Source organism: Erigeron canadensis, chromosome 4 (assembly GCF_010389155.1).
Source record: "Erigeron canadensis isolate Cc75 chromosome 4, C_canadensis_v1, whole genome shotgun sequence".
NCBI classification, from domain to species: Eukaryota; Viridiplantae; Streptophyta; class Magnoliopsida; order Asterales; family Asteraceae; genus Erigeron; species Erigeron canadensis.
This window is the reverse complement of record NC_057764.1, coordinates 27040707-27157789: the sequence shown is the minus strand read 5'-3', so window position 1 is coordinate 27157789 and position 117083 is coordinate 27040707. Positions and strand designations below refer to the sequence as shown.

The following is a 117083-nucleotide window of genomic DNA, read 5'->3' as shown; positions in this document are numbered from 1 at the left end:
CAAACTGCAAAAACAATTCCAACACTTGTTTCCGTGATGAAAAGGGTGGTATATACTGTAATAACTAAATCACATGGAGTATCTTTTAAAGGGGATGCATGGTGATATAGTATTTGAATTTGGTGGGAGGATTGTTTGGTGCGAATCTGAATTCTGAAATCCCATTGGTTAAAGTACAATTCCAATGTCAACATATATAAGCTGGAATAGTTACTTCCTGTTTTCATCAATTGGTTATAAAATGGCTTATATATTTTGGATCTCATTAGAGGATTGTTAATTAGGTCGGGTTGCAAATTGAAAATTGTCGTCCTTGACCTACTTAAAGTTTATGGCTAAAAACTTCAACGCTGACTCGTGAGTCGTGACCTACTAACATAGACTTGACCCGTGTAACCTGATTAATGATGGGTAAAACAGGTTGATGGGTTTTTACGAGTTGATTTCCGTTCAGATGGGTTGGTTTCGAGTATTGAGTGCCCTCCATTTTATGAATGAGGCTAGTAAAAAGGTGATCCTAACAATATCTCAAAACATAGTCCATCTCTGCAGCAAGCAAGAAACAAAGAAATGACGACTTAATAGCTTTTTAGCGGCAATAAACCATTTTATTTCTTGGCAGAAGCACAGCTGAGATGAAAACGATCCTTGTATCAAGCTACTTTAACTTCTTATAAGAGAGCAATGACAATTGGGGCCAAATTTGAGGTCATTATTCTTGTTTACATCATATTGTTTTGCCAAAATGCTTTTGTATTAAAGTGAACTAGCAACAAGCATTGAATTCTATATAGCCAACAGTTTCAGTATTAATAATGAAGGTGCTGTGGAAAACACTCCCAAGGTTCAGATGAGTAATTCAGTAAATGGTAAGTAAAACTACAACATAATAACAGATTTATGTTGGATCAAGAAACAACATACACCGCCATATAAGTTGTAACATCATCAATAAGGACCTTGCGCGATTCAACACCTTGCACATGCTCAAAGAGAAGTATACATCATATCATATCATCTCTTGATATCTTATGATCCTATCAAAGAGAAGTATACATCATTAGGATCAAGAAACTTGATTAATTAAAGCGTTAAAGATACAAACATATGCAAACGTTAGCACTTACAATCGTTTTATAATAAAATATCATTCCAAAAGTACCGTAATGTCAATAACATCACATCAATATCAAAACTAGAAACCAAAAAATTATAGTAACAAATGTACGTAAGTTAGGCCAAATGTCTGACCTCAAAAGCATGCTTACACCGTTGTGATTTTCTCCATTCATTTTGCAACCGAGAACCTAGTATCTGAAAAGATGATATTGTAAGCAAATCTTTACAATAGTCATGCAACCGGCCGGTTGTTAGTTCCCATCAAGAAACAATCCTAAAAAACTATGAACCATGTAATGCAAGTATAAAAATAATTTAAATCCAATGTAACCCTCTAAATTAATGTTTTCTTTACCAATCAATTGTTCATCCCATATGTAATTCAAATATTGTCAGCTTCTTAAACAAAGCGTATTGGTAAATGGTGTTGCAATTATATTGTGACATTTCATCAAATAGTTGGTGCGCAAGAATCAAATCCGTTTGGTTTGAAGAACCTTCCGGATTATTGAACCTCATTAGCAGCTGGCCCGTTTGGTTTTGACAGGAGAAAAGAGGATCGCAGAACAGAAAGGATAAGAGAGGAAGTCGGTGCAGGGGAACAGTGAAATGTGAGAGGGGAACAGAGAAAGGATAGGGAAAATGTTAGACCATCAACAACAAGGGTATCCATTGGTGATTTGTGATGACATGGAGATGTTTGTAAGAAGGGTATTGTTGTGAGTAATGAGGTGGAGGGTATCCATCCTTTGGTGTTTGTAGAGAAGGATGGAGGTAGATGACAAAAATTGGATGGTAGATGAATTGGTTTGGCAAAAATTAGTTGGGAAGTTATTTGGTTGTTTGTAAGAAGGATAGTTATTTTGTTATTGTGGGTAAAAGATGTTTGTGAGAAGGATGGATGAAAATCTAACGTGGCACAGTGATTATGATGTTTGTTAGATGGATATCTTAAACTGATGCGGATAGTCTTATATGATGTTAACCTTTTGGTAATGTACTCACATTAATTACACGCATGTTAATTAGCCCCCATGAATTTTATGGTGTTTGCGAGGAAAACATAGTATAGTTAAATGATGTAAACATCATATAAGTTATCCCTATATTAATAATAATAATAGCAGGAGGTTTTACCCAAGGCCAAAACCTTTAAGGGTTACAAAATTCAAAATGGCAAATGATTATAATTAAAGCAAACTCGATCTTGTCAAGTGTATGCTCTTGTAAATTTATACACCTAAGGCAAAAATGCTTCTACTTTTCTTCCAATTTTTGTTTGTGGGTGAAGGGTTATCTGTCTATTTTTTTTTTTTACTTTTGCTAAACTTTTTTTAGATATTTGTATGCACATATCTCAGTAAAATTAGCCTCTTCGATTGACAAAGGTGCACTTTTATTAATGTTCTTTGTTTTTGGATAGCTTTGAATTACAATGTTCAAGACTTGGAAAGAATAACTAATCATCTATCTATTGTTTTTTTTGGAAGGTTTTGAAATTTTCTATATGCAGGAATTGTTAACTTCCACTGGTTTTGCAGATTCATCTTAACATCTATTCTCCAAATGGTGAACTTTTAATAATCTTCGAGTCTTTGACACCCTTGTTTTTGATTTTTAATAATCTTTTATAACCGAACCTGTCCAACAGGTCAAAAGTTGCAAAAGATATATGCTTACCTTAAATCACTTTACCAAATCGTTTATTTCCATTTTCGTAATAATAAAGCTTTTAAACACCGGTGATCATTGTATTGAACATTTGAACCACGTAATGCTACTAAACATAAATTTCATGACAACTGATAGAATCATAACAGTTAACATAGTGTTTCCAAATCTTTGTTCACCATTAATATGTAAATAAAACTCGTAAAATAGAATCATAAGTAGTACGTAGTGCATAAATAATGTCATACATGAATTGAAACAGATATAAGGATCATACACTAGCAAAAGATGCGTATAACGGATAGCAGCCGCGGTAAAGCTCTGTAGATTCAAAGTTAAGTGGTCTGTAATCATAAAGTTCCCGGATAGTCTCTAACACGATATTGTATTGCACAACCTTTCCACACATCTCCAACACGAGGAACGGATCCTCTTCTTCTCCCAATACAATACAAAGAACATGGTACGATCCGAACATCACAGCATGCTCCAGTCCCTCCACCCTTGGGAATAGTTTCCAGATGTCATCAAGATTAACCAGATACCTCATTGACCATTCAGAATACCCTTTCCTCATCTCGTATATTGCTATTTGTTCGGCAAGAGTCTCGTCGCTGGTACATTTACACACACAAAGCAAACAACCACAAGACTCAAATAACGTGTTGCTGTACTTCTGTGGTAATGGTGTGGTTGTTAAAACTAGATGTTCCAAATCTAATTTGACATGTTTCGTTCTTTTATTGATCCAATGAAGGGAATTATTCCAATATTTGGCACATCGAAAATTAAAAAAATCATCGGATTTGGGAAATCGATCAGGACAAACACTCCAAGTGCCAGTTTCTGAAGAGTAGGTATATATTTCGACGTAAAAGTGATGACCATCATGTTTCGTTGTAGCAAACACTAGTTTGTAGTAAAGTGATTCTATAGGATCAAAAGTCAATCTCATACCTCCGATAGAATAAGAGTCGACTCCTATTAAATTGCAGGGTGATGGAAGCTTCATAAACTGATTAATGGACGGATTGTATACGTAATGTGTATCACTCGGGTCGTATCCATGATGTTCGTCAGTCTTAATGGAATACCGACAAAGAAGCAAACCATTGCAGGACTGCAAAATCTCAACATTACCTTCATCGGGAAAATCAAAACCGAAATTAGTAGTAGTGTTCAATGGAGGTGATCTGTTGACCGCAAATCTGATATCACGCGGCACATAAGCATAGTTTTCGCATGTTATATATCGCTGGAGAAAGAAACCAAACGGGGAACGATTGACGTTTCTCTTTTGGCTCCACCACAGAGTAAAGACAGGGCCTGCGATAAGAGATAACCAGCGTTTGGATACGGATCTTAACCCAACAATCGAGGAAGCGGGTAACCTGAGTAAGATATCAATCAAAAGGTCGTCGTTGGATATTACTGCATATACAGATGAAGGGAATTCATCATCATCTACGATAAGCTTCTTCTGCTTCTTGGATGCTATGCCTCTCCCCATTATTGCCTTCCTCCAAGCGTAGAAGTAAAACTCAAAACCCTTGGGCAATATATATATATATAGAGAGAGAGAGGAAGCCAATCAAAATACTTGCTAGTAATAAATTCGATTTTTAAAAGACCATAAAAATTATTCGATTGTGTACTTTAATTTAGCTATCCATCCATATAAGGTATATAATTTTGTTTTCTTTTTTTAGTTTCATTAAATAGATTTTAGACCCGTGTCCAGGTTTACGATATTATCAATATTAGATCTTCATACATTTAGGTCATAAAATTTTATAATTTTGAAGATATACAGTTCTAAGTGTCATATTTTGCAAGTTGTAGTACAATAATCATAAGTTCGTCACTGTCATTATTATCTGAGACATTGATGAAATTGTTTGTCGTAGTCATTCCACATTGCACATGTTATAATATTATAGAATATTTTGAAACCATTTGTACACTTGTACTCATAATGTAATATTATTATGAAAGATAATTAATAATTAAAATATAAACATACTTGCGATCCTGTACTTAAGATTCAAGTATATGTATTTGATCATGATGCGGGTCCATAACACGCATAGGTTTATTTTCAATCACCTGTCCTATGATAATTATATAACAATTAGGATTGTTTTTATATTCTTTGATAACAATTAGAACTCTTGATTTGAGTGACAACTGTAACTTTAAACATTAATACGCAAAATTCATATAAAAAAAAGAGTAAATTATCCCTTTTTTTTATTGAGAGATATTATGAATACTGAAAGGAGTTCATGTTGATTTAGATTAAGTATTCAAGTAACCCTTTTTTGTAAATCATGTTTTGTTCTGTGATCGTCACATATTCTGTGATTCTTATTGTTTTTAGGATAATGATGTTGTATATCGTCATCTGTAATTATGTTTGGGATATATATCTAGAATTCAAGTTGTGTTTATATTAAATATTAAGCTAAATATTAATATTTATAATTTATAAAAATCTAATCTAATATTTTTTATAAGTCATTAGGTTTTGAAATAATTTTTTAAAGACAATACTTCATATGTTGAATTTTTTTTAATTAATTAAATGATTGTAAAGTTTAAAAAATCCTCTCAAGTTGGTGGCTAAAAATAAATATAGATTAAGTATTCAGGGCTAAAAAAGTGTAAATTATTGATGGAAAACCAAAAAGTGTAAATTAATGAGATTTTTTCTATAAATTAATAACTAATATAATAATATATTTTGATAATCATTATTAGGATTTTTAATTTATAGTTAATCTAAATGATGACATAAACGAAAATCAATTTGATGAAATCCAGCGATGTAATTGGTTAATAAGTTATTAGTTCAACTGTCTTATAGTATATATTAAGATTAAGATTAAGATAAGATGCCAAACGTCTTGTTATTTATGTGTATAAAAACTTGTAATTTTAATCGTAAAATTCTTTTTATATGGAATGTATTTTTTTTTATGCATGTTATCGACAGCTTAAAGCTGTCATTAGCAATATCCATATTTTTAATAAGTTTCCTTATTTTAATTTTGTTGATATGATTCGTTGATTCTAATTTTCTATATTTTTCTTAATGAAACTTTTCAAAGGTTACATATCTTTGACATGGCTTCTTTGATTAATTGTAAGTATCAACCCGTCCCAATTTAAATATTTTTCTGAACTTTGTGGGTCTTTTTTTTCTTTAATATTGACCTTAAATACTTCATGTAAAATATACGGTCTTAAATACCTTTTCATTACAATAATTTCTATCAAGTATTATCTAGAACACACAAAAATATTTACATTTAAATTGAAGAAAAGAAAGACTTCCAAATTTAATCAATTAGTATACGGTTTTGTGTTCATTATTCTCGCAACAAACAACTACACAAACAATTATTATTTATCAATATATGGGGTTCAAACTTATCAGTTAATTGCAAATGACACTCACTCACAATAATAATAATCCTAACCAATGACTAGTCAAACTTTAACTCTAAAAATCAGGATTCAAAATTCCAATTTAATCAATCCAAAACTACGATTTAATCATCATAAAAAGAGTTCAAATCATACACTCAACCAAATACAATAAAATCTACTTTACTAATCATTATCATCTCATTATATAAAACATTAAAAATCATGCATAGACACATATCCATTTAATGTTTCACATAAAAAAAAAAAATAGATAATGAAAAGAGTGAGTGATAAATTACTACCCAAATTCCAGCAGAGAAATAGAATGGTGGTGGGATCCTCTTTTTCTATCTTTCCCGTTCTCCAAAAGTGTGAATCTTCAAAATGGATATTTGGATATAATAGTTTGATATAAAAACTTAAAGATGGATGATGAATTTATTTATCGTAAGAGAAATTGATTTTTATTGTTTGAATGATATTGTGAAAGATACAAATAAAAAGTGAAAGTTATTCTTCGGAATAAAAACTGCTGCTCCCTGTTCTTCGTTTCACTTTCTTTTTTTGTTATATCATGAGCAGCTCAAAAAGATATATGCGAGGGTTTCGGATTTTTGGTTTACGGCCCACTAAAAGAAACCATTAAGATAAAATTGGGCTTGTCTATTTTTTTGGGCTTTTTTTTTCAGCTGGTTTCATACAAAGTTGGGGTTTGTTTCTTGTACACACTAGATTATAATCCGCGTAAAACGCGGAAGAATCATAATAAAAAAAAATACATTTATACATATATAAAGCTGACATAATAGAAAAAAAAACATTAAAGGTTTAAAAAATTGGAAGAATATAAAACAAAAAAAACAATTACACAAACTAACAATGAAAACATAAATACCTTTCTATATCTTTATTCGCTTAAAAGAAACTATAAATCGGACATTTTATTTTTTATTTGACCACCTTTAAGTATATATATAACATAGTTAGAAAAAATCTATGAATATTAGTATTTTTATGTTAGAAAGTAAATATATATTAGTCAATTCTCGGGACAAATTACACTAAGTAACAAATATAGTATATATGTAACATTCGAGAAATTTGACTTTTGTTGACCCGTTAGTTTTGTGTACATTTGATTAATAATGATCATTTACTCTATATATGATCGAGTTTGGCTATGATTTAATTGTGTTCAAGGTGAATATATATTTTATATATATATAATGATCATTTTTAATCAAGTTGTGTTTACATAATATTCAAGGTGTTTTATGAGATCGAATGGTCGTTAATGTAACGGTTGATTGCTAACTTGTGGTGTAACTAGATTGATTAAGTAAATGAACTATCCATGGGTCAACCCATATCCTAGACCCATACCCATGACCCAACCAAAGTCTTACACCTCTCTCCCTCTCATTCATTGATTTTCCTTATCTCTTTCTCTCTATTAAATGCAAGAGCATTTAACTCTCTTGCACTCTCCTCCTTCTCTCTAAAATTAATACATCAAATTAAATGTTTCAAACAAGATTTTGTCAGGGTTATTCATCTATATCATCATCTTATCAACATATCAAAATTTGGGTTTATAAGTGCAAGAAATCATCCAATTCGGGTCATTTTCGGGTTTGATACTTTGGTAGAAGATTTGGTAAGTTAAAACTATCTCATATTCACCATTACATGTTTATAATCATGTTTCTAATCATATTCAAGTGTTTCCGGGTCACGATATGAGCCAAAAGTCGAATTAGGGTTCTTGTTGATAAATGGGTCAAAAACAAATTTTTCTTGTTAATTTGATAATGCGTCGAAATGATGAAGTGGGTTATGCCCAACCATGTCTAAGAATACTTGTGTATACCTTAAGTGAGTCTTTTTCCCTTCAAAAATTGGTTTAGGTCGATTTAGGGTTTTGGTGTTCTTGGTGAAGTCTTGGCCGAAAATCAACATCTAATTGATGTTATGGAATGAAATTGTGGGTTGGGAATTGTTTACCCACGTCCATTTATGTGTGTTTGAGCTTCACAAAGTCGAATTTGGTGTTAAGTGTTAGTTTTGGGGGTTCATGGGTTGGTTTTGAAGGTCTTGGGGTAGTGTTTGGCTCATTTGGGGGCTGCTAGTCGACCAGGTGCAGACCTGGGCTTGCTGGGCAGTAATTCCAGGCTGCGGCGCAGTGGCTGGGCAGGATCCTTGACTGCGGCGCAGTGAAGAAACACTGATGCGCAGTGACGAAACACTGTTGCGCAGTCTGTTACTGCGGCGCAGTTGGTGCCTTTATTTATTGAAACATTTCCTAGCTCGACTTTAGTTATCCTAGGATCGTCCCGACCTTTCCGAAATGTCCTCTTATGACCTTATTGGTGCTCTACACAAGACAAACCATTCGTTCAAAGTCGTGAGTCAGTTTTGGAACCAAAATTGAGATTTTAACTCAAACTATATACATATATATACATATATCTTTTGATCCGTAAGTCCATTTTGGACGTATGACCTATCGTTGAAATCGTGGGAGAGTCTACTTTCTCATGGTATAATCCTTTTGAAGTAAATCCATTTCCATTTCTAAAAATGTCTTGTCAAAGTGTCTTGTTCTTACTCGGAAAAGTTGTTTAAGCGTTTGTGGGTTTGTGACTCGGTTTAAACTTACTAAATCAACTTGTTTAGGGTTATAGAGTTGACTTTGATGATATTATGATATACATTCATAGGTTGTGGACTCGTAGCGGTCGGTGAGCGTTAATAACCCTTTGTTAACTCGTTATTGTTGCTGGGAAACCAAGGTGAGTTCATAGCCCCTTTCTTTACATGATTTTGGGGTGAAAAGTGTACATCGTGTTCATAGTTTAGTTTGATCGTTATATGTTCCTTTATGTATGTCATCAAGGTTGTGTGGTTGTTTGGCTAGTTTATCAAGGTTATATGCTCGTTTGAATCATGAATCAAGGTTATATGATTGTTTGGCTAGTGTATCAAGGTTATGTGTTCGTTTGAATTGTGAATCAAGGTTGTGTGATTGTATATGTTTGTATCAAGGTTATGGGGTTCATTAAATGATCCAATCAAGGTTTTAAGGCTTGGTGATCGTTTAACGATCCCAATTATGAGATCATTTAATGACCCAATCAAGGTTTCAAGGTTGTGTGATCGTTTATCGATCCAAATCAAGGTTTCAAGGTTTTATGATCATTTAATGATATAATTATGTTCATATCAAGGTTAAACGGTTATTATCCCGACACTTGTTTCTTATAGTCAAAACCTACGAACTCACCAACTTTATGTTGACGCTTTTTAGTACGCTTTTCAGGTAATCAAGTGAATCAAAGACGTGATGGATGATTGAATTGCATGTGATAGGATTGAGCTTGGACTTTGTGGATCCGTGATTCATTGCACCCGTTTATGGGTTATGCCTAGGATCGTTAGCCATCATTTGGACTATCTCTTTTGTAAACTATTGATAGTGTTGTGCTCCTTGTGCATTATTTGATCCGTAACTTGTAATTGTACTTGAATTATGTATGGATTACTCAATCCTTGGATGCATTTAGCACCTCTACTTAATTTCCATGTCACGCTGAGCTTTTCTACTAATGCCTCAAGTTTCCGCCTTGTTGGGGTGTTACAATATAACACGAAATCATGATTCTAGTGACAACTATTATATCATCATACACAAAAATATATTCTTTTATAATATCAATCTCCAAACTATAAAAATTCTCATATGTGAATATATTTTTTTAAGAAACTTTTGGATATTATTATTCTGAAAAAAAGTTTGATAAATAAAAAGTTAGATAGATAAAAAAAAATGAATTAATATTGTGTTTTAGTTTAAGCAAATTATCTGAAGTTGGAGGACTGATATCATAATTTTTTAAAAATTTAGCCAGAGATGATGTTAGCAATATGATCTAAGTGTGGAAAATAAAAATGAAAAGGGATAAAATCATCAAAGTGTAACATACTTTTACAAAATAGTCATTTAATGTAACCTACTTTTTTTGGGTCATTTAGGTCACTTTCTTTTTTAAATTTAACATAAAATATAATCTACTTTCAAAAAATGGTCACTTTATATAATCTACTTTATTTTTAGTCGTTTAAGTCATTGTACTATTAGAATTTGTCACCAAAATATAATACAGTTTCATCCAATGGTCCTTGTTACTTAAATTAACTAAACAAAACACTCAAAAACCATAAAAAATATACGATAATATTTAAATACTTAGATTATTGTCTCGCGTAATACGCGAATTAATATATATAATTTATATAATATTATTGTATTATAAAAATATATACGTTAACACTCATATGTTGTAAAAAAATGTATATTATGATAACAACAATTTTTTTGTTATTATGTAAGTCACCATAAAATTTACGTTCTTATTACATAAAATGGTTTAAAACAATATTAACCTTTATAAAGTCTTACCGTTATTCACTTTCATAGTACTCTCAATTTTTAAGTTCATTCCATTTTCAACCTCATGTGCTTAGTTTGTAAACAATAGTAAAAACTAAACGAAAGTGTACCACCTCAATCGCTTTCATAGTAATGATCGAGTTGGTTAGACTAAAACTTGCAATAGTGTGACCCAAATCAATATGTTAGATACTCATACGAACTTCAATGTTATAAAAATTAAATATATAATCAATCAGCACAATAGATAAAAATATATTAATAATACTAAACACAATGTTTCTATGAGTGTTTTAAAATTTGAAACATTTTATGTTGTTTAAAAGAATATCAACAACCATAATTTTAAATTTACATATTTAACAATTTATCTTACTTTGTAAATATCATAAACAATCCATATATTTAACATTAAGCTTTTTAATTTTTCATATAAAAATAAATATTACTACATACTTAATTTAAATATAATTAATACTTTGTAGCTTCTAATGATTATTTATAAGTAGATTATTAAAATAAATCTTCATGGAAAAAATTTCTAAAACTTTTAAATATTTCAGTTGATGATGTTAATTTAACCCATATAATAATTCATATTCAAATTTTAAAGAATACAAAATATATTACTCAGATGGACGTGGCTTTTTCATGAGGTTTGAAGATGATGAGACCAATTGTAACATGTTGGTTAAAGGATTCGGGATGAGGATTTCCTGAAGTTGTATTAACTTGATGGGTAAAGTTAAGATCTCAACCATCGATTAAAAATTAAGGGTCAAGATTTGATAATAAACTTTGAATCTTAACCCTTGATTTTTAATCAATGGTTGAGATCTTCTTAACTTTATCCCTTAAGTTGAAGTAACTTGAAAGAATTTTCACCCAAGGATTCGGTGATATATGACACGTATTCGGTGCACTGTTATAGTATGTAGGTGAAGTGAATCGGTCATGAGTGTATCGGATATTATTTTTATTCACCGAGTGCTATTATTCACCGAGTGACTTTTATGTTTTGTGGGCCATGTGCGTCATGGATTATTTTTATATTGTTTTGTGCGGTAGAGTTTGAAACATAAATTTTGCAAATTTTGTTATTTTGTATTTTAATTATATAAAGGTGGGGACTAAATAGTAGGTGAATGGTTAAAGAAGAAAAGAGAATGGGAGAGAGTTGAAAAAGTGATAGCTTAAAGAAAAAGTATAGGTGGAAAAAGGTAAATAGTATACCAAATGGTGGTAATTTTTTTTATACAAAGTTGGGGTTTGTTTGTTGTACAAATATACTTTGCCTAAATCACTTTACCATAAGTCGTTTAGATACTACTGATTAATTTCATGATAACGGGTCGAATCATATATATATATATAACAGTATCATCGGTTAACATAGTGTATCCAAATCTTTGTTCACCATTAATTTGTTAATAAAACTCATAAAATGGAATCAGAAGTAGTACGCACTGCATAATTAATGTCATACATGAATTGAAACAGATAGCAAAGCAGGAGGATCATACACTAGCAAAAGATGCATATAACGGATAGCAGCCGCGGTAAAGATCTGTAGATTCATAAAGTTCCCGGATAGTCTGTAACATGATCTTGTATTGCACAACCTTTCCACTTGCCTCCATCAACAGGAAAGTATCCTCTTCTTCTTCTCCCAATACAATACCAAGCACACTGTTTATCATATCATGGTGCACTCTCCCCTCTGTTGGGAATAGTTTCAGAATGTCATCAACATTAACCAGATACTTCATTGACCATTCAGAATACCCTTTCCCCATCTCGTATATTGCCATTTGTCCGGCACGAGTCTCGTTGCTGGCCGGTAAATATACACACACAAAGCAAACAACCACAAGACTCGTGTTGCTGTACTTCTGTGGTAATGGTATGGTTGTTAAAACTAGATGTTCCAAATCTAATTTGACATGTTTCTTTTCTTTATTGATCCAATGAAGGGCATTATTCCGAAAATTTAAAAAATCATCGGATTTGGTGGGAGACTTATGGAGATGGGTGTCCAGAACTTCAACAATTAGCTATTCGTGTTTTAAGCCTCACATGTAGCGCAACGGGGTGTGAGAGGAATTGGAGCACCTTTGATCATATACACTCAAAAAAGAGGAATCGTCTAGAGCAGAAAAGGTTAAATGCATTGGTCTTTGTCAAGTATAACATTAATCTCGAAACAAGACTCCAAAAAAGAAAAGAAAAGGGGGAAACTTATGATCCAATTTGTTTGTCGGATATGGAGTCGGATGATGAGTGGATCACCGAGCAAGAGGATGCGTGTCTCCCAGAAGATGTCTAATGGATGGATGTTCACAAAATTTTCAAAGAGGATGAAGGAACAAGCTCTAAAAAGAGAAAGAGAGGTAATTAATTATATTCTTGTACATCAAAAATTCATTTATGTTACCAGCTTATTAAAATACATCAGCTAATGACAATTATTACTTGTTTATAGGGCCAAGAAATTTAAACAAAGTATCGGTTGATAGAAACCTAGGAAAAAGTAAATTTGTTGATGTGGATAATGAAGATGAGGATGCGTAAGTGGATGGGCTAGATGAAGATGGACTCCATGAGACAATAGTGATTTTAGATGAAGATGATAAGAGCTTTGATCCCGAACCTTAGTTTTATGATGCTATATCAAGTCTTTTGTCGTTTACTTGATTACAAGATCGCTAGTTACAACATTTCATATGCTAAATATGCATTTTTGACCCTTTGTGGTGTAATTTGGGATGAATTGTAAGTCTAACTCGAAACTAGCGCACATGTAATATTTTGGTTAATGTATTAGGATAGTAAACTTATCTATATTGTATATATATAAAATATCCGACTCTTACGAGTCGACTCACGAGTCAAAAAATCAAGAATTCGAGTCGAGTCGGAAATTACGAGTCGACAACTATGCATACATTATTTATCTATTTAGGTGAAGTGTACATAAGCAACAACAAAACCGAGTTCTTCAAGATATAACAATATTACATATCAACATTTACGATCACCTTCAACAATAATACATTGAACTCTGGGTGTTTTTTTACTTAATATAAGATAAGATATCAATCTGGTGTTTATAAAATGCAAAGTCAAAAAGTAAAATTCTTCATTTGGACAGTTTTCGCAATATATAGTATCCAACAAGTCTTAGCTAGTTATCAACTAATGCATTTCAGTGTTTTTGTAAACTATTAAGATGACATTAGGCCTACTTGTCTTAAGGGATCAAGGCATTACAATTGGCAACCGAGCAACCACCCTCAAGGTAAACTCAGTTAGTCTTATACATGTTTTTTGGCAGGGGGGAGCCACTAGGGTGACTAACAGGTGCTTAATCCCCGCTATCTGTCCATGTTTTTCATTTCAAGGCTAGCTTATAGCCAAATAATATAAAAGTTTTTTTTAAAGCGAGCCACCCCCAATCTATAAATGTATGATTTTTAGTTATAACAGTGCAAGTAAAACTTTTACATTGAGCCCATAAAAGTAAACTTTCTTAATAAAATTCTATTTTACTAACAATTTATTAAATTATTATGTCTTTCACATTATATTATTGAAAAGCATGACAAATTTACTGACATTCTACTAATGATTTATTTCATGACAACTGATCAAATCGTAACAGTATTATCAGAGTGCATAGTTACAAATCTCTGTTCACCATTGTTAAAAAAACTAGTAAAAGTAGAATCAGAGTTCATAATTAATGTCATGACAACAAGACTGGAAATAAAAAATGATGCCTAGAAACAGAAAGCAGGAGGGTCATACACTAGCAAAAGAAGCATACAACTGATAGCAGCCGCAGTATAATGCAGTGTGAAGTGATTCTGGTCCCACGTCATAAAGTCCCCCCATAGTCTTTGACTCGATCTTGTATTGCACGACCATTCCACATATCTCCAATACGAGGAATGAATCCTTTCCTTTTTCTCCTAACACAATACACTGAACACGGTAACATCCCATTGTTATAGTAGGCTGCACTCCCGTCGTTTTTGTGAATAGATTCTTGATGTCATCTCGATTAACAAGATACTTCATTGACCATCTAGAATACCCTTTTCTCATCTCGTATATAGCTAAATGTCGTGTATGATCAGTATGGTCTGTATATTCTCCTACCAAAAGCAAACAACCACGAGACTCAAATAACTTGCAGTGACCCAATACATGAAGTGTTTGTACGCTTGTTAAAACTAGGTGCTCCACATCTAATTTGACATGTTTTTTTTCATCACAGATCCAATGAAGGGCATTATTCCAGTATATGGTATGGTGAAATTGTGAAAAATCAGATTTGGGAAATTGATTAGGACAGATACTCCAAGTGCCAGTTTCTGAAGAGTAAGTCTGTATTTGAATGTAATCATCGTCATCATGTTTTGTCCCAGCAAACACGATTTTGTAGTAAGGTCATTTTATAGGATCGAAAGCCAATCTCCTAGTAGTGGTATAATCAACTTTGAATCCTGGATAATTGCAGCACGGTTGAAGCATCTTAAACCGATTAATGGACAGATTGTATACATAAAGTTTATCAGAATAACGGGCGCAGAGAAGCAAACCGTTGCAAGATTGCAAAATCTCAGCCTTACCATTATAGGGAAAACCAAAACGGTCAGTGGCATTCATGATCAGTGGAGGAGATCTGTTGACTAGAAACCTGGTATCTAACGCCACATAATTATAGATAGTGTTAGTAGATATATATCGTTGGAGAAAGAGACCACAAGGGGGGTCAACGTTGGGGTTTTGGCTCCACCACAGAGTAGACACGTGACGTGTGATGAGAGATAACCAGCGTTTAGGTACAGATTTAAACACAATAATTGAGAAAATGGGTAACCTGGCTAAGATTTCAATCAAAAGGTCGTCGTTGGATACGACTGCATATACAGATGAAGGGAGTTCGTGTTGATGTACTATAAGATTCTTGGGTGCTCTGCCACTCCCCATTAGGCGTACAAGTAACTCAAGACCCTTCGAATTTTAGACCTTTCAACAAAACCTTATTTCAAAAGTCGAACTCTATTTTGCGTTAACAAAACACAAGGCTAGATAATAAATTCTTTATTTGGTGTGAACACAAATAAATATTTTAAATCCCTCTCCATTGATCGACTATAATGTAAGCACAAACAATTCGTATTGGTTAGTCAAATATTTTGAGCTACTAACCAATCACCAACCAATAAAACTCTTTATATGTATAAATGTTTCGAACAGAACCCACAAACTAAGCTGCTTCCTTCTCCAGTTTTGATTCGAAACAACACCCAACAAACCTTTTTGGTTTATTCGACCAGAAAGAAAGAAAGAGAATTAATAAAGAAATCGACAATACAGAGTTTACCAATGACTTGTTTATTAACAAACGAAATATTATTGCTTTTTACAATGGGATGATTCATTCATTCGGCTCCCCCTCTATTTATAGACAAAGGGGACATTATGGAAGTTTCCTAATCTAATACAAACTCAATTTTTACTTAGACATTCCATATTAGTCCTTTTACTTAGACATTCCATATTAGTGGTTTACTTGATGACTTGTATTTCAAGTAATTTCAGACTTTATACTTAACCTACATCTTAAAGCAAAATTAACTGATACAGTAGTATATTTTTACAATCTCCCCTTAATAAATAATTTCCATGTCGTTTGGAAGGTTTTGAATTTTTAGTGGACAGAATTTAGCGGCAGTAACTAGAGTGAGGCCACTAGTAACTAGAGTAAGATTTCGACTAACAAATTGTCCTTGGACAAGAATAGACATGCTGATGAAGTGAGTTCGTGTGCTATAGCACATGTGATTTTGCTAAGTTCTATCATTTTGTAATTTTTAGACAGGGAAGTATTTCACAAATCCACAAATATTTCCACCACAAATTTGACTAAACAAAGTTTAGGGTCAAAATATATATCAAGATAACAACGCGAGACTAATCAGAACCACTAGAACAGAGAAGCAGAGCACATCAACACTGCAAAATCTCTCCATTATTAGCGTCGGTCTCTTTCACGCCAAAAGTGCAAGTTTTGTATAATGGACATTTGTTGATTGAATTTATATATCCAAAGGAACAAAATCGTATTTCAAGAAATGTTCTGTTGTCAGAAAAAAGTTTCCAATATTAGAGAATGAGACCAGATGGGGAAGTGATGATAGATAGAATAGCGACCATATTAGAGACTGTAGTTACTTATTAACCATCTTCACTTACAATCAATTATTGGAAACAATATATGCATATGTAGATGATAAGAAACAGTTCCGTCAAAACAGAACAGGATGACGGAAAATTTTATATATATAAAGTGTACATAAGCAACAACAGCATTACTCAATTCTACAGGAAATAACAATGTTACAAATCAACACTTAAAATCAATTTAACCATACATTGAAGAATTCTGGTGTTTTATTTACTTTAAACAATATAAGATATCAATCTGGTTTTTATATACAATGCAAAGTCATTAGGGAAATCCTTTATTTGGACAATTTTCACCATAGTGTTTGCAACAAGTCTTGGCTAGTAATTGTGAACTAATGTATTTCAGTGTTGTTCTAAACTATTAAGATAATGTTAGGCCTAATTGTATTAAAGGTTCAAGGTAAATTCAGTTAGCCTCATACATCTTTTTTGACTAATTAAGGAGTTAAAAATTTATGGGACTAATAACAAGTTTAAGTGTAGTCCCAACAGCTAACGCCTATCACCTAATGCAGACATAGGGGATTTAATCAGGGGTTTTTGAAACTAAATCTCTTAAATTTTATCGACGGGCTACTTTTTTTTCTTTTTAGTAGCGGTAATCATTGTATTGAGCAGCTTAATCATTTTATTGACACACACTACTAATAACCAAATCTGTGTTCACCATTGTTACTGAAACTCGATCATAAAATAGAATCAGAGCACATAATTATAAATGTCATGACAACACATGAAATGAGAATCATACTTGAGATGGAAATTAAGCATGCATGATCATACACTAGCAAAAGATGCATATAACTGATAGCAACAGCGGTAATGACTTGTAGATTCAAAATGCGTTGGTCCGAAATCATAAAGTTCATGAATAGTCTCTAACACGATCATGTATTGCTCAACCTTTCCACCTCTCTCCATCACAAGGAATGAATCCTCTTCTTTTTCTCCCAATACAATACAAAGAACACGGTAACAACTCATATTTATAGCATATTGCTGCAATCTCCCGCTTATTGGTTTTAGTTTCATATTAATGTCATCAAGATTAACACGATTCTTCAATATCGACCATCCAGAACACCCTTTGCTCATCTCATATATATTTAAATGTCGGGTATGATCAGTATGGTTGGTGTATTCTCCCACCAAAAGCAAACAACCACGAGACTCGAATAACTTGCAGCCACACATCTTATCCAATACATCATGATCAGGTGTTTGTATGGTTGTTAAAAGTAGATGTTTCGCATCTAATTTGAAATGTATATTTCCAGTATGCATCCAATGAAGGGCATTATTGTATATTTCCAGTATGCATCCAATGAAGGGCATTATTCCAATATATTGCAAATCATTGCAGGACTGTAAAATCTCGACATCACCTTTACGGGGAAAACCAAAACGGAAAGTGATGTTCAATGGAGAAGATCTGTTGACCAGAAACCTGATATCAAACGGCACATAATCATAGTTAACACGAGACATGTATCGCAGAAGAAAGAGACCAGAAGGAGGTTCGACTTTTGGGTTTTGGCTGGACCGCAAGGTAGTAGAAACAGGGCCCGTGATAAGAGATAACCAGCCTTTGGATACGGATTTAAACACAAGAATCGGATAAGCGGGTAACCTAAGTAAGATTTCAGTCAAAAGGTCGTCGTTGGATACGACTGCATATAAAGATGAAGGGACTTCGTGGTCATCAACGATAAGCTGCTGCTTCTTCTTGGATGCTCTGCCCATTATTGCCTCCAACCGTAGGATTGTTATACTTTTTTTCTCAAGGCAATTGTTTTGATATGTTTCTCAGAGTTGAAGTTAATTACAAAGATCTTTTCAAATATTACATATTTCATCCTTACATTTAATAAATTATCTTTTTCTACCTATGGTAGAACATAGAAACAGCCTCTCTACCGTTGGTAGGAGTAAGGCTGTCTATATCTCAACCTCCCCCATACACCGTCTAAGACGGTATTGGGAGCCAAAACCCGTGAAAGACGGCATTAGGAGTTACTTACTTATTTAATAAATTATCTTTTTGATCTTTGATTTTGGATCCCCTGTTGATGGGTTTTAAGAGATCAAAACTATAAATTAAGAAAGATAGGAATAAAATCAGTAATGTTTAATAAACCATAGAGACGATCTTTAGTTATCTCCTTTTCTTATTATTTTACTTAGTTAAGGTTTTATTTTTTATTTTTGTAAAGGTGTAGATTATTTGCTCGTAAAAGAAAATCTAGCTTACGTTGTCTTAATCGGGTTTGTGCTAGAGAGTCTCATCACTCTCAATACCTAGTAGGAGGAGAAACCCCTAAATGTTTAATGTGAATTCAAAACTTGTAAAAAAGAAATAGTTACTACAATGGTCAAATTTGAGAGTATATGTCCAACTATAGACACCTACAAAATAAATTACGAGTATCACAATGGTCATGTGTTACTTACCACCTAGTTATCATAGTAAGAAATAATAATAACTAATAAAATTATGCCAAGTGTTTTTTTAATAGGTTTCATATATTGTACTAGTTTGTTTTTATCAATAGATTTATTTAAATAATTGCTTCCCATAAAAATTAATTAAAAGTTAACAAATTTTGTTTGTATTATAAAAAGAAACAAATTGTATTACCAAATTTAGTGTTTTTTTTTTCACTTTAATATAAATCCTATGTCAAATTATTTAATATAAAAAGAATATAATGGATGCACTACTATCCATATTAAAATAGTTCGAGATAGATTTCATATTATAAAGAAAAAAAATAGTAAATTTAGTAATATAATTTGTTTATGTTATAATTATTTACCAAATATGTTAATTTTTGATTAATTTTTATGAGAAGCAATTATTTAAACAAATCTATAGAAAAAAAACATTATACAAAATTTTCTCCATTTTTTCACTAAAGAAGTGACCCATAAAAACAAACTAGCATAATATATGAAGCCTACAAAAATACACTTGGCATAATTTTATTAGTTATTATTATTTCTTATTAAGATAATTAGGTGGTAATAAACACATGACTATTGTGGTAATTTATTTTGTAAGTGTCCATATTTAAACATACACTTTCAAATTTAACCATTGTAGTAATTTTCTCTTTAAAAAATACCAATTAATCCTCCTCAAAAAATATCTATCTATAATGTAATATATACCTATATTTCCTAATAAGGGATTGTAATATATTTATGATGATAAAGGATTGAATATTTTAATTTAGAGACAAAGATAATATAATTAAATTCAATACTTTCCTCAAAAGTTACATAATATCCAAATGCTTATAAAAAGATATTAAATGATTTAAAATACATAACTGAAAAACCAAATTTAGTGTTCAAAAAAAACATTAGCCTCAATTCTTTGTTAATTTATAAACTTAGGCTGCTTTGCATTTGTTCACAAATATTTTACACTCCGTGAATAGAAAATCTTTATATGAATATTATTTTTTACGCACATTACTCTTTTTAAAATATTATCTTTTTCCACTCCTACTATTATGTTCGTTTTATTAAAAAGTTTTTCAAAGATTTTCACGATGAATAGTAGTCCCTGTTATGATGTCAATTAAATGAACTCCATTGATTTTCGTAAACATCGTTTTTTATAATCATATATTTATTTTATGATAATGATGACACGTGTGAAGTGTTCATCTATAAGGGTAAAACACATATTTGGCATGCTTTTCTCTTATTAGTTTTTTTTATTCCATTAATTTATGACATATCTTTCATTAAATTTTGCTAAAAACTAGCAAAATCTAATATAAATAGCATTTTCTATTATCCAAGGCATCCAACCATATGTGACAAGATGAATAGTAAGTGCAAGATGAAAGGTTCAAAACTTTCATAATATATCTTATGCACCATGTGTGAGAGAATTTGGATGGGCGTTTGCAATAAAACTCTGCAACCACAACGATTTTGTACTCGGAAAGGATTGAACTTATTATTTAACAATATTTATGTGAAATCTGAATGATAATATAATAGATTACTTACTTTTTATCTAATAGTTATAATAATTTAGAAAGACGATATGTCACATGTCTCAAAAAAATCTACAATCCTTAGTACATTGGTAGGTGGATAAATAGAGGATATGCTACAGCAGAGTTGCAGTCTTGCAGAGCACATCAACACTACAAAAGTTAACATCAGAGCATCTCTTTCACACCAAAAGTGCAAGTTATGTATAAAAACAGGGCCACAAAATCACTTTGAACAATACATTAGGTGTTTTTCTACTTATAAAAAGATAAGATATAAATCTGGTTTTGATACAATGCAAAGTCAAAAAGTAAAACTCTTTATGTGGACAGTTTCGCATTAATATATATCCAGTAAATCTTACAGTATTCAATTAGTTATGCACTAATGCATTTCGGTGTTGTTCTAAACTATTAACAATAACATGACTTAGCGGTAATCATTATACTGAACAGCGTAGCCATTTTAATGACGTACGTGCTACTAAAACTATATGTCAAGACAGCATCGATCACCAGTTTAGTGTGTCTAAATCTAAGTTCATCATTGTTAATAAACCTCATAAAATAGAATCAAAGTGCAAAAATAATGTCATGACAACACAATAAATGATAAATCATACTGGAAACAGAAAGAAGGATCATACACTAGCAAAAGATATGATGGATAATACTGATAGCAGAGGCGGTAACGACCTGTAACTTCAGGGTGAAGTGTTCCCCAATCATAAAGTTCCCGAACGTACAGTCTCTAACACGATCTTGTATTGCACAACCTTTCCACATGTCTCCATCACGAGGAACGAATCCTTTTCTTTTTCTCCCAATACAATACACAGAACTTCGTAACATCCCATTAGTATAGCAGGCTGCAGTTCCCCCCTAAATGGGAATAGTTTGATATTGATGTCATTATCAAGATTCACAAGATACTTCATTGACCATTCAGAATACCCTTGCTCATCTCGTATATTCCTAGACGTCGGGTACGATCATCCGTATGGTTGGTACATCTTCCCAGCAAAAGCAAACAACCACGAGACTCGAAAAACTTACTTAAAGACACCAATGCATCAGGTGTTTGTATATTTGTTAAAACTAGATTCTCCACATCTAATTTGTAATATATATTTCTACCATGGATCCAATTAAGGGCATTATTCCAATATATGCCACTGCAAAAATATAAAAATTTATAATCAGGAAATCGATCAGGACGTATACTCCATGTGCCACTTTCTGAAGAGTAAGTCCGTATTTGAATGTAATTATCATCATACCACCGAAGTAACTCTCGACTCCTAAATTATTGCAGCATGGTGGAAAAATCCTAAACTGATTAATAGACGGATTGTATACGTAATATGTATCACTCGGATTGTATCCATAATGTGTATATTCATTATAACACCGGCAGAGAAGCAAACCATTGCAGGACTGCAAAATCTCAACATTAACTTCATCGGGAAAATCAAAACGTAAATCAGTGTTCACGGGAGGAGATCTGTTGACCTGAAACCTGATATCAAACGGCGCATAATCATAGTTAACACGAGATAACATATATCGCAGGAGAAAGAGACCAGAAGGGGGTTCGACTTTTGGGTTTTGGCTGCACGGCAGAGTAGTAGAGACAGGGCCCGTGATAAGAGATAACCAGCCTTTGGACACGGATTTAAACACAAGAATCGAGGAATTAGCGGGTAACCTGAGTAAGATTTTAATCAAAAGGTTGTCATTGGATAAGACTGCATCTAAAGACGAAGGGACTTCGATAGGCTTCTTAGCGTAAGACTTCGACTAACAAATTTTCCTTGAAATAGAATATAATAGACATGCCGATTGATGGAGGCCCAAGTATAGAAGCCCAAGCCCTATTGTATTTAGAAGGCCAAGACATGATGAAAAAGAGGCCTTCATTAAAAAGGGCATAACTTGAGCTACAGGACTCCGTTTTGGGCCTATGACCGGTCAAAACGACGGCAGAAACGAGACGAATCAAGCTGCAAACGCCGAAGGCGGATTGGTCGGCCTTCGATCCCTGAAATGGCCTCTTTCTATGAGTTTGGGACATTTTTATATATTTTTTCGGTTTTTCTGGACTTTGTTTTGCTTAAACTTTCGGCCCACTTGTATTTTAGGGCACATTCGAAATTCTCCTCTCTATTTATATGTAATAGAACCTAGGGAAATGACCAGTTTATCATAAATCAAAAATTCATTTTTTCCCTATTCACAACGTGTGTTTAGTGTGAGAATCCAGATTATCGGTATTCAATCTGAATCAACGATAATTTGAATAATTGTTTTCCGAGTATTCTTTGAATCAACGGAATCAATTAGTTATCTTAAATTTCCGTCTACGTCACCGATGAAGTGATTTCATGTGATCTGCTAAGTTCTACCATCACATATAACACCCTAGATGAAAGTCTGTAACTTAGAATTACTCTCCAATGCATCATTTTGTATATTTTTGACAGAAAAGCATTATTTCACACATCCACAAAATATTAACACAAATTTGACTAAACGAAGTTTAGTGTCAAAATATATATCAAGATAACAACGCTAGACTAATCAGACCCGCTACAGCAGAGAAGCAAAGCACATCAAGTCATCAACACTACAAAATCTTTCCACTAATTCTTAGCGTCTCTTGCACACCAAAAGTGCAGGCTATGTATAAGTAAGGGGCTTTTGTTGATTGCATGAATTTATATATCGGACGTCACAAAATGGTATTCCAAGAAATGTTCTGTTAGAGAAAATTTTCCGTTATTAGAGAAAGAGACCAAAAGAGGGACGTTGTGATAGATAGACTAGCGCGCGGCTCGTTACTTATTTATTTTCTTTACATATATAGAAACCTTACTAGTGACAACCACTGTTACTTATCTATTATCTTTACATAGGGTATTACAACCAATTATCGAAAGCAATGTATGCAAAAGATGATAAAAAATAAATTTAAAAAAAAAAAAAAAAAAAACAGTTCAGCCAAAACAGAATAGGACGACGGAAGACTGTGTAAGTAAAAGAAAAAAAAAGGCCACAGAATCAGACATAAACACCACAACAGCTGAAGTGTACATAAGCAACAACAACATTACCAAATTCTACAGGAAATAACAATGTTACAAATCAAATGTAGACGAAGTAATATGAGAATAATGACCATACAAGTCAACTGCAACAACAACATTACTTCAAAGAGAAATTCCATACCCAAAAGCATATTATATGGTATGTCCTTCTTCCTTCATGCACCCACCTTCATATTTGAGACCTTTATCATACACCTGTATACACGTTTGTTGTAAAAAACATCGATCAACAATAACAAAACTAGTTGGTGAGTTTGAATTAATTATTCATACTTTCCTTTGAATTTTAGCTTCTTAATTGTATAGTGAAAAATGCTTAGGTGTAGACTAATTCATACTCTTCCTCTTAATTTTTCTGCTTGTTTTTGATTGATTTTGACGCTTTTAGACTAACTTGAAATTAAGGGCTTAAGTAATTATAAATGCCAACACGTACAACATGATGTTCTCTCTGGGTGTATGGGGTTAGCCTCAAATAATGCTATAAGGATTCTGCCATTCTGGGATGTGACAGGGGGGCGTAGGCCAAAAGAAGAAATTTTATATATGGGCTGTGATCCCAAACCAATCTTATTCGTTACTGAGCAAGTAATAAACTTATTTGAGTCGTCTTGAAAATAACTAATTATATCTGCTTGTTACTTTGTTCATCTAAACAAGAGATATTGATAACTCGATCAAAAGTCAGTATCGCTGGATCAAAACTGTAACAAGTTACACACAGTATAGCTGAACCTTAATTTGTTCATTATTGGATATGAACATTGTGACATAGGGTGTAACATTTTGCATTGTGAGTAGCTAACCTAACAGAACATAAGATATAAAAATCATATGTGAAACGAAAAAAAGCATAGATCATACACTAGCTTAAGATCAATTGAACTGAAAGGAATCAAATCTAGTACATTTATAGAGCAGATCAAGTTTTCCGGAAAATTTTATATCATATCCATTATTCAGATGTAACTTGGTTTTTACTTGATCTAAGTAAATAACATTGATAATCAAAAAGAATACAAACATGATATTGACTTGAAAGATTTCGCGCTATAATGGGGAGTTATGAGGAAAACCTTCTTGTCAAGTTGCCAATGACTAATTAAAACTCGAATGTTCCTTCTATATGTTGAGATACGTACTACAAATATTTCGAAGTATCCTTACATGGATGGCACATATGTCTACTCTTCAGTTTTAAGACTAGAATTAGATTGCAATCTCCTAGTATATCCTATTAATGACCTACTTATTAGTTATTAATAACTTTATCATACTAGATTCGAAGGCAAGTAAGTCAACATAATTACTTTGGTGTCCACACGTTAGGTTATATAAGAGAACCAAAATGCATTTTTAATGAATCATACAAACAATTTAGGCAGTGTATCTATATCTTCGTCCGCATAGCAAGAGTAGTCAGTAGTCAGCAAAAGTCTCATCAAATTACAATTCAATCATATGTAAAAACGATGTGCTGTCAGCTAGACGTAAGAAATGGGAATCATACCTGAAACCATTACTTATCTGAATCATACACCAGCAAAAGATGCAACGAAAGAAAAGCAGCTAAAACGGCAATCTTCCATACATACGCAATTATGAATCTCTCCTAAATCAGAGAACTCATGGAGCGTCTTTGACATCATATAGTATTTTACAACCTTTCCACGTAATTCCATCACCATGAATGAATCTTCTTCTTTTTCTCCCAACACAATACACTTGATACAAAGCGGCTTGGCATAGTCAATAAGCTGACACAGCCAATCCTTAGGCATCAGATGAATAATGAAATAAATATTGATTAAGTATTTCAACGACCACTCAGAATACTCATTTTTCATCTCAAAAACCATCAGAAATTCTCCTGGTTCCCTACTGACACGAGCAAATAGCAAAGAACCACGAGACTCAAACAACTCATGAGTAAAACCCAAGTCCTCTTCCCTCAAATTTTCTACGGGACGTGGTATGGATGTTAAATTTATATTATCAACGTCTAACTTTTCAATCGAACCAAAATGCATATTTATCCAATAAATGGCATCATTCCAATAAACCGCCTCTCCAAAACCATCATAATAGCGTACGGGCCATTGTTTATGACTAATGCTCCATTCACAAGTTACAGATGAGTAAGTCCGTATTTGACAAAACCCATCCATAACTACACCATCAACTTCACGAAGAACATCTTGTTTTAAGACTGAAACATAGATGACTTTGTAATGAGGTGATTTGGTCGGATCAAAAACCATCTTCATACCATTAATACAAGCAATTGGCCACATACACCAACTTTGTGGAAGCATCTTATACCGATTTGTGAATATATTGTATACGTATATCATAAAACGGTTGATAAAGCAAAGAAGCAGACCATTACACGAGTGCATAATCTCGATATCACGTTTATCAGGATAAGTCCCAAAAGGCAGGCTGTCCTTACTTAAAATTCTGTTTGTCGGGATTCTAGGGTCCAAAGCTGCGAAAATATATTGAAGGGAATTTGTTCTTCGTTGGAGAATTAGGCCGGAAGGGGGGTCGATGTTGGGGACTTGGCTTCTACGCTCAATGAAAAAGCGCGATGTGATTAGATTAAACCAGCGTTTTGACACCAACTTAAAAATAAGTAGTGATAAAACTGGTACTCGAAGAAATATCTGAATCAACATGTCATCCATGGACTCGACTTCATTTGTGGATGAACGCTGGATGATGAGTTGATTGTTGTTTTTGGAATTTGTGTTTCGGTTTTTGAATACTCTACGACGGCCACCAATGACAACTTCAGAAGAAGTTCCAGCCATGGTTTCAGTGAAATGAAAAAAACCCTAATAATCAGATACAATTGTAGCTAGCTAGCTGTACTAGTGTATTTATTATCTGGCCTTTTGTGGATTATTAAAAGCCCATTTATTGCTACTATTAATAAGCTGTATTTATTTTATTAGGACACACTTATCATGTTCCAATATGAGATATATTTTTTGAAAAAATCAGTCCATTTTGTCTTCAAACACAGTATGTCACAATTTTTTGCACAATTTCGATTGACTTAACCATAACGCAATCAGATCCTACGTTCTAATGGTTTTAAACAGAGTGAATATCTATATTGGCGTCTAAAATTCCAATGATTGACAGCTAGGAGTAACTTAGACGCAATTAAGGAACATGGATCTTGCTATAGAATAATGACTACAGAGAATACTTCTATGAAAAAGGGCCATCAATCAGAAATAATCGATCCCTACTATATATGGAGCAAGTGTACAAACCAAAACTAGAAATAACAACAATGACGACAACAACTAAAACATCACCAAATCTCACAGGAAATAACATTCTTACATATCAAATGTAGTCGGAATATAATACGATAAAACCAACCATTACAAGTCAGCTGTAACGAAACATCACTTCAAGAAAAATTCTGTACCCAAAGAATGGTACATCCTTTCTTCCTCAATTTTATGTATCTTGATCGATCTTTGAGACCTGAAATCAAATGATTTATCATCAGTATGCTTGTACCAGCTGCTAGTCCTAATTTACCTTTCATATTTGCTGTGAAAAAAAAAACATCAACTGTAACAAAGAGGAAAAATCTAGTAAGTAAGTGTGTTTAAATTCATGTTTTTCATTAAACTTTAGTTGCTTGATTGTAAAATGAAATTCATGTTAATCAATATGCTTAGATGTGGTTCTAATTTAAACTTTATATTTTAGTTCTGCTGCTTGTTTTACTGATTTTGATTATTCTCTCGAGCTATACGGGGGTTTATGGGTTGTGCAACAGAATGAACCCAATTTATGGACTGGAAAGCGGTAGTCTATCTAAGCCATGAATATATATTGTGTCAAAGAGATGTAGGATTAACATTATGAGTATCTTACAGAGAGCAGACTGTAAGTTATAAAAATCATATCCAAAAGAAAAAGCATAACTACACACTAGCTATAACCCATTGAGCTGAAAGAAACCAAATTTATCTAGTAGATTGATTCTAAATCCTAAGGCATGCTATAGTAGAAATTATGTAGAAAATTTATTGTCACGGTGCCATCGAGTAAAACTCAAATCTTCCTTCCAAATGTTGAGCATGATGAAGCTGAAGTGCTTGAGAGCTTACTTGCATTGAACACCATTCATTGTGGGGATTCTGGTGACTTGAGACTATGATCTATTGACGGAATGATGAAAAGGTATCGTTGAATGACTGATTTAGTGATATAAACAATGACTAATTTAGTAACATAGTACATATGGCAACATATATAGCGACGATCTCTGGAAGTAAGGGTTACGGGTTGATTGACCCTATACAGTTCGTCAATTTAGGAAATGAGAACTACAATACATTACTGGGATTTATTTATACGCCCCGCACAAGAATTTTTTTTTTTTTTTTGAACAGGCACAAGAAAATTTAATTAGACATTCTGATCCCACTTCACTTCCGAATTACTCCATCCGTCCCAAATTAGATATCCAAATTTGACTTGCTGAGTCTTTCTTCTTTAATTTTAAGCTGAAATATTTTTGTTTGTATGATATAATACCTAATAAAAGTTAGATCAATGTTAAATACATCTAAAGCTCATTTTATCCATATATTTTACATCAAGTATTGTATAACACAAACAAAATAATTTACGGTCAAAGTTACGAAAGGAAGACTTCAAAATTCAAAATAATTTGTTCAGTCATAATGTTACACGACCCAATAAAAAAAATATGTTTTGTGGTCAATTCAATTGTGGAAGGCGAGTACTCCATTTCTCGTATAAACTTTGGTCTAGCTCTAACTAGTGGGTTAGTCCAACTCGATCCAAAGAGAGTAATTACCTTAGTAATAGCCTGATTTCTTGTGGGAGTAGCGCAGATCGAGGTACATTTTCCTATTTATCCACACTATTTTAGCTCAGTGGGTCCCACCACATGAAATTTCTAGATCTGTTTCTCTAATTAGAACAACATTTTAGGTGTTTGTATGCTTGTTAAACTAAATGTTCCACATCTAACTTGTAATGCAGAATCCCATTCAGCAATGAATAGCATTAACATATTCCATGACGAACATATAAAAAAAAAAAACTAACTGTAGCTGGGAATCTACCAAGACAAACACTCCAATTGCCCGTCTGGAGAGTAAGTTTGTATGTTGTAAACAATGACCAAAATGATCATTATCATGCAATAAATGACCAAAATGATCACTTTGTAGTAAGGTGATTACTTTAGAAAAACACTGTTGTGCAAATAATGTGGAATGACTTACAACCCTAAACTCAACTTTGTAAGCTGACACATTCTGATCAATAAAATGATAAGCACAAAGTAACTAAATCAGAAAAACAGCACAAACCCTACAAATCTGATGAGCAAATTCTACAGGCTATATCTATCTATTAGACTATATTAAGTTTATATTATGTTACCCTAAACAACGGGTTAGAATGTAAATATAATATTTATATAATCTCTTATAAAATCCCTATTATTCAATAATACAATATACAATTTCTGTCTTGGTATCAGAGCGGCAGATCTGACACCCACAAAACCTTAGCTGTCACCCACAAAGCCCTAGCTGTCACCTCAACAGGTCGCACAGATCTGCAGCTTCTTTAGTTGTGTTGTTTGACAAATTAACTCCACTTTTCTCATATTTACTCAATGGCTATGCTTTCTTTTATATCCAATCTTGATAAAACCACACACAACTCACACAAAAATGGCATTAATATTGTTGATTGTCGGTGGGTTTACAAACTCAAAAGAGATTGGACTGGGGCTATCACACGCAACAAAGCCCGCTTGGTTGCCAAAGGTTATAAGTTATAACCAACAACCAGGCATTGACTACACTGATACATTTAGTCCTGTGGTGAAAGCCACCACTATCAGAGTTGTTCTTTCTCTTGCCGTCACACACAGATGGATGTTAAGACAACTAGATGTTCAGAATGCCTTTTTACACGGTGATCTTAAGGAAACTGTTTATCTTAGACAACCACCGGGTTTTGAAGATCTGTACAGGCTGGATCATGTTTGTCTATTACACAAATCACTTTATGGGCTTAAACAGGCTCCACGAGCATGGTTTCAACGTTTATCTCATGCTCTCCATGCGCTTGTGTGACACCCCGTAAATTTCAGGTTGGTCAAACTTAGAATACTATTACACGTGACATTTCACTACGATATGAGTTACGTGACAATATGTGCATATATTAGATATAAATATAAATATCCTTGACTTACATTATATTAGAGCTGATTACATATTTAGAAATAATTTATATAACTAAACTTGTACATACATAAGCTACTTACTCCACATACATAGAAAATAATAATAAGCACACAAATAAAATAAATGGTAGTTAATTAGTTATGATAGTTATGTTAAATTCTAAACTCAACCATGAATATATTATAATAACTTGGACATAAATAAATATAAGTACAAGCTACTAATAAAATAAAGGAGTACAACTAGCTAGTGGTTACATCAAAAAAATAAAAAATAAAAAAAAAAAGAAGAAAACTAAAAACCAACCTTTAAAACTTACGGTTTCCACCAAATAAAACTCCACCTCAAAACTAAATACCCTATAAAGTATATGGTCCCCCACATTTCATTATCACTCACAAATACAAACAAATCAAGTTACTAGCAAACAAAACACTCTCTCTCCCCCACCCATTCAAATTCCGGCCGGCCACCCCACTGCCGCCGCCGGACCGCCGCCTCCAGTCGCCGGAAAATCAACCAACCATCTCAAAGCCATCTACAACACCATCTCTACCCTTTTAACTCAAAACCCACCACTTTACTCTTATCATTTTCGAATATATACAAGACCCACCAACTAAAACACCACTTTTCTTCAAGCATCTCTTGGTCTTCTTGTTTGTTGTTGTTTAGTTAATTGGGTGTTTAACCTTTGGTTTTAAACACTCAAATCTTGGTAAGGATGAACACACTATGTTCATATATTGTTTTTCTTCTTGCAAAAATTTCAATATTTCATCTTGTATACTATGGGTTATCACCACCCAAAAATAATCTATAAAAATATATCTAGTAAAGGTTTTATTGTAAGTACTTGATTGATGATGTCAATGAATGTACAAGAATCATGTTGCTTTCTTTCCTACTTATATGCATATACGTGTATATATATATATATTTTTTTTAATTTTTTTTGTTTTTGTTATTTTATTTCATTTATTTACTTTTAAATTTTGACTCAAGTGTACTACTATGTAGTACTGTCAAATGATTTCCATCATAAAAAGGCTTATGAGAAATGCTATATAAAGATTTTCCGCTCCTTCTTATTGTAAGGTCAAGGGATTTCTTGAGTCAACTAGTGTTAAAGATAGACTTATACAATTCAAATTGTGCATATATACATATATTAAATTCTTCTCTTTCCCTCTTGCTCGTGACATGCATGTATGGGAATGAGAGTTGAATTTCCAAATGTTTTGTATAAGAACTCCAAGTGTGTGTTTGCAAAAAGTCATATTCTTGTTTCTAACCCATTATGGAAATGAAAGTTTTATAAGTAGTATGATACTTTACCTTTATAAATATAACCTATTCATAGTCTTGTCCTATTGTGAAATTTTACATTCAGGTCTCTTTCTTTAATAATATGGACTTTGAAAAGAGACAAGGATGGCACAAGTAAATGTTTATTATATTTTAGTTCTTTGAAAAAGTGATTCTTTGTTGGGGTAATACGAACCGATTTATATATTTTTACATACTCTCAACATATGCTGACAAAGAGTTATGATGTCAGAAAGTTGATAGCCACTTTTTGGAAAGAGAGATACTATACATTTATATTATTGAGTCAGTTAAGTAATCATCTTACTTTTGGGGAATAAGGATTTGTTAAACTACTGCTATAACTTATTTACAACTATACGTAATAAATTTTTGATATATTTATTTTTGTCAAAAGTATTATTATATCAAACTAACTTTTGAAATCTGATTTTTAGAGTATTAATGTTTGTATATATATGTATGCATAACGATACACTAATGCATTGGAGTTATATCCGGCAACAAACCACTCATTTGGTTCCACATGCATTAAAGTATTCTTACAATGAAATACCTACTCCGTGACATCAACATATGTCCATGTAAGGTCTCGTCGGTTTGAATACTTAGTTATGAATATGTATATGTGTGTACAAATGATTAAACTCATAAAAGTCTTGTTTCAAAAAGTTGTACAAGTCTAATTTTTCATCACTTTTGAAAAATGCAAAATTTTAATGAAAGTGTTTATTACTATTATAATTATTTTTATTTTTATTTTTATTACTATTGTTATTATTATAGCAATTTACAAGACCCAACAAAGAGTCATAAATATAAAAGTGAATTTACTTGTGTAATTATTTATCTCATTTGTATTTACATCATCCTAATTAACATTTTTTTATTATATATTAATTCTTATAAGATTTCAAGATATTTTAAATTTTAATTATGAGAGTTATTTACTATCAAAAGTATTTATTTATTAATACACTTATGATTTATTAAGTGTATTATTTGGGTGGTGAAAAACTTTAAAATCTATATTATATTTACTTGGTTATTTATTTAAGTATTTACACTTAAGCATAATAATAATAAGAGGATTATATATTTTTCTTGCACTAGGTTGATATCACAAACCCTTGGAGAATATTTGCATTATTACCTTCACGCAATCACTACTAAGGTGAGTCTTCATAGCCCCACTTTGCTTCATAGCCCCACTTTGATTTTACGTGTGAACGCAAGTACTTAAAACTAGTATACATTATTTGTCTAAGTTATATTGCTCATCTATAAGCCCTCCTAATCGTGAAACGTTAGTTATGGATTTAAACGTGGGTATGTTGGATAGTACTATTTGGGTTGACACCCCCGTCCGGGTTGGTAGCGCCAACTTGACCTGTGGTGGTCAAACGGATGCATGCATACTTGTAAACTATTAAGTATTCTGAGCAAGGTACTTGTTGAGGCAAACTATATTAACTTGTCGAGTTTCGTTTCATGAGCTTAGTACAAATTGTATACATTATTTCTATAGCGTTGTTGTATGGCAATGGCTACTTAAATCTTGTGGTTCACGGATAACTAATTATTACTAAACCTGTGAAGCTCACCGACTTTATGTTGACATATATTAGCATGTATTCTCAGGTAACTAGATGCTCTGCTTTAGATTACTTGATGACGTAGGCAATCTGACGGCCTTGCCTTACTACCTTGACTTTAGGAATGACTCGTCAATTTGCTAAAGTCTTTATCTTTAATTATGTCATTTTAAATAAATGTTTAATGCTTTTACAACAATTTACTCTTTCAAGTATTGTATTTCAATTTGGAAAACAAATGTTCCTTTAATAAATTTCTAAAACGACAACGTTTAGTAGCCGTTCATTATATCTTGTGTTATGATATTATTGAAGTCACACCCATGTGCTAGCCCCTATTTTTGGAGGGTGTGACAGCTTGGCTTTGAGGGATCAAAGACTGATTCATCTCTCTTTATTTTTTCTTCTAACGGTGTTCTTTTATATATGTTGGTATATGTAGATGACATCGTTTTGACAGGTAACAGCACGACAGGTAACAGCCCGACTGCCATTGACCATGTTGTTCACCGCTTGCGCCACTCTTTTGCTTTACAAGACATGGGGGAATTATCTTATTTTTTGGGCATAGAGATTCATCGTCATAACCATGATATTATTTTGTCACAACAAAAGTATATTCGTGATCTGTTGTCTCGCTCAGGGTTAGCCTCCTCTAAGCCTATACCCTCGCCTATTACAACTTCAGCTAACTTATCTCTCAATGATAGTGCCTTGTTTGGTGACCCGGTCAAATATTGACACATGGTAGGAGCTTTACGGTATGTCACACTATCTCGTCCCGATATTCTTTGTTGTTAATAAAGTGTGCCAGTCTATGCATGCTCCTACAAACAATCACTGGGCGGCTGTCAAACGTATACTTCCTTATCTTCATGGAACTACAAATTACGGGCTGTTGATATCTCATAACGCAATCAGATCCTACGTTCTAATGGTTTTAAACAGAGTGAATATCTATATTGGCGTCTAAAATTCCAATGATTGACAGCTAGGAGTAACTTAAACGCAATTAAGGAACATGGATCTTGCTATAGAATAATGACTACAGATATTATTTCTATGAAAAAGGGCCATCAATCAGAAATAATTGATCCCTACTATATATGGAGCAAGTGTACAAACCAAAACTAGAAATAACAACAATGACGACAACAACTAAAACATCACCAATCCACGGGGGGATTTGCTATATATCTTGGAAATAATCTGATTTCATGGTGTGCAAGAAAACAAAAGACTGTATCGAGGTCATCAACCGAGTCTGAGTATAAGGCGTTAGCTGATACTGTAGCCGAATTGACATGGCTTGAATCTCTTTTTGGTGAACTACAGTTTCCTACTAAAGCTGTTCCAACATTATGGTGTGATAATCTTGGTGCTACTTATCTTTCAGCCAATCCTGTGTTCCATGCTCATACAAAGCATGTAGAGGTTGATTTTCATTTGTTCGAGAAAAGGTAGTACATGGGAAGTTGTCAGTTCAGTTTATTTCTACACATGACCAAATCGCAAATGTCTTCATAAAGGCTCTTCCATCTGATCGTTTTATATTCTTGAGGTCCAAGCTAAAGGTCGCTCCCCGACCTTAGCTTGAGGGGGAATATTAGACTATATTAAGTTTATATTATGTTACCCTAAACAAGGGGTTAGAGTGTAAATATAATATCTATATAATATCTTGTAAAATCCCTATTATTCAATAATACAATATACAATTTCTGTCTCTATCCAAGTCTGCGTCTAATTTTCTCACCAGATATGGGGTTTTGGGTTGTTTTTCGTTTCAGCTATCTTTTGGCTATCACCATGACGTTATTTAACGCCCAACTCTCCTTGCAACGTTTGTACCGTATCCATCCGTTTTAACACATAGCCCATACAAATTTATTTACAAAAAGTTAGATTTTTTTTTAATATATAATGAAAAATATCTATAAAAAATCTTTAAATATTACATACCAAAAAGTGGAGAGAGTGAAGGGAAATGTGTGGCTGATAATTGTTATTTTGGCCTTTTTGGAATACAATAGAATTGAATATGTGGAGAGAGTTGCATTTCATGATGGAAGAACATGTGAAAGTTGTAGAATAGAATATCATCTGCAGGACTTTCTACTAGATTTATGAATTAGAAAGCCAGTATGTACTCCCATTTACAAATGTTTGGTATGTTATGCTAACCTTTTCTGTACAGCAATTACCAATATCATTATGATAGGAGAAACAAGAAAAATCACATACGGCAAAGCTTGGACAGCTGCATCTTCCTCGACTTCAGTTTCAACTGAAGACAAGTTGTTCTTGTTTTCTACAAATGCATCAAAGAAATTTTGGTACCCTGTTTTACGTTTAGAAGCTCTTGAGCTCGTAACCTTCATCATCTCCATTGCCTGCAATTAGCAAAGTAGTTTTGTGTTATGTAACTTGTAAATTTTGTATGCTTAAAACAGGTTGTTTAAAAAACATCAGTCTATCAAGTTCTTGATTATTTAGACAAGATTTAGTCATCAAATTAACCTGTTATGGGTCTTTTTTATACAAAATGATCTGATAATTACTAATTTCAAAGTACAAGGTGAATCATTTGAAGCTCAAGACAAATGTAGTTCTGTATATGGGACAGAGGCATCCACTATGAAAGATTGTAAGTTCTGTATGTATTTGTTGATACAAGACTTCAGAGGTGGCAAGATGGACGGGTCGGTCAAGCAAGTTGGGCTACGGGTAACTTTTAATTACAAGTTGAAACAGATTGGGTTGACCCAAAGACTCTTTTTTCCACTACTTAAACTTTTCAAGAAATATGAATACAGATACAATTTTTAAGTATTCTCTTTGAAGTAATTCACCTGGAAGCTAAACACAAACTGCCTTGCTTTCTTGCTTACGCCAACATTTGGGTGAGACTGCAGCCTCTCGTACATTACACGAGCTTCACTGGATCTGTCAAACAGAGAAAACAATTTAAGTTACCTCCAACAATAATACACAAAAACCTGCAGCATTTCCCATTTGTGATTTCCCACATTCGTTGCAATTTTACCTTTTCCAAATTATAATGATCAAGTACTCAAGTAGCAAAATGTATTAACAGTGCAAATGTAAACCTGTTGAGGGAGTCCAGACAGATAGACCATTGCAATGCAGCTAAACCATGAAGTTCACTCTGCAGAAACCACATATCATGAATATCTATACTTATAAACTTTTAAGTATCCACTTAACAATGCAATTAAACAGATAGGTTAACCACTAAGTCACTTGGTTATATTGATGATAGCTCATTAACATGGGACCCATGTAATTATGATCGGGTCAACATGGGTTACGATTTATCTTGATGTGCCAAATGGGCATGGGAAAAATAGTAGTTTCAAAGTAAACAGGTCTAAATTCAGCAAAAGTATATTTCAATGCATAAAGCTACTAATCATTTTGTTCCAAACTCTGTATAGTTGTTGAAAGATATTGAATTTTTGCAATTGTATTTCACACGCAAACTATTAATGATTCTTTTTTCTTCTTTTTTTTGGCAAACATGTTTCGAGTCATGACCCACCCATTTTACCATATCTAATTGATAGTTGGAGGTCAAGATTTTTTTAGAAACATTACCTGGTATACCAACTTGTCCATAACTCTTTCATAAAAGGGGATTGCATCCCTGAGCTTCCCAATCTCCATTAACGAGTCTCCATCCTTCAAATCCTATATATGTTGATAAAAATGCTAAGACGACATTATGCATTATATTTATGTATTGTCAGAAATAAAAAGTTGCATTTGAAAATGGTACCATTGAGTTTGAAGCACACCTTCTCACATTCAGACTTCAACTTTGGATCAATATTTAAACCCATTCGACTTTTATAGGCAGCAATCATTTGTTTTGTACGTGCATCTTTTGCGGCCTTGGATTCTGCTGTCTCAAGCACGTCCCCCGGTCGAATAGTTTTCCCACCACCATACTGGACAAGATAACAGAGGTGAGCCAGTACAGTGTAAAAACCAGTGTTTTCACGACCGGACCAGACCCAGCGTGCATAGTACTGGCCATGCAGGTTGATGTATAATTCGGATGGCAAAATGGGTAAAAGTTTTGTACAGGTTGCATAGCTTGTTTGATCCATTTCTTCTAAGCTTTTTCTTTTTTTTTAGAACTGCTTGTTAGTTGGTTAGTGGTTCGAACTCTAGCAGTGACATCTAAGCTTTTTCTATTTTATAGATTTGACCTTTTTGATGTTTTGGGCTTTTGGCACAATGCAACCTGTTTTGATTGCCCAACCCATCCAACTGACTTGCTTTGCCACCTCTGCTAATACAGAGTAGTATACATATTACTGTAAGACCTTAATATCAACATGGAATATGAAGAACATCTTACTGTTTTCGAAATGTTATTCGGTCTAGGGAAAACTCCCCATGTAGAGACTTTGGGCTTATAAAGTTCCGAATCATCTTCTGTAGTTGTATTTGACTCAGAGGCATTTTCATTCCCGAACCTACTTGTATCCCCGACAATGATTTCCACATCAGGCAAATTTCCCGTCGGGAAAGGATCGCTTACTGGAATCAAGCCAGCTGGCAATCCCCTGCCTTCCTTCTTATCAGCAAATCCCAAACCTACAAAGTTAATTGCGGAAATTTTTGGCTCGGCCTTCTTATCGGTTTTCTCCTCAACATCTTCATCCATTTGTTCATTCCCTATAACACAAATTTCCAAACAATAGTTAAAACGACATCTAATTCATAAGCCTTTATACCATAGTTAACAATGCAGAACAACACTGTCATCATGGAATATATATATATATATATACACAAAAACCAAACTGATAAAATTCAAGTAGAAACTAAATGTTATAAAAATCGATACTAACATGCATATGTTTGAAACTAAATGTAGAAACCAACATTTGAGTAAAGGAAGTTAATTTTCTTTTTCAAAGGCAGATTTCGTACTCAGACACGTCTCCTAATATGATTGAACGCCTATCAATCCCTTTTTTCTCAAAACTCCAAAGATAACAATGTCATTCTCCATAGATGGAGGTTTTATTGTGGGTTAAGTCCTGCAATGGACATTTTGTAAATTTGTGAAGATATGTTTGGAGTTGCCATTCAAAAAGCAAAAAAATAAACAAAAAATGCGTAGTGTTTGTATGGCAAAAGACTTTTAAGATTATTTACTTTTTTTGGAGCTTGAAGATCTTGGCATTTAGAATGAAACTACCTAGTTTGGATGTAACTTGTTAAAAAAAGCCTTGATGCCTGATAGGTCCTAAAAGTAAAAAAACCCAAAAACAAGCTACCAAGGCTTATATCGTTCCACTTCACCTACAAACTCCAGCTACTGTTGCCAAACATGCCCATAATCAATCACCGTAACATTACACTACATGTTTCCTCTATAAACATCACATTAGATAATATATAACCACAAAATCACCAGTCAAGAAGTTCCTAATGACCTAAGTGTTACTAAATATAGACGGCTCGGAAAGTGTCGGTACATTGTGTATCATAAATCCACACTTTTTATGTCCATACCAAACTTTTAATTCTCTGACCTTTGATATTAGTCGGTATTCTTCGCTAACACGACATGTCATCAAAACCGACCAGTTTAAAGTTACATATACCTATAAGATGCAATTCTTAAAATAAACCAAATGGGTTGGATTAAGGAGTTGGAGCCCTTATCTCTGAAGACAGAGGTCAAGATTTCGATCCTCATGCCCAGCAAGGCCAAAGGTCATTTTCTATCTTTAATAGATACTAAAACCAGCCTCTCTACCTTTAGTAGGGGTAAGACTGTCTACATCACCTCCCCCAATACGCCATCGAGGACGGTATTGGGACCCAAAACCCGTGTAAAACGTCATTGGTAGTTCCTTTGTGCAATTCTTAAAATCTCATACATACATGACATATTCGACAGCAAAAACATGACATGTTTGATGCATTTAACAACTGCTCCCCTTGATAGAGATACATACATACATATCTATACTATATTATAAAGCAAAAAACCCTTGTCTAAATTTTAAGTTTCAACATTTACTTTCCCAAAATGCTCTATACTATATTATAAAGCAAAAAGTCGTTGTCTAAATTTTAAGTTTCAACATTTACTTTCCCAAAATGCCCCCTATCAATTATATTTACCTAAAATAACTATATTACCTTTTCTCTCTCCTCGAATCTCAACCAATCATTTTTTTTTTCTCTCTCCTCCATAAATCATTTATTTCTCCAATTCATTCAAAATCTTTTATCTCAAAAACCTATAAACTATAATAATTATATGGGTGTTCTTAAAATTCCATGCTCTTTCGTTAAAGAGGTCATTCGATATATTTTCGACGAATTTTTAAATCCAATGGCGGAGCCCGTACGGATAAGGCATTTGGCTATCACACTCTATGACCTATCACCTCCTATGACCTATGACCTATTACCCTACCATTTCACCGCCGCAATGCGCGATTACTTGCTCTCGTTATATCTATACATATATATAATATATTTCAAATTTCAATATTTGCATATACCTGTATATCTCAGTGGATAGCCATTTGCTGCAGATATAGAAACAAAACCATCTTTGTTTTCATCAAATTGTGAATTTTCATAAACAGGGTCTGGTTTTTTAATAATTTCAGGAGATGGGTTTGACTTGACTGATTTCTTGTAAGCTTTGGCTCTAGCTAATGCAAGTTTGACTGCTTCTGATTGCTGAGAATCTGATGATGATGAAGAATCTTTGATGGCTTTGATCAAGTAATTTTTTCTTCTTGGAGTTACTGAATTATTAGTATAGAAAAATGGGTGGTATTGAGATACAGAAGAAGAAGCAGCAGCAGCAGCAGCCATTGTTCATTGTTGGATGTGAAAAGCTGCTTTCATTTTTGCTCCCATTGACACGGAAATTCGGAATATGGATATTGTTCTTCTGTTCCACGTGTTATCATTTAAGCCTTTCAAAACTTAAAATCTATTTTAAATTTTAAAGTTAATGAAATATACGGTACTCGTAATGTGATGGTAACAAAGGTCTAAGTAGTTCGGGGATGGGTGTTGATGGCAGCTATTACTGATAGTAATAGCAGTGTCGAATGATGTAGATTAGTGTAAAAATTATCTATATCTTTTACATATAAAAAGAATAACCCATTTTAATTATGAAAATGTTAAAATTACTTTATGCGATATGACTAAAATGCCCTTATTCTTTTTTTACATCATTTTCTTTATTCAGTAATTTAATTATCTCCGTTAATATACCTAAAATATCCTTAATGAAATAAATTACTATACTAACCACTATATTAATTACATTTACACCATAAGTAGTCACCGCCACCGTATTGCCGGTACCGTGCTAGTAATGGAAAAATATTAAAAGAAGATTAAAGGCTTAAATTATCAAGAGTTTATGATATAAATTATTTCTTTAAGGATAAATTAGGTTAACTCTTTCCATAGTGTTCATTAAGAGCAATTTCATAATTTTACAATTAATTATTATATAAAATTTTCAAAAATAAAAGGTGGGATAATTACATATACTATACTAAGACAATGGATTGTGAATAGTAACTCACTTGCATAGAAGTGAGTTACTATTCGTTCATGTGTCACATTCTGTATTAATATTCGGATTTTGCCAAATTGCATTCCATTCAGGTTTTTTACAACATGTTATTTCTTGGTTTCTTGCATATGTTATTCTTTCGGGTTTGCAGACATTTATATTGAAAACTTTTATTCCGATCATGTTCGGATTTAAAACTACAGGTTACTTCTTGGTGTCTTATATATATTTTCTCTTTTGGTTTTTCAAATAATATATTGAAACCTTTTATTATTATTTTTCTTTGCAGTAGTGCCTTTGAATAAAATTTATTTCAAATGCCAAGGATTTTATCAATAGCTGAGTTACTATATATTCACAGGTTACATCCCGTTTGAGTTTTTTTACTACGTGTTACTTCTTGGTTCTTGTAAACTTAATTTTCTTTTAGGTTTTCAAATAATATATTCAAATATATTTTTGTGTCGTATTACCTTTGAATAAATATCTATTTTATGTGTCAAAGTTTTAACAAACATATATATATATATATATAAACCCTTATAAAGAGAATTAGATTTAAGACTTTAAACACTTTTTATAATATCCCTAAATTACCCTTAACCCTAAAATAGGTAACACACGTTCAGTTCACGCCATTTTTTTGTCTCTATTTCTTTCATACAATCACTTATTAGTGTGGCAATGTCCATCATCACCGACACCCCGACCATTGTTTTCCATATCCATCACTACCACACTTAACCATTGCTTTTTAAATGGTACCGTTGCAACGTGCGGACAACCATCTAGTATATATAGGGAAAATGATGGGTACTTTCAATTGTACCCAAGCTACGTACAACAAAGGCAAAAAAATTAAAATAATTATATTTTGACAACTTAGCTTTTTTACATATCCAAAAATGCCCCCTCATTTTAAGTTGTGTTGTACCCAAGCATACGTATAGTTGTTGTACGTATACTAAACCCATATATATATAGGGGGAAGGGAATATGAGGCTGTTAGGCACCTAAGTTGGGTGAAAAATTTCTCACATACCTTTTTTTTAACCATAAAAATCATGGGGGCCAAACATTTATTCAAAATATTAAAATATTGGTATGTGAGGGGTTTTTCACCCAATTTGGGTGTATAACAGCCTCATACTCACTTTTCTCATCTATATATATATATATATATATATACATCGATACATCATCGCTAGCTAAACAAAATCACAATAATTAATATCGCGCAACACGCAGACGAAAGCTATTGTGGATTTGCTCTTAAATAAATATATATTTGATATGAAAAAAATTTGAACAAAACTATCCATGACAGAATGATTGTTAATTAGGTGATTGAAAGTTGAACGCAAGTACACTAAAATAATGGCCCTGCAATGCGGGGCTGGAACTTTTCCTAGTTATTTTATAGGAGTAGAGATAACATAAATATAAAACAAATACTTAAACATTTTTTTGTTTTTTTATACAACTTTATTATTCAAAAAGCTTTTTACACAAATATTTATCATTCATTTATTTTTCATCGTTAATAAGATCATGCTAAGGGCACTTGAGTGTAAATATGTCATTCAACAAACCAAGACATTGAAATTTTGTAATGTCAATATCAAAATCTTTTATGACACGACCGTAAGATAATCTTAAGTAGACGATCATACTCGAATGTTATAGTTAAAACTTTGAAACTTATTCTAAGTTAAAAGTTCGAATTACATTAGAATATAAATAATTAGAAATCATATATTTATGCGCATCGTGTTCATGGAATTACAGTATCACGTATTACTCTACTTATTACTTGTTGAAATATTTGTTTTGCTACTGTCTTTAGGGTAATGACTTTATTAATACTAATCTATTTTCTTTTTATTTTAAATGACCAAGAATATTTTTATTACTAATAATCCATCAAGGTAGCGAAATAGAAGTAGTCGAATACATTAAACAACTGAATACCAAACCAATCTAAAAGTGCTAGTAATGGTAAAAGGGTGAACAAGGTGGAAGAACTTCAAAATGGGGGTTGCGAAGTCGATGATTACAAGAATGATGTGGTTATAAGATGAAACGGCCAAAGTCGTCTTATTCACCTTGAAAAAGAAATGGGTCATTGAGGTTGTTAATATTATTGAATTTCATTTTTTTTTTATTAGTTATTAGTTATAGTTAAGGGAATTGGAGATATACCTTTTCATATTATTGTTATTGTGTGATGTTTGTATGATGATGTAAATAACATGATTCAAATAACTCAAACAGCCTATATATTTACAAACTTTATAAGTTTTTACATATGTAATATCAATATGAACCATTAGAATAATTTTAATTTTTTTCGTCATTCCTTTTGTTTTATTGGTTCATCTATGCAAAAATTGTCATTTCTCGAGAACAATATCGTGAGGCCCTGGAGGTTGACCCACTTTGACCATAATTTAGCCCATTAAACAAGGTTATAAAACTTAGTACTCCGTATATCACACTGCAACCTCCATCTACCACCACCTCAGGCAACCTTCATCTACAACCTACCACCAGTCAACCACCATATACAGCCACCTCAGTCAACCGCCGCCACCCACGGAAGCTTTCCCTATTCTAACTTTAATATAGTAGTAAAGTAATGGACAGAATTACTATACAGTCATAAACCTTTAAAAACCCTACCTAAACCCCCATTCTTCCTACTTCTTTTAACTTCATTTAAGCAATGGCAGAGCAACCCATAAAGGGAACAGTGATGTCACTATCTTCACTATTTGACCCGGAAGACACCCATAAGGCTTCGGGTCGGGTCCTTGAAACAATTTCCCAACATCAGAAACAAGTCCAACAATTACAATCTTTCTTAAATGATAACACCAATTTGATCAATCTTGTTAAAAAGCTTCCTGACCAATTGCATCATGATATCATGGCAAGTTTTCTACTTTTTCATTTTTTCTAAATTGGGTTTTGTTGAAATATAGTTTCCTAATATGGTATTACATATATATATATATATATATATATATATATTGCAGGTTCCTTTTGGGAAGGCAGCCTTCTTTCCTGGCAAGCTGATACATACTAATGAACTCATGGTAATTTTTATCATCTGGGTACTCACCATTTCTCTTTGCCGATAGTTTACGCTCACTGTAGAACCGACTTTAATTTGCGATATTGTAAATAAATGCCCTTATGCTTGATATGAGTTTTCATTTGCTACAAGATTGAGCTTAGATAGTTTGTGGCCATTCATACAAAATTGTTCATACTCATTATATAACGAAAAGTTACGTTCTAGTACAGTAAATAGTCTTATGGACTAGCATAGACGATTGTTTAGGGTAACGGGGTCAAAAGCCTAATCTTACAGTGGAGATATGGACAGAATGTTTGCTATCGAGAATTCATGAAGTGTCGGCATACTGTCTTTAGATATTGGTTTGGTTGGGCCTTTAGACCTTATTAGTCATATCCTGTTTACATGCAGGTCCTTTTAGGTGAAGGATACTATGCTGAGAGAACATCCAAACAAACGGTTGAGATTCTGAAAAGAAGAGGAAAGGAACTAGAGTTACAGATTGAAACCCTTAACACTATTATAAAGGATCTCAAGTTTGAGGCATCCTTCTTTGATGAAACAGCTACCGAGGCTGCAGTAAGTTCTCCTTCCTTCACTTGAATGTCAATTAGCTTGACTTCCTGACCGTACTAATGAATGTTAAATTAAGTGCTTGATGTAACTTGTAAGTTCTACAAAGTTAATCTAAATTTTTTTGAATGAATCAGCAGAGTGAAATAAGGTACTGTTAGAAATTTGACTTACATATTAACACCTTGTAGGCATAAAGGGTAGTTGATTCTTTTTGTGAACTAGCTGAAGTTTGCATGAGTATTTGGGTCCTCATTCTAGTTATCTTTGGCGACGTGTATTTTCACTTTCATCTTTCTGCGAGCATCGCTTTTCTAGGTTTATCAGGAAAATTGATTGTCCAATCTTTTTGATGACCATTCTCTGAAAATTTCCAGTCAACCAACGAGAAATACAAAAATTCTATGAAAGTGCTGATAAAGCAAAAAATCGACTACAAATATTATTAGAATGAATAACTGAAGCCGTAGTTGTATGATCTGAACTTCTTAACATTTGATATGCATGTTATCTGTTAGAATAATTTCTCAACATCAAGTTCTCTGTTTCAGTTCATGATTATGGCTTCACGTGCCTATGTTTGACTTTTAAGTACTTTAAGGACTCATTGAATCGAACTTTAAGAACAATTTTTTCTTCTGTTTCAGTCCATGGTTATGTCTGCACATGCCTATGTTTGAGTACTTTAAGGAATTGTGTATTCGAACTTTAAGAACGTATTTTAACAGTTGGACGGTCCTGTAAGTGAAAGAGGGGGGAGGGGGTTATAGTTCTTAAACTTTATTATTTTTAGGATACCAAACTAAGTTGGAGAGGGTGTTGGGTTTTTAGGAAAAGGTTATTTTACTTCCTTTGTTCGATCAGTGTCAAGAACCTTCTACCTCTGTTCCAAAGCGGGCTGAATACCTAGGTTAATCCAAATAAAAAAGATAGATACAATTTGGCTGTTTTCATCAAACAAATCATTTTTCTAGAAATGGCCGCTTATTTTATTTTTGAGGCCGAAAATAAAGACTCTGTTACTGCTAGTAATATCAACTTCTTTTTTTTTTTTTTTATCAGTACTAGTAATATCAACTTACTTTGACTAAATGTGTTTGCATTATTAAAAAAAAAAAATACTAAATCATGATTTTCTATATTTCTTTTCAAAAGATGATTTGTTTGGCCAAATAATAAGAAATTTCCAGTTTAGAAGTGTATGATTATCAAGAAGTCCTCTAATTTGATGCATAATTAACTGAACGGTATAGAATGATCTGTCCTTGTTTGACAATCACAAATGCATTATATATCGTAGTAGGCTTTCCTGCAAGTATATAGTTGAATCAGTGCAATTGTTGCAATGCCTTTTATTCTCTTTATAAGTGTATCACTTTTGTGGAAACATAATTGTATGAGTTGTTATCTTGTTATGCTTTTCAATTCTAGATAACACAGTCATAATAGCTACATGTGATGATTTAAACAGGAAGGTATTGTCGAAATAAGAGAAGACTATGTTGATGAAGTGTCTAATAAAGACGAGACAACGACAGCAGGTTCTCATCTTCTATAATTCAACTTCATTTGAACTTATTATATGTCTGACACTTGTTTGCATAGAGATATATAACATACACATGAGTCATGACATGGGTTTATATTTTGGTCGATTACTATTTCCTTCTGTATATGTTAATCGTCATTTAGCCCATCTCTTACGTGGATAATGGATAATAAGTAAATATGATTTATTCTCTTATAGTATCTGAGAAGAAAATAAGCTTCATGCTCTTCCAATTTGATCAAATAGCTGATTTTGGACTATTAACCATATGATGTTAATTAGGATAGAGAAGGGAACTCCATGGAATATTTATTTTGGTAAAAGAACACATCAATGTGTTCCAAGGTCATTAAAGATTAGAAACAAAAATATCAAATATAAAAAGCAAATACTTTCAAACAAACCTACTAGGTTTCTCCTTGTTTTAAAGACAGAGTCAGTTCTTGGTCTTTCTTTTTTGACTTTTAGTGGATCTTTCTGTCAAATGTACATAGTCGAGGTTTTTTTAGCTTGGCTCTCTTGAAGGTCAGCAGTCAGGTATGGTGATGGTGAAAGTGGCATGATGCACCGGGATATGTTATGCATTGCAGCTTGTACTTTGAGTCGTTATGTCTTCCAATAATAGTTTATTTTTGGTAATTTTGACCCTAAAACTTCAGTTAGATTTCATTTAGTCATCTAAAAGTGAGGTGAGGGGCATAATGTTTATTTCGAGTTTATTATTATCCAGTTTATATATGTATGTTCATCCTGTGTAGCCTGTATAATAGTATATATGAATTGACTTAAGGTCTTGAGTTAGAGATGAATTCAGGAGAAGATGATTTTGCTCGTATATTATCACGGATGGATGAACTTGAAAAAGAAGAACTAGAATCTGAAAATGTAGAGGAAGGCGAAGAGGAAGAGGAAGAGACATCTGATTTAAGTCCTCTTATGAGCCGTATTTCAGTGGAACCCAAACCTGGGATCAGAACTTCAGAGGTCAGATCTTGTGTAATTATATGATAACTGCATCTGTTGTGCCTAAATGTTACTATATCTATTTGATAAATGGTTTTAACCTGTTGACAGGTACAAAGGGAGAATGAGCATTCCATAAGCCAAAGATCTTCCCAAACTCAGACTCAACAAGACATGTCCAAGCTGTTTAAGTTAAGTAGCTAATCTTTCTTACTTTCTTTTCATTAGCTATTGTATACTATAAATAATTTGAATTATTAACTAGGATGTTTACTTGAAACTTGCAGCCTGAAGACTCTCTGGCTCTTTCTGTATCCAAAGGTCAGCTGCTGTTAACGTATTATTCATACGATTCTATGTATTTCCGCTTTAAAGAGGACATGCATATGCTCGGCATACTTTCAGTCTTTCACGGTTCTATGTATTTTATATTGGCCCATTCACCTATTTGAGTTCTATATACACCTTTCCTTTAATATGAGTTTTGATATTTTTGATGTCTGCAATGTGTTCTTTTTGTCAATTCCTTGTGTCATGCCTTTGGCCGACTAATTTGTGAGGTTCAAGTCCACCACATAAACTCGAATTGGGTAGCTTTTCCAAAGGGAGACTGACATAGTTGCACAAGGGTTGTCATTTTTTTTTTTTTTTGTTGCACTAGGCAAAGTTTGAACTTTGGACATCCAATTCCCCAAACTTTGTTGATAACCACTTCAACATCCCTTGGTGGCTGCTGAAAATCATATTGTTTTGAGCCTATAATATTCTCAACTGTCATTGGTATAATTCTTGTTACTCAAATGTATGTTATTAATCGTTGCTCAGATGCACATGTAAAAGTTCCAACATCGAGTGTATCAAACACCCCTCCAATGCTCGTTGAGCATAATAAATTGAAAGAAAGTTTGCTCCCTACACCTGTGCCAAAGAATGAGGTATAAACCAATACTTGTTTTGGTATTTTAGTTTAGAGATGACACATTGGCACTTTTGAGCCATTTACTTATAAATGGGTCTGTTGGACTTTAATGTCGAACAGGTCAGATGGGTTGAAAGTCACCTATGCATATAAAACCTCATTAAGTTATAATGGTTATATATCATTACTAATGCTCAAATTTATTTAAGATGATAAAAAAAATGAATAATTGAGTGTTCGTTGGTCAACCCTTCTGACCTGTACTAAAATCGACCCATTTATGAACCCATCTTGCCATCTGTAGGTTTCATTCTAAGTTTTATCAGAAAGCTAATGGCAGCGGACGTTTTTTTTAAAGGTTTCCACCCTTGCTTCAAAATCGAGCAATGACAATAGCAAAAGAAGTGTGTCAAATGAGGTAAAAGAAAACGTAGCCATGGGGCAGCTACCTTAATATCTGTCTTTTTTGTGTGTGTGATGGTAATGTTAAAATGACAAATGATAACAGGCATTATATGTTTTTCAGGTTTCCAATGTTGCTTCAAGCTCAGCATATGATACAAGCAAGGCAAGTGTTGTTACAATGCAGTCATATTTAAGGTTGCGGTCATTGCATATGTTTGTTAACAAATGAAATTTTCTGTTTGCAGGCCTTTACGGGTTCCATTGTGGAACGCACTCATAATGTGGAGAAAGTTCAAAAGGGTCAAACACCTGCACCTTCATCAAAACCCGTATCAAGATTCAAGCTGCAAAGAAAGTAGCCACCATATGGGCCCACTTTTGTTGAAGCAAGGATATGGATTGCAACTTAACATACCTGGAATTTGTAGAGCTAAAGATGGTTCTACATACAATATTTGAGTACCAATTGTACTTTTTTGAAACACTGAAGAAATACTGATGTAATTTGAACCAGTTCTATTGTACAGAACAGAAATGACATTCATGTTGCCATGCAGGGGTAATCATGGGCTCAAACCCGGACCGAACCGGTTGTGGCCCGGAGCGGACAAAAAACCTAAATGGGTTAAAATTGAGGAGCCTAAACTGGACCATGCCTTTCCGGTTTGGGTTTGGTCCAGGTTAAGTAACCCGAGACCCCATTCTTTTTACAAAATGAAGGTATGCTTATATGACAAGTCTTTGCTAGTTAATACTACTATTTAATGCCAATTTATAGGCCAGTGAGTGTGTAGTAAATCAGTGAGTCTGTAGTAAAGACTGATTGAAAGTTGAGACTACAATGATATTTAACTCTCTTATTTAGACCATGTGTATGTGTATTATTACCATCTGTAATGAACCCGCATAAGCAAAGTTGGTTTATTTAGTTTCAACTTATGCTATTGAAGATCTATATATGAGATTTGAGCATTACACAACTAGAAGACATTTCAGTTCCTAGCCCAGATGCCCAGCCTAGAATTCATGAATTTTGGTTCTATGGTACAGATTGTTTAACTTCCAAAATGTGCATCACCGAGACCTTAGCCAGTCTAGTCATCTAGACAATGGAAAGCAACATTATTGTATTTTGTTAATCTTGATTTACAAAACCCATACTAGCACACTCTTTATATTTCCTCATCTTTACTTACAATATGTATGTTTTGATCTCTTTTTAGACATATTCAGACGTATTAATTTTAGTCATATATATCATTTTTGTACTTTATAAAGTCTTGAATTTAACAAACATTTATTAGTTAATTGAAAAAAACAAATCAATAACCTTCAAAATTATCTTTCATAATTGATTGTAACTGAAATATGATATACACAATTACATAATTAGAGAGGGGTTGGTTGGTTAGATGTTTTTTAAGGTATTCAAGATGAGGAAGCAAGTGTTGATGTTTAATGTAATTAATATATAAGGGTGTCTCTGTCCTTGTACATATAGTATATATATAATAATTTTTGTGTAAGAATTCGTTCCGTGTAATAAAGAGGACCATGAAGCAAACGTTATCTACATCTACATAAATATATAGCTTGTACTTAACCACAACTGAAAATCAAACGACTTGCATCACATTATCAATGGCCAAATTACAAAACAGAGCAATGTTACTGATAATTTGTACATTTACAAGTATTCTTGTGTTATGGTGTAATATTGCCATGGCCAGATCAGAGGACAGAGTAGAGGATCACCGAGTCACTTTCACAGATAAGTTATGGACCGCCGACGGGGTTGCGAAACAAGGTTTGTAAACTAGATTTGCCCTTTTTCTTTTTCTTCTTTTATTTTTTTTAAATTGTCTAGGGCCGGTTCGGAACTTAATGAGCTTAATAAAAAATCTTACTGTGGATTAGAGATATTTGTTAGTAACTTAATAAACAAAATATATACATAAATTCTGTAGTCAATACAAATATTATTTATCCGAATAGTCGGGTACTTCAGCAACTGGTTATGTCTTTTGTTATTCTAGTCATATTTTAGAATAATTCTTACACCGTTACGTTATGTGGTAAAATCAAAGGCATGATGCAACAATCGACCAATATTCTAAGGACTCCAAAGAAACCTAGATTTCTATGCCTCCATGGACACTTGTCGAGTGCTACAATACTTGAACAACAACTTAAAGTGTGGCCAGAATCAGTTACCAGTAAAATGGAATTCGTATACGTCAATGGAAGTGTCCCCCTCGACTACGATGATGGAACATCAGTCGATCAATATTTTGGATGGTTCGACTTCGACAAGGTAAACATAAATATATATATCTTGATCATGTATATTATCCAAACAAGACTTGCTAAATGCTAAATAGAAAAGTATATATATGGCTAAACAAATTTTTCCACACAAGTCACATTCATTATATGGTTTTCTGTCATTGTATAACATTTTGATGATATGTACAACTAAGTACTCGATTTTTATTAAGTGAAGGTTACTATGGATCAGTATGAAATAATTGACGAAGGAATTGCATATATAGAAGATCGTATGATAGAGCTTGGACCGTTCGACGGATTGCTTGGTTTTTCTGAAGTAAGACCTAATTAACTGATGAACTTGCCTTGCTAATAAAGCAACTATTGATTGAGTTAAGCACTTTGTTAGTATGAATTCTAACAAATTAAAGCTAATTTATCAAAACCTGCTTTTGATATCAAACTTTGATAGGCATTGTTTCTTCCACTTATACATCTTTTGTCCTCTGTATTGGAATCTTGATAAGAACTCATTTGTTTATTGTTCACAATTACTACAGGGAGCCCTTATATCAGCATCATTACCAGGATTGCAGCAACAGGTATATTAATGTTCCAGTTTCAAAATGGTTATTTTAAGAGAGTTTGATGATATATAAAAAGTGTGATATATGCACCAATATCCATATCTTTACCTTATTGATCGTTGTTATACTTATGTAGGGGCTTTGTCTCAAAAAAGTTGAGAAAATTGAACATGTTATCGTAATTTCTGGAGGTGGATATCCAGTACCAGAGCTTACAGAACCAGCTTTACCTTTTCCGATAAATATTCCATCCCTTCACATTTTTGGTAATATTAGATTTTATGGATTTGACAAAAAGAAGTTTATCAAAACTATTGAGATGGGTGAGACGCACCTAACTTCTTGGTGTGTGGCACCCTTTTTTTTTTTTTTTTTCAATTCTTCCTTGAGCTAATGCTTAAGATGCGTGATGCACCCTCATACTAGGTGTTTCACCAAAAGTGGCTTCCTGCACTTTATGCCCAAGATGTGCGTCGTACCTCTCTAGGAGTGCGATGCACCTAAGACCCTGAAAGTAAGGCTCAGCCAACCTGCAACTCTTTTTGACTCTTCTTGACTGTTACATCAGTTTTTTTCTCTCCTTAAAACACATCTTCTTACACACTATTAACCCTACCTCTTCTTCACTTCTTTCTCATCTCTTCCTCAACTTTTATTTATTCTTATTCTATATTTATCTTAAAATAAAATAAACTTACTTTTATTAAAATAAAAAAATGCATTACATTAATAAAATAAGGAAAATGATAATGACAACCCTTAAGGGTTGTCATTAGGAGGTTATTACACGCATAAGAACTTGTACTTTATACATTAAAAACCGCCCTCTGAATTTTCTCATGACAAAGTACAAATTTTAATGCAAGCAAATAATTTATACTGACAGCCCTAAGGGCTGTCATTAACAAAACCCATAAAATAAAACACATTACAACTAAATTTGAAACAAATTACATAATTGAAACATTACAAATAAAAATATAACTAGATAAAATTAAAACATTACAACTAAAATTAAAACATCACAACTAAAATTAAAACTACATTATTAAAACAACATAAAACTACTCGTCGTCTTCCTCGTCGTCCTCGGCATCGGTATAAAACTTGCTCCCCCACTTTTGGTTTTGATTGGTTGATAACATTGTCGGTTGCGGGAAATCAAGAATATGTTACCACATATCTTGAAAGGGTTGATTTTGGTTTGTGTTTTCATTATTTCGAGACATGATTAGGTGAAGATTAAGAAAGGATTTGAAAGAGAATATGTGTGTGTTTGTTGTTTGAAATAATAATGTGTGTGTGTGTGTTTGAAAGAGTGAGTGTTGTTGTTTAAATAAAAGGTGGGGAAAAAAACGGTTCATTGTTTCAAATTCAAATAAAATTTTATTTTTTGTTTTTTTACGTTAATACTTGGCCCACTAGGACCCCACCTGCGCTCATCTTTGCTCGGCGCCAGGAGGAAGAGTGAAAGAAGGAAGAGGCAAGGTGCTAACGCGGGAAGAGAGGAAGGGGGAGCCAAGACGAGATTCATGCCGGAGTTGGCTCCGGCCTAATAGTTGACTCACTTGGAAAGTTTCAACTCCCATTACTTTAAATAACTTTTACACATCAAAATATAGTTAACTTGATTTGTTTTCGAATCATGTTAACTCCATGGTTCACAATATATATAAAATTTATAACCTTATACATACATAACAATATTTTCAACATAAGCATTTTAAGTCATGAATATGTTAACTTTATATTCCGTAAAAATTAAGGGGTTACACACTTACACTATGTAAAACTCTCAGCCACCAAATTCGATCTAATTTTTAGAAGATTATTCTCGGATAATATTTTATAAGGTTCTTTATAAAATTATTATACCTAATCTAAATTGATGCTACGACGTTGTGATGCCCCAGTGGTTGCCAAGTTGGCTTGACACTAGGGTCGACCGTGATGAATAACTTGGGTTCATCAGAAAAATGGTTGCAACTCGTCATGAGAAAAAATACAAATATAATGCTACATTTGAGTCATATATAGCTAGTCATCTCTAGCTAAGCAGAACAACATAAACTTCTTCCATTTATTTGTTTTTTCCTTTAAAAAAAGCTAATTAAGTTTTCCCCTAAAAACGTACATGTTAAGTTTTGCCCTTCAAACCTGCTACATATTTTGCACTAAACCCAAGTAAAGAAGTATATATACTCTCATCAACGATTAATTAAGCAATAATTCATTGAGTGTCATCATCTATAGGAGAAACTGACATTGCAAGGCGACATGCACCAGAACTCGTCGACGCATATGTGGATCCACTAGTTTTATACCATCATGGTGGTCATGAGGTGCCGAAACTAGGTATTTTTTTATATCATTATTATTGTTTACCTCTTTAATTCATAGCTAAAAAGTTAGGTTTAATTGTATTTATAAAGCATTTAAATTAAAACTCTTATATATTTATAAAGTTTGTAATAAAATTTTATGAGTGGTCTATCATTAACATGCATAAATTAATTGTACTTTAATTTTATTATTAAATTTAAAGTTAAGGTTTTGATATAAAAAATACAAGTTTTTTTTTTATGCATGTTATATATCCTAATATATACAGTGTTTGATGTTTGATTCTTTTCTTGTTAGACGAAGAAGGATTGAGAATCATGTATGAATTCCTTGAGAGAATTAATGCAATCTTTTGATAAAGTTGCTTCCTGTATTGTTGCATTTTTTTTTTGTCGTTTGTAAAATTTATATACCAAGCAATGTTATTTTACAACATACTTGAAATGTAAGATGGTTCAATCAATAAAAAGCGGTAAAATAAAGAGACAACGATTCTTCTTGTTCCGTTGTTAATGTATCGTTATCGTATTATGATTTAACTGTTGGGAAAATTACATAAAAAAATTGTTTTTAAGACATTTGTAAAGCTAAAATTACTTATATATATATTAATATATTAATATTTATATTAATTTGATTTTATATTCTAATTAGTTTAAGTTGTAATAAAAATACATATTTGGATTCGAACTCATATACAAACTAATTAACTAGTTAAAATAATCCATACTAACATATAGTTTTTAGTGATTGATAAACAAAGACAGATAGGTCACCTTAACTGATGTGTATTTTCTAGTCTTAAATTTATGAACACGAAATACCTAGCTACTGACTACTACACACTTGCGGGCAGTGAACCCGTTCGTATGCAATATAGTTGACTTGGTAAACCGAGGTCGAACACAAGGACTTAATAAACAATTGTCACAGTAAAGTGATTCAGATTAAAAAAGGGGGGGTTTTGTGACCGAATTGCCACGTTGCAAAGTTAGTGAAAAAAGTCAGTAATCCCATAGGATTAATCGCAAAGAGTATTTGATTGATTGAATCTTAACACAAATTTAAAAATGAACACCTACTTGGATCAGCTCACATGCCAATCATCGGGTCTAAATACTACTTGCATTTGTTGAACGACTCAAAAAGTAGACAAGATGAACTCCCGTTATACTTGAAACTTTAACTGCTAAGTAGATAATTATTGCTCCCGCACTTAATTTCTCCTCTAAACAGTTAAGCATTAAATTCCTGAGTTGATTTTATGATTTAATCTTTTGAAAGCTTTCTCCCGAACTGCTTATTCGCCTAATCAGATCCCTCTATCATAGACGTTTACACATTCGAAATGAATTTAATTGTTTTTAATCTTCATCGTTGATTTCTCCCGAACTCCAACGATTTCAGGTTAATTACAGACCGATTAACCATTTCATAAATCAATTGACAATGACATAGATTTCTCCCGAACTTCTAATTACAATTATCAATCAATTAATATAAAAGTTGAAAACAATATTTAAATCCAAATAAATGTGGATCTTCGATTAAACATATAAACCTTGTTCAACATTCACAAGCAACATCAATTCGACCCTATGACATGCTTACTACCCAAGCGGGTGCTGAAGATTTAGCTATTCATATTAGAAATGCAAGAACAAACAAATAGAGAGGAAATCATATTATACCAAATGAATGATGATAATCCGGTAGCAATGATGATTACAATCCAAAGCTGAAAATAAGCGAAACCCTAATCACTTTTTTGCTCCAAAGTATTCCTAAGTATAAAAAAAACTATCAAAATTTTGTTATCCCCCCGTCCAAAAGTGCAGAACCCTAACTAATCCTATGTACAAAACACGCGTGTAACGGCCGTTACTGGGATAACGGCCGTTACTTTTATACTTAAGGCCTAACGGGAGTTACTGGGCTAACGGCCGTTACTCTTCAGTTGATTTCTAATGGCCGTTAGTTCTCTAACTTCCAGTTACAGGAGAAACCACAAACCACCTATGTAACGGCCGTTACTGGGCTAACGGCAGTTACAACTTCCAGATTTTGTTTTCTTCGTCTTTCGCTCGATTTCACCCGAATCTTTCTCCCGTTTCTTCCTTAACTCATCAAAATCGACCAATTCATTCGTCTAATCAATTTCCAACCTGAAAACACTCAACATACCTTCAAAGCATCGAAAGTTAGATATAAAACTATCAAAATGACGAATAATTGGTTCTAAAGTCACGTGGAAAATGGTATAAAATACTAACATATAGTTTTTAGTGGTTGATAAACAAAGACAGATAGGTCACCTTAACCCACATCGACCAAATCCAATTTTTTACACAAACAAAAAATAACTAGATCTATACCCGGTCGTTGACCGGGTTAGTAATAATATATATATGGGGGAAGTGAATTTAGGGTTGTCCCCCATTTAAGCTTAGACGGGGAACCCTTCACAATTTGTTTTTTTAATCCATGAATATCATGGGGACCCCATCATTTGTTTAAAATACAAATATTATTAAAATATTTGTGTGTGAGGGATTCCCCATCCAAGCTTAGATGGGGAACAACCACATACTCACTTTATATGTATGTATGTATATATAGTTAAGACTTAAGAATACGGGAAACATGTTAAACTTTATATGCAAAGATAAAATAAATTAACAAAAATTCAAATAACCAACATTTATTAGTAAGCGTAACATATACCATATAGGATAACGAAGGGTTAAATTTTATTGCATTGTCGGGTGTCAGGTTTTACACGGCTCTGGCCGGGTTTTTACCCATGCTCGTGCCTAACTCCACTATTGCCATCGCTGCCATCCGTCACGACGTCACCGCTGCCATCCGTCACGACGTCACCGCTGCCACCCGTCACGATACCATATTACACGTGTACCCTTTTAGTATAATAATAACAATGCATATTTGATTTAATTTTTGATTTGAAGTTATAAGTTTAAACCCTCATTTTATGAAGCCTTACTTTCAATATATATCTCTTGACCGAAAATCCCACACAACAAAACTTATTCACACTTGACACAAAGATTTTTAGATTAAAAGTACTTTAAGTGTTATTGAATTCTTTCCTTTTTACTGCTTCTAACACCATTTTAATTTCATTAGCTATGTAAAATAGTTAAGTTTAAACTGAAAATAGTAAATATATGTCATAATTAAAAAGTGTATATTTATATAACATTAAAAAGTTACCATGTTTAACAAAAGTTTAACTTTTAATTTTAAGGGCTAAGATTTTTTTATTATTATTATCTTTTAAGGGAAATGCTAAATGCAGTCTTAATAGTTGTATTTAACGTGCATAAAAAACTTGTAGTTTCCATATTAAAGATCTACTCCCTGAATTTTATGATAAATTTACAAATAATTTATGCACCTTAAATACAGCCCTTAGCAAACCCCTATTTTAAATGGCCTATATCAAAGCTTGAGATTATTTATTTTCTTTGTAGCATGATCCACCCTGACCGGGATACCAAGTAATTTAAAAGTTTTTTAAAGTTTATTTTGAAATTAAGCATGATGTTGAAATAAATCTTAAGTTTTATACATTTTTTATAATATATATATATATATATTTGGTTAAATATATATCAATATTATCACTACTCCACCAGAAAACTGGGTTAGGGTTGCGATATCTAGACCCGGTAACCACTAACTTGATTTTTTGGGTCGGTTTGATCTTTTGGGTTAGTAATCCAACCCGCCAACCTACAAATATTTATATTTTATACAATGTTGATAATAGGTTGACCATCAACTCATTTGATCCAACAACTTACAAACCAATTGACTTAAACTTAAACTTAAAAGCAAACATTACTTTTTACACAATGGATTACCAAATAATAAAAGTTTACATATGTATCACACATTTGACCAGCCAACCCACATTACTTAAAACAATCCATTTGATCCAAGACCAGCCAATTTGACATGTCAACAAAAAATTAACTCATTTGAGCTAAAACAACTCGTTTGACGTATCAACCCTTGTATTAATCGGGTCGATTGTGTCGACTCAACTTTGGTTAGGGCCAGAAACTCTTCAACCTGTCAACCCGATCCTAATCGACCTTATTAACAGCTCTAAGTAAAATATCATACATAAAAAAAAGTGTCCCATGTATATATATATATACATATATATATATAATGAATTAATGCTAACTTATAAACTAAATTTTAAAGCTTAATTTTTATATTTTATAATAAGTAAAAATGCTAAAAGTTAAAAAGAAATTTTATTAGATAGTGGTATAACTACACGAACTTGTTGTTTCGCATAATTTCTTTACTTTCATTTTTGTATATGGATAAAACTAAAGTTTTATGCATACATAGCTTTGGTTGAAGATAGATGCATACAACATACATGTATGAAGACTTTGCATTCTTTTCCCGAAGACAACAAGTCTTTAATGTAGAAATTGACTAATTGAAATGTTACCATGAATATAAAACTATACATTAAATAAAAGAAATTAGTTACCACTTACCATGTTTAAAAGAAGAAAACTTTGACTTCAATTGTAATGGTTAAGATTAATTTGACTTTGAATTTCAATGGTCAAGATTAAATGATAAAAAATTTTTTTTCTCTTGGCTATGGTAGCCATATATATAATATGTTTTTACCAAATATCCTTAATTTTGGTTTTGACGATAGTTCTACTTTTTAACAACCAAATAACAAGTTTTTAGTTTCTTAATCTTATAAAAGATTTAAGTTGCTTATGAAATTCAAAAGGAATAATTGATCCTCTTTGATTTGCACCTACTTGTTCAAAAGTATAAAACAATTACCAAAAAGTTTTGTAGAAGGAGGTTTGTTTTCTTACAAAAAGTCTTATATAGGTATGAGTCATACCCTATAGTTAAGAGTGACTATAAGTATTTAATTTTAGACTTTTGAATTATAAGTATTTCATTAAAGAGTTTAAACTGAGATACATTCTACGTTGGAATACTCTAAAGTTGAACCGATTAATATAATTCACACACTTAAAAAATTAAAAATCTACGGTGAAACCTCTATAAATTAATAGTGTTAGGGCTGAAATATATTATTAATTTAACGAGTTATTAATCTATCGAGTGTTGATTTCCACCAATCTCTTAATTTGATTTTGGACAAATTATTAAATTAATTTATAGAGGTTTGACTGTATTTTGCGAAAAGAGTTTTCAACATGGATCCTTTTTTGGCGAGTATCTTACACTTAAAAAGAATCATTTATGTTAGTGGTAAAATTAGTTGTTAAATAAGAAGAAAAAAAAAAAACCCAATACTTCGGATTCGAACCGCTCACCGCCTTCTCTATACGAAAACAACCCTACTCAAATTCCCCCAAAATTTCACCATTTTAAACCTTCCAAAAACACACATCTCACACTCTCAATCTCACACCAAAACCCTAACACAACAATGACCAAAGTCTACGGCACCGGAGTATACGACTTCCGGCGCCACCGCGTCGCCGAGTATCCCGTCGCCGTCACCGACCAACCGGTTACCGAAAGACCACCGGAATCAAAACCTGGAACCAATATTTCATCTTCAATAACCCTAGTCGAAATCCAGCGTGACCGGCTGACTAAAATCGCCAATGCAAACTGGGCGAAAACCGAAAAGCCGGCGTATAATGCTGAGCTGGTGAAGGAGATTTATGAGACGGAGTTGAAGGTGAAGGAGGAGGCAGGGGGAGCGAGACGGACGGTGCCGTTACAGCGGGTTATGATTCTGGAAGTTAGTCAGTATTTGGAGAATTATTTGTGGCCGAATTTTGACCCCGAGACCAGCTCGTTTGAGCACGTTATGTCTATGATTCTTATGATTAATGAGAAGGTATAATTATTACTTAACTTGAAAGTTTTTGTGTTGGAATTCGATAATTCGATAATGTGAACTTGTTCTGGATTATATGTTATTATTTATGATGTTATATGAGAATGCGCGAGAATTAGTGATGATATAGGGTTTTATGTTTCAAATGGCTTTCTTGTGTATGTTGTATATGAATGTTGAAGCTTGTTTAGACTGTTTAACAAAGATAATATAGATAGAGTCACAATGATACAGACTTTGAAACCGATGTTCGTATAGATAGGAAATTGAGCTTGATTGTAGCATGATGGAATAAGCAGACTAGCTGCCAAACAAATACGGACCTCTTGTTGGCTTTTATCGGGACATAAGTACATAACAGCTTGCTTTTAGGTTCTGTTAACAAGAAAATAGATAACGTTTAATTTTCCATGATTTAAGCAAAGCTATCAGTGTTTGATATGTATACATAATTATAATTATAGATTTATATATGTAGGAGTTTTTATGAGCAATTGTCTGTATCATTGTGACTCCGTCTGAATTACCTTTATGTCGTGTTTTCTATTCGAGTATATATGAGACCTAGTAATTCTTGCTGTAATATAGATGGCAGTAATATATCAGGCAACATGATGTGATATAGGGTTTTTTTTTTCAAAATTGATTTCATTTAAATGAGTGCAAAAAAGGAGAAGACTCTACGGTGGGGGATGGGTGTAACCGTGTAACATATAGGCTACGTTTTTGCAGATACTATTTTAAACATGCGAGCTCATTTACAGTGTTTATTAAAACGAAAACTGAAAACTGGCTAGCAGAATGTCTATAAATAGGAAATCCAATATTACTTTAGCTCTCAGATAGGGTAATGGTAGGTATCAGGTTGGTGATTACACTCTTACTCATGTGCTAAAAGTATGACTTTCCTACATGGTCATGGAAGTTGGTTGAGTTACGTGGCTAGCCTTTAATAGAAAGAAAACTTTTGTTGGATCCTGTTGTATCGTAACAGCTTTATTTCAAGCTCCAGTGACTAGAAAATGGAGAACATGGTTGCTCTCCGCATTGAGTTCCCATTACCTATTGACTAGTTTGATTGAGGATAGAGTTAAACATAGGAATTGTTTACCCTTATCTTTGATCTAACATTATTGCATTGGAAATTGCAGTTTCGAGAGAATGTTGCTGCTTGGATATGCTTTTATGATAGAAAGGATATGTTTAAGGCATTTCTTGAGAGGGTTCTCAACTTGAAGGAGGTATGTGTTGTTTTCTAAGTAGCTGTTGACATTGGTCAAGACAAGTGGCTGATGATAAAGATTTGATGCAGGGTAGAAGCCTGACTATTGCAGAGAAGACAAACTATCTACTTTTTATGATTAATGCCTTCCAGGTAAAAAAGTTCATGTATCATTTGTCATATCTCATGTTATCCCACAATATTTAGTTAAAGGATGCTAAACATAACTTTTTTACTGGGTACTGTATGGGCTTATGGAGGTAGATGTTATTGTGAATATTTGGAAAAATATAATAGATTCTTCTTATCGATTTTTTAAAATCTTTTCTTAGGATATATGCATGCTTATTATAACTTAGAAACATATCTACACGATTAATACACTTCTGAGCTTGAATCTTTTTGGTACAAATTTGACATCATTTGCTCTTTTGCCATGTTAGATGATTGCATTGGTACCATGTTTAATGCCATCTTTTTTTTCTTTTTTCTGTGACAGAGCTTGGAGGATGATATTGTAAGCAACAAAGTCATGAGATTGGCAAGTCTTCGTTGCTGGCATAGTCTATCATATGGTCGTTTTCAGGTGTATTTCTTAACTATTTTTGCTAACCCTTAAGCTTGATAGCCATGATCGCAATATCTTTTCTTTTGCTTTGTAGATGGAGCTTTGTCTTAATCCAGATTTGATTAAAAAATGGAAAAGAATTGCAAAAAAGGACAAGGAGGCAAAGAAACGTGGCGAATCTTTTGACATGTCAGTAATGCTCGAAGTGAAGTTCTTGAGAAATTTTATTGGAGAATTTCTAGAGGTGATTTTTGTTTACACCTTGAAGCGTTTACATTGTTGGATTATAATCATGGCCGCTGACTTGACATGTTTCTTTATTGGACAGGTACTTGACTCCAAGGTATTTGACTACGATGATGAAAATGGAGGGTCCAATGTGCATGGCTTTGAAAAGGTGAATGAAGCTTCAATCTTGTATTGCGAGAGGTTTATGGAATTCTTAATTGATCTTCTTAGCCAGCTTCCGACCAGGAGGTAACATCGTAGCCTACTCAAACTGGGTTATTAATCTGAGCTTTGCTTGGCCATTAAAAAAAGTTGTTTACTTTTATTGCATAATGTCTTGTATCTTGTTACTAATGTTGATGATTAATTTTTCCACAGATATTTTAAACCTCTTGTTGCTGATGTGGCCGTGGTTGCAAAATGTCATTTGAGTGTTCTTTATAGACATGAAAAAGGCAAGCTTTTTGCACAGTTGGTTGACTTGCTGCAGTACTATGAAGGTTTCGAGATCGATGATAACTTAGGGAGACAAATGACAGACGATGAAGTGCTTCAAGCTCATTATGAACGCTTCCAGGCTTTCCAGCTTCTTTCATTTAAAAAGATACCAAAGGTTTGTGCTTCCCTGATTTGTGAATGAGAAATGCCCGCATGCAAACAATTGTTTATAAATAAGGTTTATTAACTGACATGCAGTTTTTAGAGTTACTTCCTTTTTCTCATTCTCTCCTTATTCTATTGTTGCCACATCAGTTTGTTAACATTTGTTCGTTAGTGTAGCATTTCTCTTTGTGATAAGTGTGCAGATTCTCACGGATGTCCTTGGAGGCCTTGGCCTGTTTGGGTTGTGTATTCTTGCAGGTCAAGTTAAGAATTAGCCGGGAAATTACTTTATTTGAAGATTAATAGTGTTATTGTGTATGTAGTTTAATGAGCACATAATTGTTTTAATAGAGTTTACAAAATGAACACATAATTTAATAGTGTTATTGTGTATGTAATTTAATGAACACATAATTGTTTTAATAAAGTTTACAAAATGGACAAAGAGTGTTAGTAGACTGTCCCGATCCAGACCCCTGCTTTCACTATACTAAAAGTAGCTTGTTTATACCAAAGTTTTGTAATCCATTACCCAACTCACCTGCCTGGCTCATTTTACGATATCTGTAGTTCTTCCAGAATGTTGAGTTGCTACCTTCTTCGGGTTTCTTACCGTTGCTTTTTTTTTCTTCTCCTGGCTTTGTAGTTGAAAGAACTTGCACTTGCTAACATTGGAGCCATTCATAAGCGTGCTGATCTTTCAAAGAAATTGTCTGTACTTTCTCCTGATGAATTAAGGGACTTGGTTTGCAATAAGGTCAGTTGAGGAACTGTATTTGATATGGGTGCATACTAAATATGCATTTTGGCAATATGTGTGTGTGTGTGTGCACAACATACAATATGTAAAATCAAGTATAACTATCTTCATTTGGCAACCTTATAACAAAGGAAGGGGAAATCTGTTTACCCGACGCTGACATGGTTCTCATCTTATTGCAGCTTAAATTGATCTCAAAGAACGATCCATGGACTGAAAGAGTTGAGTTTCTTATTGAAGTGATGGTTTCTTTTTTTGAAAAGCAACAGTCACAAAAAGAAGCTATCAATGCCCTGCCACTGTATCCAAATGAACAGATAATGTGGGATGAAAGCCTTGTCCCTAGCATCAACTACTCTGGAGAAGGTTGCCTGGCACTTCCAAAACTGAATCTACAATTTCTAACACTTCATGATTATCTTCTTAGAAACTTCAATCTTTTTCGTCTCGAATCCACTTATGAGATTCGTGAAGACATTCAGGAAGCTGTTCCACATCTTCTTGCGTATACTAATAATGAAGGTCAACCTGCTTTCCGTGGTTGGTCAAGAATGGCAGTACCCATTCAAGAATTTAAAATTACTGAAGTGAAACAGCCAAATATCGGAGAGGTAAAACCATCATCTGTAATTGCAGAGGTTACTTTCAGCATATCCAGTTACAGAGCACAGATAAGGACGGAATGGAATGCTTTAAAAGAGCATGATGTACTGTTTTTGCTTTGTATTCGTCCATCATTTGAACCGTTAAGTGATGATGAGGCAGCAAATGCGACTGTTCCACAAAAACTTGGCCTTCAGTTTGTTCGAGGTTGTGAAGTTATTGAGATGCGTGATGAAGAAGGAACTTTGATGAATGACTTCACTGGAAGAATTAAGCGAGATGAGTGGAAGCCACCAAAAGGTGAATTGAGAACAGTGAGGGTTGCCCTCGATACTGCACAGTATCATATGGATGTTAGTGATATTGCCGAGAAAGGCGCAGAAGACGTTTATGGTACATTTAATATCTTGATGAGGAGAAAACCGAAGGAGAATAATTTTAAAGCAATCTTGGAATCTATAAGAGACCTTATGAATGAAACCTGTATTGTTCCGGATTGGTTGCATGACGTATTTTTGGGCTATGGGAATCCTTCTGCCGCTCAATGGACCAATATGCCTGATCTTCTCAAGACCGTTGATTTTAAAGATACGTTTCTTGATGCTGATCATGTTAGAGAATGTTTTTCAGACTACCAGGTTTGTATTCAGTATTTAAATAGAAAGGGTAGTTTTGACCCATTTACTTACGAGACAGGTTAATTCGGCTATGTTTGATCTTTAACGGGTCAAAAGGGTAGAATGAAAAATATTAGCTACAAACGGATGTGGTTGAAATTAGAAAGGGCTGAACGGGTCCAAAGTTACCATAAAACCTCCTAAGTCATTCTATTCGAGAAGTTAGACTATTATAAAAGATGTATTTTCCAATCATATGCTACTAGTTAGCCATCATAACTTGATTTATTTTTGGACATTAAGTGTTGTGTGTCATCCCAAACAGAACTGGTTCATTTTGATGTGTAATAAAGCGTTACTCTTTTGATCTGTCAACAATTGTCGGTGATCCTTTTTGCGGATTGCGACATCTTATTGCTAATGAAATGATCTGTTTTCAGGTAATGTTTACAGATGCAGATGGTACGGAGAATCTGAATCCCGGACCCCCATTCCGAATTAATATTCCCAGGAATTTAAAAGGAATTTCGCATGCTCTTTCTGGAAACGAGAAGTCCACCAAAGATTCAGTTGATCTTACCACCAACAACGGTGCTGAAAGTGAGAAAGAAAAACTTATTGTTGAGGCCTATATGCCACCTGATCCTGGTCCATATCCTCAAGATCAGCCAAAGCAGAACTCTGTTAGGTTTACTCCTACGCAGGTGTGTCTTGCTTTTCTTTTTCTTCAGTCTTTTATTTTAAGTGTGGATCTTTTTTATTGGTCTATATTTCTCATGTAGATAATATTGGTTACACCAGTCTTAATGTGACTTGATTTGTGCTCAAGTATCTATGTAACTCATGTAGATTCTGTAATATCTTTTCTTGATACTTGCTGTCCTTGCCACTTTTCATTCTTATACGAAGTGTGAATAGTTTGGTGGTGATCACATCTTTTGGTCTGCCAATCTGGCGGAAGAGGCCTATTCTCTAGTCAATAAGGTGTTTGCTTAGTTGAATTTCTGTTGTATTTTCTCAACGTGTTTCTGCTCTAAATGAAATGTTTGGCAACTTCAATACCTTTTTTAGAACAACAAACTATTCTACTCCTACTCCTAAACTACGCGAATGCCTAGGATGCAACATAGGACATCTGAAAATCCCTTAATAATCCACCCTCACAAGTGTGAGTAGTGGGACTCGAATCCGGGTGGAATACCCCAAGGTCAAAGATCTTACCTATGAGCAACCATCCCATTGGATGCAACTATAATACTGGACGATAAAAAAAAACTTGACATTTCGTATTCGTTAATATGTAAATGTAATTAAACCACAAAGAAGTATATTAGAAAGAAGCAAAAGCTGACATCAATGGCATATAACATAATAATATTAGAAGTGGATATTGTGTATTTTGATAGCTATCTAGGGCTGACAGGAGGTTGGGCTGGGTTGGGCTTCATAGGGGAGTTAAGTGTCGTTTCTGTTTAATTATAATTACTTGTGGGTCAAGTTAGGTTAAGAGTTGTTTATTTAAATAAGGCCACAGGCCACATTCTTGAGGAGGAGGAGAGTTATTATCATTAGTTTGTCATTGTAAGGAGCAGCTGAAGCTCGAATTCAGCCCTATCTATTTAACAGCCGACTCCATTCGGCTAGGTTTGTGTTCATTGTGTGTTTCTTGGCTATTTTCTGGTTTGATTCACATCATATTTCTGTTATTCAATTGAAGTTTCATGTTTAGATATATATTAATATTAATGCATTGTTTAGAGCAGCCTTTAATGGTTATATCAATTGCCACATCATTGTTTATATTAATTTATTTACTGAGGGTTAGAGGTATTAAATGAAAATGGAAATGAGTAAGGGTTTAAAATGAAATCTATACGACCATGTTTAGCATTCAATCATCTTCAGTAACCTGGTAATTTGTAAGTCAGTAGTCAGTATGCAAAAAGCTTTTAGAAAAGCCATCTATTACAATGGTAAAAAGCGAATAATGACGTAGTTGAAAAACAATAAGTCACCAAAAAAAGCTCCCATTGCTCCAGTGAAATGTCATAATATTCTTGTCTTAAGGGTGGACTTATTATATATTACAAATTATGAAATTTGCATTCAGCTGTGATTGCACCACTTATTTACGTAATATTGCTTTGTCTGCAGGTTGGAGCAATCATATCAGGGATACAGCCAGGGCTCACAATGGTAGTGGGTCCACCCGGTACTGGAAAGACTGATACTGCAGTCCAGATATTGAATGTACTTTATCACAATTGTCCTTCTCAGAGGACTTTAATAATTACACACTCAAATCAGGCTTTGAATGATCTCTTTGAAAAGATAATGGAGGTATGATATTTTAACTTGAAAGCAAAGTTCTATATGGCATTTATGTTAAAGTTCACATTTAGATTATTTGAATTTGTTGATCATGACAGAGGGATGTGCCAGCCCGTTATCTTCTCCGACTTGGTCAAGGTGAGCAAGAATTAGCAACTGATCTTGACTTTAGTCGCCAAGGTCGAGTTAATGCAATGCTTGTGAGACGTTTAGAATTGCTTAGTGAAGTGGAAAGACTTGCAAGATCTTTGCAACTTCCTGAGGATGTTGGCTATACATGTGAAACTGCTGGCTACTTCTGGTTGCTTCATGTCTACTCACGTTGGGAACAGTTTCTAGCTGCTTGTGAGAAGAATCAAGACAAACCTGCATTTGTTAAAGATCGGTTCCCCTTCACTGAATTTTTCTCCAACACTCCACAACCTGTTTTCAGCGGGAAATCATTTGAAGAAGACATGCGTGCTGCTAAAGGTTGTTTTAAGCACCTTAAAACCGTCTTTCAGGAGCTTGAAGAATGCCGAGCATTTGAGTTGCTAAAGTCAACTGTTGACCGAGCAAATCATCTGATGACTAAGCAAGCAAAAATTGTTGCAATGACTTGCACTCATGCAGCTTTGAAAAGAAAGGATTTCCTACAGTTGGGATTTAAATATGATAATCTGTTAATGGAAGAGAGTGCCCAGATTTTAGAAATCGAGACTTTCATCCCGATGCTACTGCAAAGACAAGAAGATGGGTATGCTAGACTTAAAAGGTGTATTTTGATTGGTGATCATCATCAGCTGCCACCTGTTGTGAAGAATATGGCTTTCCAGAAGTACAGTCACATGGATCAAAGCTTATTTACAAGATTTGTTAGGTTGGGAATCCCGTACATTGAGCTCAATGCTCAGGGTAGAGCTAGGCCAAGCTTAGCCGAGCTTTATAATTGGAGATATAGGGATTTAGGTGATCTTCCTTATGTTAAAGAGAATCCTTTTTTCCATACAGCTAATGCTGGATTCTCTTATGACTATCAGCTGATTGATGTGCCTGATTATCATGGGAAAGGTGAAACAGCTCCATCTCCTTGGTTTTATCAAAATGAGGGGGAGGCTGAATATCTTGTTAGTGTCTACATCTACATGCGGTTATTAGGGTATCCAGCAAATAAAATATCCATCTTGACCACTTATAATGGCCAGAAACTTCTGATACGTGATGTTCTTAACAGAAGATGTGCTCCCTACGATTTTATTGGCCTTCCAAACAAGGTTAGTAGCTATGCATTCTTGATTTCTTATTGCATTTTTGCTATGGAGTGGCTCATTCAAATTGGTTGATATTAGAGCCAGTGGGCAGGTCAGATGGGGTGGATAACTTGTATAATGGGTTTTAGGTCGAAACAGAAATTCAACAGCGTAGTCTGAACTGTGCTGTGTTGGGAACACATTTTTTGCTCATCCCTTTCACTCTTGCTATTGTATATGTAAATAATTAATGTAGTAAGTATGATTATGTAACTGAATCATGACAATTCAGTAATTTCAAATCAACATTTTGAAGGCTGTATGCAGTAAATTACTTTGTATATACAAAATTTGTTTAAGGATGCATTTTGTGATCTGATATCTTGTATATTCTGTATTTTTGAGATTTAAAAGGTTTAGTTGACACTAGGAGCATAGCAAATTGTGAATTTTCTTGATGCATGTGTCGTTTTTCTTATTCTGTTTTTTGTTTCATTTACAGGTTGCAACAGTTGACAAGTTTCAAGGTCAGCAGAATGATTTCATTTTGCTGTCACTTGTTAGGACTCGGTTTGTGGGACACCTTCGTGATGTCAGAAGGCTGATAGTCGCAATGTCTCGTGCACGATTAGGACTATATGTATTTTGTCGGCGCTCACTTTTTGAGCAATGTTATGAACTGCAACCTACATTTCAGCTTCTGCTCCAAAGGCCTGATCGTCTTGCCCTCAACTTGCATGAGAGGGCACGAACTACCAATCGTCTTGTTGGAGACACAGGACCCATTCATTATGTGAAAGACGTTGAAGAAATAGCTGGGCTCGTTAACTATAAAATGCATGAAGTTTATCAGGTATGTTATTTTTGCTTCTTCATGACTTCATCCCTTTTCACTTTCTCTATACCTTAATTGGCTAAATGGGCTGGTTGGATGTGCTTGGTAATGCTTCAGAAGGAGTAAATTTGTGTCTGACGAAACCCGAAAGGGGTCGTTTATGGGTTAAATTGAGACACTTTTTCTTCCATCTTATTTCATTGATTAGTTCGTTAAATATGAGTGAATATTATGTTATGTCATTACTTTAATTATTTGAATTAAATGATTTAGGAGGGTTTCACATTAGTAATATATTTTGCTCTGCCCGGTTAGAGTCAACTAACTTGAATTGACCCATTTATAATTATATGGGTCAAAATTGCCACCTTGTCTTCCCTGGTGAATTACAGTATATTATGCTTATATTATAACAAACCTGTTTCTGTTCTAATCAGGCACGAATGATGAGCCACCAGTTTTCAGATTATTCTGGACAAAATGAGTCAACAGGAAGAACAAGTGAGGACAATGGTGTGCCAGTTGATTCATCTGAGCATGATGATATGCACATTGATTCACAGAATCTGCCAAGTGACGATCAACCGGTGGCCACAGAGACACTGAACTCTGACAATAAAACCAATGAGGATATGCAATTAGATGCTACTGTAGAAACCACTGGAGCAGACAAAGAGGAAACTCTTCATTTGAATGCTGAAGAAAATAGCAAGATGGAACAATGATCTGGTAAAGAGCATTTCATTCAATGGCTTGATGAAATGGTTCCGTCTTCCTTCACCACATTATATGTTATATATACATTTATAGATGGTGTTTGGGATTACGTTTTGGAAATAGGTTATGCTGTTTGTATAATCAGTTTTGGATAATTAATTGTAAAAACGTGATGTAGAATCATAGTGTCTGAAATTGAGCATGCTGTTTAATATTGTTATAATCAGATTAATTAGTTTTTTTTTTTTTTTTTTCCCTGAGTGTTTTGGTAAAATTTTATAATTTGGTGACTAAACCAATCAATTGACCAAAGGATATTCACTTATATTATTAAAGTTTTACAAAACGTTTTTTTATTTTATTTTTAAAGTTAGTTTTGATTCACATGTTTAACCAGCGATTTGTTGGACCTTTAACCCTCTCTTCATGAAAAATATTTTAGAGATGAGAAACTCAAGACTCGAACCTGGGATCTTGAGAAAAACTCACCTCCGGGGCCAGATAGTGATTTCACAACACATGTAATCACAGACTAGACGAATACACGCACAATGCGACAGTGTAGGCGGCGGCGTGCCGGTGGTGGCGGTGGCGGTGGCGGTGACGACTTGTAGTGGCAACGGCGGCCAGTAAAATAGATAGATGATGTAAAATAATCCATGTGATTTAAGGAATTAATGAAGGTAATTTAGTAATAAGAAATGTATGTTATAAATGTTTTAAGAGATTAAAAGATTTCAAAAATAGATACCTAGTTTGCTTTATAAGTAGTTAAAGATATAGATAGATAGTGATTTCACAATACATGTAATCATATATCAAAACACTTATGTAATATTGTGATGGGGGATGGTAATATAAGGCGTCGGGTATCTAAGCTTAAGTGTGGAACACTCATATATTGTTTTTTTAATCCATACAAATCATGGGGGCCCATGCATTTATCCATTAAACAATAAATAGTAAAATATTAGTATGTGAGGAGTTCCATACCTAAGCTTAGATGTCGGACAACCTTATATTTCCTTTTCCCTATTGTGATACATAGCATAATGTTGGTGATATAAGTATCCCATTAAAGCATATTGTAAGTGTTACAACAAAGAAATATGTCACTAATAATAGGAAGAAAATCCTTTAATACGAATCATGTATCCATAGAATTATTCAGGTATATTAAGTAAAAAACTAATAATAGGAAGAAAATCCTCTAAAGAACGCCAACATATTAGGAGAAAACCTTATCTTTTAAGACTTGAGTCTCCTTAAATTCAAGACCTAATAGAATGACTTTTTTTTACCAATAATACGAAGTATATACAAATAAGGGGAATAAAAAATTATAATACAAATACTTGCAATCAAATACATTCAATCTTGAAATAAAAATATGAGATATAGAAAAAAACAGGTAAGGATTCCCTCAAGTTGAGTCTCCAACTTGAGTCAAGTTAGAGAGATCTTAACCCTTGAATGAAAATCAATGGTCAAGATTACTTTTGAATTTCATCCAAAGGCCAAGATCACCCTAACATGACTAGTCATGTTAGGATCAACTTGAGGGAATCCCCTAAAAAAAAAAACATAGTTATAAGCCGAACATAACAAAGGTCCATATAAGTAAGAAGGTAATATGGCTAAATAAATGAAAATTAAAAAATAAAGTGCTGTTATAAGTTTTTTTTTTAAAGAAAAAAAACCTATTTTTATTTTTATTTTTTACAAAGAAAAAAACCTAAGGAAAAGTTGTTATGATATAAGTGAAAATTAGTGTTACCTGAACTGATATATCTTTCCCTCTCTCTTTTTTGACCTCCTGTTTCCTGAATGCATTCTTGTTTTTAATATATAGGTCTCTCTTCTCTTCAGGCACGTCTTACTTCTTCAACTTAATCTTGAGATTTCATAAAATCTGTAGGTAAAAGATGAGTCATTCAGATATATCCAAACAAAATTAAAAAATGTAGGAGTGTACTTGCTTACAAGATCATGGCATAAATTAATTACCTCATGTATGGATCCATCCTGTTGCTGAAAGAAAAATATAAACCAATCAATCTTTCCAATCATTTAGTCTGTTAGAAGAAGAGCCTATAGTTTTGCATCGATCTTTTTCTGCATGTATTAGGGCACACTAAAAGTTGGGTAGCTAACTTGTATTGCCCATTTGTAACAAACTAAAAGTCTGTTAGAATAGCCTGTAGTTAACTTGTATTGCCCTTTAAGCAGTTAGTTGTTTTCCACCATACTCCTTATCAAAATATGGGCACTAATTGTCGTTTGTCGCTATATCTCATTTTTGATTGACTTGTTTCAAAGAGTCTACTAACTTGTAGTTTAGGCACATCTTGATTGTTTGTCATTCCCAATGGATGGACATGTTCTAATCTTGATTGTTTGTCAGGTGTTTTTTTTTCCATCTTTTTCTTTTCTGTTTTTATCGACCTTTGGGCATTTTCTTCACAATGTAGTATAAAAGTTGATTACTTTTTGGATATCTAGTATTTAGCCATACATTTTCCAGATACCAGAGTCGGAATAATGCTTAGCAAGCAAGGAGTACTGCAGTGTCCAACAAAACTGGATTTGGATTATTCAAAAACATGTAAGTTCATATGTACACTACTAATCTTATTCTATTGGTTTCCTTTTTTTTTTTTTTTTTCCTTTCATTCCGTATTAGTTCCATGTTTCTTAGTAATACTGTTGTTCGTCTGTGAGTCATATATGCAACCGTGGCTTGTTCAAAGATTTGAAAGAAATGTAAATGGTCTGCCATGTTCTTGTTTGAACCAAATAATTCTCCGGTGATTTATAGAAATGAGAAAAATCAGTTGGAAAGTTCATGCTGCACATAAAGGTGGAATTGGCGGTGTCAATTAAGCTTTTCATTTATATTTTTCACTAGTTCAGTGCAAACTTTTGTCAGTTAACAGATAACACTCCTTTACAAGAGTGAACCAATCAGTTGATTATAAAATAGTTATTAGCAATATCCATGGTGTTACATATACGCAGCTACATTTAAGAAGTAATCATAAATGTTAATGATTATATCTCCACATAGGTTTGTTAAATAACTGTGTTTAGTGCTACTACCGTTGATTAACTGCTTTGGTTATAACGGTGTTGTAGTCAATCTTTACACCAATCATATTCAAAGCTATGTGTAAATCATATTTAGTTAGGAAAGATATATATAAAGGTAAATTATAGTAATCTTATTTGGAAATTGGGTAGATATACTGCCTCAGAAACTAACGACCACCAAGGTAGCCTAATGGTCATGGTCTAATGTCCTCGCAAGAAGTCTCAGGTCCGAATCTCACTAGGGACATTTTGGGGGTGTCCATAAAATGGTTTTAGAAACAGCCACGAGGATACCCCAGTTACTCTGGTTACATCTGTGTGAAAGACTTTGCCTCCCTGGGTAACTTGTTCAGGGAAACCTCACCTGTTTATACTACCTCACTGACTACAAATACTTTTACAATTTCTGAATTGCCAAGTCAATGTAACGTATTCCTTAAATGCGTCAAACTTTTATTATATGAATTAAATAATAAAGGTATTGCGTGCGTGTCTTTGTGCCATTGGTCTAGTTGTGACCTGACTATGTCATTTTGTGTCATATTCACTAACATATGTAATATAATTGCGTAATTCAGTAATGCTCTAGTTGTGAACATAATTAAGTTGTGTTGAAACCACCGCTAAATCTATACTATATAAGCAGAGCTCCAAAACCTAAAAGTTATATACTTACCCCCAAAGGTGTTTATATCAAAACGTGTTATGCAATTTTGCTTTGAGATATCTCATTTTGATCAGAAGATAATCAGAGAGTGAATCGGTTAATAAAGAGGGGGCACCACATTTAGTAAGTAACAATGCTTCACTTATTATGCTGGTTACCATGAATATATCGAAAGACTGTTAAAGAAATCGCTTTTTGGGGCTTTCTAGGTTCATATGTTAAATACTGTACTAATTCGTGTCAATTATAGTTTCGAATTTATAGAATCTATTAGTGTTGATACACTTCTTATTTTGAGACTTACCAAGTAGTTGCCCAGTTGTTAGAATTCTTACGATGCCTTATTTGGTATATAAGGTTTTATTGTTCTTTTTCTGTTTATGGTTTGATAGCACCCTATGGTCCCGAGTCTTTGTAAATTTGAAGTGTGATAAAGTGAATTCTCAAACCCATTGTGTTGTTAAATGGATAAAGTACAAAAATGTTACTACATATATTAGATATCCCTTCCTGTTCAATCCTTGGAGGACTTACTAAAAAAAGAGCTGTTGTGGTAGCATATACTTGTCAAACATCCCGAATCTTCCCTTCAGCAGTTTTGATATTATATTATTATCGAGATTAGTGTATATAGTGTTGGATACTGGTGAAACACCCTCTTTTTGTGATAGAAAGTGGAAGAAGTCTCTCTACCTTAGGTAGCGGTAAGGCTGTCTACATCTTAACTTACCCCATACACTGTCATGGTATTGGGACCCAAAACCCGTGGAAGACGGCACTGGGTGTTACTCTTTTTCTTTACTCTCTTTTTGTGAGAACCAGTGAGAACTGTGAAGGTACTTTTTATTCTGTAAGAAGGTTAAAACCTTAACACAATATATAACATGACCTTCACTTCACATGTTAATTATGATGTAAAGGTTACAACCTTCAAACGATACAACATAATCTTCATCTCAATAAGGGTACCTTTTATATGTTCTCACAAAAGTGGCAAATTATAAAGTGATCTTGAATATGCACACGCTTGTAAATATATTCATTTACTAATAACACATGTGTAGGTCTTATGCTCATAATAATACTATCATCTATATGAAATCAAAAATTAAGTCACTGTTCAATGATATTTGACACTTTTACTATGCAAATTCAGGAAATAGAAGATGGCACACATCTTTGACTTACCTGATGAGATTCTGAGCACCGTAATGATTCTGTTGGCGATGTCATGCACTGGAGCTGTGGACCTTGCAAGGTTGTCAGCCACGTAAGTAACACATTTTACTTGTTTCATATATTTTGCTTAATATTTTTTTATTACTTTCTGCGATTTCACCCGTTGTGTAAGCCAAATGATTGTGCATGTTTTAATATTAGTAACAAGTTTTATATCTTCTTCTACTATAGTTTTAAAGTAGCAATTTTGACGCATTTGCATAAAATAGGCTGACTTGGCTACTTGGCTTAATGTAGTTGACCGCTCAAATTTCTAAATAAACTAAAAAAAGGTTCAGATAGGTTGAGTCAGGCCATAGTCACCCAAAGCATGTTGGTGTTCTTAAGATCTTTTAAATCACATTATTAATAATTCTGATATTGTTATATTAGCTTAGTTTTTGTATTCATGTAACTTTTTTTACTTATGTTTCTCTTGTAACTCTTTTTGCAGATGCAAAAGGTTTTTGAATCTTGCTACACAACCACTTGTCTTAGAGGTTGTGAACTTCGATGAGGTTCCTGTTTGTAGTTATGAACGGCACCATCATATAAATGACCTCCTTTGCCTATGTGCCCGAGTTGGCAATAGGGATGCTGAGCTCATGCTGGCAAAGGTTATCTCCATAAACTGGCCAAATCTTTTTCTTCAAGCATTTTAGGGCATCAAAGTTTTTATCTGATCCTGTCTTTCTCATTACCATTATAACTAGCAAATGGGCATGTTGGTTTGGGTTGGGTATATCTGCCAACACTAATGTCGTTCAAAGCTTTTACAGTTTCGTAACTAGTTGACTTAATCAAGTATATTTACGGAGCTATTCATTAAAATAATAATCCAGTCATTTTTTTCATATTTAAAAAGCAGAATATCAGTTTGTATACAACCTTTAGTGGTTTTCAACTGTTTTGACCGGATTCGTTTTAGCCTTTTCCCCTTAGAGTTTTACCTGTTTCAGACCTTATCAAATAATATGACATGCACTGACCAATTCTAACATGAAGGTGGTGAATATTTTCTCGACTCTTAAACTCAAATGTCGACCAAACTGCAAACTCATATGCAGGAAAACTTCTAAAACGGCATGTTTCATAATACATTATTGTACTAATGATCTGATACATAGTTTCGAACTGTGTTTGTGTTCTGCAGGCTCTTCTGAATATTGACTTCTTTTTCTGGGATATGATCATGGAACAGGGTAGACCGCATCTTGTTGAAAATCCATCAGGAATTGGATTATTATGCCATGTGAGACTTGTTCGAACTTTCATTGATTTTGCATCTGATAACCATATTGTCTGTATGCGCATGCCTCTATTCAGATACATAATCTCGTTTCTTGGCTATAAGCAAATGTGTACAAGTGGACTTCTCCTTGCCCTCCGTAACATGGTTAACTATCTTCGCTTTGAACAAGCTGAGCTCTTGCTTTATGCACAAGAAGATGTAGGAAACGACATGCCATCAAATGAACCTGATAATGAAATGGTTCAGCTGGCTCTGGAATTGGGTGATGTTTATCGTGATCGTGTGCTTGAAATATATGATGAAGTGTTTCATGTGTGTTGAGTAACTGCAGGCCATAACTTGATTGGTGTCTGAAATGAAGTCATGAATAAAGTTTAAGAATCCTTTTATAGTAAGCATTTCCTTGTCAACCATAAGCTTTTTTTGATTTATGATGTTTGTCATGAAACCTTTGATGTAGACATCAACGATTAGACCATAAACCGTGAAGTTGTATGGGCTTGCGTCGTGAGTTATGGCTCATGAACTCGAAGGTATCAAGACTAGTTTGAAGATTAACGAATCATTTACCCTTTTCAAAAATTAAATAAAGGTTTCGAAAGTTAACATGGTTAACTGATTACACTTTAAAAAGGTTAAATTAGTAATATAATTTTTAACAAAAGAAAGAGTTTAAAGATTAACATATTATCTACCCTTTGAAAAATGTAAAGAATTAACCAAGTTAGTGCCAAGCCCGAATTTGGCTACGCTCCATAGCCACCACCTCGTTTCAAGCTTAGTGAAGTTCTAGCCAAGATCATGAGTAGGTTTAGAACCTATAGTTTGAGTCAGTTATTGGATAAATTTATATTTATATTTATATTTTCATTTTCATGTATAAGTATCTTACAAATTAATCCAACAAAATCATATATAAAGTGATTATGTTTTTAATATATGTTATAAAAACATATATAATTATACTTAGTGCAACTATATTGTCGGAGTCAAGAGTTTAATCACTTAAGCTGAGACCCACTTATTAAATCACCTTTAGATTTGGTTTAAACTTACTTTTATTCTTTGATATTGCACTTGAATTGGATTTTTAACAAAACTAATTTATGATTAACATCACCTATTTACACATTTTACTTTAATAAAAAATAATAGTACAAGGTATCTTAGAAATAAAAAAGAATAAAATAACAAACAAACTTGTAACAACTATATGGAAAATCATAAAATGACCATCATCACTCTTATTTATCTATCTATCTTGAATGAATAATGAATCACTAGAATATTATCATGTTAATAGTGATTAAAATAGTACGAAGAGAGTACTATATAATACGGTAAAAGCATTTTACCTTTTTATTTTAAGCATTCCAAATATAAAAAGGTATGTTTGGTTCAAAAATTTCTAAGTAATAATCATTATTCGCGATTTAAAAAAAAAAGCTAAAAATGACGCGCTAACTTTCACATTAATCACACTACACACAAAAGACATTTTAAGTCTTTTTAAATACGCACGCACAAAACACGTGACACAGCCTCTGTTGCTGCAATACAGACTTATTGAATACCTTTTTTCTCTATCTCCCTCAAAGTCTCAATTCATATCTCACACACTTTCATATATATATATATATATATATATATTCCGGCAAAATCATAGACATATGGAAATCACCGGAAACATAACGGAAAACGGAAATCACGATCAGCATCATCATCATCATCAATCGGCATTGATATTTTTAGGCACCGGTTGTTCCAGCGCCGTTCCAAACGCAATGTGCTTGATCAAGCCCTCCGATCCTCCTTGTAAAGTCTGCTTTCAGTCATTATCAATTCCGCCTGATCGGAACCCTAATTATCGGTATTCATCCCTAATTTTAATTTTAAAAAACTTATTTTACCGCATTTTTCTAGATCTATATTATATAGATATCTGTTTATATAACTAATCATTTTATGTGTGTATGTATATATATATATATGTACAGATACAGTATTACTATTATCTCGATGCTGAATTTTTGAATTAAATGAGTAGGTTTTTAGTTGATATAACAGAATATATTAGGAACTGAAAAAAAGTAGAAAATGAGAAGAAGAGCTGGTAGTATATTGGTTGAACTGTGCAAAATGCTTAATAATTAGAATAATCATGAATTTTGATGCACATAACTATATTTTTATTTTAAGTTTGAATCTCAGAAGATTGGTGCGTTTAGTTGGGGAAAACAGCCCTTGTTTTCCATTTTTGTTTTCCAAGAAAACATGAAAAACAGAAAACGCGTTTAAATCATAGTATTCCAAAAATGTTTTCCATGAAAACTGAAAATACTATTTTCCACTTTTCTATGGAATATTAGAAAACACTTTTTTATTGTTTTCCACATTTCATTTTCCATTTTCTAAATTTTGAACGCGTTTTCAAAATTATTATTTGTATTCTAGAGATGGAAAACTCCTTTCATTTTCTAGAAAATTGGAAATGGAAAACTAAAAAACATTTTCCACAACTAAACGCGCCCTTAATGTTTTAGTTTCGAAAACGTTTTTAAGGTAGTAAAGCAAAATAGAAGACGTTTCACGAGAGAAAATGAAATCATCATTGTAACATTTAATCTGAGAGTGAATTAGTATGTTTTCTTAGTTCATTATAGAATGCTATAAAGAAAAAAACCATGTAGGAGTTGTAATTGTACCTTTGGTTTTGTAAATATTATGCTAAGAAAACTCTTGGAAGCTGTTCAAAACTTGTGGTTCTCGCTTACTTGTGTGTTTTTTTACGTTGTATCATTCCAAGAGAAATGATGTATTTACAATACAAAAAGCATGATGGTTGGAAACACATTTTTTTTCCCTTTGATTTTACGAGTATTAGAATTTAGATTTTAAATAAAGAATGGATTCTAATTTTCTGTGTTAGGTAGCATTACAAACTGAAACATGTTGGTGGTAAGTTATTGACCAGTTCCATACATTTTATTTAAACGTAACTCTTTTTGGGATGTGATGGATCACCCTGCACTGTCTGAAAATCTCGTCTAAATTCCAAAAAAATCATAGAATATCCTTGATGTCCTTCATTTATCATTCTCTATTAATTTTTATTAATTTTAAATTTGACTGACTTGTACTTGACTGGCTTTTGTTCATTATGAGAAAGCATGCTATTGAAGTTAACTTTTCCTTGTGAAGGTAAATTTGCTTCTAGAGAGAAATGAACATCTAAAAGTTTTTGTAAGTTGTAATATATATACTGAAACTTTATAACAAATACCGCACTTACTGAAGTTTTTGGCTACCTTTAACAAAATTTGTATATTAATGAGACTGTGGGTGCTTTTAAACTTCGAAGGGACCTCCTTCAAGTAGTGGGAGTGTGCTAACATTGCCCAATATAATTTGAAAATGATTGCTGAAGATCTCATTTGAGAATGCGACTGCAGAAAGCATACATTGAAAAAGCTTTGGAAAGCTTGAGAGGCTGATAATGCATATCATGTCACCTACTTTTCATTATATTTTCCATTCTATTTATATTTTTCCATGAAGTATATTTTAATGTCAATTGTAGTTCATAAGAATTATGATTGTCTGTTCTGTAGGTGCAATACATCTCTTCTGATTGATTATAGTCCAAGTGCGGGGGAGCACAAGTACATACTAATTGATGTTGGAAAGACATTTAGGGAGCAAGTACTCCGGTGGTTCACTTTCTATAAGATTCCTCAAGTTGATTCTGTGAGTTTTTTTTTTAATGAGAGAATTTTGGTTCACTTCAAGGATTCTTCAAATATAATATATGTGCTATGCAAAGTTTGTGTGTTTGGATTTCCAGTATTTCTTAAATTTCCTAGGAAAAAAAATATATAACTTGGAACTTCCATGGGAGGGCATTATTGTAACTGAACAAGTTGGAAAATGCCTTCAAATTTGTCTCATAAGTTATTCATATTTGTTATTCAAAGGATCCTGGTGTGTTGAAAAATGAGCTAAAAGACCATTTTTCAACTGAAAACTGATTCTCAACCCTTATGTGTACTGGTGCAATGTATCACTAAGAAACACAACTAGTGCTACACAAGGCAAATACCTTTGTGCACTATTACGCACTCATGATACATGAACTCATTTCATTGCCCTGATAGGTTAAAACTTATTTGCTGGGAGATGATTGTGTTGTTCTCTTTTATATACTTTTATTGTAGTCGCTGTTTTTTACTTGCGTTATTATTTTCCGTGTAATAATAGCACTATACCTAATGCTTGGTCTAAATGCAGATTGTTTTGACTCATGAACATGCGGATGCCGTTCTCGGTCTTGATGACATCCGTGCAGTACAACCATTTAGTCCAATAAATGATATTGAACCCACACCTATTTTTCTTAATCAGCATGCTATGGAGAGGTATTCAAATACTTGGTTTTGCTATATCTTCTGACACTACAATGATCATGTTACCGTTTTGCATTTTTGTTCACATTGGAGATTTCTTCATAGGAGTCACAAAACGAACATGGACACATATTAATGATGAAAAACACATTAGTTTAGTTGGAACTTAAGCATTAGCTACTATTGCTTTAGAATCAATGCATTTCCCGTTTGGCATATAGTTTAATATGATGATATTATCATGGGGAAGTCGTTGTATATAGATGGTTCACCGTGAATCAATGATTTTTATGATTCACCAATCAACATAGGCTCACTGATTTCTTGTGTGTTGAACAGCTTAAAAGTGAAATTCCCATATTTAGTTCAAAAGAAGCTCAAGGCGGGTCAGGAAGTTAGACGTGTTGCACAACTTGATTGGAAAATAATCGAGAATGATTGCAAGAGTCCATTCGTTGCATCTGGACTAGAATTTACACCCTTGCCAGTTAGTCATCTGATTTTTTTTTAATGTTCTGTTTGAAATAATACAAACTACATATATAGTTATCTATGTTTCTGACTGTTGTTCACATCCATTTAGGTGATGCATGGAGAGGATTATATTTGTTTAGGTTTCTCATTTGGAAAAAATACCAAAGTAGCTTATATATCTGATATTTCACGCTTCATTGAAGAAACAGAACTCTGTGAGTGTTTATATAATTTCATATCATATGTTTGTTTCTAATATAATTTTCCGTTGAGGTGCTGAGTACTTTTGTTTATACATATAATAAGTGTGGGTTAAGTTTAAACTTTTTCTTTGCGATTAGTTATCAATACCATCAGCAGTTACATTTAGGCTTATTGGCCGAGACTTGATGATGGCACATTTTAGGCCAAAAGAAAATGTTGCAATTTATTTTCATATTTTCCAATTGTACAGATGTCTCAAAAGGAGGAGGTCATCAACTGGATCTTCTTATATTAGATACACTTTATAAGGTCAGAGCTCCCTTTCATTGTTAATCTTTTCGTATGTATTTGAAACTCCGATTCATTCCAATACACCCCTATGGTAGCACATAGGTAGAGCTAAAATTTTCCTCTGTCCTTTTTTTTGTTTAAAAAAAGAATAGAAAGGTTGAATGTAATCTTCATTTGATATTTCCGTCATTCCGTGAGGTCATAACAATGTCAATAGAAGTAAAGAGTGCAATTGCTGAGTTATTGTAAACATTCTTTAAAGAGCCTGTAACTGTGCGAAGGGCAGGTTATGAAATAAAAAAGGAACAAAAGAAATGCAAGTATCCCACACACATCCATACAGTTTGTCCACCAAGGGACTAGAACCCACAACCTTTTGGCTGATGGGTCACCCAACAAGTATGACATTATTTTTTATACTCCCAAATCCCAAGCTTGAGTGGTCATCTTTTATGGGATTTTTAGATTTTAGATATAATGGAAAACAGGGAAACCGCATACATTAAGTGTCATTTGTATGACATGAAATACAATAATACTGAAATTATATCATGTCTGCTTGATAGAATATACACGATGCCTCTATCTTTTACTATATGCATCTGTCTTCATTGTAAATTATAAGGTTGTTTTCAACCCAATGGTATAATAAATCTCTTTGGACTTAACATTTCATGATATCATACCCTGATTATCTTTATATGGTCTGGTACTCTGGTATATATGATGATACAACTGTAAAAGAATGTTGTTTGCTATAAAGACTTGTTTATTAAAAAAAAACTTCATAACCTAGTTTTAATATATTTGTTGTACTTTAGAAGAGGACTCTAATACTCTTTCATGCTGATTGCTATCCACTATGCAATTCCTTATACTGGGCTTGTTTTCATGAAAATTTTTTGTACAGAATAATTCCCATAATACCCACTTCTGCCTTCCTCAGGTTTGTAACTGGTTCTCTTGTCAAGTTCTTTCTCCCTTATTTGCTTCAGTGTTCATCCTTGTATCTTAACTTACATATGTATTAACAGACACTTGAAGCCATTAAACGATTGCAACCAAAGAAAGCATACTTAATTGGAATGACCCATGAATTTGATCACCACAAAGATAACGAGTTCCTACAGGATTGGTCTAAAAGGTACCCACAATGAAATTGTTTCTAATCATTAGAGGTGGAAAATGGATGGGTAGGTCAGGATGTAATGACAGGTTATTTGTAGTATGAGTTGAAACAGGTTGGGCTAGGTTGATCTGCAAACATGTTTTTTTGCGTTGTCTTAAAAAATTACAAATAATTAATGTAGTAAAGTTATTATAGTAATATTATACTAAACTAATAATCTAGGTTGTTATTAAGTGGTGTAGGAGATTTATGCATAAAAAATAACATATGACTTTTGATCCATTCCATCTGACGGTTTCCGTTTTTGTGAAGTTTATATATTTTACTCGTTGGAGCCGTTAGAGATAAAGCATAACTCAAATCAACTCATTCATAAGTAAATGGGATGGAAGTGCTATCTCTACTCTTATCACCTCAACTCACTTTCAAGTTTTCATGTTGTCTTGTTACAGAGAAGGAATTCCAGTTCAGCTTGCACATGATGGTTTGAGGATACCTATACATTTATAAAGGTGATAAACACTAGTTTCATAGACGGCTTGTATTAAATCTTTAACTGACTTTTTTTAGCTTAAAGTATATTAGAATAGTACAAGGGTACTGAATCTAAAAGTTTTTATCAATAAAAGGGAAAAAGAAAGAAGATATCATTAGACAAAAGTGAAGTGTCGTTTCTTTTTACACATCTTCTGTTACATTTCTAAATGGTTACGGAAGTAGAAATATAGAGTATATGAATGTTACCTTCCCCAGAAATATAGTATCTAAACGGAAGCAGTATGGAAATCACTGTTTTTCATCTCATGTTGCAGGTTTTGCCCGGTTATCAGTATAAATCGTCCATGTGTTGTTTCTTCCCAATACTATACTATACGACCGGCTGTTCCTGGTTTTCGAACACAAAAGAAATAGGCTTTTATAACACTATTCAGTAGGCATACAAAGATGGTTGAAGCTCAGCAATATTGTACTCTATACCACCTCAAGCTGTACAACTTGTAAACTGTTGGATTTTCCCAAAGTTTTGGGATTATATATATTCAAAGGTCTAATTTATAAAAATTTTTGACATGGTAGTACCTAAGATAGGTAAAGCGTTACAGTACGGATTATCTTTCCTATTTTAAAATATATACACTGCCACTTTTACATTAACTATATTACATCAACTTACACCATTCAACACCGTTAGCACAACCAATTGTTGTCGCCATCACCACCGGTTAACGCTACCATCAGATTGCTGTCGTCTACACCGTTGTCGCATTGCACGAGTACCGTGCTAGTGTACTCTTATATAATCTATACCAGTTGTAACCTAACAAGTTGACAACCATCAAGGTGATTGACCAGTTTGCAGTTTCTTTGATTTTCTTAATTCGGTTTTTCCACTTGACAATATTACAAGCTCAAATTGAAAGCCAAATCAAACCTAATTAATCATTAAAAACCAAACCAAATCCGATAGTTTAGTTTTGATTAATGATTATTTGGTTTTGACACTACAAACTAAGTTATAGTAACATATATTTTAATTTTAGATATGTGATTTTATAAATTTGATGTAGTGAATAATGTTGCACCGAAAAGTTGCATCATTTCGGTACCATTGTTGAAGATGCTTTGTACCATTTTGAGTATTTTGTGCATATATGAATGATGGCCTAAGGAATGTTTGAACGTGTCACACAACACAAATTAGATGGACCTCTTAAAGAGGAAAGGAAAGAAAATGCTTTTAGGTTTCCATATAAATGGTAAAAAGATTTTCGATACTTATATGGGATGAAAATCGAACCTTTGACCTCTTAATCCAAAGGTCAAAATGTTAACGACCGATCTAAATCACGCTGTTTTAGATGGACTTCTTAAATTATTTTAAATTCTATCTATCAAGATATGACAATTATCAAATGTTTAGTGAATGCTTTATTTGGTTCTAGTATATTCTTGCATTGTTGGTGAAGGAATTATAAAGAGGTTTGCGATGTTGAAGTTTGGGCGTTTTGGGATTTGGGATGTTCTTTTCAACTTTTTTTTTTCTTTTTGATATATTCTTGATTTAATACTTTCTTTTACTTTCGAGGTAGGTTTTAGAAGGAAGAGAAACGATTATTCCTTCTTGTTGTGAGTGTTTTTTTTTTAAATGAGGACAAAGCAAACAAGTAAAAAGCTAAAAAGTAATAGATTTAATCAAATGAGTAACCTTAACAAGAGTCACCAAATTACTAATAAAGTATGTCCAAATCTTTATTACAGGAACTTCAACTTATACGTAATGGTGGGCCGAAATATTAATAATCAAAATACTTCGACTTCATCACCGGATGCTATTTCAACTCTAAAAGTAGCCAATGATTTAGTAGTTGAAGACCCCAAAGTTCATAAGACTTGTTCTACTTCTACTTTAGACTTATTAAGTTGAAGTGTTTGTCATTTCCGCCGGTGTAAAAAACAAAATAAGAATATTGATAGATATGCATAAAAAAAATATGCAAATTAGAATTACATTCTTTTACTTTGAAGCTCATAGTAATGAATCAACATTAACTAAGAACAAAGTTATGAAGAGAAATCATAAGACAATTGTCAGTCATAAAACAAGGGTCATGTTCGTAAATCAAAGGAAACAAGTAGGGTTGAATCAAGTGAAAAACACCTTGTCTATAGAGACATAAATCAAGGGTTTAATTCTTACTAATTATAAAATGTATGGAATCTTTTCTAAAAGAACCTCTATATATCTTAAGGTGAGCATAAAGTTGTCTAATCTCACTTTTTCTATACTTCAAAAATACTAGGTTAAATATGATTTATAGTTTTTATGTAGTTAAATTAAACAGGAACATCAAGAAAGTATACATGTCATATTGAAATCATCAAATTTCTTTAGTTCATTAGATCCATTATACTATTTTGGATGGAAAACATTACTCCTAAGAAACGCATATCACAAATTAGAAAATTTTAATGTAATTGATTAACTTGATTGATAAAAAACATAATAAGACATAATTAAAATTTAGCTTTTGGAATATTCATGAAGCAATTTTGACAATTCTGGAACTTGAAAAACTACCATAGGCGGTTACTAGGTCCTTGATTGAAAAGAACTGAATGCTATAACTCATTTAATGCAAAACCGATTAAGATAAGATATATTAGATCGTGAGTTTGATATTAATTTTTATCTTTAAAAATAAATATTTTTAGTATGTCTAAATAACATATTACGAGTAATATCTTAAAATCAATAATAAGGATTAAAATATATATATATATATATATATATGAGAAAATTGAGTATGTGGCTGTTAGATACCTAAGTTTTGGTATAAAACTTCTCACATACTAATTTTTTAATATATCAATAAATGTTTGGCCCCCATGCTTTTTATGTGGATTAAAAAAACAAGATGTGAGGGGTTTTCACACCCAAGCTTGGGTGTCTAACAGTCACATAAACCCTAACCTCTATAAATATATATATATATATATGAGCAAGTTATTTAGAGTCCAAAAAGGGTCCATATAACTTACACATGTGTAAGTTAACTTATACATCTGTAAGACCGTCCATCTTCTCCGGTGACTTTTTCGGCGAGAATCAGGTTCGTTACTGTAACACCCCAATTATTTTAAGGTAAAAGAAATTAACCCCTTTTTATAGTTTTGACATTAAATTAATTTCCTAGTATTTTGTTTTTAGTTATGGGGTTAGTTTAGTTGGAACTTTAGCGGATAGCGGGTAAAATACCCACTTTTGGAGTGATGGGTCGTGGCATCTTCAGGAAGTGCCAGCCATCCCTTTTGTTTGTGACTCATGTTTCCATTTCATTTCTTTCTTCCCCCATCATTTCTTTCATGCAATTCCTCTTGTTTTTTTCAAAATCAAGCTAAAATCTTTCAAATTCAAGGATAAGAACATCCATAATAATCATCACCATCTTTAATCTCCATTCAAAAATCAAAGTTAGGGTTTGTGGTTTTGGTGGTGGTGGCCGAATTTCAAGAGGAAAAAGGGAAGAGGAAGAATTTTTCCATTCAAGTCTTGATTTTTGCTTTTGTTGTGAGGTATTGATTTCCCCTAACCTAGCTTTCATTTTCTTTTTGGAATTTGGGTTCATAGAGTGAACCAATTTGAGGGGTTTTTACTAGGAAATGAATTATGGTTAAATTTCTCCAATTCCTTAGTTAACCTAGTTGTCATTGAGTTATAGGATGTGTTTGATTATGAAATTGATAAGTTCATGTGATAAATTGAGTTTGTAAGAAAAGATGAATATTACTAGTTATTGAGTTGTAAATGAAAATGGTAGGTTGAACTACCTAATGTTATAGTTAAAGATGAAAGTAACTCAATGACAAATGGGTTGGGTTTTGGGTTTAGGAAAGGCTAGTGATTGAGAAGGGCTAGGTTGAACTAGTCAAGTTGTGAATGTAAGCTTATGCATTTTATGATATGATTATAGGTTGAAGCTTGTTTGTGCTTGTCTATTTAGCGTTATTATTTTGTTGCGGAGGAGGTGGGTATATTTGCATACCCTTATGTTTACGTTGGGTCAATTACCATGAGATGTGAATGTTCCAAGCATGGTAATTGATTTGGCATGAAGCCCATGTGGGACATTGTTTTTGAGGCCTAAGAACCTCCGGGGCCTAAGAATCCCGATAATTGATGTGATATGAGGCCTAAGAACCTCCAGGGCCTAAGAATCCCGATAGATATGATTGTTATGATTGTTTAGCTTATATAGATCCATATATGTATTGTTTGTGTGCAAGGTGAATATGTAAATGTGACATGACGATGTCATAGGTTACATGTGAAAGTCCTTGTACTATGCCCTCCTTCGTATTCGTAAATGTATGCAAGTATATTCACTAAGCCTTTGCTTATATTTTAGTTGTTTACACTCTTATAGGTTCCGGAAAAAGGAACTAGTGTTGTTGATTTGAAGAAAATTGAATTAGAGCTTGAAGTAACCTTTGGAAGTTCTTGAAGGTATTTAGGTCATCCTTGGATGGATGACAATCTTTTGGTGTAGCTACCTAGTTGTCCCTCTCCTTTGGCTCATGGTACATTTTGTTTTAGAGTCATGTTTCGGTAACATTTCTGTAAATGCTCAAGTTGTAAAGTTTTTGGAAGTTGGTATTGTCGCATTTGGGCGATATTGTTGCCAAAATGGGTAAATGGCCCGTTAGGGTTGATCTTAGATTTATGAAACAAACTATGTTGTAATTAGGGATGGGCGTGGGACCGGTCCCGAAAATCCCAAAAATGTGGTACCGGTCCCGGTCCCAAATAAGGCGAGGTACCGGGAAATCCCGTAGTTCGTGGGATTTTCCCGGTCCCGTCCCGATCCCAATCCCGAAAACCATCAAATTCTAATACCGGTCCCGATCCCACTTGGGACTCGGTACCACTTCCCGGTACCGGGATCGGGACGGGACTCGGGACTTGGGATTTTCGGCTCATCCCTAGTTGTAATTGTGTTTAAAATGTGTCTATGAAGTTGTTATAAATCTCTAGAAAGTGTCTTTCAGCTGTTGGTTCGAAATTTGATGGTTACAAGTTGTTCATGGTCGAAATGAGTTTGCCCACTGCGGCGCAGTGGAATCCCACGTAAACAATTTTGGTTCTTCCCACTGCGGCACAGTGGGAGATGTGTCGAACCCACTGCGGCGCAGTGGGGCATGTTCAAGTTCTGGTCGAGGATATCCACTGCGGCGCAGTGGGGTATTATAAAAAAATTTCTTATGTTTTCGGTTTATCGAGTCTGGTCCTTTCAGTTACACATGTGTAAGTCGTGGTCGCCGTCGCCGGAAAATCATATTGGTGGTGGTAGGAGGTGGTTGAAATTTCAAGAGATGGAAGAAAATCAATGGCCAAATAGGGTGGACTCTAAATAACTTTTCCCTATATATATAATACATACATCAACAAATAATTAAAATAAGGGGATGAGAATATAAGGCTGTTAGGTACCTAAGGTTAGGTGTGAAACATTCACATATTGTTTTCTTAATCCATAAAATTTATGGGGGCCCAAACATTTATTCATTAATCAAGAAATATTAAAAAATTTATATATGAGAAAATTTACACCTAAGCTTAGATGTCAGACAACCTTATATTTACTTTTTCTTTAAAATAAACATATTATTAGCATATTTTTTTTCATTATGAAAAATTACTACTTCGTATATATTACTCGTATTCGTCATCAGACGTGGACTTTAATGATGACCCAAAAAACAAGGTAACGGATGATTGTAACTGATTAATTAGGAAAGTAGTTTGACACCAACTACCATTTAAATATAAGATACTCCGGCGGCCAGCCGCCGTCCACCATTAAAACTTTCTTGTTTGTTTACCATTTGTCTTTCTTTCAAATCCCATCACTTTCATTTTGGAACTTTCTTTTCATCATTCTTTCTTTTTTTCTTTAATCTTTTTTGATTTTCCATTTCTTCTTCAACACTACAACTTTGAAATGAACCCCATTGACCAAGTCAACCCCCACTCATCATCATCATCATCATCATCATCTATCTTTGTATTTCACGTCTGGAGTTACCCACAAAAATCTTTCAAAACTTTCTCTGCCCACCATCTGTTTGATGATTTTTCTCAAAGAAATTTAATAGCTTTTCTTCATTTTTATCTCATTTTCCATCTGGTTATTTTATAAACATTGTTTAAAAGTCATTAACTTACAAATTTATAATCCGAGTTTTTCGGTGATTTTGTACTAAAGATTGGATATTTTTCATCTGGATCATATATAAAGATTGAAAAAACTTAATGACTCTACATAAATCTTGAATTTTTGGGCCTTAGTTGCAAATTTTTTAAACTCAAGTTAGTGTTTACTTGGTGATTGTGTACTAAAGATTAGTTTTTTTTAATCTGGGGTTGTTAAGAAATGGAGGGAAAAGTTGTTAATGATGTTGATGAAGGGACTAGTAGTAGTGTAACGAAAGAAACGTTTTCTTTATCAGAATTATCTCACTCTACACGTAAATTAAGCTTAGTTCTTAATGAGTTTAAGGAAAATAAGATCATGGAGACTTCTCCCATAAGAACAGCTGTTGAATCCCTTGAAACAGAGTTGGAACGAGCTAAGGCTTTGGTTGCAAGCCCACGTTTTGCATATTCGCCACACAAGCGAGTTGAGGAGATTACGGAAAATCTTGGAAGGTCTATAGGTCTTGTATTGTTTGCTAGTCATGATGTGTCGATGACGGGCAAAGAAAAGCTTGAAACTTTAAGGAGAGAAATGATGAGTTGTGCACAGTTTAGTGCTGGAAGTTCTGATACTAGATCAGACTTTTTAGATGATGTTGAAACCGAGACTAAGGAGTCGGATTACGAGGTGGAGAATATTGTTGGTGAAATAGTTGAAGTGGAAGAAGATGTATCATGTTGTACTATTGAAAATGTTGCTTTGCAGCTCAAGTGTGGAGATGATGAACAGCTTAAACTTGCACTTTTTGCCTTGAACACGTTTATTAGAGATAATAAGGCTACTAGTGATTGGATTGATGCTGAGAATATTATCCCAATTTTATTCAGTCGGTTAAGTTCTACAAAGCCAATTAATCGGTTAAGTATTATTCAAAATCTGAGAAACCTCATTGCACAAGATGATGGATTTAAGGTATGTTTAGATAAAACCCCCAGTTTAAGCTAATATTGAATTGGTGTGTTTTATGACCTTTTACCATTTATGTTTCTTAACAAAAAGATGTATATTGGCTCGGACACCCTTGACCTCAGGTGCCACACTAGCCATTGGCCACCCCACAAGGATGACTCTATGGCAACTCCCCTGAGGCTAGGTTTGAACCTGGGCCTGTGATCTTGACAAAGTCACTTCTGGCCTTCTGGGGCCCATGTGCTTTGTGGGCATGGGTACCGTATGATCAGTTGGTTTTTTACCAATTAAGTGTGTGTAGAAGTATCTTATTTTCATTGAAGTTTCCTCTTTAACTATGACTTAAATTTTCCTTTTAGTGCATACAGGGGCTCCAATTCTCTATTTTTCCTTTTCCATTGATAGATCACTAGTGTGTCGACCATAATATTATTACACAGCAGTGCAGCACGTATTACAGTCCTTATTTTTGCATCAATCCTGTTTGTTTGATACGGTAAAATGGGTGGGTCAATTAGGTTGGAGAACGGGTCAAAATGGACCATTTCCGTATTGTCCGTTGGTTAGAACACTCTTGGCGTAGGTTATTTTTAAGATATCATTGGTGTGTCTAAATTTGATGAAAAAGTTAATCACTAAACCATTTAGGAGGTTTTATACTTTTATAGATTTATGCATTAAGTGTTCACTTTGTGCGAATTGCAGACCATTCCAGCCATTTTTGTTTTATCTTATTATCTCAATTTTACCCATTAACACTTTACAATTTACTCTATATTTGTTCAGTCTTACCCGATTATCTTTTTGAAATAAAATATAACTCGAATCTACCATTCTATAAGTAAATAAATCGAAATTCTCACTCTACTGCTTGTGTATATGCATTCTGACCAGCCAATCTATGTACAGAAAAAGATGGCGGAGTTAGATTACTTGTCAGTACTGGTCAAATCGTTGACTCGGGATGAGGACGAACAGAGGGAGGCTGTTGGCATATTATCAACTCTGTCTGATGTTTCTGCAGTGAGGAGAAGGATTGGAAGAATTCAAGGATGCATAGTTATGTTGGTTGCTATATTTAATGGTGAAGATCAAATAGCTTCCCATGATGCAGGAAAGTTGTTGGCGGCTTTGTCGAGTAATACGCAGAATGCACTTCATATGGCAGAAGCCGGCTATTTCAAGCCACTAATAAAGTACTTGACAGAAGGTAACTTGATTAAAGCATTTTACATAAACTCACACCTTTCTTACTGTTTGTTCTATTATATGTCTACATATCTTTCTTTTTGTTATTATGATGTTTTAAACTGTCAGTAAAAAAGTGATAAGTATCATTACGTGAAAAACCAACATCCTGATAACATCTGCATAAGTTAATAGAAAGAGAGGATACATCATGAAAGACAATCAAGTTGATTCATGTTTCGCGAACCATCTTTCTTTGCCCTGAAAAAGCCTTTAAGAACTTCCCGTCTTCTTTTGATAAAAACCCCCCAAACTTTTAAAACAAATTTGTAGGCACGTGACTGTAAATTTGACCATGTTGGCTTTTTGTTTCTTTTGACTTGATTCCCTCACTAGCTTAAAGATTACCTTATGTCAAACTTTTTGGAAGGTGAAGGATTTATACAGAATGAAAAAAAAAATTTTTTTTTACCTTTTACTGCAATAACCCTTGTCCTAATGATCTCATCTGTAGTATGATAAACATACAGTTATGATAAACATACAGTTATTTTGGAATTGGATCAGATTGTTGGTATAATTATTTTTAAAAAAATTTCTTTACATAATTGTTACAGGGTCCGACATGAGTAAAATTCTCATGGCAACAGCAATATCAAGAATGGAACTAAGAGACCAAACTAGGGCTTCCATTGGAGAAGATGGTGCAATCCCACCTCTAGTTAAAATGTTCAAAGAGGGAAAACTCGAAGCTAAATTATCTTCTCTGAGTGCTCTACAAAATTTGTCTACCTTAAAAGAAAACACCCGGCGATTAATCAATTCGGGAATTGTACCCTCGCTTCTTCAGCTCCTCTTTTCCGTCACATCCGTTCTCATGACTCTTCGTGAACCAGCTGCGGCCATTCTTGCAAGAATTGCTAAGTCAGACTCTATGCTGGTCAACCATGATATTGCCCTTCAAATGTTCTCACTACTTAATCTTTCGAGTCCTGTTATCCAAAGTCATCTCTTGGAAGCATTAAATAGCATTGCTTCTCATCCCAGTGGTTCAAAAGTCCGAAGAAAAATGAAGGAAAATGGATCGATTCAACTTCTTTTACCCTTTCTTACTGAAACAAACCCTAAAATTAGGATTGGTGCCTTCAGTTTGATTTACACATTATCTAAGGAGTTATCAGATGAGCTTATGGAGCAAATAGAAGAAACCCATCTTCTTACCATTGTAAATAATCTCTCTTCTTCGACATCGGAGGATGAAAAGGCTATTGCTGCTGGGATACTGTGCAATATTCCTGTTAATGATAAGAAGGCTACAGATATACTTAAGAAGGCGAACTTATTACCTATTATACTGTTGATAATGACTTCGAAACAATCAAATTCAACTACACCTCTATTGTCACATCTAGTTGAGAATATTGCTGGTATACTTATAAGATTTACCATCACATCAAATCTGAAGCTACAGCAATATGCGGCTGAAAATCGAGTAATACCAGTCCTGGTAAAAATGCTGACAGACGGGTCGATAATTGCTAAGTGTAGAGCTGCAACTTCACTTGCACAGTTATCAAAGAATTGCTTAAATCTTAGAAAGTCAAAAAAGTCAACGTGGTTATGTGTTCCTCCATCTTCAGAAGCATTTTGTGAAATTCATAATGGTTACTGTTTTGTGAAAAGTACCTTCTGCTTAGTGAAGGCTGGTGCTATTCCTCCATTGATTCAAATCTTGAAAGGAGATGAAAGGGAAGCTGATGAAGCTGCTCTTGAAGCTTTATCAACCCTTTTGCTAGATGAGATATGGGAGAATGGATGTGCTTGTATTGAGAAACATGCCGGAATTGAAGCGATTATAAAAGTGATGGAATCTGGGAGTTTAAAGACTCGAGAAAAGGCCGTTTGGATATTGGAGAGGGTTTTTAGGGTTGAAGATTATAGAGTTAAGTATGGAGAATCTGCACAGACAGTGTTGATTGATCTTGCACAGAACGGTGATACACAGTTGAAACCCATAGTGGCAAAGTTATTAGCACAACTTGAACTCTTACAAGTTCAGTCTAGTTATTTTTGATCTATGTATATTACTCAAGTTGGACATATGCTTAAATGTGCTTCAACTTTTTGCCATTTCATAATCATTTTTTGGGTTTTTGATTTCCTTTAATGGCGTGCATTGTAAATTGTAATTTACATATACATGAATGTGAAAAGTCTATTGATTTGAAAGTGTTATAAGATAAATATTGGTTTTTTGGGAGCTTACCTGGTGCAGCATTTGCTGATGCATATTCAGAAATAAAGGTGCAAAATGGGCATGTCGTAATGGGCCAAAACAGGTCGAGTTCAAGATGTCAGTTTTGCTATGAGTCGTTTGACCCAATAATTTGTCTAAAAACTTTCTAGTAAATACAGTTATTGAATTCAGGGGTTTTATGCCTTAACATACAACCGATGAACCACTGCAAGCGCATCATATTAATCAGCTAGAGAAGGAGCCCATTTCCTTAGCCCTTAGGACTCATCCATCACTCCAAAGTAGGAAGGGCACGTGCCGAGGTTTTAAATCTGAAGGAGCACATCTGCAAAGGAACCATGTCAAAGATAACATTAGTGACCTGTGTAGTTGATCTACTGTATTTTCCAAAAAGGTGATTATCCCGTTCTTGCTAAATGAAGTAAGTTGTAGAAGCCAGGACAAGACAAGCCACTACCTGATCAACTTTAAAAGGTCAAGCAACTTCAATCCCAATTCAACAAGTTAACTAAGGTACTAAACACCAAAGACTGTTCCTTCAAACTTTATGCGGTTCCATGTCGCAATGCCTAAAACGTCAGAAGGTTGAGACCTTTTCTTCTTCCATTTTTCGTATTTAACTGAACATGTGATGCAGGATTGACAGTTGTATCTCTTAGATTAAATATGGTCCAAACGCATGGTGTAAGACGTATATGTCATGATCTTCCACCATTTTTCAAAGAGACAGAAGTGCAGAAAGTCTCGGTGACTTGCAGACTTGGATTATATGTAGACCCTCTACATGAAATTATATTTAAAGAATTTTATATAATACTTTAGCTGCAATAATGAATAACAAACATCATATGGCCGGAAAAAGTCTACGTAATTATCCCTATATGCAAAGCTTCAATGTAGAACATATTCAAACCATTAGATTGAGTTTTCAACTAGAATAGGATTTGGTACAAACATCTATTACCTCTCTGAAGTACTGGCTATGGTTTGATGGCAATGATTAGTTATGCATTGAACCTCCTTTGTTATCTAATGTATCAACCTCGATCACAACTCCAAAATAATCTTTTATACACTTTGTGGTGGTTAATACAAATATATATTTAGGTTTTGCAGCCTTACAAGATATACTGCAATAGCAAGAGATTTGAAGAGCTATGAAAATATCTGCTTTTGAATTCATAGATAACTATAAACAAAGAAAAAGAGGTTTGACAGGTATTCTTCAGTTTAAACAACATACGAAAGTTAATCTTACATGACATGTTATGGGAAGAATTATAAATTAGAAGCTTCACCAAATATCGTGAGTGAAAGGTTCAACCCTATCATGAACATGTTTCATAGTACTATATAGACATACATAGCATGCATATGCATATTTGTTTGTGTAGGGAATGAAGAGACTTTTGTTCCAAAATACACTGAACATACAAGTGTGGATGGCATCAATGGCCGTGTCAATTACAGTGCTTTCTTGGCACAATAGGTTAAATACTGCTGATAACAACATAAACAAACACAGATTACAAGATATTATGAATTTAAGTATTAAGACATCAAAAAGAAGCAAATGGCAACCCAAAGGGCATTTTCAAGGCTTGTTTAATATGTATAGCTTCACTATTTTACCCCTATAGGATCAAAGTAGTAGTCTATTTAATATATTATTCTTCATCATAGTCTTCATCTTCTTCATCCAGGCGTGAGTTGATTTGTGCCAAATTGTGACTGTCGATCACCATCCTATCCATTTCTGAAAGTGACATTCCAAGATAATCATCATTTTTAGGTTCGACAGACTTCACTGTTGATGAATCGCCAGTGCCAGTTACAGGAACTGTCTGCGGTGGTGGAGTTGGTGGTTGTATGGCAGCTCCTCCATCTACGACATCAACCACTTTGGCCGTGCTCTCCTCAACCCCGGCATTCAAATCAAAGTCCCGACCACTATCACCTCCAGCCACGTCACCTTTAGTTGACTTAGTCAACTCTAACTGGTTGTCAGCCTCCCCTGGTGGGTTAAGGTTTAATTTGCTGCTCTGTTGAACCGATGGTGTGCAGGTTTCTAGTTCTAATTCCATCTGCTGAGGCTCCTTATCTGCTGACACTCTGCCGCGGCCCCTCCCTCTTCCTCTACCACGGCCTCTGCCTCTACCATTGCTGCTAGGTTGCCTTGCTTCATGCTGCATTAGCCGATGTGTGTTCAGTGAACAAATTGTTCAATAATAGCAGAAGAGTATAAGAGTAACAATGTGCTAAAGATTTTGCCAAGTATATAATACATACAAACTTACTTAAAGCAGATCAGGAATCATCCAATTATAAAAACCAAATCACTTGCTACTGACACTTCACAATTTAAGTTTATCATTGTGAAGGAATGAAAATAGTGGTGATCAGACATTTTAAATGTGTCATTAGCTTGGTCCAACCATTGCTAAAAGATAGAGGTTGCAATCACGACAGATTCACTTGTAACTGGATCAATATTGAATTCTTTTTTCTTTATCTCAAATGAGTCAAACAGTAAAAATTTTAAGAGCTTGGCTAGTGAGGAAACATGTCAAATAAGTCAGTACAATCTAACAGGTCAAGAGTCACTTAAAGTGTTCTTAAATTCTTAAAACCTCTTAAATTTATCATCTTAAGTCTTAACAATTTCTTTTATAATTATACAAGAGCAAGTACCCGCGCTTTGCGGCGGTGAGATGGTGGGGGTGATAGGTCATAAAATGTGATAGGACATAGAGTGTAATAGCTAAATGCCTTAACTGTACGGGCTCCGCCCTCGGATTTAAAAATTCGTCAAAAGTATATCAAATGACATCTCTAATTAAAGAGCATGAAATTTTAAGAACCCCCATATAATTTTTATAATTTATCGATGTACAGATTTTGAGATAAAAGATTTTGAATGAATTGGCGGAATAATTGATTTATGGAGGAGAGAGAAAAAAAATGATTGGTTGAGATTTGAAGAGTGAAAAGATAATATAGTTATTTGAGGTAAATAATGAATAGATAGGGGGCACTTTGGGAAAGTAAATGTTGAAACTTAAAATTTAGACATGAGAATTTGCTTTATAATATAGTATAGATAATAGATTCAAGATTTATGACTAATAGAAATCACTACACAGACGTAGAAAGTATTGACATGTACTCGAGTAGGCCCAACCCTTTTGGACCCATATTAAAAGTCAATGTTGACCTCAACCAACATGCCATTTTGCCACCTCCATATTAAAGGGTTGTGATCATTTGAAAACTAAAATTTTCGTGAAAACTAGAAAAATGGCCAAAACACAATGTGATCTGAATTTAACACAATGTGTTTTTAATTTTTTTTCTAGAAAACACATTGTATTAAGTTCATTCACAATGTGTTTGAACAATTTTCTGATTTTCACGCGCTATCAAAAACACAATGTGCTTTTAGATTAAACAATAAAACCACATTGTGTTTTTAAAAAATGCAACTAAAACACATTGTGTTAAATTAGGATCACAGTCGTGTGTTTTGGTCAGTTTTCTAGTTTTCACAGAAATTTTAGTTTTCAAATGAACATTTCACATAAAATAATATGCATAATTTAATCGAACACAACACATACAGTATATGTTGGAAAACAAAAACAGGGACCTTTACCATTCGGTTTCTCTTCAACTCTTCATCACTATCATTCATTTCATCCGCAGCAGCTTTCCTGTAAAAGACAATAAATTACATTCATATCTAATTAATTTTCAGTTTACTGATTCCACATAATAACCTTGAAGCTTCAAGAAAATCAATCACAAAGTAATGGATGAGCAAGATGACCACGATACTTACTTCCGCTTTATCATTGCACGATCATCAACCCCTGCATCAGAATGGCCATAATCAGGGACCTTGTTCACAACTTCCCTCAAAAAATCAAACACATTGTAGCTTTGCACACAGTGCTTCCTGTAAAAATAACCAAAAAGTAGCTATTTTTTCAGTTGTGATCAAAATTACCAGAAATGATCTTTAGCCAGCCCCTTAATAAAAAATTATCAGAACCAAGACTTACAAATGCAGTGAATTAACCGTCTTTGCGCCCCTGAGTATGGTTATATCATATGTACGATCACAAAGATCTTGCAAAAACAATTCCAAAGCTTTGGCTGCATAATATAACAAAGTAAAATATCAAGAACACCGCATGTCTAATATCAAACCTAAAAAGCAACATTAAGAACTTACAAACTAAAACCGGCACGGCCATGGCAATCTTTCCAACATCCTCATCAGCTTGCATTATCTTCTTGATCCGTGCCTACATATAATTACTCTAAAATGTTAGGAGTGACTCTGTGACAATATATTATTACCAACACTTTCTGGTTCATAAACATGTATCCAAGTTGATACAATATTGATATTTCATATTACCCCGTATTATATGTGTTTGAGCTCCTATAACTTGTAAACTGATAAATGACATCAATCTTAATGACGTGGGCCACGTGGCACCTTATATAGCTGACAGCTCTCAAGAATTTTATTAAAAGTGAGAACTTACACAATACCGACTGAAAAGGTCACCGGATACAAATTCACATATTAAAAAGAATCCAGAACGGACCCATTAACCGTACCCCCAAGCCCTTAACCCCGAAAAACCGATCACAAGGCCAACATGAGAGAAGTAAAGTTGCGCGTTTTCTTATAAAGCTTACTTATTTTATTTCAAATAAATCATCCTAGAATAGCGCTAAACTTACTTAGTTAACCAAATTTCAGTAACTAAAAAAACAGCCTGAACCGACCGACAGACAAACAATACTTTCATAACTAATAACAAATTTATCATTACAAACTTTTTTTTCTCCAAAAAATACATATTGGAAATTGAAATTAAAATCATAACAAAAACAATAATCATGATAATCAATAATTTTAGCATCATAACAAAATTACATAAATAGGCTTTTATATTAAATCAATTTAGTCCCTTTGTATATAAAGATAAAAAAAAAAATAACATAATAAATCTAACACTACTTATTGCAAACAATATCATTTCTTGCGAAATTAAAAATTTATATATATAATTTATATTTATATAATAATGATTTATACGAAAACAAAAGCTCCAATAAAACTTATTAGTCATTCAAAAATATTTAGAAATCGTTATGTCTAAAGACTAGAACTAACTATATTATATTATATATATATATATAAATCAGATATAAAAATGAAAAAGAAAAACTTACAGCGGGGAAACGAGTATCGAGCTTCTTCTTCATAACGTGAATCTAATGAATTAATATATATATTAATTATTACAATTAAAAGAAGAAATAATTAAATAAAGGATCTGGTGCAGATCTGGAGTGGACAGACGTTAGATCAGAAGAATCGGATCATGATATCATCAGCATCCAGTACGTAACTTTTCGAGGCTACAGTCGGACCAAAATGTTTTTTCTTCTTTATTATATCTCTAATAATCTTCTATACATTATATTATGATATTATCACACACGTAAAATAGTGTTTGTTTTTGTGTTTTTTTTTTCTTTTTGTAATGTTGAATCTTTAATAGAGAAATTAAAAGAGACTTGAGACCATTCGTAATCATCCACCTTTTTTTTTACATTTTTTTCTGTCACATCAGCGAACTTTTATATTACGTATTGAATCACATGTCGATAAGTTCATTCACGTATAAAACATATTAAAATTGTAAAAGTATATTTAAAGAGAAATGATATTTGTACCATACATTTTACTAAATCTACCACACAGAACAACCAACTGAACACAGTGTACAAGTTTTTAAAGCAAGTGTGTGGTAGTTTTATTAAAATCTATGGTACAAATATCACTTTCCATTTATAAATGAATATGTATTGACACGTAAAACTTCTAAATTTTTATAAGGAAAGGAGTATTGAAAAAAAAAGTTCACAACACTGACAAATTCGAAAGAACAAGAGCATATTACCCTTAGCATGTCTTATAAAAATACTCATTGATGCTCCCATTCTATGACCATTCTCATTGTTTTAGTGGTTATAGACGAAAATATTATAATCAAATAGAGTCGGGTATTGTCATGTGTGTTTTTATATCTTTATTGTCATTTATTTTGTAAGAAGTTGAATTTGTCAAATTTGATCAGACGAAATTCTCATATTAAATGTCATCTAGATTCTTGGTAAGTGTAAGAACAAAATTGATAAAAGAAGTCAATTTTGGTAGTTCTTTAAAACAAGTCAAAAGTGCAACTCATATGTTTACAAATTACAATCTGTTTTGGACAATACTTTTAGCACCGGGTTGGAACGTTGAATGATCGAGGTAGACCGGTCGAGGGATTGGTGCGTTTGTAGCAGATTTATTTGTTTGAATCACATTTTGGTTTACACGGTTAGGCTTCCAATTGAAGTAATAACCGGTTAGTGAGCCGATCCATTTTTAGCCGGTTTATTTGTTTGAACCTTGTTTGGTTTGACCCAACGGGGGTATCAATTGATAATGGTTGCCGGGTTTGTATAATTTTATAACTAAAAGGAAACTTAATAGTTTAATCTTTAAAAAAGTATTTTTATAGTATATCAAAGAATTATTTTACTTTCTTTATTAATAGAGAAAATGATGTGAATAATAGGTTCTTTATCATTTTTGTCATTTTTTTTTTTACCAAAGTCATAAGAAGTGGTTGACTTCTTAGATATTTAAGTTAGAGGTGTTGTGTTCAAAACCTACCCCCAACACTTCCACTTCTACTTTATTTTTATTTTTTTTTATAATATTTTGAAAGAAAAAATAAATAAGAATGGTTAGTCTTTAAATATATGTTTCAATATACTAATTTCCTTCACATTTGGTCTCAATATATGAGGTGTACCGGCATCTCTATTTCTTTTGTCTCTCTATTTCTTTTGTCTCCATTAAGTGTACCAGCATGATTATCTTCTACGTTGACTAGTCATTTCTCTAAGTCGAAGTATTCTATTTTCCCCTTCCCGAGAATGTATATTACCACTGTACTTTCAACAACAGAGATATGCATACGCATAAGGTAGCTAGTTGTCTGATTATTACAATTATTTCGTTATCATTTTGAAGTACGATGACATGCATACAACCATTGGGTAATAGTCCAGTGACCACCAGCCGCCACTTTCCAGGTGAGGTCTTGGGTTCAAGTCTTGCCAAAGGCAAACTTGAGATAATCAGTGGACTATTGAGTGATTAAAAATCACCTTGACACTAGCCTGGCTAGAGAATTAGTGGATACCAAATGGTACACGAAATCGGCGCTTTCCATTCAATTACTTTTTTTTTATGCTCCCTTACTCAAAATGTGGTTTTCTTTTTTTTGAAAGGTGTGAATCATTTGCTTGCAACAGGGGATCTAGCTTACTTGTTTTAACCGGGTCCGCGCTAGAGGGCCTTCTCACCCCTAATACCTAGTAGGAGGAGAAACCCCCCACTAAACCATCCGTGGGCACGACATTTAATTGGGGTAAACCTTGCCCCCTCTGCAGGACTCACACCTGCTTCACTGGAGGACTTTTTGTGAAATTCCTTTTTAAATGTCTTTCTCATGTCTTAAACTCGAGACCTATAACATGTAAAGCTGGTGATCAACCACTGAGCTATAATGGGATACAAATGGATCACGTACTCCAATTCCAGCACATATGGAGAGATTTCATATTCATGTAAGGTTCAAGCTCTTTTTATCTCAGGGCATCACAATAGGCCTAAAATTCTTTGAAATCAAGACAAAGACTACGAATATAATGATCAAGTAGAATCTGAATTTTGACACAATCTGATCAGATCTTTAGATTCATCAGACCGAGTTCAGGCTCCCTACCGATATCAGTTGCAAACGTTTAGACCGTTTTAATCAATCCGGAATACTTGTAAAATCATCAGACACTTGAATTTTGCAATAACAAAAATATCATCAGCAAAACTTCACAACTACGGACACGAAACAATCTGCAATCAGCATAACCAACTATGAACTTAAATCTCTGATAATTTACAGGCTCCATGTAGTTATCAACTTAATTAGAAAAAAAAAAAGAACATAGAACAAAGGAGATTTATAAGACCACCATATATACACTATTTAGTATTTACAAGGACTGAGTGTGTCATCAGTTTTAAGTGTTTACAGAACATATATGCATGGCACATAATGTACACCATGAACTAGTGATGTAAAGTTGATAACTTGATATCATATCCTCAGTAGTAACAACAAAAGTTTTGGCATAGCCATATGTACATCAAGTTGATGATACACATGTGATGATGGCTTTTAATCCAAGTTTCACTTATGATCGAGTTTTTCATACCGAGGACCAAATTTATGCAGTGAGACTCAGTACTTGTACGGTTGTTACCAAGGATCAGTGTTGTTGTATAGAGAACTTGCAATGGATGAAGGTCTAGTCCAATCATCTTCCATCAAGATAAGGTTAAGTCGAATAATTAGCTTTTCTACAGCTTCTTCCTCCGCTTTTGATTGCTTCACTAAGGTAGATTTCTGCAATGAACTTTTCTGTAATAGAAGCTTCAACTCGTGATGAGATGGATTTAGGTTATTCAAATGGTAAAACATCGCAAAACAAAACTAATTAGCCAAGTGAAATGGGTCGAAATAGCATTATTTACTAAATCAGGACTTCTTTGTAATAATCTTGTATATGTGATCTTATCTAAAACCCAAGATATTGGACAAATAGTGTTTCAGGTCAACCACTCAATTTGACGAAGCCCTTACAAGAATTCCCTATTTTGACCACTTACCCAGCCTGCCCAGTCCCTCCATTTAGCCCTCTTTACTTATAGCTCAAATAAACAATGAAAGATTGATTTAGTTTTCAACTTGGTAGCGGTGTACCTCTGTATCCTGATATAACCTGAGGTATTGTAAAGATTCTTTGTAAAACCCGCAGTGGTAAAGGAGAACGCCATAATCTCTTAGTTCTGTACAATCGGCTTCTAGAATAATGAGCCGCTCACATGCTGAAGGAACATGAAAATGATAAAGCATTATACAGTTATACCCCAATATCCTTAAGGTATTACTGCCATTTGTTTATCAGTCAACTAGCCTAACTTGATAGTAGACACTCATCAGTGAAAGAACTGAATCAGAAGGATAGCAAGTAACAGCACAAAGACCATGACTGTTCAAACCCATATCTAAGCAAATCAAAATGCAAAACCAAAAATTATATACTTCCGACCTGCAAATTTGCCCTTCGCCCCATTACTTACAAAAGATCGATTCAGGTTATGTTTTTATCTCTACGGTTAAAATAAAATACAGATGGAAACAAGTCAAATGAGTCAAAAGTCGCCTAAACTTATTTTAGATACTTAAAACTTCCTACATCATCTTAATAAACAAATTAAATTATTATATTGCTTTTGTACACACTCTAGATACTTATCAACCAAACAAATGGACAGAAAGTTTTCAGCGTCAGCACATCCCGACCCATTTCCACTCATTCCAAAAAACTTACCCACTTTCATCCGCTCCAGTTGACCAGTTATTCAACCACCCCTCACCCATTTTACCACCCTCTAATATGAATACTTCAGCAGATATAATATATCACATCAATTCATATTCATTGTGGTAGGAGAAAGAAAAGAGAAAGGTATATACCAGATAGTGCACGCCTTATATCCCCAAAGCGAGCACTGGTCCAAACTCCACGTTCTAGCCTATGCCTAGCAGCCTTTGCAGATGCAAGCTCCAAGCCACTGTAGTAAGCAGAGTTATATCATGATGAAATTTGAATACATACTCTTAAAAAAATAGACTTCATATTAACAACTTAAGGACCTTTTATCAACATTGGCTGATCTATCAGAGCAATTTGCAGCCTCTGCTGCTCTTAGAAATGGACTTTTACTTTGGTCAAGTTGAAATGGCCAGAAAGCATTCTTCAAGTCTCTCAAAATCTGTGCACAGATTTATATATGCATTGCTCAACCCTAATCTTTAATATGTTGTGATATATATTTATTATCCCCCTTTTTTGTGGATTCTTTCATCATATATTATACATATTCACAGATCCATGTATGTATGTGACACATAATGCATGTGGAAAGTTAACCTGTATTTAGATATGTGACTTTGTGTGCCTAAAAACAAAACTTAGTCTTAAAAGTGTGGAACAAATCACATTAAGATTAATTTGGCTCACCAAAAAGAGCAGTTGTTTTTATCCAAATAAAAAAAATGAAATAAGTAAATCAACCTATAGGTTAATATGTCAGCATAAAAGACAGGAGCTACCTTCAGTAACAGGGATTCAGTTGTTACAATATGTTGCTGATCAGACTCCGTAGTTTTCTGCTTGAGATATCCTCTTGGAGAACCATACGAATCATGCGAAGATATTTCAACATCAAATTTGATGAGACCCCATAAGCGTAGCATTTTCAGTATCTCAGAATAAATCAGTGAAAGCATAGACATTGACCCCACACGATGAGTCAAAACCTGATGACATAATGATTATGGAATAATGCATTAGTATGTAACAGAAATCTGTATAAATATGTCGTAATAAGTTCAAAAGAGACAAGTCTTCCTACTGAATGAAGATAAACTGCTTGTTGCCCCAACTGGCTGCTTGATTTTGTCCTCCGAAAGCCCTAATCAATATCATTAGTAAAGGAAACAGAAAAAAACTGACATATAGATTTTATATTTTGAGTGTCCTATGGAAACAAATTACATGATAACCTATTAACCAGTAAAGTATGTTGACTATCTATTACTCGTACTAAACAGGTTTAAGTTTCACAATGTTCTAAAATATCTGTGAAATAAGAAACTATTTTCATATTTTATGGAGGAGCATACTACATAAGAGATAACAAACTTTGACCGACTTATGTTTCGGGTAAGACACCTGAACTCACAAAAAGGGTGATCTTCTATGTTAGCTGGCTTTTAGGTGCCATGTCAGAAAAGGACAACATGGGCAAAGTTACAGAGATGTCCGGTAACAAGGTCAATCACCACCAAAATCAAATTTTTTTTAGTTGGTAACCTTTTTATAGGTAAAACAGATATGGTTACAAAAACAAAGCTAAAAATAATGTTGGATGCTTTTTTATGCAGTTAGCCCTCAAATATAGCTTCCACAGAAACATGCTATCTCTCTTGGCAACAAATTTAGCATGTATGCTCAATCTTATAAGATCATATTATAGTTATAAATAAAATATATATCTATTTACAGCATGAACTGAGAAATTAGAGATAGCAATACCTTGTCAACATACATGTACCTCTCTAGGCACTCAAGAAACGTATCAGGAGATGATCTAAACGATGAACTGTAACGTGAGCAATAACCCATAGAAAGATCATCCAGTCTCCCAATAAAAGCATCAACGGGTAGTGGTACGGATGAATGAGAAATGAGCGAATCATCCTCTGCTGCTATGTAAAGAGCTGTTTTCCCTAAATCAACCGCTCCATTGATGATTATACTCGTTTCCCTCTCGATACTTGACAACTTATTGATTTGTGAGCAGAACCCGTCCCTTGCTTCCTGCCAGTAGTACATCACATTCACACAAATGAAAAGTAATATATCCCATTAGCACTTATTATTTGGGCATATCCACAAATGCAACATTTGAGTGTGCACGAAGCACCACTGCATAGGGTCTCCAAATTTTTGGGTCTTAAATTTACCACAAATAATGAGTATATATCTATAAATGCAACATTTGTAAGGGCCTTAAATGTACCACAAAAGGCGTTACATATGACTAATTCGACAGCGCCGATACATAGCAAAATGGATGGTTAACATTCATTCTACTATAAAAGAAAAAAAAAAAAAAAAAAAAAGCTAAAATTACCGTAGCAAAGGTGGTGTTGAAACCAGAAGAAGAAAGGGCATGATGAAGTACAAATTTTTTACTAAAATCTGCTGCTTTAAATTGTGATCGACACACTACTACACCACAAGGATTTCTGCTAATAATAATAATAGGAGAAGGAGGAGGAAATATTATTGATGATGATTGATGAATACTACAAGTGCCCAGAATCCATGAAGGAGATGCTGCTAATCCTCTTCCACTCATTTCTTCTTCTTCTTTTTTACTCTTACACTTTTCTCTATTTTTATTTTATTCCATCTACTACTATATCGGTTGTTGTTTGGTTTCTTTCTATATATGGATGGATGTTTGGCAAACTTTGCATTTTTTATTAAAAGAAAATCTTCCTATTTGAGAAAAAATTTAAAATTTCGGTATGATTTAGATCCACTGACATCTTAGAGGGGAGATAAGGCTGACTATATGTTTTTTAAAAATGGAATATTTCTTTAATATATTTTTTAGAATAAATTACACTTTTCGTCCTTAAAGTTGGTACGTTTTTTACTTTTCGTCTCTTAAGTGAAAAAAATACAATTTTGACCTTAAAGTTGACAGATTTTTTCAATCATCGTCCCTCGCCAAACACCGTTAAGTTTCAGCCGTTAAGTTGGACACGTGCAACACACATGAGGGACTGAAACTGCAAAAAATGACAAGTATAGGGACGAAAACTGAAATTTACTTTTCTGTTGTTATCATCTTCATCTTCTCCGGCTGACTTTCGTCGGAAAACTTAAAATGCCGATATCTCACTCGTTTCTTCGAATTAGACCACGAAACCACCACCAAACTTTTCAAAATGAATTTCCACACGAATACTATAACCAAAACGAGATCCAATGAATCGGTTGTCACATCCGAATTCTTTGTATCTCAATCTACTAATCTAACTATTATAACAACTTAATAACCTTAACGATTGACCAATAAACTATACCGAAAACCTTACGATAAAACTAACATCTAACTAAATCGCCAAAAATAAAAGGTAACGAATCGCTATGAAACTTAACACAATACTAGATGAATCAATAGTAAATTTGTAACAACTTTCAGAATGAGATTTCGACGTAAGGATTTCACGAACAACGGATTTAAAGTTTCTATACAAAATATAGAACAAAAGCTATAATCAACCAAATGACGAATTGTAAATTGCTTTGAACTTCTATTACATAAACTAAGAATTAGGTGACGATTATCAGAATTTTTGATCTGAAATATTTGAATTGCAGGGGCTTGTCAGGCCACCTGGTCCTTTCGTCCCTGTTTGTTTCCTCTTTATATTTCTAATTTTTCGATCTTATGTCTTTGCCTCATTGACAAAAACCGAACCCACATGAAGGTCTCTCCCTATTTTGTACTTTTCTTTTTGGTGCAAAGCTTATGGAATTATAAATGAGGCACACCATTGGTGTCTTAGTGAGGAGCACGTACACCTAATCCAACATGGACTTATTTGCGAAAACAGAATATTTCATTCTTGGAACAAGCTAAATCGTACAGAAATATTGCTTAAAATCTATGTTATGGGTACTTTGAGTTTTCCGGCAAGTGTTGAATCTGAAATCTTTTGGTTAGAATTCGTGCGAAAACTAATTTTGAGAAGTTTGGTGGTGGTTTCGTGGTCTAATTCAAAAAAACGAGTGAGATATCGGCATTTTAGGTTTTCCGGTGAAAGTCAGCCGGAGAAGATGAGGATGATGAAAACAAAAAAGTAAGTTTCAGTTTTCGTCCCTGAACTTGTCATTTTTTGCAGTTTCAGTCCCTCACGTGCGTTGCACGTGTTTGACTTAACGGCTGAAACTTAACGACGTTTGGCGAGGGACAATGATTGAAAAAATCTGTCAACTTTAAGGTCAAAATTGTAATTTTTTCATTTAAAGGACGAAAAATGAAAAACGTGTCAACTTTAGGGACAAAAAGTATAATTTACTCTATTTTTTATGTTAGAATATGATTAGGTCACTAATAATTTATTGATGAATAAAAAAATACTTTAATACTTTAATAATTCATTCGTGACTTAAAATTGTATTGGTAGAAAATTTCTTTAAAAAATATTTAGATAGATACATTATTCACCATCCTCATCAATTTTTTACTTCAATAATATCCAACATCACAATATATATGTCAGATACTTAAATGTGCCTCTAATAGTTACGGGTGCTTTGGAGGTCATTCAAATCGGATGCAAAGTTGTGCTTGGTTCTACTCCTAGCCAGGTACGTTCCATGTGGGAATAACTTGATCTCAAGTATAATGTGGATAACATATAGTGAAAGACAGAGGCGAAGTGATATAATACTATTTTGAAGATAGTTATTGTCAATATCTTGAAGTTAGGGACTAATATAGATATTAAATGAATCTATAGGGGGTTTTTATACAAATTCATTATAGATAAATTTATAAAAAATTAAAAAGTTGTGTATGTTACTGTATTTATCATCTTCCTCATCCCATTACTTCCATTGAAGACCTCGCCCCCATCTTTTTTTCTTTGATCTGCAATTAATCTAAGTATAGCATAAAACATACTTCAATCATTATAAAGATCATATAGTTTAAATCCCACCGGAAAAAATCTTATTTGGTTCACCTAGATATGGAGATTGGGGGTGGCTTCATAGGCAAAATCTTTGAAAGTATGAAACTTGTAAAGGGAAAGACTGGTCGGTTGGCAGGGGCTGAGCACCGGCTAGCCCCCTGCTAGCTCCGCCACTGGTGAAAGATAATGAATTAAGGTATCAATAAGAAGTGGCGAAACCAAGAAATTAACTTAGGAAGGGTTGATGAGCGTCCATTTTTGTGATAAAAACCCTATCGAAAGGCTTTGTTTCAATGTCTAAATGAGTTAATACTCCGGAACTATCGGTACTTAATGGAGTTGTATGTTTACGCAGGTTCACGGAAGATGCCAGAGAGGGTAAATGACATCAAGTAACTCAAGATGAAAGCCTACGAAGTTACAAAACACAAGGAGGTGATTCGGGAGCCGAACGAAGCAATATGAGAAGCAACAGGAGCTGCCAACGCCGCTAGGCGACCTAGTTTAACAACCGACTTAAACACCTATTTAAGTCGAACTAACCCTCAAAACCCTAAGAAAGAGTCGATTCAGCAGCCCTAGTCGCCCATATTCAACCCTATGTCGACTTTGCAGATTCCAAGGAGGTTTTGGAGCTTCTAACACCTTTCGATCTTCATCCTCAACCTAGATCTACTCTTTTATTTTACTTTCAGTTGGTAAACAACGTCGTTCATCTTTTCAGACTTTGTTATTCCTTTAATAATGTAAGGTTAGTAGGCTGAATACTTGTTTGGATCAATGTGATCATGTAGACGTTTATTGTTTTACTTTATTTGTTAGAATCTGTTGGAGTGTGTTTTACTGTTTATCGTAGATCCATGTTTTACTAGTTCTTCATATTATTATTGGTTTTATATCTGCATGTATTAGTTTAATTTTGATGTTCGGTCTATAATCATACACTAGGATTAAAACATAAGGATGGAAAACACTAGTCGGTCTTTAACTAGCTTTAAAAGGTGATTCACTTGTAACCGATATTCGACATCAGGGATTCAGAACCCAAGCCGTTACAGGTGATTCAGAGAAAAAACCCACAGACTTGTTATTCATGAGAGTCGAACCCAAGACCTGTAAGAAAAACTAGGGTTGCATCTGCCAGTTGAGCTAACTTCATTTGACGATATAGGTATTATATATTACTAAATGTGCTAGTATTTTGGGGTGGTCTGTGGCCCTCTCTAAGTCTTAAGTGGCTTCACCACTATTAATAAGATGAAATTAAAATGAGAAGAAGTCTATCAATTCCACTATCAACCATTTGGTTAAGACTATGTTAACAATTGACATAAAACGTAATGGATATTCAAGTCCTACGTATCAAAAGGAGTTGAATAAAACTACTGCTAGAACGTTTTTTTTTTTTTTTAAATTAATTTAGTAACAAAAATTTTTTAGAAAAAACTGAGCTATAAACATCTAAGACCCTTTTATCAAGAGAAGTGAAATTAGTACTATTTCTTTTGATAGATGTACCACAACAAGACATGACTGACTTGTACAATCAATGGTAAAATTGTACCTTGTAATACATCCATAGAAATAATGGTACAAATATAGATATAACTACGATTTGAACTTTATCATGTAAATGTGAAACATGCTCCAAGATTATTGCTACGTAGATAGTCAATTTTTTTTTTTTTTAAAACACTTTTTTCAATTATTTATGTTATGTAACCATAATAATCAGACAATCTCTTTAAAATATGATTTTAAACACCTTTTTAAAGAGAGCGTTTATTACTCCCTACGTCTCAATTTAAATGTCCAAAATTGACTTGCTGAGTCTTTTTTTTCTCTAACTTTGACCGTAAATATTTTTGTTTGTATAATATAAGACATGATGAAGTTATATCAATGAAGAGTACATCTAAAGCCCAATATGTTCATATATTATACATCAATTATTGTATAACACACACGAAACAATTTACAGTCAAAGACTTCAAAAGTCAAAATTGGACATTTAAATTGGGACAGAGAAAGTATATATTATGTCTATATAAAAATAACTTTTTAAAATTTTTTTATTTGTCATTAACAATGCTCTATATTCATAACCTAATGACTCTAAAAAGAGAAAAAAATTAACAAAACTTTTTTTTGAAAAACATGTTAATTTGAAGTAAAAAGAAAAGATATGATAATAATACATAGCTTCTCAATGCTTGAAAATGAAAGAAATTTAACAAAAGTCAATGAAAATAAGTTGAAATTAGTTTCAGAATATAATAACGAGAAAACATACCTTGTCGAAACCGAAACTGAAACGAAGCCATTTTAAGAGGAAATGACATGAATGATAAAAATTAAATAGTAAATAAATAAAATATAATATCACGTCAATAAAAAATGCCACGTAATCAAAAATGTCCACGTGTCAAATGTTGCTATTTCCGGTAATAAATGAAAGTTCATTTCTAAATAACAAAACTTTTAAAAATCACTGTTATTTTCGTGAATTGGTCGAAAAGTGCTTTCTACTTTGTACAATTATCCCTAATATAATGATATAAAGCTAAGGAAAGGATGAAAGATGGGCTATTGAGGCCCTTAAGCTTCGACATATATAACATCTATCTTCCTCCTTCTTTTCCCAAATTCATCTCGCACCCCAACTTATATATAATTAACCCTAACAATAATTTCAAATCCCCACTTCATAAATCGAAGAATTATTACTTTTTTCTACCCGAATTCAATTACTCAGGTATTTCCCTCCTTTTCTCTCACTTTAATTTAATTATACTTATCTATATTCGAAACCCTAATTCGTAAAATTAATCACTTTCAGTCAATTACACTCAAAATTGGGTCGAATTCTGTTCGATTCCCAATAATTATCGTTGTTTCCCATCTGGGTTTTTTTCTGCATCGTTAATTTCAAGTGTTTGACTTTTTAAATTAGGGTTTTTAGTTTTGAATTTTTTTAGGGGTTTTGATTTTTTGTATTTATATATATATATATTTGTTTGATATTGTTAATTCGTGAATGTGGGTATCACGTTTTTGATTTTATATGGGTTTCAAGTGTAATATTTAACAGTCTTATTGTAAAGTTTGACTTTTTGTTTGACCTTTATGAAGTTTTGTAATTCTTGAATGTAATGTTTTCAATCTTTTGACTTTTTGACATTATATATATATATAGAGAGAGATATGGCAATGGTGGCAGTAAAAAAAATGATAGCCATATGTCAATACGGCGGAGAGTTTGACACGAATGCAGACGGGTCAATGTCGTATAGCGGTGGAGAGGCTTATGCTGTTGACCTTGATGATAATATGCAGTTAAGTGGTTTTAAGCAAGAGATTGCAGAAACTATTGATTCGACTGTTGATGGGATGTTAGTGAAGTATTTTCTGCCTGGAAATACGAAGAATCTTATTACTGTGTCTAAAGATAAAGACTTTCAGAGAATGGTAAATTACTATAAAGAATGTGATCAATTGGAGGTGTTTATAATGAAAGACGTTCCGCCTGCTAAAACACCTCCCATGAAGAAGCAGCCTCCTCGTAGGTAAATTTCGACCCGAATTTTTGAAAAGTTTCATGTGTTTGTTGTTGTTTGTATTTAGTTATGTGTATTGCATTGTGATGATTCACACATGATCCTTAAGATGGTGTTTGGATATATTTTTATAAAATGATGATTACTACGTGAAGTTGGTGAGTGTATGGGTAAACGTGATTATGATGTTCTAGCTTTTTAATAATTAATATTAATAGTCAGATTTAAGGAAGCGGCTAAGAAGTTGTATGAAAACCAATCATTAGTTTAAGTTTTCTTACCTTCTTACCTTAAGCGGGAGATTTTTTTATTTTTGAGTATTCTGGGCCTTTTTGGATTTGCTTCTACGTAAACCTTTACGGATGAAGTTTATAATATATAGGGAAATTACTTGTTTACTGGTTCTTTTACCCCTGAGTTGAGGAATTCTACATTTCTACTCCATATAAATGGTTCTCTTTTTCTTTTCTTTTTTTTTCCATAAACTGCCATTTTTGTCATTTGATAGTTAATAAATTAGAATAATGTGAACACTGAATCAACTGGTTATTTAATGATTTTGATTTTTAAGAGCAAAAGCACAGCCAGAGAATTTCTTCTGCATCCTGTATTATTCAATTTCTGGTTCTGGGTATATATATATATATATATATATCACATAATCACTTTCATAGTGCACATCTAAATACCCCCTTACTTATTAATGCATCTTGCTTTTCTCTCTCTCTTTAAAGCTATGTTGCATGTTTATGCTTTAATTTAGATTTTGAGAACCATTCTGACAGAAAAAAGTCTGCTTTTTTACTTTTCAAGATCCATCCTGATAATTGTTTATTCTTGAACAAATACAGACCGCAGAAGAAACCAGCTGAACCAGAAGCGGCGGTTGCAATTCTGCCGCCTACTGACCTTGATTCAACTGATATGCTCCCTCTTAATGAAATCATTGACATTGAAACAAACAACGAGATCGCTCCAATTGCTTCCGCAAATCCCATCTATCCTTACCCTACACCTATCACTTGTAATGAACCACCCATAGCTGCAAAAAAGTGGGAGAATCTTATAACGGGAGTAGGCCAAAGATTCCGTTCACTAGCTGAATTCCGAGAGGCCTTAAGGCATTATTCAATTGCTCACGGGTTCAATTATGTGTACAAAAAGAATGAAAATCAACGGGTAACTGTGAAATGCAAATCAGAAGGATGTCCTTGGCGTATCCATGCATCAAAGTTATCTACCACCCAATTAGTTTGTATTAAAACAATGAGGCCAACTCATACCTGTCAAGGTGGTTCAATAAAACCTGCATTTCGAGCTACTAGAAGTTTCATTGGGAGCTTAATTAAAGAAACAGTCAAAGATTTTCCAAAGATTAAGCCAAAAGACATTGCTAATGTTCTTAAACGTGATTATGGAATCGAGCTCAATTATTCACAAGCAAGACGCGCTAAAGAATACGCAAGGGAACAGCTTTTAGGATCTTATAAAGATGCATACAGGGAACTACCATCCTTTTGTGAAAAAATAAAGGAGACAAATCCTGGGAGTATTGTTACATTTAGTACCAAGGAGGATTCAAGTTTTCATCGGTTTTTTATTTCTTTTCATGCCTCGTTGTTGGGTTTTATTCAAGGTTGCCGGCCTCTTCTTTTTCTTGATAGCACACCAATAAATTCAACATACCAAGGAATATTGTTGACTGCTACTTCAGCAGATGGTAATGATGGTGTGTTCCCAGTAGCGTTTGCTGTTGTTGATGAAGAAACTGATGATAACTGGCGGTGGTTTCTAAGTGAGCTAAAAAATGCTGTGTCGGGACACACTCAAATTACAGTTGTGGCAGATTTTCAAAAGGGTTTAAAGGAATCTTTACTTGAAATATTTGGTAACGAGTGTTGTCATGCATATTGTTTAGGTTATTTAGCCGAAAAGTTCAATAAAGATTTAGCAGGGCATTTTTCACATGATGCTAGACGACTCATGGTTGAAGATCTTTATGCTGCTGCTTATGCAACAACACAAGAGGGGTTTTGGAAGTATGCTGAAGATATTAAAACCATTTCACCTGAAGCCTACAATTGGATTGTAGATGCTGAGCCTAAGCATTGGGCTAATGTTTTTTTTGAAGGTTTAAGGTACAATCATATGACATCTGATTTTGGTCTTCCCTTTTACGTGTGGGTATCAGAAGCAAGCGAGTTGCCAATAACTGAAATGATTCATGGTTTGAGGAAGAAAATGATGGAGTTGATGTACACACGTAAAACGGAATCAAGTCAATGGTTGACTCGGTTAACACCATCTATGGAGGAAAAATTAAAGAACGAAACTTTTAAAGCGCACTCAGTTCAAGTGTTACGGTCAGAGGGAAGCAAATCTGAGGTTCGATTTGGTGAACGTATTGATACTGTTGATATTGATAATTGGGATTGCACCTGTAAAGAATGGTTACTTACGGGATTGCCATGTTTTCATGCTATTGCGGTTTTGGAATCCTATGGTAGAAGCGCATATGATATTTGTGCTGCATATTTTCATACCGATTACTACCGATTGGCTTATGCGGCTCCTATAAATCCTGTTTCTGATGTTGAAGGATTAATGGATACTGAACTTGATGATGGTTCAATTGTTATTACACCTCCACCCACTATTAGTACACCTGACAGGACAAAGATACAGAAAGTTGCATTTGGTAGGATTGGACCAGCTGACTTTCTTAAACGTCAACTCCAGTGTGGGAAATGTAAAGGGCTGGGTCACAATAAGAGATCATGCAAGTATGTCTTTATATATATAGTATCCTCCGTAACTAATACTAGTATTTTCCTTGAGACTGGTAGCATAAAGGTGGCAGAAGGGGGGTGGTGGGGGAGAGAGAGTTTTTCACGAGTTATCAGTTTTTCACTACAATAAAATACTTTAGTTTCTTAAGAAAAGCAAATTAAAAGAATGTATGCATTAAATTTAGATTTGGGATAACTTTTTACCTTTTAATTGTTTTCTCCCACAACTCCTTGGATACTTTTTCACATCCGCTTATGTCGATCCTAGATAAAGTTTAGCCAAACACTGCTGAGCATTTAGCTTCAAGCCGCAATGATCAAGTTTGCAATGCATCCAAATGCATTCTAATGAAATTCCATAACTGTTAGAAACACAAACCATACACGTTTTAGCAAAGTAGCCTACATTTATGGTCCATGATCATTGCTAGGATATTTTTTAAATATCGTTTCAATTCTGTTGTAGTTGAAGGCAATGCAGTCAATAACATAAGGAAAATGATAATGACAGCCCTAAGGGCTGTCATTAAATATTGATTTATGGATGTTTGAATATGTTATAGAAGCAACCATCGCTGTTGCATGTGGTTAAATTTTATTGGTTATGACTTCTGCTCTTTAGGGCCAAAAATAATCACATCCAAACATCCCCGTAAAAGCATAATATAGAAAGCATAGTTGGTTGTTCATCATTTAAGACAAATATCTCTTCTTCTCACCTTTAAAATTTTGTGGCTAATTGTTCGTTTTGTTTTCACAGAGAACCATGAATAGTTTGCAACAACTTCTCGAAGGTGATAGATAGCATGGTGACAGGGTGATTGAAAACAATAAATTTTGGGTTGACTTTGTTTGGATTCTTAGCAGAGCTGTCATGCACTCGTTTTAGCTCACAGTCGGCTGGGAGATTAAAAATTGCATTGTGCCAGTCAGAATATACAGCAGTTTTTTTTTTTTTTTTTGCCTTCCAATTTTCCTGCTAATTAAATGTAAATGTCAATAGTAATTCCATTAGCAGATCACTTTTTCTTTTCGAGGTAAAGTTTTTTGGCGTAGACTATAGATCAGCTTAGTTTTGGTTATCTCCTAGCCTGTGAAAGTGTGAAGGAGTTAGCTGATAAGAACTTTTAGAAATAGCTTTGCGCTCTTGGTGGTCTAGATACATTTTTTACAACTTCACAGGGTGTTTCCTCATTCTTGAAATTCTTTAATAAATAAAACAAAAATCTTATTGGTTTTTTATATTTTAGTACAATTTATTTCTTTCATTTTGATCATTACTATTATCCCTGATTTGATAATTACTTCTATATGTAGATACTTTGATCAGAAGTTTTGACAAGGATCATTTTTTGTTCGGTCCTTAGGCAGTTAGGCTTACTGTTTTTCTTCTTCCTTTGATAAATGTTGCATATGAATTTGTAACGATTAGCGGGTGTTTTGGATATGTCTTTTGTAAATAATTCTCAGTTATTATTATTATTATTTTATCATTACATTGGTTTGCGATGTGAGTTTATGATGTTTGTAACTTAGTTGGTTATGATCAAGATTAGCATTTTAGCAGTATGTGCAATAATTAGTTTAGTAGCCGTTGCCGGATTAAATAGTTTGTTTTTACATTCTCTCCCAAACAATAATCTTTTATTTCTTTTATTAGTTTTGCCACATCCAACACTTGTAAATTGACATGACAATTCATATTTTTATTTTGAGCTAATTAATTGGAAATTGATCTAATTAACTTCTCTCAATAATATTTTTTGAGTTCCTACTAAAAAAGCACTAGTACAAGTGTTTATCATTCAAAAACATTTATGGTGAGTTAAAATGTTAATTGTGAAATATTCGTTTTCTAATGAACTTTTTTGTTTTAGTGTTATATAAAAATAAAAAGGGTATTCGCGCGTTGTGGTGGCTGTGGAATTGGCGGCGATTGGTGGTGGTAGTCGTAGCGGAGATGGTGGTGGCAGCGGTGGTGGTGGTAGTGGCGGTAGCGACGAGTAGTGTAGGTTATTGATTTAATGTGGTTTCGATATATTGTATATCATATATTAGCATGTGTATATTGTTGAATGTTAAAAGTTGAAAACCTTATTTGCTTTAGATAGACGAGAGTAAGTACCCGCGCGTTGCGGCGGTGAAATGGTGGGGGTGATAGCTAGGTCAGAGAGTGTGATAGTCAAATGCCTACGGCCTCCGCCCTCCGCCATCGGATTTAAAAATTCGTCGAAAGTATATCGAATGACATCTCTAATGAAAAAGCATGAAATTTTAAGAACACCCATACAATTTTTATAATTTATCGACGTATGATTTTTGAGATAAAAGATTTTGAATGAATTGGAGGAATAAATGATTTATGGGGGAGAGAAAAAAAAAGATGATTGGTTGAGATTTGAGGAGAGAGAAAGGGTGTTATGGTTATTATAGATAAATATAGAATAGATGAGAGGAGTATTTTGGGGATATACTTAAAATCAATATTGAAAATTTCAATTCAATGTTGAAAATCTAGAAGGAATCTGCTTTATAATATAGTATTAAGATAGATATATAAAACCATTGTATATGAAATATGAATTATAGTCTTTGGAGGTGAGGAAGGTTAAAAAGGTGGTCGTGATGATGATGATGATGATGATGAGTCCTTTAAACACACAAAGCATTAAGAATTTTAATCTTAATATATACTATAAGATAGTTGAACTAATGACTTATCAGCCAATCAAATAGCTTAATTTTATCAACTTGACTCTCGCTTATGTCATCCTTTAGATTAGCTATAAATTAAAAAACTCTAATAATCATTATCCAAATATACTATTATATTACTATTTATATTAAATTGTAGAAAAAATCTCATTAATTTATATTTTTTTTGTTTTCTATCAATAATTTACACTTTTTAGCCCTCGATACTTAATTTATATTTATATTTAGCATCAACTTGAGGAGATTTTGTTAAAAAGTTACAAAAGGTATTTATATTTAATTTTTTTTAAAGTTTCAATTGTCACTCAAATCAAGAATCCTAATTGTTATAAAAAAAATGTGAAAACAATTCTAATTGTTATCAAATTATCCTAGGACATGTGATTGAAAGTAAACCTATTCGTATTATGAGTCCGCATCATGATCAAATACATATACTTGAATGTCAGGCACATGATCACAAGTATGTTTATATTTTAATTCCTAATTATCTTTAATAATAACGAGAGCAATTACCCGCGCGTTGCGGCGGTAAGATGGTGAGGGTCATAGGTAGGTGAT

The 117083-nt window shown here is 33.5% G+C and overlaps 11 protein-coding genes across 19 annotated transcripts; 7 read left to right on the top strand and 4 right to left on the bottom strand.

Annotated features, from left to right (window-relative positions):
* Positions 1–784: 784 nt before the first annotated feature.
* Positions 785–6769, bottom strand: LOC122596628 (F-box protein At5g07610-like). 4 transcript variants are annotated; one of them, XR_006323347.1, is made up of 3 exons: positions 6525–6769; positions 1252–1314; positions 785–1037 (listed from the first exon to the last, which is right to left on the bottom strand). XR_006323347.1 is itself a non-coding variant. In XM_043769240.1 (2 exons), the coding sequence occupies exon 2, from the start codon at positions 4298–4300 to the stop codon at positions 3062–3064; it is 1239 nt and encodes a 412-aa protein (XP_043625175.1). In that variant the 5' UTR covers positions 4301–4339; positions 6525–6769; the 3' UTR covers positions 2911–3061. The 4 variants fall into 4 exon arrangements, 2 of the variants coding, with proteins under 2 accessions (XP_043625175.1, XP_043625176.1); XR_006323348.1 differs by lacking the exon at positions 6525–6769 and adding an exon at positions 1475–1798; XM_043769240.1 differs by lacking the exons at positions 785–1037; positions 1252–1314 and adding an exon at positions 2911–4339.
* A 28570-nt stretch (positions 6770–35339) lies between these two features.
* Positions 35340–40185, bottom strand: LOC122596463. Its single transcript, XM_043769043.1, has 7 exons — positions 39798–40185; positions 37628–37947; positions 37059–37211; positions 36859–36951; positions 36351–36409; positions 36093–36186; positions 35340–35633 (listed from the first exon to the last, which is right to left on the bottom strand). The coding sequence occupies exons 1-7, from the start codon at positions 40117–40119 to the stop codon at positions 35415–35417; spliced, it is 1260 nt and encodes a 419-aa protein (XP_043624978.1). The 5' UTR covers positions 40120–40185; the 3' UTR covers positions 35340–35414.
* Positions 40186–43320: 3135 nt separating this feature from the next.
* Positions 43321–48695, top strand: LOC122595610 (unconventional prefoldin RPB5 interactor). Of its 3 annotated transcripts, none has more exons than XM_043768012.1 (11): positions 43321–43772; positions 43879–43938; positions 44334–44501; positions 45967–46036; positions 46859–47028; positions 47119–47199; positions 47295–47328; positions 47833–47942; positions 48285–48344; positions 48453–48494; positions 48577–48695. In XM_043768012.1, exons 1-11 carry the CDS (start codon positions 43566–43568, stop codon positions 48688–48690), a joined length of 1116 nt encoding a protein of 371 aa, XP_043623947.1. In that variant the 5' UTR covers positions 43321–43565; the 3' UTR covers positions 48691–48695. The 3 variants fall into 3 exon arrangements, with proteins under 3 accessions (XP_043623947.1, XP_043623946.1, XP_043623945.1); XM_043768011.1 differs by having other exon boundaries at positions 46847–47028; XM_043768010.1 differs by having other exon boundaries at positions 46835–47028.
* Position 48696: 1 nt separating this feature from the next.
* Positions 48697–54028, top strand: LOC122595611 (esterase OVCA2-like). Of its 2 annotated transcripts, XM_043768015.1 has the most exons (9): positions 48697–48799; positions 48889–49051; positions 50062–50138; positions 50419–50645; positions 50835–50936; positions 51160–51201; positions 51323–51452; positions 53440–53541; positions 53827–54028. In XM_043768015.1, the coding sequence occupies exons 4-9, from the start codon at positions 50421–50423 to the stop codon at positions 53883–53885; spliced, it is 660 nt and encodes a 219-aa protein (XP_043623950.1). In that variant the 5' UTR covers positions 48697–48799; positions 48889–49051; positions 50062–50138; positions 50419–50420; the 3' UTR covers positions 53886–54028. The 2 variants fall into 2 exon arrangements, with proteins under 2 accessions (XP_043623950.1, XP_043623949.1); XM_043768014.1 differs by lacking the exons at positions 48697–48799; positions 48889–49051 and having other exon boundaries at positions 49842–50138.
* Positions 54029–58957: 4929 nt separating this feature from the next.
* LOC122595508 (RNA helicase aquarius) lies at positions 58958–69379 on the top strand. Its single transcript, XM_043767875.1, has 14 exons — positions 58958–59422; positions 60574–60663; positions 60735–60797; positions 61144–61230; positions 61307–61456; positions 61541–61689; positions 61819–62053; positions 62690–62800; positions 62986–64044; positions 64464–64727; positions 66178–66363; positions 66453–67607; positions 68086–68436; positions 68856–69379. The coding sequence occupies exons 1-14, from the start codon at positions 59003–59005 to the stop codon at positions 69141–69143; spliced, it is 4608 nt and encodes a 1535-aa protein (XP_043623810.1). The 5' UTR covers positions 58958–59002; the 3' UTR covers positions 69144–69379.
* Positions 69380–70994: 1615 nt separating this feature from the next.
* LOC122598284 lies at positions 70995–75789 on the top strand. Of its 2 annotated transcripts, XM_043770880.1 has the most exons (5): positions 70995–71539; positions 71660–71740; positions 74049–74162; positions 74565–74727; positions 75264–75789. In XM_043770880.1, the coding sequence occupies exons 3-5, from the start codon at positions 74059–74061 to the stop codon at positions 75681–75683; spliced, it is 687 nt and encodes a 228-aa protein (XP_043626815.1). In that variant the 5' UTR covers positions 70995–71539; positions 71660–71740; positions 74049–74058; the 3' UTR covers positions 75684–75789. The 2 variants fall into 2 exon arrangements, with proteins under 2 accessions (XP_043626815.1, XP_043626814.1); XM_043770879.1 differs by lacking the exon at positions 70995–71539 and having other exon boundaries at positions 71581–71740.
* A 1131-nt stretch (positions 75790–76920) lies between these two features.
* On the top strand, positions 76921–82925 carry LOC122596426 (putative hydrolase C777.06c). The gene is made up of 10 exons (XM_043769001.1): positions 76921–77232; positions 78974–79109; positions 79650–79777; positions 80105–80252; positions 80349–80454; positions 80694–80752; positions 81645–81680; positions 81769–81878; positions 82316–82375; positions 82676–82925. Exons 1-9 carry the CDS (start codon positions 77033–77035, stop codon positions 82371–82373), a joined length of 981 nt encoding a protein of 326 aa, XP_043624936.1. The 5' UTR covers positions 76921–77032; the 3' UTR covers positions 82374–82375; positions 82676–82925.
* A 5281-nt stretch (positions 82926–88206) lies between these two features.
* Positions 88207–92959, top strand: LOC122594851 (U-box domain-containing protein 44-like). Its single transcript, XM_043767156.1, has 3 exons — positions 88207–89530; positions 90437–90737; positions 91333–92959. Exons 1-3 carry the CDS (start codon positions 88796–88798, stop codon positions 92787–92789), a joined length of 2493 nt encoding a protein of 830 aa, XP_043623091.1. The 5' UTR covers positions 88207–88795; the 3' UTR covers positions 92790–92959.
* A 1420-nt stretch (positions 92960–94379) lies between these two features.
* LOC122595533 (dr1-associated corepressor-like) lies at positions 94380–98480 on the bottom strand. Its single transcript, XM_043767905.1, has 7 exons — positions 98353–98480; positions 98223–98264; positions 97207–97279; positions 97034–97127; positions 96811–96927; positions 96625–96682; positions 94380–95158 (listed from the first exon to the last, which is right to left on the bottom strand). The coding sequence occupies exons 2-7, from the start codon at positions 98253–98255 to the stop codon at positions 94640–94642; spliced, it is 894 nt and encodes a 297-aa protein (XP_043623840.1). The 5' UTR covers positions 98256–98264; positions 98353–98480; the 3' UTR covers positions 94380–94639.
* Positions 98481–101074: 2594 nt separating this feature from the next.
* Positions 101075–105272, bottom strand: LOC122597989. Of its 2 annotated transcripts, none has more exons than XM_043770594.1 (8): positions 104881–105272; positions 104280–104564; positions 103597–103656; positions 103295–103501; positions 102836–102954; positions 102656–102753; positions 101879–102003; positions 101075–101521 (listed from the first exon to the last, which is right to left on the bottom strand). In XM_043770594.1, the coding sequence occupies exons 1-8, from the start codon at positions 105106–105108 to the stop codon at positions 101375–101377; spliced, it is 1269 nt and encodes a 422-aa protein (XP_043626529.1). In that variant the 5' UTR covers positions 105109–105272; the 3' UTR covers positions 101075–101374. The 2 variants fall into 2 exon arrangements, with proteins under 2 accessions (XP_043626529.1, XP_043626528.1); XM_043770593.1 differs by having other exon boundaries at positions 101075–101536; positions 104881–105268.
* A 4852-nt stretch (positions 105273–110124) lies between these two features.
* LOC122597758 lies at positions 110125–115049 on the top strand. Its single transcript, XM_043770324.1, has 4 exons — positions 110125–110216; positions 110658–111027; positions 111870–113801; positions 114568–115049. The coding sequence occupies exons 2-4, from the start codon at positions 110666–110668 to the stop codon at positions 114575–114577; spliced, it is 2304 nt and encodes a 767-aa protein (XP_043626259.1). The 5' UTR covers positions 110125–110216; positions 110658–110665; the 3' UTR covers positions 114578–115049.
* The last annotated feature ends 2034 nt before the right edge of the window (positions 115050–117083 follow it).

Excerpts from the sequence above, each read along its gene's own strand:
- LOC122596426 (XM_043769001.1), top strand. The coding sequence starts at position 77,033 with ATGGAAATCACCGGAAACATAACGGAAAACGGAAATCACGATCAGCAT. Across the intron at positions 79,778-80,104 it reads AATCAGCATGCTATGGAGAG|CTTAAAAGTGAAATTCCCAT; the intron begins GTATTCAAATAC and ends TGTGTTGAACAG. Across the intron at positions 81,681-81,768 it reads CCCACTTCTGCCTTCCTCAG|ACACTTGAAGCCATTAAACG; the intron begins GTTTGTAACTGG and ends ATGTATTAACAG.
- LOC122595533 (XM_043767905.1), bottom strand. The coding sequence starts at position 98,255 with ATGAAGAAGAAGCTCGATACTCGTTTCCCCGCT. Across the intron at positions 96,928-97,033 it reads ACGGTTAATTCACTGCATTT|GAAGCACTGTGTGCAAAGCT; the intron begins GTAAGTCTTGGT and ends TTATTTTTACAG. Across the intron at positions 95,159-96,624 it reads AGTTGAAGAGAAACCGAATG|CATGAAGCAAGGCAACCTAG; the intron begins GTAAAGGTCCCT and ends CGGCTAATGCAG.
- LOC122597758 (XM_043770324.1), top strand. The coding sequence starts at position 110,666 with ATGGCAATGGTGGCAGTAAAAAAAATGATAGCCATATGTCAATACGGC. Across the intron at positions 111,028-111,869 it reads AAGAAGCAGCCTCCTCGTAG|ACCGCAGAAGAAACCAGCTG; the intron begins GTAAATTTCGAC and ends GAACAAATACAG.
- LOC122595508 (XM_043767875.1), top strand. The coding sequence starts at position 59,003 with ATGACCAAAGTCTACGGCACCGGAGTATACGACTTCCGGCGCCACCGC. Across the intron at positions 62,801-62,985 it reads GGGACTTGGTTTGCAATAAG|CTTAAATTGATCTCAAAGAA; the intron begins GTCAGTTGAGGA and ends ATCTTATTGCAG. Across the intron at positions 67,608-68,085 it reads TTATTGGCCTTCCAAACAAG|GTTGCAACAGTTGACAAGTT; the intron begins GTTAGTAGCTAT and ends TTTCATTTACAG.
- LOC122596463 (XM_043769043.1), bottom strand. The coding sequence starts at position 40,119 with ATGGCTGCTGCTGCTGCTGCTTCTTCTTCTGTATCTCAATACCACCCA. Across the intron at positions 36,952-37,058 it reads TGAAGTCTGAATGTGAGAAG|GATTTGAAGGATGGAGACTC; the intron begins GTGTGCTTCAAA and ends CAACATATATAG. Across the intron at positions 36,187-36,350 it reads TGTCTGGACTCCCTCAACAG|ATCCAGTGAAGCTCGTGTAA; the intron begins GTTTACATTTGC and ends TCTGTTTGACAG.
- LOC122596628 (XM_043769240.1), bottom strand. The coding sequence starts at position 4,300 with ATGGGGAGAGGCATAGCATCCAAGAAGCAGAAGAAGCTTATCGTAGAT.
- LOC122595610 (XM_043768010.1), top strand. The coding sequence starts at position 43,566 with ATGGCAGAGCAACCCATAAAGGGAACAGTGATGTCACTATCTTCACTA. Across the intron at positions 44,502-45,966 it reads AAACAGCTACCGAGGCTGCA|GAAGGTATTGTCGAAATAAG; the intron begins GTAAGTTCTCCT and ends TGATTTAAACAG. Across the intron at positions 46,037-46,834 it reads AGACGAGACAACGACAGCAG|GTCTTGAGTTAGAGATGAAT; the intron begins GTTCTCATCTTC and ends AATTGACTTAAG.
- LOC122598284 (XM_043770880.1), top strand. The coding sequence starts at position 74,059 with ATGGCACACATCTTTGACTTACCTGATGAGATTCTGAGCACCGTAATG. Across the intron at positions 74,163-74,564 it reads CTTGCAAGGTTGTCAGCCAC|ATGCAAAAGGTTTTTGAATC; the intron begins GTAAGTAACACA and ends CTCTTTTTGCAG. Across the intron at positions 74,728-75,263 it reads CTGAGCTCATGCTGGCAAAG|GCTCTTCTGAATATTGACTT; the intron begins GTTATCTCCATA and ends TGTGTTCTGCAG.
- LOC122594851 (XM_043767156.1), top strand. The coding sequence starts at position 88,796 with ATGGAGGGAAAAGTTGTTAATGATGTTGATGAAGGGACTAGTAGTAGT. Across the intron at positions 89,531-90,436 it reads CACAAGATGATGGATTTAAG|AAAAAGATGGCGGAGTTAGA; the intron begins GTATGTTTAGAT and ends ATCTATGTACAG. Across the intron at positions 90,738-91,332 it reads AATAAAGTACTTGACAGAAG|GGTCCGACATGAGTAAAATT; the intron begins GTAACTTGATTA and ends TAATTGTTACAG.
- LOC122597989 (XM_043770593.1), bottom strand. The coding sequence starts at position 105,108 with ATGAGTGGAAGAGGATTAGCAGCATCTCCTTCATGGATTCTGGGCACT. Across the intron at positions 103,502-103,596 it reads AAGCAGTTTATCTTCATTCA|GTTTTGACTCATCGTGTGGG; the intron begins GTAGGAAGACTT and ends TTATGTCATCAG. Across the intron at positions 101,537-101,878 it reads GGTTATATCAGGATACAGAG|AAAAGTTCATTGCAGAAATC; the intron begins GTACACCGCTAC and ends CTTCTATTACAG.
- LOC122595611 (XM_043768014.1), top strand. The coding sequence starts at position 49,973 with ATGGCCAAATTACAAAACAGAGCAATGTTACTGATAATTTGTACATTT. Across the intron at positions 50,139-50,418 it reads CGACGGGGTTGCGAAACAAG|GCATGATGCAACAATCGACC; the intron begins GTTTGTAAACTA and ends GTAAAATCAAAG. Across the intron at positions 53,542-53,826 it reads TCATGAGGTGCCGAAACTAG|ACGAAGAAGGATTGAGAATC; the intron begins GTATTTTTTTAT and ends TTTTCTTGTTAG.